Below are 118,944 nucleotides of genomic sequence, written 5' to 3'. Positions count from 1 at the left end.
CCCGAGAGGGCTTTGTCAGACAGATATATTGCTAAACCAGGCAGAGTCAGCAAGATTTAGCTTTCCAGTGTTCCAATTTTCTTGGCTCCTTTTTCACTGAGATAAGCTTGTCTTAACCCTTCCCCTTAATCTCAAGGCTGTTTATTAGAGTTGAGAAAAGAAAAAGGAAAGCCCTAAAACCCGAGGGGGATTCAACTGAGGCAAATTTGAATGGTAATGAGGCTGCAAGCAGTTTTGGGAGTGACTGCTGATCTCAGCAGCCCCCAGAGCCTGGAGGAGCTGGGAAGGAAAGACCTCTCATCCAGGACTCCCTCTTCACAGGATACAGTGAGGAAACAACAGAAGCCTGGTTCCCTCATCAGGTGGTATGCTTTTATTGATTAAGAAAAAAGAAAACACCATGAACTCCCCAGAAGATGGGTTTGTCATTGTTCACTGGTGGGTCAAATTTCTGCTAGAAACAAGATGAGATTGGCTAGAAGGTACAATGTACTTGCTAAATCCTAGTGACAGTCCCTACACCTAGCCGCAACATCAGAGAGTTGGTTCTCTTCCTCCAGTATGTGGATCTGAAGTTGTCAGGCTTGCCTGGTGAGCATTTTCCTCACTGAGCCGTCTCCTATGCTCCTTTTGTATCTAATCACCCCCGCCGCCCCACCCCACCCCACCCAAGAGACTCTTTGCTTTAAAGTTTTCATATTCTGGTCCCTTCTCATGTCACTGTTACTCCCCTAATCCAGGCCCTTGCCATCCCAGCTGCCTCACTAGCTTCTCCCATTCATGACTCTCTTCCCCATCTCCATAGCCAAGACAGACCATACCCTACTTCTCCCTGAGTCCAGAATGTCAACAGTCTCCTAGAAACCCTTACCCCAGTTGCCCCCTGATTTCTCCTGGCTTCTCACCCCCATCCCCCCACTTTGACCTCATCCTTCCTCTGGTCAGTCTAAGGTCTGCATAGGCTACTAAATGTTGTAGTGAAATACAATACATAATTTAAATATAACTAATAAGTATTGTTTTCCTAAGACTCTCAGTGCCACAAGACAAAGTTGTATTGTGTTCTTTGTGGCACATAGCTGTTCAGTGTTGGCACGGATGTGTGGAAAAGCTGTGATCCACTGCTGTGGGGATGTAAATTGGCAAAACTCTGGTAGGCGATTGTCAGTGTTGACACAAACTTTTATCCAGTAATTTAGGTCTTTTCCCTATAGAACCTCCACATGGGTAAATACTGTGTAAAAAGATACTCATAATAATGAAAAACTGGGCTGGAGAGATGGCTCAGCGGTTAAAAGCGCTGTCTGGGGCTGGAGAGATGGCTCAGTGGTTAAGAGCACTGACTGCTCTTCCAGAGGTCCTGAGTTCAAATCCCAGCAACCACATGGTGGCTCACAACCATCTGTAGTGAGATCTGATGCCCTCTTCTGGTCTGAAGACAGCTACAATGTACTTACAAATAAATAAATCTTAAAAAAAAAAAAAAAAAAAAAGCGCTGTCTGCTCTTGAAGAGGTCCTGAGTTCAAATCCCAGCAACCACATGGTTGCTACATGGAAGACAGCTACAATGTACTCATATATAATAAATAAGTAAAATTTTAAAACAATGAAAAACTGCAAACAACCCAAAAGTTGGTAGCAAACAACTTACAGAGTATACGCAACTAAAACACATTAGTGCTGAGCAGGACATGGCGGCCCAACATTCGGGAAGAAGCAGGAGGATGGAGAGTCTGAGATCACCCTGGTTCCAGACATTGGCTTACAAAACGGAAAACAAAAACAAAAAATCAAAACCCAGGTGCTGGTAATGCTCACCGTCAATCCCAGCACCCGTAGGAAGAGGCAGGTGAATGAATCTCAAGTTTAAGGCCAGCCTGGTCTATCAAGCATCTAGAGTTCCAGGACAGTCAGGGCTACACAGAGAAGCTCTGTCTGGAAAAACAAGACAAACAAAAAATTGACATGTAAAACCATTAACTCTGTAAATATATATGTAACGAGTAAATACTTTTTAAAAGAAAAAAAAATTTTTTGTTTTGTTTTTCCAGACAAGATTTTTCTGTGTAGCCCTGGATGTTCTGGAACTCGGCTGGCCTTGAACTCAGAATCTGACTGCCCCTGCCTCCCATGTACTAAGATAAAGGTGTACACCACCACTGCCCAAAGTAAAGAAACTGGGCTGGAGAGGTGGCTCAGCGGTTAAGAGCACCCGACTGCTCTTCCAGAGGTCCTGAGTTCAATTCCCAGCAACCACATGGTGGCTCACAACCATCTGTAAAGAGATCCGATGCCCTCTTCTGGTGTATCTGAAGACAGCTACAGTGTACTTATATATAATAAATGAATAAATCTTAAAAAAAAAAGAAAAAAAGAAAAAGAAACTTTGTGTCACGTGTAGGGAGGATTCATCCAAATATAGCGTTATGGAGGAGACATTGGGAGGTGGTAAGGCACTTTCCACTGTATAGCTTTATCTTCTGCTTTTTTAGAAATACATTCATATATTACTGATGAGTCTTTTTAATTACACGTAACGAACCTTGTAAGCATTCCTATGCAGAGGTCCAGGCATGGTGGCTCACAGCCGTAATCCCAATATTCTACAAGTTGAAATAGAAGTGGCAAATAGCAAAGCCAGTCTGGGCGACACAGTAAGACTGTCTTTAAAATCCTAACACCATATTCAGTAATAAAACTAAAGGTGAGGTCTGTCTCTCTGATCTCAGCCTACCCTAACCCTGTGTTCAGAAATAAGAACTGGCATCGGTCATCTGTTGTAAACAGCTGCCAGGAACTTCTGGCTTCTATTCCAAAAATCAGCCTCTTGCTTCTCTGCATCCCAAGCTCAGACACCTTACTGTGCTAGCCAGCTTTGGTCTACCCCCCACTATGCAAGTACCAATCCTGGGCTTTGCTTAATAGGGGGACAGATACGTTGTAGTTGAGCCCTTTTGTAAAGCCCTTAAATTCTACCCTGAAAAGGATTACTATATTCTGGGGACAGCGCTGGGACATTGAAGACTACAGAACCCTAGGACTTTGCATTTCTATGCCCCCTGTGTTAGTGACAGAAGGAAGGAGAGATAAGTTCCTATTTGGACACAGCAGGAGGCGGCTACACTTTGTGCCTCTCTCTGATTAGTGTTAGATGAGATTAGATTTGTATTGTAGCAGCAGGCGTAGCTCCCATCGGTTCTGAGAGCACTGGATATTGAACCTAAGGTCTCTGCTTTGGTTGTGACGGCACGTGTCTTTATTCCCAGCACTCGGGAGGCAGAGACAAGAGGGAGTATGGGGACAGCCAGAATGACACAAAGAAACCATGTTTTGAAGAAAAAAAAAATGAAAACAAAACAACAAAAAGGAGGTACTCAGCCATGGGAAAAGAGTGGACAATCCTGCTCCCGTGTCTCTGAAGCCAGTCATGGTCTATCTGAACCATTAACTGTTCTCTTCGTTACTCAGGCAGGGTCGGATGTGAAAGAGCTTTCTAAAAACAAAGTGTGTCACCGAGCAGGCATCTATCTGGTCCTGGTTCTTCCAGCAACTATTGTACATTGTTGGTGGGATCGTCATGTTGGTTGAATGCTGGTCAGCACCATTTTTACCCTGAGGGGGGCGGGGGGCTCCTGGATGACCACAAGGATATGATAATGGGCCAGGCACAAGGTGCAATAGGACAGACCTCTAACCCCGAGCAGAAGGCCCGCCTTCCTGCAGCAAGTGATGTAAAAAGCTGACCGGCAAAAGAGGAAACTTACTTTCACTCTGCTACTATATTGGGTCAAAGGGCAGCTAAAGGTTCTCTCAATTGTTTCATCCCTCTTGTGAAAACAAAATCACCTCCAGCACTTGAGGACACTTCTAATCTTGATGTAACAGATCCCTTGTGACTCATTCTGAGAACCAGTCTTTGTATTCATAGCCCACGGCACTTTTATTCACCCATTATTTGTGTCCTCCAGAGAGTAAACGCCACAAGCACACTCCCTTTTGGAGCTGCTCCCCTGACACCTGAAGCCATATGCAATGCACAGTAGCTGCCCAAGTGAAGAAAACCGCCCACGGTCATAGTCTTGCCCTGACACTGATCACACAAAACTTGCAGATCAGAAGCCACGGAAGAGCCACATCCGCTAATGTTGGCGCATTTTCAAGCCAGCCTCTTTTGTCGTTACTGTGGGTGGGATTGTGGTAGAAAAGTCACCTTGGGCATCATCACTATCAGAACTTCCCCCAAGTACTCAAGCCCTTGGGTAGGGAGTGTTGGTATTCTGTCTAAGCTCCACCCCCACAGCTACCTGGCAACAACCAGGTATGCTCCGCCCCACAGTTACCTGGCAACAGCCAGCTGTGCCTGATGCTATAGAAGGGACTGCTTGCCCCCTCCTCTTTCTCTTGCTCTTTGCTCTTCTCTGCCCTCTTGCCCTCTTCCTCTTTGTCCCTTCTCTTCCTATCCCCCCACTTCTTCCCTCCCTGTGCTTATGGCCGGCCTTTACTTCTCCCCATTTCTTTTTTCTTTTCTTTTTTTTTTTTTTTTTTTTTGGTTCTTTTTTTTCGGAGCTGGGGACCGAACCCAGGGCCTTGTGCTTCCTAGGTAAGCGCTCTACCACTGAGCTAAATCCCCAGCCCCTACTTCTCCCCATTTCTACTCTTCTCTCATTAAACCGCTCCCCGTGGAGCCATGTTGGTTTGCTGTGTTCTGTCTGGACGGGAGCCGAGATTTAAACCCCAACAGGGAGCATATCAAACAGAAAACAGCCGACCGCAGGAAGTAGATCCTAGCCTCCAGGAAGCCGAATCAGCAAAAGGTATCAGAACCCATTGGCAGTCCTCTTCCCTCCTGTACTCGCCCCGTGGTCTTAGCTGTTTGCTGCCTTAGGCCAGCTCTGATCGTTTTACTCGCGGGAGCTGCCACTACTTGACCTGAATTGATGGAAGCCGATCAGCTTTGGCCACCTTTGGGTCAGATGTGTGCCCCAGACCAGTTACCTATGACAAAGGACACAGAGATGCTTGATGACACATGGGACCTAGCTCTTCAAAACCTAGAGAGAGATAACGGATGGGCAGAAAGGAGGGGCTTACTGGGAGAAATGATTGGGATGTCTGACCACATTCATTGTATGATCCTCCTTTTAGACTGAAATGCTGAAAGACATTAAGCCCAGATCACTGGTCCAGAGATGATAGGCATGCAGTCTGTCCAGCCCCCTTAACTAATGGCTACTCCCTGGCCTCTCCCCAGACAAAACCCCTTCGGGCCCCTGCATATCACCCCTTAAGCTCTATTTGAAGGTTGGAAATGAGGTTGAGGCATCTGTTGTCCCCACAGTCCCATTGCATCGGAGACTCGAAGCAATTGGGGTGCTTTCAACCAGAAAAATATAATTTAAGGGCTTGGCATCTGGCTGGGAGCTGAGAGATATGTTGTCATGGAAATGCCTCGCTTCATTTAACAGCAGCATATTCCTACAGTTGGTCACATCCACCCTGTCAGCAGACCCCTGTGTAGCATGCATACACCTCTGGCAGAAACACGTCCGCAGGATGCAGAGTCCGTTCCCAGCACCCTCCTCCCTGTCACAGATACCCAGACTCCAGCACCCTCCTCCCCGTCATAGATACCCGGACTCCTCACCCTTTCCTGAAGTCACCTCCATGCAGCATAGAGCACTCTAGGGACAGTAGAGGGGCACATGACTGCAAATTCTCCTCACTAATCTTATGCCACACAGAAGGCCACTGCATCCATACGCTTTTCTGGTGGTCCCAGAACACAGCTGTATTACCGACCTCATAAATCTACTGTGTGTGTGTCTTCAACTCTTTATTAAAGCCCAGAAGACAACATTCAGGGAGAGAAGTATAGTAGTCACCACACCCAAATGTTTCTCTATTTGCTTAAGAGAACAAGGGTTAATTTCTCTGGGCAGTCCAGAGGACCAAAGTTCCACAATTACCCAGAAGGCCTTAGGTGTCTCAAGCCATGCAGTAGACATTCATTAATAAAGAAGAGGTGAGTAAATGAGGCTCAGCTGTACAAGTCTGTCATCTGAGGAAGCTCAAAGAGCTAAGTAAGCCATGTCTGTTCACATGAATATATTTCAGCATGAAATTTACATGCATGTAAACATGATGCATATGAAGGAGCCTGAAACACGTGGAATTAATAGAGGGGGGTTGGGAACTTCACTTCATGAAACAATGGCTTATCTATCCAAACCAGGGAGTCAGGGAAGGAGTTCTCAAGAGCTCATGCACACGGCTGCCAGGTGGGCTGCATGGGTCTCCTCCGCACAGTCCTTCCTCTTACCATGGAGTGATCAGCTTCTCAGAGACCCCGGGACAGTATTCCAAGACTATGAGAGCAGAACCATCAGGGCTTTCGAAGGTCGAGGCACTCGTCCTTACCCGCATCCCGTCTGATGCATCCTACTAGTAAACATTCAGCCCACTCTTCTAAGGGGAAGGGAAATAACCTCCTGCTGCCACAAAGAGCACAGTCACATCACAAAGGCACATGTGGATTGGAGTGGGAAGACTCTGTAGACGTTGTCTCCATCTGCCAGCCCTCTGGCTTGACTGTTTTCATTAGGAATAGATGCGTATGTATGTATATTGTCTCTGAGTGACAGGATAAATAATGGGATTTTTTTTCACTCTCTGCTAACCAGTGACCAATGCTTGAGCAATTGTGTACTGAAAGAAAAGTCAGATGATGGTACATGGCTTTAATCATAGCCCTCGGAAGGCTGAGGTCAGGGAATTTCAAGTTCCAAGCCAATCTGGGCTGTAAAGTGAGAGAGATTCTGCTTCCAAAAAAAGAAAGAAAGAAAGAAAGAAAGAAAGAAAGAAAGAAAGAAAGAAAGAAAGAAAGAAAGAAAGAAAGAAAGAGAGAGAGAAAGAAAGGTCAGACCCACAGTTCCATTCATAAAATAGTATGGTCCTCTTTGATAAGGACTTTTGTTTTTATTTGTTCTTGTGTATTTGAGTACAAAGTTGCTATGTTCGGACATGCCAGAAGAGGGCATCATTGGATCCCATTACACATGATTGTGAGCCACCATGTGGTTGCTGGGAATTGAACTCAGGACCTCTGGAAGAGCAGCCAGTGCTTTTAACCACCACAGAACCATCTCTCCAGCCCAAGGTCTTTGATAAACTGATTTTATATTCATATGCTATTCCCCCTGAGGTGATCTGCTCTATGTGTGTGGATGGTCTAACAAAACTTCAGGCTTGGGCAAAGAAGACAGACAGAAAACAAAATCCCTGTTTTTCAAAACAAGTTTAAGAGACATGGACACAACTCATTGATGGGGTAAGTGCCTGACATACTTGAGGCCATGGGCTTCATCCCTAGAACCACAACGACACCAAAGGGGGCAAGTCACGACAACAATGGCCACTGAGTCATGAGCAATGGCCTAGTCTGTGTGGCAGCATGTCAGTAAGTGTTCCTAGGACACCATAGAGAGAGGCAGGAGAATACAGCTGTTGGATACAGGGATGGAGAAGCCACCAATCTCATTGAGGGGAAAGGTGGCAGGTGCGTGAAAGATCCCCCAAGGGAAGAGGAGAATCTGAAAGAGGATCCTTTTCCTTCATGGCACTCAGCTTTCCCTTACTGTAACAAACAGCTGCAATCCCCCATAAAGAGGAGAGACCCCTGGCCCACAGGTTTGGAGGTTGAAGTCTCCTTCCAAGGAAGATATCATGACAAAGTTTTGTAGAGTTAAAGCCCTCACCTCAGAATAGAGATGGAGTGGAAAGGGAAGGGGAGGGAACAAGAGGGGTATGGGATCTCAAATACCCTTTAAACATGTACCCCAGTGACCTAAAAAACATTCAGAAGGCCCTACTCTCCGAAAGTCCAGAGTCTCCAATAGCATTGTCCTGGGGAGCAAGCCTTTACCACAAAGGGGGGCCCTTAGTAATATAGCTACAACAAACCTCACATCTCCTTCCCACGAAGGCAGTTTAATTGATAGGATTTCTGGAACTTTCTACCTCATTGCTCCTTCCTCCCCTGGTAGATATAGTACAAATCACTCTTGATTTGGGACTAACACCTGGGCAACCTTGTCTCAGACCTACATCTTGTCTCTCTTGGGCATGAGCACACACCTGCTCAGATGTACCACCTCCTCCTTGTCTGTTTCTAGGTTTTCTAGGGACTGTGTGGGTAAGGCTGCCTAACATCTGGGGTTTGGTAGTAAAAGGCTCGGTAGGAAGACCTATGACCACATCCTGTGTCTGACTCCTATTGATTAAAGAGGTGTTCTTCTACCTTCTGGGTCAGCCTTTAATTATTCTCTCTTGTTCAGAAAGCTAAAAGGGGGGGCTGGAGAGATGGCTCAGTGGTTAAGAGCACCGGCTGCTCTTCCAGGGGACCCAGGGTCCAATTCGCAGCATCAACATGCCAGCGCAAACTCTGTAGCTGCAGTTCCAGGGGATCTGGCACTTTTACAGACATACATACAGGCAAAACACACTGCACATAAAATAAAAAATCCTTTTTAAAAAGGAAATGCATGTGCTCTTTATTCAGAGCCTTCTGGGAGCCTGTAATATAATGATTATTTATAGCCATGCGATTGGCCAATCAGCCCAGTTAGTGACTTCAGCTCTAAGCACCTTACCAAGCTTATGTATGAAGTCCAGGGTCTCTTGAGAAAGACTGATGCCAGGCAGTGGCGGGGCACATCTTTAATCTCAGCACTCAGGAGGCAGAGGCAGGTGACTCTCTGAGTTCAAGGCCAGCCTGATGTACAGAGGAAGTTTCAGGACAGCCAGTGCTACACAGAGAATCCCTGTATCAAAACAGGCAAACAAAAACAAACACAAAAACAAAAAAAAATTAGACAAGAAAGGCTGTCAGAAACACAATATACAGATGGGGTATTATGGTCGGGATCACCCCCAAAGAGTTCTCAAACTGCAAGGATACTTGAGGCATTGGGAGGTCAGTGGGACAGGACTACTGACTTCCGGTCTGGCTACTGACAAAGGCCTGAGCGCTGCATCACGTGGGTCTCTCCACAGGATAGCCTCAGTGTCCACAGGAAGTGACATCAGTCTTCCCTTGAGCCACGAAGCAAATGGCAAAGGGGAGGAGGAAGCCAGAGCACCTTTTATCTAGTTTCTAAACTTGAATATGGACACTTCTGTTTTAGTTTTTAGGTCCGGCATTAAACTTAGCCCAGGAGGGAAAGTGGAAAGGCCTTCTTTTGTTGGGAGCAAAGAATCACAGAGCCCTCAACAAAGGAAAGACACACAAAGACAAATATTAGAGTGCTTGCTTAGCACAGTAAAGCCCTGTGTTTAATCCCTATTGTTACAAATGAAATGGAAAGAGAAGAGAGGTGGAGGGAAGGGAGGAGAGAGGGGAGTGGAAGGAAGGAGAAGAGAGGGGAGCGAGGAAATGATGGGAGAGGATGGGGGGAGATACTGCAACATCCCTTTGCCTCAGAGTGAGTGTAAAAGGACAGGCATCCTTAGGAGGTTCTCTGTTGAGATTTGGTCTTGCTGTCTATTGTAATGCTAAGTGTGGGTCCCCAAGACCTGGAATCAGCACATGGACCCAAGTGACACTAGATGACCCAAGTTATTTCTGATTGATAAATAAAGATGGGGACAGCCAAAATAGCTGGGAAGAAGGAACATAGGTGGGGTTTAGGGTTTTCAAAGTTGGGGTCAGAGGAGAACCATGAGGAGAAAGTGGAGGAGGAAGGAGAAGCCACCATAGGTTAGGAGTCAAGAAAACATGGCCCTGAGAGCTGGCTAATTGGCAGCCCAGAGGAAACATCATAAGTAATAACTCGGGGGGTTGGGGATTTAGCTCAGTGGTAGAGCGCTTGCCTAGGAAGCGCAAGGCCCTGGGTTCGGTCCCCAGCTCCGAAAAAAAGAACCAAAAAAAAAAAAAAAAAAAACAAAAAAACAAAAACCCTCGGGGTTATTGATAGGAAAGTAGATTCTATTAGCGTAGAGGGTAGACGGCTGCCCTGCCGTAGTGCTGACTAAGGCTTATTGTAAATATAAAGGTCATGAGTGTCTTCTTATCCGGGAATTAAATGATCAAGGCAGGGTAGAATTTTCAGGACTAAAAATTCCTACAACAGTTCTCACTTTGAAGATGTCCCCTCCTCTCGCCATGGACTCAATGGAAGTTTTTACTCAATGCCCTTGACAGCCCCTCTAGACTGTCCTCTGAACCCCACAACTCCAGTATTTTGTTCCCAAGAGACCTAATTCTGCTTCTTCCACCTGGGCAGGCCTTGCCTTAAGATTTATCTTTCCGGGGTTGGGGATTTAGCTCAGTGGTAGAGCACTTGCCTAGCAAGCGCAAGGCACTGGGTTCGGTCCCCAGCTCTGAAAAAAAAAAAAAAAGAAGTTAGAAAAAAAAAATATTTATCTTTCCACTAGTCTGTCCCATGGACCCAAGAGGCCCTCTGTATCAGTGGGAGTGTCTGTTGTGTTTTATAAGTAAGAAGAGGAAGCCAGGGATATGTTTGGTAGAGTGGGGTGTGGTGCCGGAGAGGTGGGTGCCTCTGCAGCTCGGGCTGAGTCATTCCTTCCCCCTGAGGCACCAGCCACAGGATGGATCGTATGGAAATAGAGTTTATTTATGGGGAGGGGACTAGGGGAGGGAGTAGAGACAGAGTGAGTGAGTAGAGAAGAGAGGAGTAGAGGCTGGCCATGAACACATGGAGAGAGAGGGGAGGGGGAGAGAAGGGGCAGAGAGGGAAGAAGGTAAGAGAGCAAGAACGGAAGAGATTAAGTGAGTGAGGAGGGGGCAAGCAGCCCCTTTTTATAATGAGTCAAGTTTACCTGGCTATTGCCAGGTAACTATGGGGCAGAGCCTAGAAGAAATGCTAACAGAGTCTTCATATGGCACCTAGGGATACAATGAAAAGGGTTTGCTAAGAGCCTACAGTCCACCAAGGACCAGGTTTCCACAGCACATCAGGGGACCTTCCTCCTCTTCCTACCCCTGTGGATAATCCAGCAAAGCCACCTCTGCTTGTGTAAGTAGGGCTCTGGCCACCTTGGTCATCCACTTTCTCCAGTGTAGGACTTGACGCACCTCAACAGGCCAATGCAGAGCCACTTCTGAGCCCAGGTCTCCCTCTAGTGATCATTCAAGAGATAGCAGGCAGGTTCCCTGCTCCTGCAGAGTGGACAACCTTTCCACTTTCCAAAACATGTATCTTGCCTCGTATCTGTCGCTTAGAACCCTTAAAGACAAAGACCCAGACCTCCCAAGATCTCCCTTTCTCCATAGACCTTCAAGGGAAAAAACCCCAGCCGAAGCCCTATAACCTGGTCAATACTGTAGCAGGAGTGTAGGACACAGCAATGCCCCTGACTCATACCTGGGCCCTTCAACTTTTTACATTTCCAACACCACTCAGACTTAGCATCTGCCACATACATTCACACACACACACACTCACACACACACACACACACACACACACACACACACACACACACCCCGTCTCTGTTTGTACATAACACACACCCCTATGCCTAAGTCATGCTTCTCAGGAACACACTTGGACGCCCCTCTTCTTTGTCTAGTCCTACACATGCAGCTTTTTTTTTCTGCCATTAAGGTTCATGTCACAGCTTCCCAAAGCTTTCTCTGGTCCCTGGGGGTAACATAGTCATCTTGACTGGATTTCCAAAGGTTTTATTATTTTTTTTTTTCAGAATGATTTCAGCCATTTGTGGGATACAACATTTCTGTCTCTGTGCTCGATAGGTACCGTCTCACTGAAGACCTTCACTAGCTGTAAAAGCCAGAAGCTGCTTCCCCCTGAGGTGCCAAACGCCAGCTATTGACTGACACTGCTAACCCCTAAACCACAGCTCTTTTTTTTTTTTTAAAGATTTATTTATTCTATGTAAGAGCACAATAGCTGTCTTCAGACACACCAGAAGAGGGCATCAGATCTCATTACAGGTGGTTGTGAGCCGCCATGTGGTTGCTGGGATTTGAACTCAGGACCTCTGGAAGAGCAGTCAGTGCTCTTAACTGCTGAGCCACTTCTCCAGCACCCCCCCCCCAGCTCTTTTTTTTTTTTTTTTTTTGGTTCTTTTTTCCGGAGCTGGGGACCAAACCCAGGGCCTTGCGCTTCCTAGGCAAGCGCTCTACCACTGAGCTAAATCCCCAACCCCTTCACACACAGCTCTTTTTTTTTTTTTTTTTAATACAGTTTGTATTTTATTTTAAATATTTCTTTATTATGTTTACAGTGTTGTCCCTGCATGTCTGCCTGCAGGCCAGAAGAGGACACCAGATCCCATTACAGATGGTTGTGAGCCACCATGTGGTTGCTGGGAATTGAACTCAGGACCTCTGGAAGAGCAGTCAGTGCTCTTAACCTCTGAGCCATCTCTCCAGCCCTCACACACAGCTCTTAACGTAGGTATCTTTGTCTTATTTCACTGGAACCTCCAGTGAGAACCATGTTCTCGGGCCTCTGGGTTCCCCACCTGAAACCCCCTTGAGCCTGTGTCTGTGGCCTAGGAAGTTCACAGTCCATTTTCTCAGTAAAATGGCAGACCCAAAGAGTTGGCATTGCCTACTCTATCTCTTATTTCTCTCAGATCCTTTTGGTTTGAACCCTGAACCCCAAGGTGTTGTGGATGGCCTTGGTGTTGTTTGTCTTTCGTTAATTCTGCTTCCCCAAGAGGGGCTGCCCAGGATGAGGAATGAATCACTTACTCCCGTGACTTCCTGTGAACCTTCCCCTAATAAATAAAGATTTCAGGGGACCAATCACTGGGCGAGGAGTAGGCGGGACTTCTGAGTTGGAGAGGGGAAGAGGAGGGAGAAAAGGGCCATCTGGAGACCGTGGATAGCATAGAGTCAGAAAATGTAGGTAGGGGAGGCCCGGGTTCAGGTGGCGAATCATTGGGATCCGCTACCTGGGGATTTAACTTAGAAGGGTTACATTTAAGATGTCAGTTGCCTCGCCCAGTGATTGTCTTACCTGTCGATTCTAAACTAAGATTGCGTGGCGTTTTCCTTCAAGGGGCGATTCAACTCAGTTCCAGAGAAAGGGGCATCCCAGGCAGCCACAGAATTTCGACGTGTGAAGCTGGTGTTGCAGCGGCCCGACATGGGAACTTAGTGAGCCAGAAGGAGAGATTTCAGAGCACAGGGTCAGAGAGTCTTCTGAGATGAGACCAGGCCAGGCCGGCCGATGCCCTAAGGCGGGGGTGCTTAGAGTCCATGGAGGCAGCCAGATGGCCCAGGCCAGAGAGTAGCCGGAGATAGCCTGGGATAGTACTTTTTTTTTTTCTTTAAATTATTTCCCCGCAAAATCCAAGGTAAGAAACCCTGTTCCCCCCTCATACAGCTAGTCAAACATTATTAACAGGGTAAGAAAGAAACTTTGGACTTCACATGTAAGTCCAGAACATTCAGCTAAGAATAAGAAGCAGAAGCCAGGCAGAGGCACACACACACACACACACACACACACACACACACACACTTAATCTCAGCACTCGGGAGGCAGAGGCAGGTGGATCTCTTGAGTTTGAGGCCAACCTGGTCTTGTCAACTTGTCTGCAAAATCCAAAAGAGAAGAGAAAAGGAAAGATAGATAAAACAGGGAAGCGTGGGCTATCTAGACAGCTACAGGCCATTTCCCTTTTATATCCTCTGCAACAAAGGGAAGATGTTCGTGTTGGGCTGTGACTGGTCACCTTCTGCCTGCAGTCAGAAAGCTGAGAACAGTGACCGTGGGTTGCTTCACTTGGCAACATTAGTGAGTGGTTAGCTCTCCAGTCCTGCTCACTGGCTTTGGTACTATCTCCAGCCTCTGATAAACTGGGAGGGGACTGGGGCTCAAGTACTGTGTGAAGGGTTAAGTCCCAAACACCTGCAGAAAGAGTTATGAATTCACACTACCGAATTCACCAGAAACTGATGCATTAAAAACTAGGACAGTAACTGAGCAGTGGTGCATGCCTTTAATCCCAGCACTGGGGAAACAGAAGCAGGTGGATCTCTGTGGGTTCGAGGACAGCCTGGTTTACAGAGTAAGTTCTGGGACAGCCAAAGCACTGAGAAATCCTGTCACAAAAACAACAAAAGACAAACAAACAAACAAACAGGACAGTAGCTTTATAATCTTCTTTAAAAAAAATACACATTTTCAAGACGTATTTTATTTTTAAGTGTGTGTGTGTGTGTGTGTGTGTGTGTGTGTGTGTGTGTGTGTATTTATGTGAGTGCAATTACCCTTAGCGGCCAAGAGCCAGCATTGGATTCCTTGGACGTCAAGTTACAGGCAACTTTGAGCAACCCAACATGGGGGACTGGGAACCACACTCAGTCCTCTGTAGGCACAGTAGAAGCACTTAATTGCTGAGCCATCTCTTCGGCCCCAAGAAATAAAAAATGAAAATTTTCATGTTTATTTATTTGCATGTGGGTGTGGGTGCACGTCTGCCATAGGGTGCATGCAGAAGACGTCAGAGGGCAACTTGCAGAAGACGTCAGAGGGCAACTTCCCTTCCATCTTGTGGGTGCTCAGTTGAATCCGAGCTGTCAGGCACACTAGTTACTAAACACGGAGCTAAGCACTCATTCATTCTTTCTCTTTTTTTTTTTTGGGGGGGGTCAGTTTTTGTTTTTTGTTTTTTTTTTTTTTTGAAATGGAGATCCTCTGTACTGTAGCTGGACTGGAACTTGTTCTGTAGGCTATAGGCTACGTCACAGATCTGCCTCTGCCTCGCTAGTGCTAGGGTTAAAGGCGTGTGCCACCACGTCCCCTGTGCTCCACCTCTACAAGACTGTTTTATGCTTGGAGCACATAAACAAGGTCTTGGGACTCAGGACTCAAGCCCAGTTCTTCCTTCCACTAAATCCCACATCCTGAATTACTTGCTTTTCCAGACTCCTCATCCAGCAAACCTGACTGGGATCTGGACTCAGAGCAAGGTGGAGACTCAGGTGTGACCCAGCTTCACGGAGCCAGACTCACATCACTGTGTTCTACTGTAGGCCTGGCAGCCAAGGCACCAGTGCTGAAAGTCCATTCTTCTGAAGGTTCGACACAAATAGAATGAAGTCACCCAGCACAAGACTTCCAAAGTGCCTGCATCCTTTTCCTCAGTGTCCCTCTCTGTTGGCAGCTGTCCATAGGCTGGCCCCTCTCCTTGTTGACCTCAGCCTGCTCATTTCTTATTTTTTTTTTTCTTTTCTATTTTTCGGAGCTGGGGACCGAACCCAGGGCCTTGCGCTTGCTAGGCAAGCGCTCTACCACTGAGCTAAATCCCCAACCCCTGCTCATTTCTTCTTGAAGGTTCTCCTTTGCCACCTATTCTCATACCCTCGCCGCTTATCCCGTGACCCCATCGGCCTTCACAAAAGTTTTCCTTGTCATCAGTATTTAAAACTAGTAAATTTCACATAAAAAGTCAACCTATAACCAAAACCAACAAAAGCACTTCCCCCCACCACCACAGAGCAGCAGCAGCCTGGAGCCGCCTAGCAGGCTGCCTTTTTTAATATTTTAATTATCTGGGGGGCTTGTTTTGAAACATGGTTTTGCTGTGTCATCTGGGTTGGCTGGGAACTAACTAACCTAGGCTGTCCTCACTATCTCCGTTTTCTGAGTGCTGGGATTGCAAGCCTGGTGCGAAGCCAGCTCTGCTCAGCTGTTCCTTTGATGAGCATGGGGATTCTCCAGTTCTCAGTCCCCTCCCTGGATGCAGCTTTGCTGACCCCAGACTGAGTCCCTGACTGTCCCCACCCCACCCCTACCGCTCACTATATTGCTGAGGATGACCTCAAACTCCTCCCCATCCTTCTGCCCCCAGCCCATCACTACTGTAGTCTTGGCTGACCTGGAACTTGTTATAGAGACCAGAACTTGCAGTGGTCCTCCTGTCTCTGACCCCAACATATGTTTGAACTTCAACTCCCACAGTAATTGGTGCAACACTTTGGAGTCAGCCGTGGGTTAGATTCCCTCCTACTCCACCCCAAGGTAAATGGGAAGACCACATCTCTTCTCAGGTTCTTTTTGAACAAATTTCAGGCCTGGGCATATCTGCTCACATTAACTTCCTCAGGTGGAAATGCCCAGGAATACTTGCACCCTGAACTCAGTTGCACACCACGCAACAGCCAGGACGATCTAAGAACATGCGCTCATAAAGCAAGAGTCAGCTAAGCAATGAAAAGCCAATGCCCTCAGCACTCAGGAAGCAGAGGCAGGTTCCAGACCAGCCAAAGCTACAACAGTGGGGGCTTGGAAAGCTGGAGGATCAGGAGTTCAAGGTTATCCTCAGTACATCGAGTCCCAGGCCAGCTTGGGTTGGGTGACATCCTGTCACGAAAAAACCAGAACCTAAAAGAAATGTCTTTTTAAGTTTAAACACAAGAGCTAGCAGAGAGCTCATTGGTGATCTACACAGAGAAGTCACACAAGGCAACGGAGTTGTCTAGAAGCCAAGAGAAGAGGCTTCAAAATAAAACCTTGCCAGGCCCTTGATCTTGGATTTCCAGCCTCCAAAGCTGTGTCGCGGGTGTCTGAGCCATTCCATTTGTATTTATCTTATTGCAGCATCCCAGAAAGGCTAAGATCTCCCTGCACTTCAGATACCGGTAGCACCCCCACGTTTTCATACTTACTGCTTCCTGTGGGCTTCTCAGCTTTTCTACCACCCATTCCTGGCATTAAACTCACTCTGGAGTAGTTTTTGTACTACTCTCCTTTTTCTTGGTTGGACCTGTTGTGAATGATTTTCCTCTGAGCAGAGCCACTGCCATCGTGGGGAAACTCCAACCTGTGCTCTTTTGCACAAGGATCATCCCAACTGAGGTTGTTGACACAGGAGGGTTGGGACAGTCACCAAGGCCCTCACCTTGAGTATTCAGTCGCTCCCTACCACCTGTTATATGCAACCGCACCTTAATTGTACATGGCTTCTGGGAGGGGCTGGAGTATGGGGGGAGGGGGGCTCATCCCTGCTGGATAGAGTCTCTCCAGGTACAGCCTGTTGCCCAGAGCAGCATCCACACCCCTGTGACTCTTCACCTGCGCTCTGTAAGGAAGCACAACAGACTTGCTGGTTTCCCTGGTTTTTCGTTGGGAGCCTTAGAAGGGGCATGTATATGTTCTTTCTCCTTCTGGGAAGAACTTTTAGCAATAGGACCACTTATCACTCTTGCAGGCATTACGTGAGCTGTGATATATTTAATTATACTCATTGGAAATACAACGGGCTGCATAAGAATGAATTCTAAACCAGGGCTGGGACTGCAGCTCAGTGGTACGGCACTTGGTTGGTATGTTCAAGAACTCAGCAAAGCCAAATATATAAATAAATAAATAATAAAATTACACTGGCTCATGTTTGAAACTTGATTACATCCATTTGCCAATCGTGTTGCATTAGTTGTCCTGGGCCTCAGTTTTCTCATCTGAAAAATGGGGACATTACCAAAAGTCATCTAGCAGGGCAAATAGTGTTTGCATTAAGTGTGAACCAATAAAATAGGAGAAAGGACAGCGGATGAGAAGGTGACAGTGTGATTTTCTCATAATTGACAAGGTATACAGTTGCTCTCTGGCAGCACTATGGACCTCTCGGGATGTGGCCTAGAAATATGTTTATGATCCTCCACAATGTTCAGAGCAGTGGCTAGAAAGGAAGGGCATCTTTATAAGTTGAGTGTTCTTGATTTTGTAAACCCCACAGAATTCCTTACATTAAGCCTGTCCTTCCTTCCACACTTCCCAAGGTGAGCCCTGATCTTGTTGTCGTTGTCTGGGCTTTTCCCAATGGACTTGGAACTACTCTTGCCTTCCCTCCCCACTCTTACACACCCAACATTGACCCTAGTGTTTGACCTGATCTCTCATCCAAAGGAAGTGCTCAGAACTCCAGAACAAAGGTCAGCAAGTCATTCCTGTAAAGGGCCAGGCATTCACGGTTCAGTGGTCGGAACATTTTCCTTCCTTGTTCTTTCCAGCATAAAACGAATCCATCAGTAACAATTCCGTGGAATAAAGACACAAGGGAAGTGCACAAGTTCCTTCCTCCTGCATGATCCTCTTAAGAGCCTTCGTGTATTTGTGCATGCGTACTGAGGGTCCTCAACCTGCGACTGGTGTTTGCTGAGCCTCCTACCCAGGAGCAGTGCAGTGGCTCTTTCTCCAGAGAGGCTGCAACGTCAATCTGCAAGAATGCAGAGGAGGGGGGTTGGGGGAGGAGGAAGAGGGAGGGATGCCGGCCAGCCTCCGTTCCCAGAAACCACGCCTGCTGCACTGCAATCTGGTGTCCCTGATGACTTCCTTCCCTGTGCGCATCCTCCTCCTGCTTCGCCAGCACGCAGAGGCCCCTGAGCGGTGCTGGAGGTGGTGCCTTTTCCTCCTGGTCCCCCTGCCCGTCCCCTTTCAAAGGATCACGGAAGGATTCTGCCACCCTGTCCTCCAGCGTACTATTCAGTATCTCTTGCAGTAACCGCTGTCAAGGCTAACCGCAATCTGTTTTAGTGAACTTTCTAGAGAGAAAGGTTGTCGCCATTAAGTGCCTAGGGACACGCAAAACAGGCTGTCCTTTTGCGATGGAAGCCTGAAATAGCCAGCTGACCTGACTTTCACCCTCTGTGGGGAGCAGAGGACCGTTGCTGGTGGAGAGACCTGGTTCTCCGTTTCCTGGTGACAAGGTTTTCTACTCCGGACCTTACTTCCTCTTTTATCGTTGTTCTTCCTCATTCCTCAATCAAATCCTTAAGAGCCTGGAAATGAGCCTATCGCGTAGAGGACCTCTTAGCCTAAGTACGAGCACGCATGCGCACACTCACGAGGCAAAAGAATCAGAAGTTCAGGGATCATCCCTGGCTACATAGCGATATCCAGCCTGGGCTACAGTGAGATCCTGTTTCAAAAGGGACTGAAATTGTCCCCATAATTGTCACAACTTGTGGGTCGTGACACCTCGTGGGAGGTCAGGTGACCCTATTACAGGGGTCATCTAAGACCATGGGAAATACATATAACTTACCTTATGTTTTACAGCAGTAGCAAAATTTTATAGTTGTGATGTAGCAACAAAAATAACTACAGTTGGGGATCACTGCAACAGGAGGAACTGTATTGAAGGGTCACAGCCTTAGGAAGGTTGAGAATCACCGCATTAGAGTAAACTTGTAGTGTGACTAGAGTCTTTAGTCCTAGACCTTTGAAGGTTGAAGCAGGAGGTAGTTTGAGGTCAGCCTGTTTTTAAAACAGAGAGAAAGAAATTGAGGAATTTCCCATCTGAGTTGATTTTAGCCCCTCCACCCGCTGGAGTCTTCCTCCTACCCCTTCCTAGTGCACTTACTCTTTCTGCCTCAATATAGAACACTCGAGAAGTCTTTTAATCTACACCTGACGTTTTCGAAGGAATTCCTGGGTCTAGAGACTAGCCTAGTCTATAGAGCGGGTTCCGAGACTAGTTGTGGTGGCACATGCCTTTAATCCCAATCCTGGAGGCAGAGGCAGCTTTCCATGAGTTCAAGGCCAGCCTTGTCTATAGAATGGGTTCCAGAACAGCTGGGACTAAACAGAGAAACCCTGTCTCCAAAACCAACCAACCAAACATACAAACAACGTGGAAGCCAGCTGGGCCTCATAGCAAGACCTTGTTGCAAATAATAAGTAAGATTAAAATCTTATGTGCAGTCCTGGGGTGGGTCTTTCACAGCCGAATATAAGCATGTGCCTCCCGTCCTTGCCCTGGTTCACTTGGGCCTGGGTGTGGCTGACAGAAAGCCAAAGCCACACGTTCTCTGTTCTGGGCTTTGGAAGGAGGCTCCGTTAGTAGATGTAGGCCTAGCTTCCTAGGATACAAAAAACCCAGGCTGGGCTCTGCCTGTGGAATGCTGAGTCAGTGGAAGCTGGTCTGCAGAGAGAGCTGAGACTCTCAGTCTCCTCAGTGAGACTGGCTTTCCGGTTCCTATTTCCTCGGTTCGGGAGTAGCTGCTCTCGGGTCCCTCCTAACTCACAGCGAGCATGGCGTGCATCTGTATGAATTTGAACATATCTGAGGAAAAGTAAGAGACAGCCTAAGCGATGACTTCAATCCCTAGGGAAAGTGGTGTCCTTAGAAAGGACGGAAAGGGGTGGAGCCAGAGCTCAGCTCAGCTACATCACTGAGGACCAAGGCTCCTCCACGAATTGGACTCGCCATGTTGATTTACCGTTCAGCTTGTTTTCTCGTGGTCTCGGTAGAGCTCCCTTGGCTCCATACATCTTGTCCTCACAACACAGCATCAAGTAAGAAGGAAAGGAACCAGAATGAGATGGGCTGGGTTCTTGTTAATAAAGGCAAATCTCTCTCGGAGGCCCTGCAGAAGAAGGGCCTACTGTGTCTAGAAGTGGGTCGCTGACCTTATACCAGGAAGGCTGGAGAGGGAAGGTGTGGCAAAGGAGAATTGGATTTCTGTTATTACCTTAGCCCAGTTATGAATCACGAGCTGGCAAGACTCTGATCCGAGATCAAAGGTTTCCTCCCTGTACCCAAACAGAATCAGGAGTGGGGGAGGGGAGAGAAGCTGCTATTGGGAGAGAAGCTGGTGTTACACAGAAAACAGTATCCATCATACCTTTCCCAAACTTTCAGTTCCACTAAAGCTAACTTTGTAGCCAAGACTCTTGAGTAAGATGTCTGCTGGAGGGAAAAGCCATCACAAAACAGCATGCACCTGTACGTCCAGCTGCTCCACAGTGACTTGGGAAGGAGGCCATCTTGAGTCCATAAACTCAGCCAGGCTGGGCATTGTTTTTTTTTTTTTTTTAAGATTTATTTATTTATTATATATAAGTACACTGTAGCTGTCTTTAGATACACCAGAAGAGGGTGATGCCTCTTTACATCAGATCTCTTTACAGATGGTTGTGAGCCACCATGTGGTTGCTGGGAATTGAACTCATAACCTCTGGAAGAAAACTTGGGTGCTCTTAACCACTGAGCCATCTCTCCAGCCCCAGCCTCTCCTGAATATTTTTTTTTTTTTTTTGGTTCTTTTTTTCGGAGCTGGGGACCGAACCCAGGGCCTTGCGCTTCCTAGGCAAGCGCTCTACCACTGAGCTAAATCCCCAACCCCTCTCCTGAATATTTTTAATTCAGTCTTTAAAACTGAGCATTAATTATAAAAATGAACATGCAGAGTATCATCTGATACAGACTTCAGTTCTGATATTTTTCCTCCACTAACCACCAGTGTCTGAATCTGTCGCTTATTAACCCTTAAAAAAAAAACAGGTTTGGGGCTGAAGAGGTGACTCAGTGGTTAAGAGCACTGACTGTTCCTCCAGAGGTGCTGAGTTCAAATCCCAGCAACCACATGGTGGCTCACAACCATCTGTAGTCAGCTCAGATGCCCTCTTCTGGTGTGTCTGAAGACAGTTGCAGTGTACTCATACTTATATATAATAAGTAAAAGTTTTGCCCAGAGGTAGGGGTGCAGACCTTTAATCACAACTCTCCAGAGGCAGAGGTAGGTGGATCTCTATGAGTTCAAGACCAGCCAAGGCTACACAAAGAAACCTTCTCTTGAAAACAAGAGAGAGACCCAGTTTCCAGCCTGGTGGGTGGCACATCCCATCACTTTGAGGCAGACAAAGGTGGATTTCTGTGAGTTCCAGGCCAGCCTGGTCTACAGAGTGAGTACCAGGACAGCCAGAGCTACACAGAGAAATTCTGTCTCAGATAAAAAGGGAAAGAAAGTATCTCACATGTAGCCAAGGTTATCTGTGAGCCACCTGTCTCTACTTCTCTAGTGTTGGAATTATAGATGCACCCACCATATTCAGCTCAGTCCTTTCTTTTAGTTACTGTTAAGTGTTTTATTTTAGTATATTGAAGATATTGGTATATACTGGAAATTATGGAGTTTAAAACCCTAGTGCCTGAGCCAGCAAGATAACTCAGCAGGTAAAGGTGTGTGCCACCAAGCCTAATGACCTGAGTGTAACATTTAGGACTAATGTGGTGAAAAGAGAGCTGATTACCAAAGACCTCCGACTTCCACATGCACGGCGTGCCCTGCCCCCCCCCCCACAAATAAGTGTGGCAAACAAACAAAACCTTGTCCTGTGTATGTTTTAAATAAGGTATCTTGGGTTTTGGTTTTGGTTTTAAGTTAAGAACTTAGTACAGGACTAGAGAGATGACGCTGCTCTTCCAGAGGTCCTGAGTTCAAATCCCAGCAACCACACGGTGGCTCATAACCATCTGTAATGGGATCTGATGCCCTCTTCTGGTGTGTCTGAAGACAGCTACAGTGTACTTAAAATAAATAAATAAATAAATAAACAAACAAATCTTCCCAACGACCATCTCAGTATTAATTCCTGCTATAAAAAGTAATACAGTCTGATAAATAAAACTGTATATTTACATTGAAAAAAGTAACATAACAAAATACAACACATGGTAGAGAATAGTGTTTTTAGTGTATGTACAGCTTCCCAACCATCACTGTAATTCAGTTTTAGAACAGTTTCACCCAAACTTCATATATACTAGCTGTCAGTCCTGTCCTACCTCCCTCTCCCTTTGGATTCACCTCATACTCATCCTTACCTAGGCCTGCTGTCTTGGCCATTTTTAGAACCATGTGCACTTCTTCTTGTCTAAAGCCCAATGCTTTAGAGTCCCTGTATCCTGAATTAGTATCTCATTCCTTTTGTATTGCAGAATAATATTCTGTTTTACGAACATCAACCTTTTGTTTATGCATTCATTAGTTGACAGACATTTGAACTGTCTCCACATTAACTATTGTGAAGGATTGTGAACATTTGTATACATGGTTTTGAGTTGATATTTTAGTTTCTCCTGGGTAGAGACATAGGATAGAGTTTCAGGGTTCTATGATGGCTCTGTTTCACATTTTAAGGAGTTGGACAGGGCTGGAGAGATAGCTTAGTGCTTAAGAGCACTGACTGCTCTTCCAGAGGTCCTGAGTTCTAATTCCAGGAACCACATGGTGGCTCACGATCATCTGTAATGGAATCCAATGCCCTCTTCCAGTGCGTCTGAAGACAGCTACAGTGTACTCATATATAATAAATAAATAAATCTTTTTTTTTTAAAAAGGAGTTGGACAAGTATTTCTAGAGTTGCTGCTACACTGTGTATTCCCACCACCACCATGCAGGGCTCCAGACGGCTTACCAGCTCACCAGCTCACTGGCTCACCGACTCACCCGTACCTGTTACTGCCTGTCTCTTTATTTTCACCATTCTAATCCTAATGTGTTTGAAGTGTCATTTCATTGTTCTGTTTATCCAGTTGTGTGTGTGTGTGTATGTGTGTGTGTGTGTGTGTGTGTGTGTATGTGTGTGTGTTTTGTTTTATTGAGAGTCTTATTTCATAGCCCAGGCTATTCTGAATTCACAATCCTCTCCGCCTCTGCCCCAGAGCCGTCATTCCAAACATTCACCGTCATGCCTGAAAGCCTTTTATTTAACCTTCTCTCCTAAGTTGCCCTGCCTACAAGCTGCATGCAGTATGGCTGTTGAATACAAGTGGCGACAGGTGACCTTCGTATCATGGTTGTGATCTTGGGAGAAAAAAAAATCCAGACTTTCACCACTAAAGCAATTCTAGCTGAATGTGCTTCAGGAATGCCCTTTCTGGGGCTGAGGAAACCGGCTCTTCCTAGTGCGTTGAATGCTTTGTCATTAAAAAAAAAAAAAAAAAAAAAGGTGCTTTTTTTGTGTCTATTGAAATGATTGTGAGGGGTTTTGTACCTTATTAATGTTTCATTTAGTTAATTGTTTCCGTTATTAAAGCAAGCTTGCGGCTCCACTGGTATTAGGTTTTAATTGTAATGATCAGTAGCTGCAACATTAAAACGGAGGAAATACTTAAAAGTAGAAAGTTAATCATCCACAACAGGAGCTCAGTATTTTGTGTCTGACTAGTTGGTACTCGCCTTTATGGCACAAAAAGAAACAGAAATAGCTGGGCATGGTGACACGTGCCTTTTATCCCAGCCCTCAGGAAGCAGAGGCAGGTGGGTCATTGAATTGAAGGCCAGAGTGAGTTCAAGGACAGCCAGAGCTATACAGAGAAACTTTGTCTCAGAGAGAGAGAGAGAGAGAGAGAGAGAGAGAGAGAGAGAGAGAGAGAGAGGGGAACAATCCCACCTTCAGTCAGGCATAGTGATTTATGTCTGTAATCCCAGCACTTGGGAGGCAGAGGTGGGAAGATGTTGAAGTCTAGGCTCACCTGAGCTACCTAACAAGACCGTCTCAAAGCAACAAAGCAAAACAATCTGGAGCGAGCACGTGACAACTGAAAGTGTGCCGCTTACTTTGGACTACCAACTTGAGTTGGATTAAGAAACAAACGCCCGGGCTGGAGAGATGGCTCAGTGGTTAAGAGTCCCGACTACTCTTCCTGAGGTCCTGAGTTCAATTCCCAGCAACCACATGGTGGCTCACAACCATCTGTAAAGAGATCTGATGCCCTCTTCTGGTGTATCTGAAGACAGCTACAGTGTACTTATATATAATAAATGAATAAAACTTAAAAAAAAAAAAAAAAGAAACAAACGCCCAGGGGTCTGGCAGATGGCTTAGTAGGTAAGAACAGTTGCTGTGTAAGCCTGAGAGCCTGAGATCAAGGCCCCATCTCCTACATAGAAGTCGAGCATGGCTGCCATATCTGTAACCCCAACTTTTGAGGAGCACAGAGAGACAGACCTAGGAGCTCACAGGCTAGCCTAGAGGGCAAGCATCAGGTTCAGGGAGATAAGCTATCTCAAGGGAATAAGGGTATCCTTCCTTCTGTGTCCATGAAGTAAACACTAGCACATGGGCACACAGGTATATCCATTCTCACATGTATGTACACAGACATGCACCACCACCACCATCCCCATATACACCCACCTACAAACAGCATGGACAAGTAATATGCACATATGAAAATTCATCAAATTATGCACTTGAATATGTGTAGTTTAACTAAGATTCATTAGACCTCTTAACTGCTGAGCCATCTCTCCAGCCCCTCAGTAGGCCTCAATAATATTATTTAAAAGATTTTGATGAACTTGGAATACAGCTCAGTTAGTAGATTTTTTTTTCTAGCATTCACAGAGCCAGAGTTCAATCCCTAGCGCTGCATAACTGTATGATAGTTTATGCTTGCAATCTCAGCGTTAAGGTAGAAGCAGGAGAATGAGACGTTCAAGGTCATCCCTGACTACGCAGTGAGTTCTATGCCAGCCTGGCCTACATTACACCCTGTTTCAGTAAAAAATGAAAAAGGAAACTGGGCAATGGTGGCCCTGCTTTTAATCCCAGCACTTGCAAAGCTGAGGCAGGAGGAACTGTGAGTTCAAGGCCAGCCTGGTCTACAGCATGAGTTCCAGGAGAGCCATGGTTATAGAGAAAATTTGTCTCTAAAACCAAAAAAAAAAAAAAACCAAAAAAAAAAAAAAAATCAAACCCAAAACCAAAAACCAAAAAACCAAAACAACAACAAAACCAACAAAAGGATTCTGTTGAGTGCTTATAGTCACACACACACACACACACACACACACACACACAAACACACACACACACACACATTTCCACCTACCTCTTCTGGTGCAGCAGAGCTCACAAGTTTAGTGCACACTGCAGGCCCTTCATCTACAGCAGCCTCCGGCTTTGTCAGTGAGTCCCTGCCTTCTGTACTTAGTTCCTCCATATTTAAACAATCCTCACTGGAGACAGGCAGGAGGCTCAGACCTCCCAGGAAGCTAACAAAATTTACAAACTCGGGGATCTGAGAAATGGACCAGATCCACAAGACACCTCCCTAAGGATACTTAAGCAGTGAGCTGACAGGAGGAAGGAAACCATCCAGTGGTACTGCCTGCAAGTAGGTGGAGGGCAGCTTCCCTGAGTCGTCACCCATGCTGGGCTGGGCTGTTTCGGTGATGTAGCTGCCTTGAGTCACTTATGCTTCAAGGGCTACCCCAGTTAACTCACTAGTCACTAAGTTACACTCGACTGACTGTATCCGTTTGTCTGTCTGGGAGTTGGTGTCCTGACTAGGGAACAGGACTTGGTTCATCTCTGTCCTGGAAATATCCCACAACAGTCGCTCGGCCCACTTTCCAGTGTTGGCTTTCCTAGATGTTTTCTGTGGTAGCCAAATGGCTGTAGCTCGTGTGAGCCTCACATTTAGCTGACACGCCTCTCAGAGCAAACAGGTTTCCTTCCCTGAGCCGTGTGTGAGTCAATAATATCCCTGTTCTGAACTTGAGCAATCTTCAACTCACTCAATGCATGACCCCTGACCAGAGGAGCAGGTTTGAGACGGACTAGCTGGGTGGCGATGGTGCTCATCTTTACTCTGAACACTTGGGGAGGCAGAGGAAGGTGTCCCTCTGTGAGTTCGAGGCCAACCTGGTCTACAGAGGGAGCTGTAGGACAGCCAAGGCTACACCAGAGAAACCCTGTCTCCAACAAACAAACAAACAAACAAACAAACAGTAGCAAACAACAAGAACAAAAACAAAGAGACAAACCAGGGGGAGGCAGGAAGAGTGGTCAGCACAGGAAAGGTCGGGTAAAACAAAGGAGTGCTCTCGAAGCTACCACTTAAGAAGCTTAGGCTTAGAAGCTGATACCATGATGTGTGAAGTGTACCACATGTGGGAGCTTGGAGAGGTGGTGGTTCAGTGGTTAAGACTACTGGCTCTTCTACCAGAGGCCCTGGGTTTGATTCCCAGCACCCACATGACAGCTCACGACTGTCTGCAGCTACATGAAATAAAAATAAATCACTTTAAAAAAAGTGTGCCAGACTTGGAAGTATTAGAAGATCAAGGGCATTTCAAAAAGTATGTATGCACAGTAAAGCAGTGGTGGCACACACCATTATTTTTATTAATTAATTAATTAATTAATTAAATCTACAGCCCGATTGAAGCCCTACTCCTTTCCTTGCAGTTCATCCCCCACATATCCCATTTTCCCCTCCCCTTCTCCTTTAAGAAGGGAAGCCCCCTCCACCCCCCTGTGGGTACCAACCTGCCTTGGCACATCTAGTAGTAGTAGGACTAGGTGCATCCTGTCCCACTGAGGCAGACAAGGTAGCCTAGCTAGGGGAAAGAGATCCAAAGGCAGGTGACAGAGTCAGAGACAGCCCCTGCTCCCCTTGTTAGGGGATCCACGTGGAGACTACACTGCACATCTGTTACATATGTGTAGGAGGCCTATACCTATTAGAGTATGGTAGCATACTCTGATCCCAGCACCCAGGGGGTGCAGGCAAGTGAGTCTCTGCATTTGAGGTCAACCTGGTCCACAGAGTGAACTCCAGGACAGCCAGGGCTTCACAGAGAAACTGTCTACAAAAACAAAAACAAACACAAACAAAAACAAACGTGTGTGTGTGTGTGTGTGTGTGTGTGTGTGTGTGTGTGTGTGTGTTTGTAGAGCTCGTGAGAGTCAGTTCCCTCTACCTCTGTGTGTCTGGGGACTGAATTCAGGTTTGGCAGTAAATGCCTTAAACTGCTGGGCCATCTCACCAGTTCAGGATCAAGGTCCTCACCCTGGTACAAGAGAGTTTCTTTTCTTGTTCAGCCTTTTGGACTCCCCTGTTGTACTCTTTCTCCCTCTAACCTCTGTGGTTTTTTTTTTGTTTGTTTGTTTGTTTGTTTTTTTAGAAAACCTTTGCAGAGGGGTTTGAGGCATCCTGGGAGCATAAACAAAAAAAAAAAATCACTCTTCAAGATGTAGGTCAGTGTGGTTCCTCTAGACACTAGGGACCAATCAAAAGTAATTGGCTATGGGGATAATACAACAACACGAAGAAAATAGGGGGAAAAAACCCTAACGAGATCATATTAAGGAAAATTTGATCTACTGTTGAGAATGCACCATTACCAAGGAAGCGTAGAGTGTGAGGGAGAAGACAGGGACATCTTTGGAAGGTTCTAAAATAACGGGAAGAGAGCAGGTTGGTGCCCGCCTTTAACCCAGCGCTCAGCAGGCAGAGACAGGCAGATCTCTATGAGTCCAAGGCCAGCCTGGTCTACAGAGTGAGACCTTGCCTTCATCAGGCACAAATAGACCGATGGATGACAGACAGCAGTTCATTATATCAAGCAAGAGACACTGAGGTGAGCTGAGGCACAGGACAGTCAAGAGTTCTTTGCCCGGCAGACCCTTGATGGCAGGTAGTGATGTTACAGGTTAATGGAGCCATCAAAGTGTTAGGAGTCCTCTTTTTTTTTTTTTTTGGTTCTTTTTTTCGGAGCTGGGGACCGAACCCAGGGCCTTGCACTTCCTAGGTAAGCGCTCTACCACTGAGCTAAATCCCCAGCCCCCAGGAGTCCTCTTTTATATGGGGTCCAGGTGAGGTGTTGTAACCTTTGCTAGTCTGTTCAATGAGACCTTAGCTCACTATGTAGCCCAGGCTAGCCTTGAACTCACAACAATCCTCTTTTTTTTTTAAAAATAATTTTTAAAAAGTATTTGTTTATTTTATGTATGTGAGTACACTGCAGCTGCTTTCAGTCACACCAGAAGAGGACATTGGATCCCATTACGGATGGTTGTGAGCCACCATGTGGTTGCTGGGGATTGAACTCAGGACCTCTCTCCAGCCCCACAACAATCTTCTTACCTTAACTTCGTGCTCCCCAGTGCATAAGAGACTGTACCTGCATTTTTTTTTCCTACTTGGAATTGAACCCAGGGTCTCAGACATGTTAGACAAACATTCCACAACTGAGCACATCTCCAGTCTCTTGGGATTCAGTATTTATTTATGCATTTATGTATTTATTTATTTAGGCAGGGTTTCCTCTTTGTAATTCTGGCTCTCCTGGAACTCACTCTGTAGACCAGAATGGTCTTGAACTCTGATATATGCCTGCCCCTGCTTTCTGAGTGCTGGGATTAAAGGCAGGAGTCTGGTATTTCTAATCTGATTTTAAAATGCCCGTGGATTCGTAAGCTCCCCGTTTACTTTGATATGTTTATAGTGTAACATCCTTTTTACTTTTAGGAATAAGTTCTATGCCTGTGTCTCGTGGGGTGCCAGACAGCTGGTTGCATATTAATATAAACAGCAAGACGTGGAGTCACTCCACCTCTGTACATTCAAAATAGAGCCAAATGTGGCAAGGCACACCCTGAGAGCTGCTCTTCAGTCTCCACTGTGGAGTCAGGGTACGGTGATGTCCACACCTGGACAGTCACCTGAGGCAAAAGCAGAGAAAATCTGCTTAGGATGCCAGTGCCTCAGACTTAGACTTAGGTGGTTTCCTGTCTCTCTCTCTCTCTCTCTCTCTCTCTCTCTCTCTCTCTCTCTCTCTCTCTCTCTCTCTCTCATTTAAAGTGATTTTCTTGCTCAGATACACAAGAGAATTTATGCCACTAGAGCAGAGGATGTGGATGACTATTTCCTTCGGAGGGAGTAGTCTTATAGTAATGAGCCAACAGGTAAATTCTGCTGTCCATCAGAACCAGGCAAATTTAGCAAGTTTTTTCTGTTCCTGTCAAGATGCTTGTGGGCTTCAAAGTCTTTTCTTTGTTTCTTTGTTTCTTCTTTTAAAAAAATATTTTTATTAATTTATTTTAATTTATTTATGTATTTACACCCCCAAATGCTGCCCCTCTACCCCCTCTCTGATCACAGGGTTTCTCTTCTTCCCTTTACCTCTGAGAGGGTGCTCTCCCCTCACCCTGGTCCATCAAGTCTCTGCAGGATTAGGTGCTTTTCTCCTATTGAGGCCAGACAAGGCTTCGTTTGTGCCCAGGCCTTGGACCAGCTCAGGTACGCTCTGGTTGGTAGTCCAGTCTCCTGGATCTCCCAGGGGTTCGGGTTAGTTAACATTGTTGTAACACATCTTTCTTAATCAAACCGTAGAGATTCCTCAGGAAGATAAGAGGCAAGGCCTTTGGACTTAAGGATTCTCGAGATTTTATTATGAGTCACAAAAGGGACCTGTGCCACACCACGTGAGTCCCTTAGGATCACGGCTATTGGGAGGGAGTAGGGCTTTTCTTGGCCAGTTTGTAAATCTGTTCCTTCACATCCTCAGATGGGAACTTCAGGCAGGTCCGCACCGACTGGGACAGGCCCTTCCTGGTAGGATACATGCAACTCGCGATGGCTTCAGTCTGGCAGCAAAGAGAGCTAGTTTCTCACTTTATGACAAATATTCCCCGATTTCTTCTGCCCAAAAGTTCTTTGAGACAACTCTATCAGCTTTAACTGATCAGAGAATAGAATCACCTGACTCGCTTATCCTGTGAATGGTCCCCCGACAAGAGAGCCTATGTTTTAACTGTTCAGTAAACCGGTCAGCGATCAGTATCTCTGTGAGATCAAGGCCAGCCTGGTCTACAGAGTGAGTTTCAGGGCAGCCAACGCTACACAGGGAAATCCTCCCTCAAAAAAGCTAAAACCAAATCAAAACCTGCCTGTGGTGTCGTCAAATGCGGCCACACTCATCTGGATGGATGCATGCATGGTCTTTGGCGCCAGTGATGCGGTTGCTCGCAGAGAAGTTTAGTAGCACTTACAGATCCAAGAACCAAGCCAGCCTGGTTCCGCACATCGAAGCCGCGCCTGTTCACTCCAGTGCGAACACAAAAAGGAAAATTGTTTTGCTTTTCTTTGTTTAATTTTGTGGTGCTGGGTTGGCACCCAGAGTCTCCACATAGTTGACAGGCATTCTAACCCTGAGCTAGAAACCGTCGCCTCTGGGAGATTCCAAGGCTGTTCCAAAGTAAGCATGCTTTCCAGGAACCAAGCCGTCATGAGGGAAAAACTAACTGAGAGGGAGTCTGGTTGGTTAGTTTTTGTCAACTTAAACTAGAATTGCCTGGGAAGAGAACGTCAGTTGAGGCCCTCCATCAGACTGACCTGTTAGGCATGACTTGTGAACATTTTCTTGATTATGATTGGTAAGGAAATCCCAGGCTACTGTGGGAGTGGTCCTCCCGCCTAAGGACTCCTGGTTTGTGTAAGAAAGCACGCTGAGCTAGCCATGGAAAGCGAGCCAGTGAGCAGGTTTTTACACCGGCTCTGCTTCAGTTCCTGCTACCTTGAGTGCCTCTCCTGACTTGCCTGAGAGATGGACAGCTACCTAGAAAGGTTAAAATCAAATGAACCCTCTTCCTTTCCAAATTGGTTTTGGTCAGTTTTTTTTTTTTTTTTTTTTTTTTAAATCATAGCAAGAGAAAGTGCCTAATACAGATGCCAAACTGAAGGCATAAATATATTCCTAGTGATATTACAAGGGCACTTTGGATCCAGTCTGGTTAGATAAGCCAATAAATCTGTCCTGTGCTTAATCCAATTTGAATTCCGTTGCAAAACTCACTACTCCAAATCTCTGGAGCCAGAAGCAAAAGTCCACTTCCTGAAGCTCAACTCAGACCATTGCAACATCTATCTGACTGAGCACCCACAGGAAGCCTATGGTAGCAGCTCCGGGTGTGGTGGTTGGATAGGAAGCTCTGAAGTTCTTCTAGAGCAAAGGAAACATAAAATCAGAGCCTTGCCATTAAGATAAACCCTGGCCCATTCCAGAGCTCTTTTTTTTTTTTTTTTTTAACTTCAGAATTCCTATGATCAATGTTTGATAAGATTGAGATTAAAATCGCTCGGGGTTGGGGATTTAGCTCAGTGGTAGAGCGCTTGCCTAGCAAGCGCAAGGCCCTGGGTTCGGTCCCCAGCTCCGAAAAAAAAGAAAAAAGAAAAAAAAATCGCTCTACTGCATACTTGGCGGGTATCGTATAGTGTAATCAGGAGCCATGATTCCTCCAACGGCCTCATATTTCTGGGCAATGATCTGTTTACGTAGCCCACTCCTCCTCTGAAGGGTGCACTTGGGGAGGCCAGAAGAAGGAAGGACGATTCTTGTCCTACCTTGGAGGATGCAAATATAGAACTGAGAGTGGGGTCAGAAATCCAGGGAGAAAGCCTCTTTCCTTGGCTGCTCCGTATTAGAGTAGGGATAATGGAAAAGGAAATCCTATCCCTTGCAAACAAGTCTGAAAACAGACACAGTGTTCCATCTCTGTCATCCCAGCACTTGGGTATGGAGGCAAGAGGGCCAGGAGCTCAAGACAACACAGATCTTGGGTTATAAAGAGAATTCAAGGCTTGATTGGGCTACACAACAGTATTTTTATAAACAAACAAACAAACAAACAGGCTGGAGATGGTGGTGGTGGTGGTGGTGGTGGTGGTGGTGTGTGTGTGTGTGTGTGTGTGTGTGTGAGTTTATGTGAGTGTGTATTCACAGGTTCCTGTGGCAGTAGGCTTAAAAGAAGGTGTTGAATCCCCTGGGTCTGGAGTTAGTTTTCCCAGCTCAGGAAAGCACATGCATTCCATTTTACACAAACAGGAGTTGATTCACAGAGAAGGGAGGCTGCTTTGCAAGGTCACAGGTTTATAACTGCTGGAGCTGGGTCTTCAGTTCCTTGGTGTTGGACAACAGAGCTCTCGTTTGTAATCACTCCCTCTCACAGAATTCCAAAGCCACGTGACACAGGCTCTGTCTAATGTAATAGGGATGATGAACTTCAAGAAAAGCTTCACAGTCGAAGTGGCTTGAGCCATCTTGGAAGACAAGAAAAGTTGTGCTCTGGCGCCTACCATGAGCCTTTGCATGTAAGTTCTGTGAAATGAGAAGGAGATAGTTTATGCCTCTGGAAGGGACCATTTTCCTGTTTTTGTGGATGCTGGGGTGTTTCCTACTGAGGTATCCTTTTTGTGATTTAGCAATAGCCTCTTGAGCAATCAGATCATTTGGGTATTATATCACAGGTGCACACAGCCGTCTACTGAAGGAAGAAGTGTAGGAATTGACCTCAAATGGGGAGTGAGGAAATCAGAGCTGTGTGAGCATGACTCCTTTGAGGCTAGTGTGAATAAGCAGCAGAACAAGACAAGAAGCTGCTGGTGTCCTGTCCTCAGGAGGAAGGGACAGGTTCTTCCCAGGATCCAGGCCAGGCCAACCTCTGCCCAGCTTTGTCCCTGTGCTGCTGTGAGTCCTCCCTCCACCCCCAGAACAAACTCCCCTGCTCATTCTGAGCCAGTTTTTAAGTCTTGCTCATCCTTCAAGGTCCAGCTAATTGCACATCTTCCATCCAAGCCTTATTTCCATTCTCTCAGCCCACTATCCAAGTGTCAATCAAACCTCTTAGCTTCTTCTTCACCCAGATTTCTGCCCTGAGCACCTCCACTGCCCATGGTAATCTGATCAGCTCCTGTCATCCACTGTCCCACTTTGGAACTCCTATTGCCTATTTCTTCTTCTCCTTCTCTTTCTCCTTCTTTAAAAGGTTGCCCTTTTATTTTATATAACTTCATATATGTCTTTTCAGGGCATCAAATTACCCGTAAAGATGCTTATGATCTGCCAGGTAGGTTCAGGCACTCAGATCTTCATTCTCTGGAAGAGCAGCCAAAACACTGAGCCATCTCTTTAGCCCCATATCTTGATTCTTGAATGTAAGCTTCATGAAGCGTTCACTTCTTCGTGTGTGCATGTGCATGAAAGTCAGATGTCAGTGTTAGGTGTCTTCCTCAATTGTTCCCTAGGTTTCCTCCTTCCTTCCTTCCTTCCTTCCTTCCTTCCTTCTTTCCTTCCTTCCTCTTCCTCCTCCTCTTCCTCTTCTTCCTCCTTCTCCTTTTTTTTGATTTTTCAAGAATGGGTTTCTCTGTGTAGCCTTGGCTGTTCTGGACTTGTTCTGTAGACTAGGCTGATTTTGAACTCACGGAGATCTACTTGCCTGCTTCTGCCTCCTGGGGGCTGGAATAAAAGGCATACACCACCATCACCCATCATCTCTGCCTTATTTTTGAGACAGGGTCTTTGACTGACATTGGAACTCACCAACTCAGTGAGGCCGGCTGGCCAGAGAACTCTAGGAATCCCCCTCATCTCTGTATCCCCAGGACTGGGTTTTTAAACTAGATGCTCAAAATCTGACTTTTCTTGTTTTCCTGGCAGCATTGCATTGATAAAGTTATCCCCCACCTCCTCATGTTTAAGACGGGACGCCTCAATCCCAGGCTGGCTTGGAACAGGTTATATACCTAAAGTTTATCTTGAACATCTATACTCCTGCCTCCACCTCGGGAGTGCTGAGATTGTATCGGTGCATTACTATGCTTAGCTTAAAGGCATACAGAGCTTTAAAAAAAAAATCCAACTTTTAAAAAGGAGATTTTATTTTATGTCTGTGAGTGTTTTGTTTGCATGTATGGATGTGTGCCAAGTTTGTGCCTGGGAAATCAGAATAAGGCTTTGGATCCTCTGACACTGGAGTTATAGAGAGCTGTGAGCCACCATGTGGGTGCTAAGAATCAAATCCAGGTCCTCTGTACAAGCTGTGAGTGCTCTTTACTGCTGAACCGCCTCTCCAGGCCCCGTATAGTTCTTTTTGATTCTCATGTTCACTTTGGGATCAGAAAGAAGGTTTGCGACTTGAAAGCTTTGCCCTTTCTCCACTTGCTGTTAAGAGTAGTCCTCTCCTAAACTGAGCGAAACAAATACCTTGCCCACGCATTTCTAAAGCTCCAGGGGAGTAGGGGTTGTGTGATGTAGGGATTCACACAAATGCATTCAGCAATTAATAATAACCAGCACTTAATGAATTCTTACTAATTGCCAGGTCCTACACAAAATACATTACATGCATTAACTCATTAGATTCTCTTACGGCAACTGTTATTATCCCCCTGAGCAGAGGAAAGAACGTAAGAGGTCACTCAGCTAGTAGGTGAGGCATCCAGGATTCAAACCTAGGCTGAGTCATGCTCTTAATTATGACACTAATTTTTTTATGGGTAACTAAAGGTCTCTGTAATGCTGTAATGTAGATCAATTTCTTTTCTTTTGCCACTGGTTTGGATTGGGTATTTTGATAGGTGTCCAGCGCTTTACTAATGTAATTCTTGCAAAGGAAGTCTACGAAGCAGGAAGAATTTTAAAAGAATTTGGCTCCTGAAGTAGTTAATTCCTCAAGTTTCAGTTATCACAAGATCTGGAACTAGATCAAGTCTCATGACTTTCAAGGAAAGTCTTCAAAGGAAATTGCCCTGGGAAAATCCGGATAGAAACGAGCGATGAGCACGCGAGGCATTAGCGTAGCTCACAGTGAAGAACGGTGAGAGGCTGTCAAAAAGGCTATTCTATTAGCACCCACAGAGGAATTTGCTAATGAAATGAGGGAGCTGCCTGTCTTGGGCTTGGATTCAATCCGAGAACCTCTCGGGAGGAAGGGCACAGAGGGCAACCACCACCTGTGCTGGAGAACCAGGAACCGGCTCTGGAGATGGGCTCCGCCCCTGTTTCTTTCTCCACACGCTAATTGGTTACTTCTTTTCGGGCTCCGCCTCCTTTCCAATCCGGACCATTAGGCAGCAAAGCTCCAACTACGATTTAGCTAGGGCTCCAATCAAATGCCCAGGTCTCGAGTTCCTCTGAAGAAGTCCCCTTGATGCCTGCAAGCCGCTTTTCTCTCGCTCTTGATTGGCCAGAAGCATCATAAGATCCGCCTCTCTTGCCTTTGGATTGGTCAATCGCCAATAGGCTCCGCCCCATGTTCCCTCCCGCTGCCGGGCTTCGGCGAGCCCAGGCTTTCCGAGTGGTCCCGCCCTCGCGTGACGGCCGGACCGGGAATTGGCAGCGGCGCTGCAGCCATTTCCGGTTTCGGAGAGGTGGGTGCGGTGCGGAGCGGGAGTTGGCGCCGCCGCCGCCTCCAGAGCCTGTCTTGCTGCCGGGTGCTGCCGGGAGGATGCGGCCGGAGCCAGGAGGCTGCTGCTGCCGCCGCCCGATGCGGGCGAACGGCTGCGTGAAAAACGGGGAAGTGAGGAACGGGTACTTGAGGAGCAGCACCGCCACCATCGCGGCTGCGGGCCAGGTACGATGGGACCGAGAGGCCGGGCGGGGTCCGGGCGGTGGGCCGGGACCCCGCGAGCCGATGCCCGGGCCGGGCGGGGGAGGACGCGCAGCCGCGCGGACCGGTCAGCGGCTGGTTGGCGGCTGGGCGCGGCTCAGGTGTGCTGAGCGACCGGGACCCGGCACTGACTGGGTCCCGGCACTGACTGGGCCTCCCCCTGTGCGGGAGGAAGACTCAAGGGCAGCGCGGGACTCAACAACTGTGTGGGGCTTCCTCACCATGAGGGGCTCCCCAGTTCTGTCCGCTTCTCCAGCTATTCGAGCCTTCCCAGTACTACTCGGCTCCACAGCGATGAGGGGCTCCCTGCCGTGTGGGACTCCTCAGGTTTACCTGGCTTCTTAGGTGTGCGGTGTTCGCTAGCTCTGCCCGGCTCTCCAGTCTCCACGGGCTCCTCAGCAACATGGGACTCCTTAAGTCTGCCCAGCTCCTTAGCTCTGAGGAGCTTCCCAGCATTTGCTGTTCTGAAGGGCCCTGGAGGCTGGGCTTCCTTTCCTGTCCCTGGTTCTTTCTCGTGTGGATCCCGCAAAAAATGCAGGCCGCTCCCAGTGGGAAGCGGAGGAAATCTTTCCCTCCTCGGAGTCCGGCGGTACCTTCTCTGTCCCTGCTCGCGTCCCCTCAAGCACATGCTTCCTGTAGAGTCTTGCAGCCCCGAAAAGGAAGATGACGTTCCGAGAAAGTTAGGCAGTGCAGTTGTGGAAGTACAGCCAGACAGCTTCTTCCTATCACAGTCTGGACTTCCTTTATGAGGAAAACCTTGACAGGGAACTTCCTCGGTTGTCTTGGATTAGGTAGGTGGCCCCTTCACCAAGCAATAGAGCTATCATGGAGGGCATTGCTTAATCCAGTGGTAAGTTGTCAAGTTATATTAATTATCTGATGTTGAATCATCATATCCATGAACTTCTAAACTACCTTACAGAATTCTGAATTCCTGACAATATTTTATTTGTTTGTTTCAAGACATGATTTCTTTGAGTAACAGCCCCGGCTGTTCTCCTCTGTAGACCAGGCTGACTTCCAACTTAGAGATCCTCCTACCTCTGCCTCCCCAAGTGCGACTAAGACCCCCACACCTGGTTTTCCTGACAGTATTTTTATTGATTGATTTTTCTCAGACAGGGTTTCTCTTTATAACCCTGGCTGTCCTGGAACTCACTCTGTAGACCAGGCTGGCCTCAAACTCGCAGACTTGTCTCTGCCTCCCAAGTGCTAGGATTCAAGGCACGGCTCCCTCCTGGCTCCTGGCAGTACTTTGTAAACCAGCCTTTCTATTATTTCTACTGACTCTTATACTGAAATGTGTTTTTAAAGACAGGCTTCTTAAAAAGGTGCAAGATTTGTGTTGCTAGAAGGTAGTACTGTGATAACTTTGAGTTTAACACTTAAAAGTACTGTGTAGATATTGGGAAGAATAGTTTTAAAAGTTGCTTGATCCCTTTACCAGGAGTGTGTTGTAGTTTTGATAGGACAGTGACCCCACTTTGGCTTCAACATAGATGATACTAAGCGATAGCAACCTGTCCCCTGCATCAGTAGCTCTGACAGACCTGTGAATCCTGTGGTATGAAAGTGTTATCTTCAAGTCAGGTTGAGTTAAGACGCTGGGGGAGAGTTGAAGGTTAGGATAGGAGTGCATAGAAAAGATTTGGCCTCCCTTGAATGTGTAAGGTGTTGACAAGTCAAAAGGTTGCTTTCGAAAAGGAATTGTGAGAGAGAAGCTACAATAAAAGTCAGTTGGCAGTCTGGGCTTGATGTCACTAGTTTATAATCCCAGCCCTCAGGCAGATGTGCATCTCTGAGCTCAGGCTGGCCTGGCCTGCATAGTGGGTTCTCGGACAGCCAGGACGATGAAGAGGGACCCTGCCTCCAAAAAAGGGGATGTGGGGAGGGTCAGTTGGTCAGGAGCTGTGGAAGAATACCGTTTTCCCAAGTGGTGTACCATGGCTAATGAGACAACACTGTAGAGGTATAGAATGTATCGGAGAGGTTGAATAACTGGAGCTAGAAGAGAACGGGCGAATGGGTGAGCAGGACCTTTATGAGGAAAAAGGAAGTCCAGACAAAGCTGGTCACGTATTAGAGGTGCTTTCTAACAACCCACTAGGGGTTACGTTCGGACTAAATAAATAGTAAGTCAAGTTCTGACCTCCTGGAATCCCAACAATTTATCATTTGTAGGCATGGTATTTCTTCAGAGGTTGCCAACTATTAAAATGAAATACCAAGTTATTAAAATATACAAAAAGCTGTGACTGTAGCTGGGTGTGGTGGCAAACACCTGTAATCCTAGCACTTAGAAAGTTGAGGCTGGAGGAGAGTTCAAAGCCAGTCTGAGCTGTATAGGTGAGCCCTCACCTGTGCTGCTTACATCCACCGGCTCTGTTAATCAATTTTGTTGAACATTTGCACTCAAGGCACAATGGCATTTGAAAGAATGTTCTAATGGAGTGCTTTAAGGGCTGCAATATCTTTTCAAGAAAACTATTTTTACAAATTATTTTAAAGCAGGTACTACATTTATGAGGAATAAAATCTCTTATGTTTATGAGAAAAAGAGAATATCTTAAAATAGTTCCCGAGGTTGGTTGTGTTAAATGTATGTGCTCCAACTCCTGCCTGTCTTTCCTTGCATCCTAAAGGGGGATTAAGTCAATTTTTTTTTCTGAAAATAACACAGTAAGATACAAATCAGGTATACAAGGGTCATGCTTTCACTAAAGTAATAACTATTATGTGGATGAAATGTAAAATTGCTTCCTCACATCATGTCTTAACATTGCTTTTTAATGCACAGGAAAGAAATTATAATGTGTAGGCTTTCTTCTCTAAGAGGAATCAGCTACTTCTGATACCTGTACACACTCACCAGGGTATATTTGAAGAGATTAATGCCTGTGTTAAAAGCAGCTCCTGGATGGGGCTGTTCGATGAGTAGATAATGTGGTAAGGAGGTATTACAAAACAGAGGTTACTGCTGTTCAGTGATGAAAGGTAGCCAGAGTTTCCACTAGAGGAGCAGCTGAATAATAAGGCTGTGAATTTCCCTCTGCCAGGAAAGGAGTCAGCCTTTATTTTGAAGGTAAAGGGTATCTTGTAGCCTGAAGAACATTTGGCCACATTAGAATTGGAAAGAACCTTCAAGATGTCTTTGTAAATCAGTCAGTCCTTTAAACTCTTTGCAAGACTTTCTTAAAGTTTCTTTCTGTTCCTGTTTATGGGATGCATGGATGGAGGAATGGATGGATTGATTGCTTCTGGGTCTCCTTTAGTTCAGTCTGGCCTTGAACTTTTATCTTGCTGTTTTCATCTCCAGGTGCTGGGAATTCCTATCAACTGACAGGATTCCTTTCTAAAAAAGACTTCCAGAGGGTTTGCGTCACATTTTCACAAGATGGCTGTGGAGTCATCTTAGTCACCAGGAGTTAGTTTTTGTGGATTTAACAGTTGACTAATAAGCATATGACATACTTGGTTGTGTGTGTAATTAGCACTTTTAAAAAGACCTTTTCTTGGGGTTGGGGATTTAGCTCAGTGGTAGAGCGCTTGCCTAGTAAGCGCAAGGCCCTGGGTTCTGTCTTCAGCTCCGGAAAAAAAAAAAGTTTGGAACATGACTTAATTCCATCTGAGGGTAATTTCTTGTTGTTTGGTTTTGTTTGTTTTGTTACTTTTCGAGTTTTTCTGTGAAGCCTTGACTATCCTGAACTCTGTAGACCAGGCTGGTCTCGAGCTCAGATTCTCGTCTCTACTTCCCAGGTGCTGGGATTAAAGGCACATGCCACCACCACCTGTTTGGGAGTAGTTTTGATGAGAAATTTAGAGGTATAAAAGGCTTCTATTTTCCACAATCAGTAGAATTCAATTACAAGGAGGCACTAAGCAATATACGTTAAATAGAAGTCAAGCATGGCAGAAACAAATGTAATGTCAGAAAGAGGCCAAATAACAAGGAAGGGTGGCTTACGTCTAGCTTTGTTTCCACTGAAGAGAAACTGAAAGAATTGGAATAGTAGTCATAATAGCCGTTTTGTATATTGGGTTTGGCAGGGTAAGACAACTTAGGTTTCAGGTCTTGCAGAAAAAAGAATGTAACTTCTGATAACTTGTGTGATTTTGTTTGTTTGTTTGTTTGTTTGTTTGTTTGTTTCAAATGTTCCAAGGGGAAGAACATTTGGTTTTTACTAGCCGAGTCTGAGAGATTCCAGTCATTTGTGGGACTCAAGAAGTCTCTTTAATACAAATTCTTAGGAAATTTTAAACCATTTGCTCCCTAAGGTAGTATTTAAAATGGGTGTTCAGGGACTTGTCATTTTTTTAGGTGGACTCAGGTACACTAGAAGTTTGTCCTGCTAAGCAAGAGAGCCTGTTGTTTGATTCAGTTATTGAAAGAAAGAAGCAGTGTTTATTGGTAGAATGGGCAATTGATAGTGTTTGCATACAGAGTGGGTGTGCCTTACTTGATTAAATGGTTTGTGGCCACAAGTCACTACCCTTCTGGGTAGTTTCTAAGGAGCTTCTATAATACAATTTGTGATTTGTGAATATTAAAGCCTTTTGCTCTTGACCCACTTAATCTCAGACATCTTATTTTATGTTCTGTATTCTCAAGACCTTTAATGAAGTTAAGGTAATTTTCCTTTTTTTAAAAAAATTGTTGCTCTTAGTGGATATTTGCTGAAAGATCTTGAAGCATTGGAACAATTGTTTTGTGTTCAGGTTTTGAAAAGTCAGTTAGTAGAAAAACATTAACATTGTATCTGTAATATTTTGATGAATGTGTACACATATATGTTGTATAATTTTTAAATCATGTTAAACATGCCTATCTCTTGGATCTTTTATCATTTCTTTTTTAAATATCTTTTTTTTATTTATTATATATAAGTAAACTGTAGCTGTCTTCAGACACACCAGAAGAGGGCATCAGCTCTCATTACAGATGGTTGTGAACCTCCATGTGGTTGCTGGGATTTGAACTCAGGACCTCTGGAAGAGCAATCAGTGCTCTTAGCCACTGAGCCATCTCTCCAGCCCTTATCATTTCTTTATGGTATTTCAAACAGGCTCAACGTTCCTATATAGTCAAGAATGACCTTAAACTTCTGCTCTTCCTGTTTCTTACCTCCCAAATGCTGGAATCACCAGTGTGTAGTGCCATGACGTTGGGAATCTAACCCAAGGCTTTACGAATTTTAAACAAGCACTCTAGCAAATGAGCCATGTCCCTAGCCCAAATGTGATGATCTTGAGTCAGTTTAAATAAGACTTTTGTTTCCTAGTTTGGAAACCCTAAACCAAACATTTCGGATTTTACTGTTTTTATTATACACATAAGAGGGATTCAGGAGATGTTATTTAAAGGGATGGTGGAGTAGTCTTTGAAATTATGGCACTGGTAAAGTATATAGAAGATGTCCTTAAGCTAGAAGAGGAGACACTAAGGTCATAAAAATTAAGAATCATAGTGCTCCTTGGAAAAGATATACACAGAGTTGCAGACCAGGCGTGCAAAGCACAATTGAGAAGAGATGGTTTGGAACAAGAAGAAGAAGAAAACTCTAGGTAAATGGTGACAGTTTCATTAAAGGAGGGTAAGCGATGCTTTCAGGCCGTGAGAAAGTATGAATAATAATAGTAATAGAGAGGACTGGGGGTGTGGCTTAGTGGTAGAGTGCTTGCCTAGCACACCCAAAGCTTAGGGTTCTATTCACTAGAACTGCGTAGAGCCTGAGTATGTGTGGTACAGCACAGGAATGGGAACAAGAGGACAGAGAAGCTTGAGTTTCATAGTCAGTTTGAGCCTGGACTTCATAAGACCCCATCCTTAAAAAAAGACATCTTTTACAAAGCACCTACTGTATGCTGGAGGATTGGGAGGAGAAATGTGAAATGCTGTCTTCAGGGTACAACACAGCCATTGCAAAGATGATCTTATAGCAGCTGCAACTGCCTTCATTGGGCCTATACAGGCCAGGTTTGGGTGGATAGGGAGGAGTTCAGGGGGTTTATATCTCCCTACTGAACTATTGGCTATTGATGGATTCTGGGGAAGGGGCTGTAGTTGCCTTCAATTGTGTATAAAATGCAGAGGCTAAACCTGTGACCACACAGGCTATCCTGGTTAAAATCAGAGCATTAACAAAAGACTTAAATGTGAGGAAAGTAAGAGAAGGTGGAAGACAAGAGGAAATAAAATGAATCACTGTATACATGTATAAACTTGTCAAATAAACTTAGTTGATTAAAAGGTTTAAAAAAATGAGAGAAGAACCTTTCTAGGTAAATAGTGCCCTCATTTTGCAAATAAGAATACTAAAGTCCAGTGTTCACTTCGGCAGCACATATACTAAAATTGGAAAGAATACTAAAGTCCATACCTTTAAGTTACTGAGTTGGGAGAGTCTTGGTGGTATTTAATTTGTCTGACTCTATCAGAACATTGAATTCAGAATTCATTAGGAGGAGCCGGAGAGATGGCTCAGCTATTAAGAGTACTGGATACCCTTCCAGAGAGCCTTGGGTTCAATTCCCAGCACCCACATGATAATTCAGTACTCATTAGAAGTTTTTGGAACATTAAATTAGATATTGAGAATTGGTTAAAGAGGGATGAGTGGTAGTTGAAGCAATGGCGTTGGTAAAGTATGTAGAAGAGGGAATAATTAAGCTAGAAGACAAGGCACCAAAGATAGAATACTAGATAGCCAAAATGCTTCTCAGATAACACACATGCAACACAGACAGAGCTTTGAATGTACAAGAACACAATTGGGAAGAGAAAAGTCCATGAAAACGGAGGCTGGCCTTTTCTTGGAATTTTACTGAAGTGCACAAGCCTTTCCTACAGCATACCACACATACTAGAGAGAATAGTGTGAGCCTTTGTGTAAATCACACAAGCTATGCCAAAGCTGGTCATGGTTTTATCAGCAGGAAACACTTGCAAAGTTCTGATCATATCTCCTTTTATCAGATAAACTATCTAATATTTGGCAGTATCTATCCCATGTGAAATGGACTGAGAGTAGCTTCCAGGACTTACTGGAAAACACCATTTGACCTCACACCAGTGAGAATGGCTAAGATCAAAAACTCAGGGGACAACAGATGCTGGCGAGGATGTGGAGAAAGAGGAACACTCCTCCATTGTTGGTGGGATTGCAAACTGGTACAACCATTCTGGAAATCAGTCTGGAGGATCCTCAGAAAATTGGACATTGAACTGCCTGAGGATCCAGCTATACCTCTCTTGGGCATATACCCAAAAGATGCCCCAACATATAAAAAAGACACGTGCTCCACTATGTTCATCGCAGCCTTATTTATAATAGCCAGAAGCTGGAAAGAACCCAGATGCCCTTCAACAGAGGAATGGATACAGAAAATGTGGTACATCTACACAATGGAATATTACTCAGCTATCAAAAACAACGACTTTATGAAATTCGTAGGCAAATGGCTGGAACTGGAAAATATCATCCTGAGTGAGCTAACCCAAACACAGAAAGACATACATGGTATGCACTCACTGATAAGTGGCTATTAGCCCAAATGCTTGAATTACCCTAAATGCCTAGAACAAATGAAACTCAAGACAGATGATCAAAATGTGAATGGTTCACTCCTTCTTTAAAAGGGGAACAAGAATACCCTTGGCAGGGAAGAGAGAGGCAAAGATTAAAACAGAGACTGAAGGAACACCCATTCAGAGTCTGCCCCACATGTGGCCCATACATATACAGCCATCCAATTAGACAAGATGGATGAAGCAAAGAAGTGCAGACTGACAGGAGCCGGATGTAGATCGCTCCTGAGAGACACAGCCAGAATACAGCAAATACAGAGGCGAATACCAGCAGCAAACCACTGAACTGAGAATAGGACCCCCGTTGAAGGAATCAGAGAAAGAACTGGAAGAGCTTGAAGGGGTCGAGACCCCATATGTACAACAATGCCAAGCAACCAGAGCTTCCAGGGACTAAGCCACTAACTAAAGACTATACATGGACTGACCCTGGACTCTGACCTCATAGGTAGCAATGAATATCCTAGTAAGAGCACCAGTGGAAGGGGAAGCCCTGGGTCCTGCTAAGACTGAACCCCCAGTGAACTAGACTGGTGGGAGGGGGACACCGATAAGAAAGGGGAGGGGGGAGGGGGATGTTTGCCCGGAAACTGGGAAAGGGAATAACACTCGAAATGTATATAAGAAATACTCAAGTTAATAATAAAAAAAAAACAAAACACCATTTGACATGATTTTTATTATCCTACCATAAACCCATGACAGAGGCCTTCAGCTTTATATGGACTGAAAGGTGTCCATTGAGAGGCACACTGTGTTAGTTACTTCTCTCACAGCTGGGACAGAATACCAGACAGAAGCAGCTTCAGGGGTGCAGTCCATCATGGTGGTGAAAGCGTCATGGAACAGTTCCATGCAGTCAGAAGTGTGTGGCAGGAACATGCTGACCTTGTGGCTTCGGACAGGGAAGCACAGAACTCTAGATTAGGGTCAGGCTCAGTAGTAACCTTCAAGGCCTACTCCCAGTGACTGATTGCTACCAGCTGGGGTTCTGGTCCCAAAGGTTCCACCACAGCACCGCCAGCTTGGGACCAAGTGTTCAACAGTATGATCTTGTGAGGATATTTGAATCTTATATTTCCCTAGCTTGCTACCCATGCTGTAGCAGTTTCTGTCTGAGTCAAGCATTAGTGTCACAGACAGGCTCTGGAGGCCAAGCAAATGCATCTCTGCCACATATCCTGTTCTTTATCTCAGCTCCCACACATCTCCATGTGCCAATCTTGTCACATCAACCTCTTTGCTTAGCTAGTTAAGTGTGGCAGCCTGTGTCCATTTTTCTTTACTGAGAACACTTTTTGATGTGTGGGGTGGACTCCTATGGCCACATCTGTGATTTGAGCTTATTTCCTTGGTCATAATGTTAGCATAATGTTACCAAAAGGAGCCCAACAACCCTTTTCAAAGAGATTGGAGTTTCTTTGTGTAGCTTTGGCTATCCTAGAACTAGCTTTGTAGAGGAGGCTGGCTCTGAACTTACAGAGATCCTCCTATCTGTTCTTCAAGTGCTGGGATCAAAGGAGTGAGCCATCACCACTTGGCAGAGATTGGAGTTTCTGATGAGAGGGCCTGAAAGGTAGCAAACTGCCCAGAGAAAGGGTTGGAAAACTCTGCTGCTGAGGCCTGGGACCTTGCTGCCTTATGCCTTTCAAAGTCAATTGTCCTCATCAGTACATACCACCATCCTTTCAGTCACCTTTTCGTTTAGTTTAGCTAGAGCCCTCTTCATTACTCTCAACTGAAGTGTTACACACAGTTTCTCTATTAAAAGCTCTTACACTTTTCTGTACATTGCATTGTACTGTTGCAATGTACATTCTGTACATTTCTGTACTGTTGCATTGGTATACCCTGTGAACTCTTTAGGGCTTCAAGAGTGTGCGTGTACATGTGTTTGTCACTTCAACCAACTTCACCCAAACTAGAGTCACCTGGGAGAAGGGAGCCTAAATTGAGAAAACACCTCAGATTGGCCTGCAAGCTTGTCAGTGTGCATTTTCTTTTTTTTTTTTTTTTTTTTTTTTGTTGTTTTTTTGTTTTTGTTTTTTTTTTTTTTTTCTTTTTTTTGGAGCTGGGGACCGAACCCAGGGCCTTGCGCTTGCTAGGCAAGTGCTCTACCACTGAGCTAAATCCCCAACCCCCATTTTCTTTATTGTTGATGAATGTGGGGGAACCCTGTTCACAGTGGGTGATGTCACCACTGGGCAGGTGGTCCTGAGAGGTATAAGGAAGGTAGCTGAGAGGGAAGGAGGCCTGTGACTGGGATGTAATATGAATAAGAAAAGAAATAATTTATTGAAAAATAAATAAATAAATTATTGGGGGGGGTAGCTGATTCAAGCAGGAGTAGAGTTTGGGTTTCTTCCCTGACTTCAAATTATGGGGAACAAATTCAAAACCACCCTAAACAAGATTAACTCTTCTATGACAAGAAAAATTTCATAAAACAAAGAAATATCAATAGATTATTTAATACATGCTTTTGGGGAAATTGACTATTTAAGGAAAAGGAGATCTAGCTAGGGCTTTTCTTTATGCCACGCTGTGGCAGACACAACTAACTGCTCTGCAAGATGGAGTCTCCCTATTAGCAGTCAGTCTCAGGTTCTCAGTGTCACCTGACAACACAAGTAGTCTGAATTCGCAAGTTTCTCTTGTAGTAGAGGTCTCAGATGTGCTGACTTCAGGCCTGTGAGAAGTGAGGTGTGCATTCTCTGCTGTCCTGGTTCTCTCTGCCTGTGTGGACTGTCCTGCAGCTGAGGTCAGCCTGCTAAAAGAAAGCAAGAAGAGAGCTTTACGGGTGCTGGAGATCAGAATTAGACATTTATAGTGCAAAGCAAACATTTCAATAACAGATACATTTAACTTTTTTTTAGTGTTTTCAAAACTGCAAATGTTTTTGTATGTCAAAGCTTCTCCTAGAAACTTGAGACTGAACTAACTATAGCTTCTAACCTATATTTCAAATACTGTACTTTGTAGTTGGTGGTAGAAATAAGAGTTAGTCTTGTTTTAAGAATTTTACAGGGTGGATCTAGGGATATAGTTCTTGTCTGGTGTGCACCAATCCCTGGCTTTGATCCCCGGCATTCTATAAAAAGTAGTATAGTGTAACGAGCTTAGATTCTCAGTGCTCAGGAGATAGAGTCAAGAGGATTAAAAGTTGAAGTCATACTTGGCTACAGAGCGAATTTTTTTTAAAGATTTATTTTATGTATATATGAGACAGGGATTCTCTGTGTATCCCTGGCTGTCCTATAGACTAAGCTGGCCTTGAACTGGCAGAGATCCACCTGCCTCTCTGTCTTCTGAGTTCTGGGATTAAAAATGTGCACTGCCATCACAATTGGCTTCAGCTGCTGTTTTAACTTTTATTTATGTACATGTGTTTGTATCTGTGTGAATCAGCTACTTATATGCTCGTGTCTGTGTGAACCAGAAGAGGGTATTGGGTTCCCTGAAGCTAGAGTTAGAGGTAGGTATGAGCCACCTGAGTGAGGGTGCTGAGAATTGAACTTGAATCCTCTGCAAGAGCAGTAAGCACTCTTAGTTACTGAACTCTCTCCGGCCCTGGTATAGAAATTTCACACAATCGAATTTAATCAGGTTTGGGAAAATGACTCAGTGGGGAAAGTGCTTGCTATGTAGGCATGAGGACCTGAGTTTGGATGCCAAGACTACATAAAAGCTGGACTTAACGCCTGAGTTTGTAATCCCAACATGGGGGAAATTCTGGGGAAGCAGAGACAGGAGGATCCTGGGGCTTGCTGGTCTAGGTTAGCTGAATTGGTAAACCCCAGGTTTAGTGAGAGACCCTGTCTCAAAAAGTTAGGTATAGAACAATTAGGAAGACATATGACATCAAGCTCTGGCCTCTGTATCCACATACGTGCATATGCACTAGTCACAGTCACAGACACACACACACACACACACACACACACACACACACACACACACACACTTATACATGTATGTGCAGAGAAGAATTTTAACCCTTACTTTGTAGCTTGTGCATTGGTGGTTTTAGAGGAAGACCACCACTATATAGTATAGTTCAAGATTATAAAGATTAATTTTTTAACATGCTACAAATTAAAACATTTTTTTGATTTGCAGTTAGATATATTTAATAATGAAGGATTGTTTTTATAGTATGTTGTCAGGTAGGAAATCTATTTTTAATATAATTAATATTTTTGAGACATGATCTGTCTATGTAGTCCTGGCTGTCCTGGAACTACCATGTAGACTAGGCTGGACTCACAGAGATCCTGCCTCTACCTCCTGAGTGCTAGGATGAAAGGTGTGGGCAATCACTTCTCCATCAGGGACCTATTTTATTCGTTTGCATACCAAACCATTTTAATTTATAAAAAAGCAATTCATTCTCCAGTAGTTTGAAATGCCACTGCTATTATTGATCCAATTCTGTATTCTTTTTTACTAGGTTTTCTGTTCTATTTCCCCATTAACCCTATGCCCATATTACTATAAATCTTTAGTTGCTCTTATTTGATATGATTCCTTCTATTCCTTTATCTTCAAGATCACCTTTGTTCTTGTTTTCCTACATAGGTTATAAGATCAACTTGTTGAGAAAAATTAAGGTTTTCAGTAGAATATTCATGTCAAGAAGTATGCGTTTGACAACTAGTTTGGGAGCACTTTTCAGTCTGTCACACATGAGACACACTGTTTAGTAATTAGTTACTGCTCTATTGTTGTAAAAAAGACACCACAATTAAGAAAACTGGGCCTCACTGTACTGCCCAGTCAAGGCATGGGGCCCACTCTCCCAAGTACTGCAGCCAGTAAGGGGCTGGGCCAGCTTTCCCACTCTCACACCCTTAGAGTCTGTCTCTTTGTCCCAGGGCCAGCTCCACTGTGTTGCCCAGGTGAGGTACAGGGAGTACTATCCCCAGTTGAAGGGACAAGACTAGCTCTCTTGGCTCTCATGCCTGGGGTGAGGGTTGAGGTGGGGGGGCGGGGTAAGCTGGTCTTTCCCTTCACCAGCTGCAGCACTGGGACCTTGCATCTGGCCTTGGTGGCAGTCCTGATTTTAAAGAACAGAAATGTGTGGGGTTTCCTTACTGCAGAAGGCATGATTACAGTTCAACACTTTGTGGATTGCTGAAGAGTAATGGGTGCATGTATTGGACATTAGGTTTATTTATTTTGTTATGAGAGGGAGGGAGGGAGGGAGGGAGGAAGGGAGGTAGAGAGAGAGAGAGAAAGAGAGAGAGAGAGAGAGAGAGAGAGAGAGAGAGAGAGAGAATGTGTGTTTGTTTGGTTTGTTTGTATCTATGATCATTAGAATAATTTTAACGAACACCAAGGTACACTTGCTTCAACAGGAATATTGTTGTTAAGGAAATACAAAAGGAAACAAAAGGGAAAATTCTCCTATGCCCCCAGTTAATACTATAACTATAACACCAACATAAAACACAGTACAAGACAAAGGAAAAGAGAAAACAAAGAAACAAGCTACTTTGTCCATAGCCTTCTTGCTATCAACTATTCCCGTGAAGTAACTGAAAAGGCAATCTTAGGGCCTGGAGAGATGGCTCAGTGGTTCAGAGCACTAGCTTTTCTTCCAGAGGACCTGGGTTTGATGCTCAGCACCCACAAGGCAGGTTACAGTTGTCTATGACTCCAGTTCCAAGGGATCCAATGCCCTGTTCTTGCCTCTACAGGCAACAGACAAGCAAGTGGTGCACAGATACTCATGCAGGCAAAACACTCACACCCGTAAAATTTAAAGACATAAGAAAAAGAAAAGGTACCCTTAACCAAAGCAATAATGAAACAAACAAAAGATAAACCATGCACACATATGTATATACACATACATATATGTCATGTGTGTATGCAAATATATGTATATACCATACATATATGTATACATACACATATATGTGTGTTTGCATGCACACATGTATGTGTATACATATGTATGTATGTAAAACTGCCTAGAAAGAGACATAAGAAATCAGGATAATGAGGCTGGTAAGATAGTTAATTCAGTGGTTAAGCATACTGGCTGCTCCAAAGGACCTGAGTTTATTAAATTTCACAGTTCATGAAAGTCCAGTCCCAGGGAAGCTGACGTCCTCTTCTGACCTCTGAGAGCACTAGGCACACAGATGATATGAAGATATATATTCGGTCAAAACACTCATACACTGAATAAAATTTTAAAGAGAGAAAGAGGAGGTAGCAAAAGAGAATAGACAATTCTATAGCATCTTCTAAACCATTTTGATTCTTGTTTGGTTAGGTTTTTGTTGTTATTGTTTGTACAGAGCTTTACTAGCCCAGGCTAGACTCACACTCACTATGTACTTAAAAAGGCTTTGAAATCTCTAACCATCCTGCTTCCCTCTTTTAAACTATGAGATACAGGTGTGTACCACCTCATTTAGCCAGTCTGATTTTTTCTCATTTTTTTTAATTAATTTTTATTTATTTGAGTACACTGTAGCTGTCTTCAAACATACCTTTACAGATGGTTGTGAACCACCATGTGGTTGCTGGGAATTGAACTCAGGACCTCTGGAAGAGCAGTCAGTGCTCTTAACTGCTGAGCCATCTCTCCAGCCTTTGTCTCTTTTTTCTAGTCAATACACATTATTGACTTCACTTAAATTTTACCACGGACTCTATTCTCTATTGAGATGAAAACAACTAAAAGCTGCCTATGTCTACCATAGCTCAGACTACCTGACTAACCTCCAAGATCTCCAACCTTTTGAAACTGCAACATAACACTGTTATCTACAAATGTTACATTTAAAAACCAAAGAACATGGCCCTTAGATAATGTGATGCACATTGAAAGGCAAGCAGATCTCTGTGAGTTCCAGACCAGCCAGGGCCATATAGTGATATCCTGTCTCACAAACACACCTTGCAGCAAAAAATAAACCAATATTTTAAGCAAATTTGTGTGTGTGTGTGTGTGTGTGTGTGTGTGTGTGTGTGTGTGTGTGTGTGTTGGCCCCATTCATAGCTATTTAGCTATCCTGGGACACAGGCTGAACATACCTGAGTCCGACAGCCTCTAGGCAATCTTCGTCTGTGTATTAGTTATTACCTCTTTTGGTCACTAGTATCACCATCTAATCCACCCAGCCCCCCAAGTTTTCAGTCATTTTTAACTCCACCTTTTTTTCTGGCTTCTATCCAGAGTTAGTTCCATACTGTTTTCTTTGTAACCAGGAAGTATGTTTTGTTTTTGTATTTTGAGACAGGCTCCTGCAACCCAAGAAGGTCTGGAAGTCACACTACTTAGCCAAGGATTACCTAGAATTCCTCTTCCTTCTATCTCTACATCCCAAGTACTAACTAGGGTTACAGGCCTGTGCCACTACAGCCAATTGGCATCTGGTAATTGTAGGGTGTGTGTGTGTGTGTGTGTGTGTGTGTGTGTGTGTGTGTGTGTGTGTAACTATTGCAGATCTTAATAAGTATAGGATGCAAACACACAAATGTTAAAATTCACATTACTATGCATATCGACAATAAATTAGCTTTTTTTACATAATTATCTGGCATAAGACTAGCATATCCTTCTCATCAATTATTAAAAAACAAACCAACAACTTATAGCCTCCCCCCTCAAAGAATATTGCAACATCTTTCTTGCCATCTGGTCTCTACATCACAAGGGCTCTTCCCACAGACCAATAATCATGCCCAAGCAAATAAATATGGTCAACAACACTCCCTTGCTCTAAAGAGCTTCACTGTCTGTAAAAGGAAAATCTCAAATCACCATCATGGCATCCAACTGTCTATAGTTGTATGGCAACATTTCTTCCTCTTAGTTCCTGAGATCTTTGTTTGAGTCACAGTGAACTTTTTTCCATCATCTTTCAAAAGAAAGAAAGAAAAAAAGAAAGAAACAAAGAAAGTAAGTAAGTTTCTTCTAAGAATGAAATTCTTCCTCAAGTAATGTCCACTGCTGAAAGGTCAAGAAGCAGTGAATTAAAACTACAGAGCTAAGCCCAAGAGACTGCTAAAACAGAAAATAGAGAATCACTATCTCTGAAGGTAAAGAAGAGGGACAGAAGAGAGAAGGGGGCTATTGTGTATTTCACAAGTCCTGTGGAATTCAGCTGTTTAGAATCATATGCTAAAGTTGAAGGAAATATATTAGAACCAGGCAGTGGTGGCACACACACACACACACCTTTCATCCCAGCATCTGGGGCGGGGGGGCAGAGGTAGTAAGATCTCTGAGTCAAAGGCCAGTCTGGCCTACATAGTAAGTTCCAGGATAGCCAAAGCTACTTAGAGAAAGACCCTGTCTCAACCAACCAACCAACCAAACAAACAAACAAACAAACAAACAAAAAAACCTACAAGATACTTCTAAAACTAAAAGAAACACAAGGATACTTCCTTACATGTATCAAATGAGGGAACTGATACAAGTACTATCTATCTAGTCTACAACATTATTAAAATTTTGCTAACTACCCTTATGATGCTCTTTACAGTAAACGAAAAATTTAAAGTATGGAATTCTGTCTTTAGTATCTTTGGTCTCGGGAAAAAATAAACAAGATTTAACTACACTGTAAAATGATGTAGAAGGACTGACTCTGAATAAGTTTTCAGGCATCCTATGAAAGAATGCAGACTTAACCATATAATGACTCAAGTAGTAAAAAAAAAAAAAAAAAAAAAAAAAAACCAAACAAACAAACTGTTGATGAAATCAGGCATACATTTTTTGTATGAACACAAGCTTATATGATTCATCAAGCAATTGAATTCATACCAGCCTCAGACTAGAAGGTCAGAGTCTGACCATCTAGTGGATACTTTGTATTATTTTTAAGTTTTTATGTCCACTTGCTGGGGAGAAGTTGAGTTCCATTCCCAGCATTCACACAAAAAGCTGGGCAAGGCAGCATGTGTTAAATCTCAGTGCTAGAGAAAACAGACAGGTGGATTTCTGGGGTTCACTGGCCAGCCAGCCAGCCTACTCTGTTTAGCAAGCTCCAGGCCAGTGAGAAGTGAGAGTCAGTCTCAGAGTGTCTGTCTGTCTGTCTGTCTGTCTGTCTGTCTGTCTGTCTGTCTCTCTGTCTCTCTCTCTCTCTCTCTCAAAGAAAAAAAAAAGTGAAGGCAAAGCATGGTAGCACGTACTTTTAATCCCAGCCTTCAGAAGACAGAGGCAGGTGAATCTTGAGTTTGAGGCCAGTCTGGCTTACATAGTTCTAGTCCAAGGATGCATGATGAGATCTTATCTCAAATAATGATAATGATGATAAATATTGTGTAATAACATGATAAAGGGAAAAGGTGCCTGAGGAACAACACCTGGTATCTTTTAGCCTCTACATGCACATGTGTACATAATAAAGTAAAATAAATAAACCCAATGTCCAACGTAAGCCACTCTTTAGCAATCCATGAACTGTTATCATGCCTTCTGCGGTAAAAGGCAACCCCGCACATTTCTGTTCTTTAAAATCAGGGCGGGGGTTGGGGATTTAGCTCAGTGGTAGAGCGCTTGCCTAGGAAGTGCAAGGCCCTGGGTTCGGTCCCCAGCACCGAAAAAAAAAGAACAAAAAAAAAAAAAGTGTATGCCCCACACAAGAAAATCAGGGCCACTGCCCAGGCCAGGTGCAAGGCACTGAGTCTTCCCTTGAACAGGACTTCCAGCAGCACATTCTCATCTGCTTAACAGCTGAGACTGCAGGGGGCTGGAGAGATGGCTCAGCGGTTAAGAGTACTGACTGCTCTTCCAGAGGTCCTGAGTTCAAATCCCAGCAACCACATGGTGGCTCACAACCATCTGTAATGGGATCTGATGCTCTCGTCTGGTGTGTCTGAAGACAGGACAGTGTACCCACATACATGGGATAAATAAAATCTTAAAAAAAAAAAAAAAACAAAAAACAAAAAAACCCAGCTGAGACTGCAGGGAATGAGACGCTAGAATTTTCCTGTGTGTGCATTTAGAGGCCAGGGTTGATCTTAAATATCTTCCTCATTCACTATCCACCTTGTTTATTTGTTTGTGTATTTATTTACCACCTTGTTTGTTTACAAAAGGAGCTCTGGCAAAGTTTTATTGAGGAAAACTTTCCTCCTTTACCTCTCACCTGTCTGTTTGGCATGCTTCTGATAACAGAATCACCTGAGGCAATGTTAGCCAGTGTGCTTTCTCTCTCTCTCTCTTTTTTTTTTTTCTTTTCTTTTTTTTTTTTTTTTTTTTTTTCGGAGCTGGGAACCGAACCCAGGGCCTTGCGCTTGCTAGGAAAGCGCTCTACCACTGAGCTAAATCCCCAACCCCAGCCAGTGTGCATTCTCTAGTATTTTCCGCACACTGTGCCCAGTTCAATAGTATTGCCACTGTAGTGATGGACACTAGTTTTAGCCAACATGGTGTAGTATTCTATTTCAGATTCCCTCGAAGCTGGGTAGTTGTTGGTGAGGATAACCATTTTTCTTTGCCTTGTTTGATCATCTTCAGAGTCTGTCTGTACCCCAGCATGTTCTTTTGACTTTTCATAACAAGCTGGAGCTTAGAGTTGATCAACTCCAGAGACTTTTTCATCTTCTTTGTGGCCAACAGCTTTCTGCCTCAGGTGTGGGACAACCCCCAACCTAGCACACAGAGGGCAGAAGAGAGGATTGATTCAGAGTGTCAGACACCAATTAGCAGAACTCCCTGAGCAGCCTAATACTCCATCCAGCAGAATTCACTCACCAAGATCCCACTTTATTTATTTATTTACTAATGATATAGGGCTTATCTCACTGAACTGAGAGCTTGCAAATTCAGATAGACTGGCTATCCAGCAGGTCTCAGGGATTCTTCTGTTTCTGTGTCAAAGTGCTGGCATTTTTACTTATTGGGGATTCAACTTAAATTCCTTTCCTGTTGTTTTACATGGGTGCTTGCATTATATGAACTTTAACCAACTGAGCCATCTTCCCAGCCCACTAATGTAAACAGAATTATAAATTCTAGCTACCCACTATAACAGACACACCATCCAGGTGTTTTATTTATGAGCTTGTAAGCCTACTTGGGCAGATTTTGGAACTCTTCTACTTGCAGTTACTCCTAGCCATGTGCTCATGGTTCATCTCCTCTCCTCTCATGGCTGCTTCCTCTTCTCTCCCTTTCCTTTCTTCCTCTATGCCTTCTACCTGTGACTTCCAGCCAGGTAACTGAAAAACCCGCATACCTCTATCTACTATCCATCCACAGGTCTTAGCTTTTATTGACCAATTAACTTCGGGAACAAGGTTACATAGCATCATTTGGTGTATGTGAGGATCTCCTCGTTGTTGTTGTTGTTGTTGGGGCACCAGATCTTGGGGGCCATTTGAAAACATAGCAGCACCAACCCCAACACACTGTTATGCTAATATTTACTTTGTTGACAGCAAACTCTTAAGTTAGAATGGTACATCCAGATAGATTTACAATGCACAGTACACTTTTGTTTACAGAGAGCTTGACCTCAGTGGTCTTTGTCTTGTTCGTTAACCAAGTGCTAGTCTCTGTGCTACATGGCAAACACATTCCTTACATGGCACGTGCTTTACTGACAGATGTCTCCCAGCCCCTAGGTACATAAAATCTTGTTGTTTGTATTTACATAACACTTAATCAGGAAGGCCTAGCAGAGCAAAAGGGGACTCCTTACTGTATAATGCTTTTGGACAACATGTTCCTAGTAATTTTGGTTGATTTTCCTAACTGCAGCCTCATGTTTTAAGTCTTTTTCTCATGGTTTCTTCTCTTCTGTAAAATTAGATTTTCAATAAAATTAACCAAAAAGTTAAAAAAAAATTTTTTTTGAGACAGGATTTCTCTGCTTATCCCTGGCTGTCTTGGAATGCATTCTGTAAACCAGGCTGGCTTTAAACTCACAGAGATCCACCTGCCTCTGCCTCCTGAAGGCTGGCATTAAAGTGTGTGCCACTGCTACCTGGTAAAAGTAAAATTTATTAATCATTGAATCAAAAGTAAAATATCTTTGAGTCTATACATGAAGATGCAGGGGCTGCCAGGCACAGTGGCACATACCTGTAATCCCAGTCCTGGAAAGTGAAGCAGAAAGTTTATTAAGTTTGAGGCTGTCCTGTATGACATGCTACAACTCTGTCTCCTATACAAACAGCAAACATATCTTAAATGGTAAAATAAAGGACAGGAATGATCTTTAAAAGTTTGGGAATATATACTTAGATCAAAATAGATACAGGATCAATGCATGATAACTGATGGTTGATCTTTTTATTGTTGTTTTGTGTTTTGTCTTTGAAACAGTTTCTCTATATAGCCCTGGCTGTTCTAGAATTAGCTCTGTAGATCAGGCTGGCCTCAAACTCAGAGATCTGCCTGCCTCTGCCTACCTAGTGCTGGGATTAAAGGCTGGCACCACCACTGCCCTGCTAATTTAGTCTTTTTTTTTCTTTTTTTCGGAGCTGGGGACCGAACCCAGGGCCTTGCACTTGCTAGGCAAGCACTCTACCACTGAGCTAAATCCCCAACCCCTAATTTAGTCTTTTAAAAAATTTATTTTGGGCTGGTGAGATGGCTCAGCGGTTAAGAGCACTGACTGCTCTTCCAGAGGTCCTGAGTTCAATTCCCAGCACCCACATGGTGACTCATGACCATCTGTAATGGGATCTGATGCCCTCTTCTGGTGTGTCTGAAGAGAGCTACAGTGTACTCATATAAATAAAATAAATATTTAAAAAATGTATTTTTATTTGGTGTGTGTCTGTGCACATGTTTAGGTGTCTTCTCAGGGAAGCCTTGTCTATCCATGCAGGGTGCCTTCATTGAAACTCCTTAAAAAAATTTAGATTATCTTACAAAGTACTGAGTTTCCCTAAGCTTTTTCACAATTCTTACTTTGTTTGAAACAATTCTACCCCCTTCCCTCTTCTTCCTCCCATTCCCCCTAAAAGGACCCTTTCTCACTTGGCTCTATTGCATGTACTGTTTATGGGTGTGTGTGCATGTGTGGGCACCTGTGTGTTATGTATAGCAGCTTGTGTGTGGAAGTCAGAGGACAATTTGTGGGAAACAAAAGACAGTTTGGGGGGCATCCATTTTGTGGAGTCTAGGGATTGAACTCAAGTTGTCAGCCTTGGCAGCAAAAGCCTTTAGCTGCTGAGTTCTCGGCAGCCCTTCTTTACTGTTGCACATGTGTTAGCACTGAGGAAAAGCAGTAAAACCTGCGGCAGCCTATGCTGATGAGTGATGTCAGTGTTTCTGAGTACGGTATAGCTGAGTACGTAGTTTTAGGAATGGCCGGTAGTAAACCATTCACACACATCTTTGTGTTGTAAAACTGAATTTACTCTAGGACATGTGATCACTTTGTTGGTAAGCTAATACAGTATTTTTCAGACTAGGCTTCTTTTTTATATATTTTTATTTCATGTTCCCTGAAATCATAGTGTGTTTAGAATCTGTGTCAGGAAATTAAAATATGATAAAAATCAGTGTTAGACATTGTTGACTCTTTTTCATTACCTCCTTACCCCTTTACCATACATAAATTATTTTTAATTCATTACTCTTTTTTTTTTTTTTTTTTTTCGGAGCTGGGGACCGAACCCAGGGCCTTGCGCTTCCTAGGCAAGTGCTCCACCACTGAGCTAAATCCCCAACCCCTAATTCATTACTCTTGAAAATAAGCATGGCCTTAATGTTTTATTGATCTCTTGCTAATTCCCATGTATATATAGTTCTACAAATCTCGGAAGACTTAGACTTTAAGTGGAAGTTTTTTTCTTGCTGTGATTGCAATAAACATTTTTAATTGCTCTCTTAGATTCATCATATTACAGAAAATGGAGGACTGTACAAAAGACCGTTTAATGAAGCTTTTGAAGAAACACCCATGCTAGTTGCTGTGCTCACATACGTGGGCTATGGTGTACTCACCCTCTTTGGATATCTTCGAGATTTCTTGAGGCATTGGAGAATTGAAAAGTGCCACCATGCAACAGAAAGAGAAGAACAAAAGGTAATTGTCAGGGAATCTTTGATTCTGCAAATAGACTGTGTTCATGGAAATGTTGTCATTGTCGCACAACTCTCCCCAACCCCCAGTAGAAATTGGAGCACATGGAGATAAATTTTGTGACAGGAGGATTGCTGTAACTTTGAGGCCAACCTGTGCTACAGAGTAAGACTCTGACTCTAAACAGAGCAGAAACCAAGTAACAACTGTGACAAAAACTCTCTAAAAATATCCCCTAAGGAAAGCTGAAATCAAGGTTGAAGGCCTAGAAAGAGCAAAGCAGTTGGAGCTAGAGAGATGGCTCAGTGGAAAGTACTGTTCTTCAGGGGACATGAGTTCTGTTCCCAGCATCTACATGGAGGCTTACAGCTATATATTCTAAATATCTAAAACACTAACAGAGCAAAACATTTAACCCTTTTTTTTTTCTTTGAGACAGGATTTTTCTGTGTAGCCCTGGCTGTCCTGGAACTCACTCTGAGGACCAGGCTGGCATCGAACTCAGAGATTCATCTGCCTCTTCCCGAGTACTAGGGTCAGGGGTGTGCACTACCATCGCCTTACAACATTTTTAACTTAACGTACATTACACTATAAGAACTTAATGAAGCTGACAGCTGTAACATTTCATTGATAAGAAAGCTAATAATCACAAGCAGTGTGTGTAAAGTTCCCTAGTGTTATAGCTTATGTAGTGCTGAATAAGTGTGAAATCTGTTCATTCTCCTTTCTGGACCTCTACACTGTGTTTATTGTCATCTGCAGACTGAATTCTCTTAGACACATTGGATATGGTTATCCAGTTCACAGATCAGTGCCTCCCCAAACATGTTCCCAAGCCGAGTGTGGTGAGGCCAGCCTCTTTACAGCAGCCAAAGCTTGTTTTAGTAGTGGCATAGAAAGAGTGGCTGTCTCCAAAGAGGAAGACCAGATTCACTTCAGGTCACTCTTCTCATAATACACCCGTACACCTTTACAGCTTTATACAATGCACATGTGCTAACTATTCCTAATAAACACTCAAGCTTGAAAAAACTTTAAATTTGAGAATTTTATACAGTATGTTATGGTCATATTCACCTACCCACCCCTGCTTCTCCCCTTTCATTCATTCTTCCTGGGCCCCTGCCAACTCCGTGGTTTGTTTGTTTGTTTTTTCTTTTTCTTTCTTTCTTCTCTTCTTCCTTCTCTTCATCCTCCTTTAAAAAAAAAAAAATTCCACCACATCCTGTTAGTTCTGCCTATATATGCTGTGTAGGCTATCCATTGGAGCGTGGTAACCTACTAGTGGCTGAGCTATTTTCATTGCCCCACCCCCCAATTAGTTATTATTAGCATTGTTCTCATCCTTGTGAGACATAGAGAGTCAGATAAATGGGTAGTAGTATCATCGGAGAGAAGCTGGTAAAGAAAGAGAGAAAAAAGCAGGAAAGATGGGCATGGTGGCTTGGGTCTGTAATGCCAGATCTTGATTGCTATGAGTTCAAAGACATCCTTGGCTACATTGTGAGTTTCAGAACAAACTGGACTATTGAGTGAGACTCTCAGAAACAAAATAAATAAGGGAAAGGGTAGGCCTGGTGACTGGTGTGTTGAAACTAAGATATTTGGGAGGTTGAGGCAGAAGGATTACATGAGATTCGGTTCAACCTAGACAACATAATAAGACCTTGTGGAAGAATAAAGGGCCTTGTCAGTTGTTAGGAAAACAGAACCAATCATTCATTCACACACACACACACACACACACACACACACACACACACACACACACACACACATATGGATTGAAAGAAAATTCATGTCTCAATGAATTTTCCAGAGGTTCCTGGTTTGAGTTCCAGCACCCACAATGGCAGCTCACACCTCTTTTGCATCTGTAACTCCAGGCCCAGGGATTCAAACCCAACATGGCCATCTGTTTTGTTTGCATGTTTATTTTTTTTTTTAAGATTTATTTTCTTATTATATGAAATATCTGCCTACAGGGCAAAGAGAGCATCAGATCCTATTACAGATGGTTGTGAGCCACTATATGGTTGCTAGGAATTGAACTCAGGACCTCTGAAGGAGCAACCAGTGCTCTTAACCATTGAGCCATCTCTCCACCCCTGTTTGTTTGCTTCTTGAGACAGGTCTATATAGTACTGACTCTCTTGGAACTCTGTTTATAGACTGGGCTGTCCTCAAACTCATAGAGATCTGCCAGTGCTGGAATTAAAGGCAGGCCATTTTCTGACCTCCAAGGGCACTAGGCACACAGGATACACATACATGCAGACAGAACACCTATACACATACACAAAATTTTAAAGAAGAAAATTTGGACACCTGAAAACGCAGGGTCAGGGATCCTTCTCTTTCATCTCAATCATTTTGTACCTGTTTTCCAGCCCAACCTCACAAGTTAACTCTTCCTATAAATTATCTGAAATGCTTGTAAGATAATTCATTAAGAATGTGTTTTTCGGGGCTAGGGATTTAGCTCAGTGGTAGAGCGCTTACCTAGGAAGCGCAAGGCCCTGGGTTCGGTCCCCAGCTCCGAAAAAATGAACCAAAAAAAAAAAAAAAAGAATGTGTTTTTTGGTCCAATACCCTCTTCTGGCCTCCACAGGCAACTCATACGGTTATGTAGTACAGAGCCACATGCAGGCAAAACGCCATACACATAAAATGTAAATAAATCAATCTTAGAACAAAAATAATTTTTTTTTTTTTGGTCCTTTTTTTCGGAGCTGGGGACCAAACCCAGGGCCTTGCGCTTCCTAGGCAAGCGCTCTACCACTGAGCTAAATCCCCAACCCCCAAAAATAATTTTTTAAAGAGTTTTTTTTTTTTAATTTTAGCTTTAACAAAGCATCACAAGTAAAGCTCTATATTCATAACTTAATCCAGTAGACAAACCAATTTCCATGATTGGAACCCTGAACACGTATTTGATTCTCTCTCTATTCTAGCTGGGTGCATCTAGCCAGAGTGAATCCACAGAGTGCTGGCTTTGTTCACCCTCCTCGGTTACAGTTTTTCAGCTGCTTATTGTGCTGTACAGAGGCTCATTTGTGTATTCACTTCCTATTGGACCAAATCGAAGGTGGTTATGAGTGATGGTGGTGAAAGTTTAATTTATAGTGTAGGTAATGGCATGAGGACTGTTTGGAATGACCTAAAATATGATGCATGAGTTTTGAATGTTTTGAATATATATGCTTTGAATGAGAAATGAGGCGGCAGTGTGGAGACCTGGGCAGTTCTTGAGAAGGAGGACAAGCAGGTGTTTGTGCAGCTGGTTCTCGGTGAGTGATGGCTGACATGGTAATGAAGGGAAGAGAGTGTATCGGGTTATCTTTGGATCTTGTTTGGTTTTCTGGAGGCCAAGCTGATAGTTTATTTGGTTCTTTTTTTCACAGCTGGGGACCGAACCCAGGGCCTTGCGCTTCCTAGGCAAGCGCTCTATCACTGAGCTAAATCCCCAACCCCCCAAGCTGATAGTTTAATTATTGGGTGCTACTTGTATATTCTTATATGAATAAAACTAGGACATGATTTTATTCTGAAGTAGCTTTTAAACTAAGTTTTTTTTTTTTAATTTATTCATTTATTATATATAAGTACACTGTAGCTGTCTTCAGATACACCAGAAGAGGGCATCGGATCTTATGACAGATGGTTGTGAGCCACCATGTGGTTGCTGGGAATTGAACTCAGGACCTCTGGAAGAGTAGTCGGGTGCTCTTAACTGCTGAGCCATCTCTCCAGCCCCTGAAATAGCTTTTAATTTTGTTTAGTAAACACATACACATAAAGCTTACGTTTGTAGAAGTAAATAGTGCTTAGACTATATTAAAATGCAGAATGAAAGTTTCTGTTTATTGTGAGGTTAGTTGGGAAATAATTCTTAGAGGAATTAGTAAGAGGAAGTAGCTGGGGAGTCAGTGGAGATGACATATGTTTCTACAGTTGGTGAAAGGATTGTTTTAAAGTAATCAAATTCATTTCAATAGGATTCTTTTTTGTTGAAAACACCAGTTTAAACCCTTGGGCTTTTCCATTCTCTTACAAAAATTCTATCTTTTGAGGAAAACCTTACTTTGTTTTGAGAACAGATGATGCTTATTTTCTCCTTGGGCAAGCTCTGGTGAAAACATCAGGTGGACTTAGCAGTTGGAAAGCAAGGAGAGTGTCTGCTGGGATCATGCATGCACATACCATGTTGCCGGTTTCTCTTTCCACTGAGGTAGCCATGTCCATACCTGCAACCCAAGTGTCTCCTCATTCCATTTCAAAATGTCCAGGAGGCAGTGTGATGGTTGTATGCCTTTAATCCCAGCACATGGCAGGCAGGTCTGCCATCCTAGGCAGAGGCAGAAAGATCTGAGTTTGAGGCTAACCTGGTCTATAGAGCTAGTTCCAGGACAGCCAGAGATACACAGAGAAGCCATGTCTCAAAACAGTTCCCCCAGAGAGAGACACACACAGAGAGAAAGTGTGAAGTGAAAGTAAGTGTGTGTGTGTGTGTGTGTGTGTGTGTGTGTGAGAGAGAGAGAGAGAGAGAGAGAGAGAGAGAGAGAGAGAGAGAGAAAGAGAGAGAGAGAGAGAACGCTCGAGCAAGCAAGCATAGGCTGTTACACTTCTTCACAGGGAAATGAAATATGGCTTTAGGCAATAGCTGAACTATATGGTCATGCCAATAAAGGAGTTTACAAGACCGTTGTACTTTATTAGTTGAGGGACATTATTTTGACACATATAATAAAGGGCCATGACTTTGAAGGAGAGCTTGGGAAGGTTTGGAGGGAGGAAGAGAAGGGGAAGGGATGCAACTATAATCTCAAAAATAAACAAGGGGAATCAAAGGGAGGGGAAAGTTTTGCAGGAAGCACAGCACCTCACCATCCATGTGCCAGTGTTTGTGTAGCATCTGCTCTTGGGACCTCACTTGGAGCAGCTGTGTAGTGTTTGCTCCCTGTCTCTTCCAACCACAAAGTTTTCATGTTTGGATCTCTAGGCATCAACCATCTAATTGAGATTTTTCTTTGCATATACCAATTTGGATCTGCATTTTACTATTAACTGTGAATGTAAAAGTGCAAATATAACTGGTTCTTATATTATGACCTGATCTGGGTTCTCAGCCTGTGAGTCATGACCCCTTTAGGGGTTGCATATCAGATACATACATCGGGATTCTTAACAGTAGCAAAATTGCAATTATGAGGTAGCAACAAAATAACTGGTTGGATTCACCACAACACAAGAAACTGCATTAAAATGTCAAAGCATTAGAAGGTTGAGAACCGCTGCCTTAGATTTAGGTCATTATGATGTCAAAATGATAGTGTATTGAAAATGAAGAAATAAATAAATGGTGATAAAATTCCCAGATCTCTCAGTTGTAGTTTCCGAATCTGCATTGAGGTTTCTTTAGATTTTAGGCTGTGCTGTAGTTATATTGGTTTCCCTATAGAGCTTTTTGAGACAGGGTTTCATTTTATAGTCTGTTTTGGAATTTTGTTGTATACAGGCTGACCTTGAGCTTGTGGCTGTCCTCCCCTCCCCTCCCAATGCTTGGCACTACCATGCCTTTTTCTAAAGCATTTTGAAATGCCATGACACTTTTGCTATTAAAAAAATCCTAAAGTGTGAAAATGTGGTGAAAACACTTGAAGACAGCCATCCAGAGGGCTTGCTTGTTAGAGGTAGCAGGTGACTGATTACTGGCTGGTCCGCTGCCCGCTTGTTTGCCGGGGTGTGGGGGGGGGCGTGTTAGCCTGGGTGGCTTGCTTCCAGTAATAGACAGTCTCTGCTGTATTACTTCCTACAGGAGTATCCTCTCTATGGAGACGCAGCCTTTAAATAGTTTTTATCCTCCACTTTCATTCACTTCCTGTATCCCCGCCCTAAGTTCCAGTGTACGCATCTCTGGAATACGTCCCTGCAGTGCAAAAGCTTCCCATGATTCTGTTTTCTCCTAATCTGTTTCCTTCTTTCTTTTAGAGTAAATTCCCTGACACTCTATTTCCAGTATTTGCTCTCCACTTCTCTCAGTCTAATCCAGTCAAGTTTTTTTAGTTAGCACATCTACAGATATTTTTTTCCCTCAGGGTTACCAATACCTTGGGTTGTACAATATGATAGACCTTTCTCAGTTTTTTCTATTTGTATTATTTTCAGCTGCATTTGAGAGTTGGTTATCCTGTCCTGGCTTCTAGGACATTCTATTTTTTTTTTCTGCATTTTTAGTTCTTTTTTTTTTTTTTTTTCTGCTTTGATCCTCTCCTTCTCTGCTGACCTTCTGAGTGTTGGCATGGCCTGAGTTCATCTTTAGGTGAGAACTTTCAACCCCGTCTATGCTGCTCTTGGGCTGATTTCTCAGTGAGTGAGTTCAGCTCCTCTGCAAGAGCAGCATACTTTAACTGGTGAGCCATCTCCTCATCCCTATTCCTACTATTTTGGGTTCCGCCTTAAAGATATCTCCTTCTCTAGTAGAAAAAATATTATCCATGACACGAGAGTAGCACCTTGACAAGCCAGCAGAAGTATGTCTGAAGTCTGGGTGCTGACTAATGTTGTGTGTCTGCTGACCACTGGAAGTTCCAGTTTCATGAATTGCCTGTCTGTGTCTTTTTTTTTTTTTTTTTTCTGTTGGATTTCTGTCTTTTTCTTAATGACTTTTTACAACTTATCTGAATTATTGTAGAATATATGTTTAGGTAGACTTTTATTTTATTTTGTTTACATTTGTATGTATGCGTCTGTTTGAGAGTGTCCTTGTGCGCACAGATGCTTGCAGAGGCCAGAAGAGGGTGTTAGATCCCTCGGAGTTGGAATTAATAGAAGTTCTGAGACACCTGGCAGCCTCTAACCTGCTCGTCTGTCTGTCTGTCTGCCTGTTTGTCTGTCTCTCTCTCCCCCCACTTCCTCCCCCTTTCCCCTCTCCCTCTCTCTCCGTCTCTCCCTCCCCATCTCCCTCTCCCTCTCATCTCTCTCCCTCTCTTTTTAAATAAAAAACCTTGATATTCCAAAAGAGAGAGTCATATAAGATGTGGCCTTCTGTCTTTGACACCTTTAGTTCTGTGTTAGACATCTTTAATTCAAGGTTCTCCCAGCATCACAGCATGTGAACATTTACAACTAGAATATTTGTATTTTCCACCAGTGCAGACTATGCAAATAGTTCTCAATCCCAAGAACTCTCCCAAGATTTGGGACACTTCTGGTCCCAAGCATTTTGACTGAGGGCTTTTGAATCTGTGCTACTGTTCTATTATGTGGATGTCCCGCCATATTTTGTCATTATTTTTGTTTGTTTGTTTATTGGGAGCAGTCCGGCTGTGAGCATTTTTGTTAAGTACTTATTTGAATATGCACCTTCAAGTCTTTTGGATATAAGAAAAATGGGACTGCTGGATTATAGGGGCTGTTTACATCAACATTGTTGAGATGAGCTAGAGTTCCTGGCTTCTGCTCCTTTATTGTGCATTTCCACCAACATGATAGTAAGGGGTGTTTTGTTTTGTTTTCTGAAAAGTTACAGTTTTATTTTACTTTTTGGGAGGACTTATTTTTATTTGTATTGATAAGTATCTTTGTGTTTGTATGCTTTGTGTGTGGGGTCAGAGGCCACAAGAGAGTGTCAGCTCCCTGGAGCTGGAGTACAAAAATGTCTTTTAGAAGCTATGACCTTTTACATATTCTTATTTTTATATTTTTTTAAAGACTCATTTATTTATTTTATGTGTATGGATGTTTTGCATGTTGTGTCTGTGTACCATGTTTGCAGTGCCCTCAGACACCAGAAGAGGGCATTGAAATCTTCCAACTGCTGTCAGCTGCCAAGTAAGTGCAGAAAATCAAACCCAGGTCCTCTGGAAAGGCAGCCAGTGCTCTTAACCCTGGAGCCCCATGCTGGCCTTTTGGGCAGGATTTTTCTGTGTAACAGAGCCCTGGCTATCCTGGACTTGATTTGTAGACCAGGCTCGAACTCACAGAGATCCGTTTGCCTCTGCCTTCTGTGCACCACCACAGCCAGCCCGTTTGTTGTTGTTGTTGTTGTTGTTGTTGTTGTTGTTGTTTTAAATTAGTTTGTGTTTGTGTTCTTGGTTTTTTGTTTGTTTTTGTTTTTAAAGATTCTCACCCTGTTGCTCTGGCTCTCTGGAACTCATTATATTGACCAGGCTGGTCTCAGACTCAGATATCTACCTGCCTCTGCCTGCTTTTATAGGAGTTTTATCTTTTTCATTCTATTTTCTCTACTTATCCAGGATTTAAATAAACATAATGTCTTTTCATGATTCCAATATAAATCGTTCTTTAAGGACTGCGTATTGACTGCTGGAGTAGCTTTATGCGTTGTCCTTTATCCCCTGGACTTTGCAGAAAGTCAAGGATAGATTGGAACTCTTAAATTGTCTTGATGTGGATATGTTTCTGAGCATGTTATCCACACATCAAAGCAGTGCTATTTGCCTCAGATGCTCAAGTTTGAGATAAAATTTGTCCTTTGATATATTGAAATTTGTACACTACCATGTCCTTTGTTGTGATTAAAAGAAGACTTCAGACAAACAACTTCAAAGGAAGAACTATTTATGGAGGTTCAGTGATTGAAGAGATTTCATTTCTGTTGCTCATGAACCTGCGGTGAGGCACCACGAGGAGCAAAGCTTTCATCTTATGGCAGCAACTAAGGCCAGGGTCTCATCGTCCCCTTCCAGGTCATTTCCCCAGGATCTCTGCTTGAAGGTTCACGACCTCCCATTAGTACTCAGGCTGCTATGGAACTTTCAGAGACACTTGGGATCCAAACCATAATACCTGGACTCCAAAGTAAATGGAAACTGTTGAGCTAGAACTGGCCCTGAAGATCTTCCTTGGAATAAGTGTAGCTTACTACCAATGGGCTGTTTGCAATGCTGCTGGGGTTTCCATTTCAGCCATGTCTTGGTGGTTGGCTGATTGTAAATGAATGATTTCTTCTAGCTTGCCCCTCCCTATAAAAGACAAGAAACCTAGTATTTTATGTACAAGCTGTCAGCCTGTACATAAGATTGGGGGGATTGGGGATATTCTATGCTGGTCGAGGCTGTATTTAAGCCTTATCCCCCTTGTTACTTGCTCTTTGAGTGTCACCGGGGCTGCTTTTGCTCCATCAGCTTGTCCTCAGCGTGCACTTCTCCTGGTAACAAGCTCATGATCCCTCTGGCCTCATGATCTTCTCTGTCCTCTCTTTCCTTCTCCTCTGGTTGGTCTCTCCCAAGACTTCTCTATCCTCAAGTCTCATCTTCCTCTCTCTACTGCCCAGTCACAGGCTCTAGCTTTTTATTAACCAATCAGGGACTATTTACAGTATATAGGTCATAGTGCCCTAGACCAGGTTGTAGTCTGGACCAGGGCACAGAACTCAGCTTCTGAATATACAGTGCACAAGACTAACCCCAATAGCTAATAGCAAATTATTTAAATTTTGTTCCTTATAAGTATCACCAACTTACTAAATATTTCTCAACTAAAGATTACAGAGTATTGATTTGGTTGAAAGTTGCAATAGAATTAGCCCACATTACTGTAGGCCACCACAGTGAAGAGGGAAAACCAAGTGTTTATAATATTACAGAGGTCTGGAAGAGGGGTGCCAGAGCCTCTTTGCCCAGCTAAGAAACCACCCCAGTTTAGGTAATTGCTGATGCCAAGTATCGTGCTATGGAATATGGAATTTAGCTGGTGTTGCCAGTGTGAAGGTCTACTATAGGTTTGCATGAAAGAAAGAGGGTCTCTGGGCTGGAGAGATGGCTCAGTGGTTAAGAGCACTGACTGCTCTTCCAGAGGTCCTGAGTTCAATTCTCAGCAACCACATGGTGGCTCACAACCATCTGTAAAGAGATCCGATGCCCTCTTCTGGTGTGTCTGAAGACAGCTACAGTGTACTTATATATAATTGAATAAATCTTTAAAAAAAAAAAAAAGAGGGTCTCTGCCTCCAAAGTTTATTATTCATATTTCTACCCCATCATCATGAAACAGTGTTTAGACACCTGTGTTGGGACAGAATTGCACATGATGCACATGAACAGTTGTTGGAAAGTCTCTTGTCTAAAAGTGATAGCATCCATCTTTTCCATACCCCCTCTTCCCCGGGGGAAAAGGAAGGCTTGCAGAGACATGGATTAGGTGAAATCTATTTGTTTTAAATAATGTAGTTTCTCAAAGGGTCACTTTAAATAGACTAGTAGAGGCTATTTACTGACTAGTTAATAAGATGATCTCAGATTACTTTTGCTAGTACTTACAGTGATCCTTAGTTAATAAGACTCAATTTGAGTTTTTCTTGTGTTTTTTGTTTGTTTGTTCTGAGACGAGGTTTCTCTGTGTAGCCCTAGCTCTGCTGGCTCTTTCTCTGTAGACCAGGCCATCGTTGAACTCACAGAGATCCAGCTGCCTCTGCCTCCCAAGCTGATATCAATGATGCGTGCCATGACTGGGAGCAAAAGAATCTCTTAACTGATGAGATGTCAAGCCTAAGAGTCTAGCACATCAAGAAGGTACTGATTCTTTCTGTTTGTGCTTGTGAATGGTTTTAGGAAAGACACCCATGAAGGCTGCTTGGACTTGTCTGACTGATTAGAATCTCTCCCATCCCTGAACAGGGAGGGATCCCCTCATAGTACATATTTAGTCTACCCATTCCTCACCTATGCGTGTGTACCTGTCTGCTGTGCTGAGACCTTAGGGAGCGTAGACATTGTGTTTATTCCCTTTTCCTTCATGCCCAGTTAGTGCCTGGAAAGAACTACTCTGTAAATGTTTGTTCAGTGACTGAGCATTATGACAACATGTCAGCTCTGACTAAAGCCATTCCACAGTGACTAGGCTGGGAGGGGCGGGGTAGGGAAACAATGAGATAGAACTGGGAATGAGTTTGTTGTTAGAAGAGCAACCCACTTTGTTCTTTAATGTATCCTGAAAGTTTATCAAAGAATTCAACAACATATTTCAAGTCTACATTAAATTAAAAAAAATTTAACCACATTTATGTGTTTATTGGGGAGAAGATGTGCTTACCATGTGTGTGGTGGTCAGAGAACAACATGCAGGAGTTGGCTCTTGCCTTCCATGCGATTTTTGAGGATTGAACTGAGGTAGTTAGGCTTAGCAGCAAGTTCCTTTACCTACTGAGCCATCTTGCTCACCCAACTCTCCTATTTTAACTTTAGTCCTAATTTCAAAGGTACAAGATGTTTCAGACAATGGGTACTCTGGTTGTCTGAACTGCAGTGCTCAGTAGCACTTTCTCTTTGGGCTAAGCCACCCTTGGATCTGCTTCCAGATCTAGCTGCCCCTGAAGTTGCCACCTTAGAACTTAGGGTAGGATTCAAGAGCAGCTACATTTGCCTGAGTCCCTCTGCTGCCATTGTGTTCCACTGCCATTGGACCTGACATCCCTCGCATTTCCAGTTTCTTGCTGGTGTCTCCCATCTCAGGGACTTGTGCTCTCTTGCTCTGTAAGGAGATACTCAATTGCATGAAGTTCCCTGGGAGATTTCACTCCTTTCTTAATCATGCATAACAGATGTTCCCAGTTGTCTGTGTTCAGTTCAGGATTAAGTGTGAAGCTCTGCCATGTTCTACCCAGCAGCCCTTTCTCAGCTTTTCGACATCTGAGCTGGGCTCAGGAAGGTTGTTTTCTTTTTGTTGTTTTGTTTTATTCCATTTCTTGTTGCTAATAGTAATTTGCCTGTGAGGAAACAGTTTCTTGAAGTATTTAAAGTTCTTATTTGAATGTGAATGCACAGTATTTAGAAAACCGTTAATGAAAACTTTAAAATAACTGAGCAGAGTCAGAAAGGATTCTTCAAATATGCAAAATATACCACCATCTTCCTCATAATAATTCCTTCTAATATTTACCCTCTCTATAGGGCAGGAAATACTTATACAAACTGTCTGTGCAGGCTGGTGAGACTGCTCAGTGCAGAAGGCACTTGTCATGCAGGCCTAGAGACCTGTGTTGGATCCACTGGATCCATATTAAGGTGTTTGGAGAGAACCCACTCCAAGAAGCTAGCTTCTGGTCTCCATAAATTCTGTGACACCCACACTCACACATGTACATATGTACACATGCATGTATACACACTAATAATAATAAAAATGAAATTTAACAAAAGAGCCTAGATGATTAGTTCTGTGGTTTTACTAGACGAGGCTAGGAACAGAGGATGTGTCTCAGGTGACAAAGGTCTCACCTACCATTTGCAAAGCCCTTAGTTCAGTTCTCACTGCCAGGTAAACTGGGCTGCTGTAGTCTCAGCACTCACGAGGAGGAGACAGCAGGACCAGAAGGTCAAGGCTGTCCTTGGCTACATGAGATTCTGTCTCCAAAACCACAAAAGTGAGTTGGTGCTGCTACTTTATAGTCTGAGTGAGGGAGAAGACTACTTTTTTCCCACCTTTGAGAATAGAGATAGTAAGATGTAATTTTATGAGAGAGAGAGAGAGAGAGAGAGAGAGAGAGAGAGAGAGAATGTCTATTCTTCCTATTCATCTGCTGAATTTCCTAAAGAGATGATAGCTACAGAGATGCTCATGTCTTAGGCACTTTAGAGTCCTAGTCAGTATGGTTATTTTAGAATTTTATATAGTCTTTTTAGTATGAACTCTATGGCTTCAAAATGTAGTTGACAGATTTACTTAACAGTTTAATGTAGTGTGACAACAAGCTCAGGCCCCATGACTGCAAGTTCACTGATGTGCCAGTTACAGTAAAGCGTACTTCTACTGTCTTTCTGTTTGGTTCACTCCTGGAGAGTTGAGAGCTTAAGTAGATCTAATGTGGACTGATGAAGTGTGTTCCAGGAAGGGTTCCTATGACACTTGGAGTAGTACTGTGTATTCATGTTGGCTCTACCGTGACTTAGCTTTTTACAGATTAAGATTTTAGCTCAGTCTGAGAGGAAAGGGAGACTTAATGTGTGGGCCAGAGAGTCTATTTTCAGAATGTACTTTTTTGTTTTGAGACAGGATCTCACAGTGTAGCTCTGGCTGGTCTGTAACTATATAGAGCATGGTGGCCTCAGACTCAGATCTCCCTGCCACAAATGATTATTACTGTTTTGTTTTTGCCTGTAAATGTTGTTTTGAATTTTGTGTGTGTGTGTGTGTGTGTGTGTGTGTGTGTGTGTGTGTGTGTGTGTGTGTGTGTGTGTGTTTACATGTAGGTATATGCATGTCAGTGCAGAGGCTTGGGTCCCCAGAAGCCTTGGAGTCACGGGTGGTTGTAGGCTGCCTGACAGTGGGTTCTGCGAACTAAACCTGGGTCCTGTGCAGGAGCCCTTACTGCCCAGCTTCTCCAGCCTAAGTGTGCTTAGTTCCTACGTAGTAGGGAAACCCAAGGTGGAAGACTTTTCTAACCTACATTTTAGTGTTTTGTTTTCTTTCTTAATCATTTTTTGGTGTGTGGAGATGGTGTTTGATTTTGATCCTTGAGCACATACAGAGGATAAAAACTCTAATTTTAGAAACATTGTTCCCCTTTACACCTGGGATTACAATCATTTGTCTGGCATCTCCCCTATACTATTGGGGTGGGGACATGTGGGAGGGCAGTTTTTTCCAGATTGTTAGGAAGGGAAACTATTAATGGCAATTATATGACTGGATTTTATTTCTGAGTCCACCTTCAAATTTAGTCTATTAATTCTATGTTTGCGTGTTTTAGTTATTTGATAGTATAAAATATAGGTCAAACATCTGAGCTACCTGACTAAAAAAGACATAAATAGAATTAATATATGCCTCTCCAGATGTTACTTTGGTATGTCACTTAATTTAAATATGATTGATTAACATCTTTCTGAGGAACTCCTGAGGTATGAAGAGAAAAGCTGTAAGACTTGTCTCTCAATACATCAATTAGGTTTAGACCATTTCACTCTTTTGTTGGCAGGACTTTGTGTCCTTGTATCAGGATTTTGAAAACTTCTATACAAGGAACCTCTACATGAGGATCAGAGACAACTGGAATCGACCCATCTGTAGTGTGCCTGGAGCCAAGGTGGATATCATGGAGAGACAGTCTCATGACTACAACTGGTCATTCAAGTGAGTCGTGTTTGTAAATTATTTCTTATCAACAAAGGAATTTGTCTTGAGTATTCTCTCAAAGCAAAAACAGCAGCTGAAGATACAATATGATCAGTTTCTGAGCAGTACTGTTCAATACTGTTGTTTCTGGAATACTTTTTGGAGGGATTGCTAGAGTTTAAAACCACATATGCTGGGTAAGCGCTGTACAGCAAACTACACCCAGGGCCTCACTGAAGTTTAGAGTCATTTTCTGTTTCATTTGATTCTCTCTTTTGGTTTTTCAAGACAGGGTTTCTCTGTATATCCCTGGCTGTCCTGGAACTCCCTCTGTGGACCTGGCTGGCCTTGAACTCACTCACAGCTGTTTACCTGCCTTTACCTCCCAAGTGCTGGGACTAAAGGTGTGCACCACCACACTTGGCCTTCACTTACTTCTTTATTGATTATAAATCCATTATTCTGGAGAATATAATTCATACTATTTTTTAATTTTAGAAAGACTCTCATTAGGTCATCTAAGCTGGCCTCAAATTTGCAATTCCTCTTCCTCGTCCTCCTCAGGCATGGAATTATAGGCCCAAGGGTGACCAGTTCAAAAATCTCTCTATCAACCAAGAGGCAGGACAAGCAGCTTCTCCCTCATACTATCTTTGGAAAGAGAAATCCAGTGTATTATCTGATTTGATTGTTAGACATTTTAATTAAGATAAATGGTGTAGGGATAAATGAATCATTTTCTTTTTTAAAACTAGTAGTTTTCATAAATATACTAGTTTAAAATGGTTTACTATTTAGATTACATGAATATTATACAAATTTTTAAGAGGGAAAATAATGTAAATATGTGATTATTCCCAGATGCTTCCCTTTGTCCGTGTGCAAATCTCCTAGTTCACAAAGCCATCACTCTGCCTATTGATTTCACTTTGTTTTTGTCGTCAAAGTTGTCCCTTAAGCGTTTTCTGGGAGTGTGTGTTGTATATCTGTACACTACAGGTAGGTTTTGATCCATACAAATGGAATCACACGTTATAAACTATTGTTTGGTCCTCTTTATTTGCTGCCATACTTGTAACAACATCTTGCCTATGTGTGTATTCATTACACGTTCATTATTTGTAGTGTCTAATAGTAGAGTAGTCTACAGTATAGCTGCACCATCCGCAGCCATCTTGTACTAATAAGTCTCACCTTCAGCACCTACTTTTCTACCTTGGGTTGATGGGGGGCCATGGGTCATCTGGACTATGATGTTCAGGCTGACTGAGCTGCCATCGTAGGGAGTAGCACTGGTCTCTGGGCCTACAGAGGGTCACAGAAAAAGAACAGTGGCTCTTAAAGGATCCTCATGTGGCCATGCTCACACACAGAATTGCTGGGTCAACATATATGTACCATTCCGTTACCAAGTAGTACCGTTTGCCCTCCAGAAGAAAATATCAAATGATAGTTTATAAGACTGTTCTAAGACAACACTGGCTATCACACTTTAAAATTTTTATCACTGTCATTAAAGTAATACTTATTTTTTAAAAGTAATTTTTATTCTCTGGCAATTTCTTTGCACAACACACATTGGATTACTAGTGAGTTTGGGTTGCTTTTCTTTATGGTGTTCACTTTACTTCTGTATAATGCTTCCTTTTGTGTTATCAGTGTATATCACATTAAGTGTTAGGCATGCTTGTATTATTAAGTTTTATACTATTGCAACACAGGTACACAGGGAATATAATTAAAGGTGTAATAAACATGGGTTCCTACAACTATCTTGGATTTGCGAGGAACACTGGATCATGTCAGGAAGCAGCTGCTGAAGTTCTCAAGACATATGGAGCAGGGGTGTGCAGCACTCGCCAGGAAATTGGTAAGTGTGAGCTCAGGAGTGAGTAATGCAGACAGCGTTAGAATAATAAATCCACAGACACTTGTCCTTTTACTTTAGGTCAGGTCCAGTAGACACTTTCTTTTGTGTTTTGAGACAGTTTCTAATGTGTTACGTATGCATAATGACCATAGCAAAGTTTTGTATTTGTGGGATTAAATTGACTTTTGTAAATCTTAGAAGTGCCACTTATTACATGAGTACTAACTATCAGCTAAAAGCTAGTGTGCTTTTATACTGGCCAATCAGAGCTGATAATAATCTTGTAGATGTATTTCAAGAATTAAATAATTAAATTCATGTAAAGCATTTGGAACAGACAAGTTGATACTCAGTAGGTAGAAAGTTTTTGCTACAAGTATAAAATGTGAACAATTAACGAACTTATGTAAAGAACCCCCCCCCACACACACACACACACACTTTTTTTGGTAAAGAACTGCTAAGTGTTGACATTATAAAGCAGCTTTTTTGATATTTAAAAACTGAGAAAATCAAACCAACAATTCACTAGGGTGGACAAAGTCTAGGGATTGAGTTGCAAGTTCATTTGGGTGGTTTATGCTCAGGGTCCCTGTGAAACTGCTACCTTTTGGCTAGAGTTGAGGAACTCTTGTCACTGCTTTGGGCTTCTTTATCGGATGGTGGTCCCAGAGCATCATTGTCCTATCCTAGAGTAAGCTCGGCTTCCCATCTGTCAGAGCTAATCTCTCAGGCAGCTGGGTTCAAGGGCTGTGGGGATGGCTCCCCACCTCTCAGTATAAAGAGAATAAAGGGAGTTCATCAAATTCCATCTGCCACAGTGACTCACACAACATACTACATTTAAAATGAAATAAAGAGAAAGTAAAAAACAGAATTATGCACCTTTTCATATCCTCTGCTTTATTCATTCATGCTTTTCAGACCATATGTGCACACTACAGATCTTCAGAATATCTTACTACTTTTCTTGCTGTCTTAGGAAGCTTCTGTAGTTGTTTTGATTTTTATCCCCAACTCTCTTTCAAGAGTGGATGTCATTGCTGTGGGCCAAGACACATGAGTACTCCTTCCTAGAAAATACTCAGCTGCAAAGTTCAACTAAAAAGTCAATTCTTGAGAGGCCTAGAATATGTTAAATTTATTTGGTTGGTTTCCCCTCTAAATTTTCATTGGTTCTCGGCCCTGCTTCTTCTAGACATTAAAAGACCAGTGTGTGCTTTCTTCACTCTGTAAGGATCCTTAGATGTCTAGTTTGTCTTTTCTTTCTTTTCTTCCTTCCTTTTTTTTGGACAGGGTCTCACTATGTAGCCTTGGCTACTTTGGAATTTACAGTGTAGATCAGGCTGGCCTCACACTTAGAGATCTGCCTGTCTCTGCCTCCCCTTCTGAGTGTTGGCATCAAAGGTGTGCACTAACATGCCTGGCTTGACTCTATTCATTTGTTTTGTTTGGTTTGGCATTGTTCTTAAAGTGTGTGCTTACATGTAATATGGACATTTTTGATCTAAAAGTCCTAAGTGTTTAAGAACATGCTTCCTAGTTACATCATGTATGTTTGTTTCTTGGATCCTGTGCCAGTTTAGTGCTGGAGGAGCCTCAGTTGGGTCTTTACCACATCTTAAATCTAAGTGTCCCAGGGAAGGAAGCTCAAGAGGAGGAGCTTTGAAAGGTGTCTTTGTTCGTTTTTGTTTTTCTGTTTACTGTAGTCCTCTGGGCACCCTTTGATATTTCTCTGTGTAACTCTGTCCTGTCTCCAGTTTTTGTTTGAAATACATGGTTTCAGGACTGCTTTACAGTTACATTCTGGAATCTTTTTATTTGGGGGTGAGGGGTCCCTTCAGGAATTTTGTTTCCCTTGTCCAATTTGTATTGTTTATTCCGTGTATCTTACTTTCAGTAACACTTCCCTTATTGGTAGAGCTCATATCTTCTTGGGTATGTAGTAGGTTGAAATTTGACATCCGAAGTATTACTTGACTAATAGTTCTGGCACTGCCACACTTGAGGCTGAAAATATCCTGTGCGGAATGGGGTTCTTGCCTCCTTGTCTGGCACCAATGGCTGGTCAGTTATGGTGCTGTTCTGTTCCCAGGTTTTTCCGTGACATTCCTTCTCTCCAGTCTTCTAACCAGAAAGACTTTGTTGTTTAGAAACCTGCATGGGTATGGATAATACATAAACATGCTTAACAATCCCCAAAGTACCCAAGAGCATCTGAAGAGCGATGTGGTCCAACCGTGTAGCTCTCTTCCTGCAGTAATGAAGTTGTTATTTTTCTGGGCAATTGTTTGTTTTTCATATTCTTCAAAGCTTTAAAAATCTTAACTGATATTTGTAGTTAACATGCAAAATAAATAGGGTTCTGTCTTATGTTTTAACACATTTAATTACATGTTCATGTTTGTTCCCTCTACTGCTATCCTCGTCTTCCCTCACCTTCTTCCATCCCCCTTCCCCCTAAGCAGACCCACTGTACTTTCAGATGATAAAGGTCATACAAATTAGATTCTGCATATGAGAAAAAATCCATTTCCCTTTCTTTTTAAAGCTTTTTCCTTTGATTTTTTTTTGAGACTTTTTTTTAATGTATCAGATTCCAGTTTACCCTGTGGTGACTGTCTCTTCCTCACAGGCATTGCTTTCTCCATGATCTCCTCTTGACCATTTTTCTCAGCTCTTGCTTTTTAATGACACGTACAGACTCTTGTTGTCGCTCTTCTAATTGTCTTCCTTTTCTGTCCTTTTCATTTGTTACATGTGAGATACTGAGTCAGCAGACCTGTTTATAAGTTGCCCCTCCTTACCATTTACAGGCTAGCATTGCACACACACTTCAGTATCCGAAGCCCAGGAGTTCAGAATAATGCTCTTTTACTTGTGGAGGTGAGAGAAGGAGAATTACTTGTTTGTTATAGGGTTTAGAAAGGATGGTAGTGTTACTTTGTTTCTCATCTTAAAAGCTTTATTAAGATTATAATTTATATGATATAATTTGCCCATTTAAAGAATATACTTCATACATAGTCTTTTAGGATATTCAGAGATGGCAACCTTCAGTACACTTTAAATTTTAGAGTATTTTCACCCCTTCTGATAGAGCTGCCTGACCCCTTGACTTCTTCACACAGGGAACCTGGACAAGCACGAGGAACTAGAGAAACTGGTAGCAAGGTTCTTGGGTGTGGAAGCTGCTTTGACCTATGGCATGGGATTTGCGACAAATTCAATGAACATTCCTGCTCTTGTTGGCAAAGTAAGATTTGGTCATTTGTGGCAGTTCTGTTATGAGTATGCTCTTCTGTTTTGATAAACATATCCAGTTAGCTGCTATTAACCTAGACTGAGCAGAGTTTTCAATGGGCTCCGTCACAGGTTTTTGGCAGGTAAATCCTACAAACCTGGTATCAGTTGGAGCTTTCCTCGTACCTCTCCTCCTGTACAAATCTGAGGGGATTCTGATGAAAATAAACCCAAAAGACTCAAAAGATGAAAGAAAAGTTTAACTTAATTCAGAAAGGTAAGATAAATTATATCTAGATAAATTATACCTAAACATAACATATCTGTTCATGTGACTTTCTTAGTCAGGGTTTCTATTCCTATGCAAAACATCATGACCAAGAAGCAAGTTGGGAGGGGGTTTATTCACTTCCACATTGTTGTTCATCACCAAAGGAAGTCAGGACTGGAACTGAAGCAGGTCAGGAAGCAGGAGCTGATGCAGAGGCCATGGAGGGATGTTTTTTACTGGCTTGCTTCCCCTGCCTTGCTCAGCTTGCTCTCTTATAGAACCCAAGATTACCAGCCCAGGGATGGCACCACCCAAAATGGGCCCTCCCACCCTTGGTCACTAGTTGAGAAATGCCTTACAGCTGGATCTCATGTAGGCATTTCCTCAAGGGAGGCTCCTTTTTCTGTGGTAACTCCAGCTTGTGTCAAGTTGACACATAAAGCCAGCCAGTACAGTGACTGTATCTATCTCTCTTCGTATCCATCCTGTGATAGAACTTGTGAGGTTAAAGTAAGGAGCGATAAAATGCTTTGTAAGTGTAGTTGCTTACCATTGTCAGCTTGAAAAGAACCTGTTTTCTTTTTCTTTCTCTTTTTAATTTTAGCATTTATGTTTAGAAGTGGCACGTTGACAAAATAGTGGATTGCCTCAGACTTGAGTTTTGCTTATCTATTGATTATATGCCCAAACTTACGACTGTGAACATGTCATCTCATTTTTCTGGTCCTCAAAATTTCCTTTTAGTGGATTAGTGTAATTCTAATGAATCTATAACTGTATGATTCTGTAAGGACCCAGTGAGGCAAACAGTAAACAAATAGCAATGCAAGAGAATTAAACCCAAGTGTATCAATATCGCAAAAATGTAACTGCTTTATTGTACATTGAAGTAGAATGCAGACCTTCTCAGATGAGATAAAAAGTATTAAGTTTCATAATATCAAGTGAACCTATTTGAAATATAAAAATATGCACATTAAAAGTAAAATGACGGGGTTGGGGATTTAGCTCAGTGGTAGAGCGCTTGCCTAGGAAGCGCAAGGCCTTGGGTTCGGTCCCCAGCTCCGAAAAAAAGAACCAAAAAAAAAAAAAAAAAAAAGTAAAATGACAAAGATTGCACACTGGCACACACCCACCATCCTTGCCACCCAGAAAGCTGAAGCAAGATCACTTTTCAGTTCCAGGGATTTGAGATCAGCGTAGAGCAGGGGCTTTGTTAAAAATAGGTAAAGAACGGGGATGTAACTCTGCAGCCCAGTGGTACGGTACGTGCTTAGTGTGTACATGGTCCTGGGTTTGATCTCTAGCCTTCAAAGAAAAATATAAAAAAGATGTAGCATGCAAACTAGTGAAAAAGTAGAAATTACTATATTGATGATATGAACGGACTTCAGACTCAGGAATATTGTGAAGATGAGTGTTAATGTTAATCAGAAGAGTTGGTTGATCAAGATGTAGTAGGGACCTGATAACAGCTTCGTAGTACAGGAAGCAAAAACTGACGAAACTCAGAGAGTGGAGAGGCAGAACTGTAGTTAGTGCCCTGCTGTAGCAGAATCATCACGGTACAGAACATTAGGAAAGCACTCTCAACTTGATAACCTCCTAGGCACTACCAAACACTTCCCAGTAACAGCGGACTGTTCACCAGGAAATATTAAACTATTAAAGTATATTCTGTGACCATTTTAATCAGAAATCATTCACATAGATTTTGAAAGTTAAAGGGGAAAAAGGCAAAACAAAAAGTAGTCAACGAAATGTAACATCACAATTACAGGCTAAAACTAAGGCAGTGTGCAGGTAGACATAGAGAACACTAAATCTACTTCGGGTCTAAGGGTGAGTGTGTGCACCTTTAGAGTGTATTTAGTGTCTATTACATGCTTATTTTGGAGGGGATAAAGCTTTTCTACCTTAAGAAATCATAAAAAGGGGACTAGAGAGATCACTCAATGGTCACGAGTACTTGCTGCTTCTGCAGTGGACCCAGGTTTGATTCCCAGCACTCACATGGGGGTCCCACGTCTACCCGTGACCCCAGTTCTAGGGACCTGATTACTCTTATGCCTCTCCCGGCAGCAGGCCTGCCTGTGGTACACATACCTACATGTGGGCCACACTAAGTAAAACATCAGAAAAAGAGCAGACCAAGCCCAACTAAATAAGCAGGAATTATGCAATAGCAATCAGTAGAGGATCAGTAAATTATAGGGAAGCCAGTGAAACAGAAGCTTTTTCTTTGAGAAGTGAATAAAATAGCCAAATCTAGCTAGACCCACCAGGAGAAAAAGAGAAGAGGCAAAATTACCAGTACCACGGGTGGAGAAGGGATCTCTTTGTATTAAAGGATACTTTACTTAAGGATACTTGTGTGAACTTAAAGGATAAGAAAGGTGTGTTGGGACACGGTGTGTTCAGCAGCTTGTATGATATGGACAAGTTCTTTGAAAGACATAGTGTGTGTTTTCTAACATTGGTTACAGAATTCTGAATTTTGGCAGCATAAACCTGAGCATAAGCTCAGATATTGCATACTTAGGGTTTTTACCACTAGAAGATTAAATGACCTTACTCTGCATCTTCCTGTATGCTTATGAACTCTTGCCTATTTCATAGATAGCAAAATAATGCCTTAACATGCTGCCTAAAGCAGATGTCACCTCCTAATATTTTATATTCATTTTATTTTTGAACCCACGATGTAGTAAAACCTTACTACAAAAACTGACTAAAAAAAAAAAAAAAAAAAAGCCAGACTGATGTTGACTAGGGGATCTGAAAAACAGCCTTGCAGATTTTGCCTGAAAAATATCTGGAAAGAGAAAATTTGCCTGAAAAATATCTGGAAATCAAATTATATCTGTTGGGAGAATGCTTTTAGACAACGCTAGAACCAAGCCCAGTAGTACAGACTCTGATGACTTACAGAAGAGAGATCCTACTTCTCTTCTGGTATTTTAAATTTAGACTTACAGAAGGGTTGGAGAGATGGCTCAGTGGCCAAGCACTTCTCTGCTCTTCCAGAGGTCCTGAGTTCAGTTCCCAGCATCCACATGGTGGCTCACAACCATCTGTAATGGAATCTGATGCCCTCTTCTGGCAGATAGAGCACTCATACATAAAATAATAAATAAACCTAAAAATAAATTTAGACTTCACAGAAGCGCTCCAGAGTATGCAGAGTCCCTGCATGGCTTTACTCAGCATTTCTCTGTGATAGCATCCTATCCCTGGAGCCTTTCCCAGAGCTTGGAGGCTAATAGTACACTCAAATCCAGAACGCATTTCATGGCTTCCACTCTCTGCCCCGTGTTTCAGTTGAGGCCCCACTGCATTCAGTTGTTGTAGCTTCCAGTCTTCTCCACTGTGTACTTTCTGACTTCCCTGTTGGGAGAGTATTCTCTGGCTTCTTATTTGTAGACTGTGTCAGCATGAGTGGTCACAAGTTTTGACTTGTGTTATGCAGAAGGACATCCCAGAAGTGACATTCACCTCGGTGTGTTATATAATGCACAGTGCGCATATATTACTGATAATGTAACTAAACCCTGGTCACGTGGCTGGGCTGTCAGGCAAGCTTTTCTACTGTAACTTATTACTATTCCCTTTGAAATTACCAATTCAAGTTGCAGAGAAACTTTGGGACTATGTTAAAACTATTTTTTTATTAAACTTTCATACACTAATTTTAGTGTGAATATGCACAGTGGTTACTCGCTTTGGTATTTGTAGGGTCATTTTTTTCTCATTCCTTTTATATTTATTCATTGGAATTTTATAGAGTTGTTTCTTCTCTATTCATATCAGTATGGACTCACAGATATTTCATTATTTATGTAATAATCCAACAATAGTATCTCCTTTTTAAAAATTTACTAATTGGGCTGGAGAGATTACTCAGCAGTTAAGAGCACTGACTGCTCTTCCAGAGTTCCTGAGTTCAATTCCCAGCAACTACATGGTGGCTCACAGCCATCTGTAATGGGATCTGGTGCTCTCTTCTGGTGTGTCTGAAGACAGCTACAGTGTACTCATATACATACATACATATATATATTACCCCAAAATTACTTATATATGTATGTACATTAGTATTTATTTATTTATCTATTTATTTATTTATTTATCTATTTATTTCTTGCCAGAGTTTCTTGGTAGCTCTTGGCTGCCTGAAACTCACTTTCTAGACCAGGCTGGCCTTGAACTCAGAGATCCATTTATCTCTGTCTCACAAGAGCTGGGATTAAAGGCAGCTTTTAATTTTGTTGCTTAAATTATTTTAGTTTTTGCCATTGGGGTATTGTGAGATTATTTTCATATGGAAATTTACCCATTCATTCATTCATTGATGGTAATGTCAAGTATATAACCAGGACCGTGTGCATGCTAGGCAAATGCTCTCTACCACTGATCTTTACGCCTTCAGCTCCTATTGAAGCCATGTTGAAAAGTCAAAAACCTGTTTTTGTATTTTGTTTTGTTTTTAATTAGGTTGAAGGGTCTGATGAGATATGGAAGAGTAAGAAGTTGGGAAGAAATAAACCACCAAAGTATCAGGCTTTGCTGTCTTTTTAATTTATGTGTTAAATTGTGTTCAAGGATTTTAAGAGGCTAAACCACAGTCTGCATACTCTGTGATTTGGGGTTTATAGTTTCTTCCCTGAACTCAAGAGATCTAATTGTGAAGGGAAAAGCTCCATTTCTACAGCCGCCCTTTCTCACAAATTGATACAGGAAATTCTCTCTAAGCAAAGACACTAGGACCTTTAAAAGTCTGGCAGGTTTTAGCTGTAGGAACCTGTTGCTATACATATGGATAACTCAGTTGACAGGGTGAAGAAATGGTTGTATACAGACTAGGATTCTGCATCTGCATCTTTGAAAAACAGTTATCATTGATACTTGTTAGTAGTTTACCTTCCTGTGCTTGTGGTTTTGCAGGGTTGCCTGATTCTGAGTGATGAGCTGAACCATGCATCCTTGGTTCTAGGAGCCAGACTGTCGGGAGCAACCATTCGAATCTTCAAACACAACAGTGAGTCACTCTGAGGCTTTGCTTTTGGCGTTGACATTCTTTTGGACAGTAGTGGTGATTATATAAGTTACATTAATAGGTCAAAGTACAATGCAGCTGAATAAAAGATTTTAAATGTTCTAGTCGAATCTTTTTGACTTTTTTTTTTTTAAGATTTAATTATTTCATGTATGTGAGTACACTGTCGCTGTCTTCCAGACACACCAGAACTGGGTATCTTCAGACCCATAGTGGTTGCTGGGAATTGAACTCAGGACCTCTGGAAGAGCAGTCAATGCTCTTAACCATTAAGCCATCTCTCCAGTCCTAAATAAATCTTTTTAAGAAACCATAGTTTTCATAATTTAAAACACACAGAAGGAGAAAGATCATCTAGCTATATGTTTAGTATCCTCTCTTACCACGATGTGTGTGAACAGATGAGGTTGTAGAATAATAAACCAAGATGTTAGGTCTGCCCCTCTGGAGGGACAGATTGGGTGGCTGTAACCTGGGGTGTTTTGTTTTATCTTATGTTCTACAGTGAGACTGAGACACTGTTCTGTTGTATGTGATTGAGATTTTTTTCATTGTTGTTGTGAAACTTTTAGCCATACATATTATGATCCTCTTCTTCATACCTGTGATTCTTTGTCCTCCTTTATTTAATGTGATGTGTCCAGATAACTATAACTATAGCTGTAACTCTTTAGCTCCTTGTTTGGCCTTAAATCCTTTCTGAACTTGTTGCATAGAAAGAGCACTACACTTACATGTTTGCACAGTCTTCTGATTCCTCCAGAGCAGCCCCAGCGTGCCTAGTGGAAAGGGATTATGTTTTTAATACCTTTCTAAATTGTATCATACATAAAACAAACATGACAGTATCTGCTGGTTCTCACTGGTCAGCATGGCTTATTGTATATCATTTTCTGCATCTAGTAAGGACAAATTTTTTTCATGCATAGAGCAATTTTTTATTCAGCTCTTATATTTGTAGATATTTCTTTAAGTTGATATTTTCTTTTTTTTTTTTTTTTCCTTTTTTCATTTTTTTCGGAGCTGGGGACCGAACCCAGGGCCTTGCGCTTGCTAGGCAAGCGCTCTACCACTGAGCTAAATCCCCAACCCCTGCTATTTTCAAACTGATGTCTTTTTATTGATTTTGGGAGCTTTTTGTATTGTCCTATTTCACTATTTTGACTTATCAAATGTCTGGCCTTTAGATTGCATTTAATGGTTTCTTCATTAAAGAAGGGGCCTGTTCTCTTACATTTTCCTTTGGGAGTTTTGTGGCATATTTAAGCTTTAAATTTACATGAAATTTATGGGGTTTATGATAAAAGGAAGTTGGAAATTATTTTCTTTTTTTTTTTTTTTTTTTTTTTTTTTTGGTTCTTTTTTTTCGGAGCTGGGGACTGAACCCAGGGCCTTGCGCTTCCTAGGCAAGCGCTCTACCACTAAGCTAAATCCCCAACCCCGGAAATTATTTTCTTTTTTTTTTTTTTTTTTCCGGTTCTTTTTTTTCGGAGCTGGGGACCGAACCCAGGGCCTTGCGCTTCCTAGGTAAGCGCTCTACCACTGAGCTAAATCCCCAGCCCCGGAAATTATTTTCTTAAGTAGGCGCTCTTCCCGAGTGTTCTTTCTATAGATTGCTGCCTTTGCTAAAGTTTGTAGACTTTGTCATTGTTGTTGCTTCCTTGTTTTATGAAGTGGGGCGTCACATAACCTTGGCTAGCCTGGAACTCACCATATAGCCTAGGCTGTCTTTGAATTCACAATGAGTCTTCTGTTTCAACCTCCTGTGTGCTAGGATTGCAGACGTACACAGCCATGTTCAGGTTTCTTTTTCCTGTTGTCTTCCGTTTGTCTAAAATGTTGAATCATTCTTTACTGTCCGTCAGCTTTCTGTACATAAGCATAGGAAGCAACAGTGAGTACAGATTTGCTTGTCTCCTGCTCTCTACACTGAGCAGTGCTCTGGGTCAGGCCGGTTACTGCTGTGGTGAGTGCGGCCATCTCTTGCCAGGCTGATTGTGGTCCTGCAAACACTGACAGGTGTAGTATAGTTGTGACCTTTACTTCACCCGATTGTGTGTTTTTATTACATTTCCCTGCCTGATCAAAGTCTGATAGAAAAAGAACAAAGCTGGGCAGTCTCTCAACAGTGCAGCTGATGGCGTGCGTGTGGGACAAGTACAGCTCACTGCTGAGCGCCTAAGCTTAGACTCATGGGTGCCCCCCACTGGCCTAGTTTTAACCAGTGCAAGGAGAGTCTGCTTAATATAAGCAGCTACTGAATACATCCTGGGTAAAAGGAAAGAGATATGCACTTTGAGAGTTTCCCTGCCTGTACCTGCTTGGGGCTCACAGAGGTCAGATCTGGACTAAAGGATGTTAGTGAATCGCAGTGTGTGCACCAGAAATCAAACCTTGGTCCTCAGTAAGAACAGCAAAGGCTCTGACACCCTTAGCAGTCTCTTCAGGTCCGTTCATATTCACTTTTTAAGAGGAATATGTATTTGGGGTGATTTATCCCCTCTTGCTTGGTCTTTACACAGTTATTTCTGTATGAACCACCTTTCATTTCCAGATGAACTGCTTGGGTTAGAGATGCAGTTTGATTTTAAAAATGAAGAAAAGCTAGTTCAAAGGCAGAGATATAACATAAAAACAGTAGTCATTTTCTATCTAAGCAACTAAAGCAAAATTAACTCATTGCTGACTTTGAACATTTGTCACATTTAGATGTCAACTAAAGTAGCAATAATTGACTCATCTTTTCTAGTTATGTTGATGCCCTCTGCTGTCTGAGACATTTCTAAATAAAAATGTGTATTCACTTTTTTCTAGTGCTGTTAGGAAAAAGATACTTTAGGACTGAATTCTTTCTTTGTGCCGTAGATATGCAAAGCTTGGAGAAGCTTTTAAAAGATGCCATTGTTTATGGTCAGCCTCGGACAAGAAGGCCCTGGAAGAAAATCCTAATCCTCGTGGAAGGCATATATAGGTAATCTGCTCTACTACTCTTAACCACGATGTAGGCCTGCAAAGTCAGCAAGCTTTCAGCTGACGGTCTGGCTCGACTAGCCTCTTCAGGAAACTAAGAAGACAGTGGCTGTGACTTGTTATAAATACCTGGAGACAGTGGACACACTGAGCACGAAGGTCTTTATGTGAGGATATTTTTCTACTGCTTATGAAAATCTTACACATAAAGATTCTCATTTATTAAATTACAAGGCTGCATGTAAATGGTACATAACTATAATTCCAGCATTCAGGAGGCTGAAATAGTAGAACCATCTATTGAGCCCACCACCACCCCTACCCCAGGATACATGGCAAGACTGGTGCATAGTGTTTGTACTCTTGTCTAGCATATATGAAGTCCTGGATTTCAGTCTCCAGCCTCACACAAAACAAACTAACATCAAAATAAAGTTAGGTTTTGCTTGTATCTTTTGAGTTGTGGTCCCATGTATCCCACACTGACCTTGCACCTCTGCTTTTAACTCTGCCTCTCGGGTGCTAGGATTTACTTATATTCCTTACTCCAGGCTAAATTTTAATTTTCAGATGTTTTTCTTTTGTTAATTTGGACAGTGTGCCTTAGTTAGGTTTCTGTTGTTGTGATAAAGACCATGACCAAAAGCAACCTAGAGTACAGTCCACTGAAGGAAGCCATGGGCAGAAACTCAAGGCATGTCTAATGAGCACAAAGTCATTAAGAAGACTCCTGTGGGCTGGGGATGTGGGTAGGAGTAGAGTGCTTTCCTAGCATATTTCCTAGCCCCAGCTTTAATCCTTAACCTCACAAAAACAATCTGCTGTAACTTTAATTTTTTCTGTAGTTTAAAACCAGAAGTGGTTTATTTTAAAAAGTAATAATCTAAAAAAAAATCAACAATTAAGGTGAACAGTTGCTAATTTTAAGAGTTAAAAGGTCTCTGTTTTGTTTTTTGTTCTTTTAACCCTGTTTGGCCAGCATGGAAGGGTCTATTGTTCGCCTTCCTGAAGTGATTGCTCTCAAGAAGAAATACAAGGCATACTTGTATCTGGATGAGGCTCACAGCATTGGGGCTCTTGGCCCTTCAGGGCGTGGTGTAGTAGACTACTTTGGCCTGGATCCTGAGGATGTAGATGTTATGATGGGAACATTCACAAAGAGCTTCGGTGCTTCAGGAGGATACATTGGCGGCAAGAAGGTAAAGTAGGCCTTTAGAGTCACCAATTAGAGATCAAAAGGCTGTTGGATTTGGGAACTGTCTAGTGGGTGGGGTCCTGAACCTGGGATATTGGGATCCTGAATGTTCTTATGGACGGTGTTCTAGTGCTGGTGGACACCCTACCTCAGATGCCTGGAGAGTGACTCATGTCTCTTGTTGAGCTAAAAGGCTGGTTCTGTTCATTGTTTGTTGTTAGCTCATTTGAGCTTCTCTCTAAACTACACTCTGGTCTGAGATATAGAGTACTCTTTTGTAAACGAGCACATAGAGGTGCTTCTTGTTTGCCGTAGTCTTCTCTGTTGGGTTTGGGTTCTGCTCACACTTTGAAAGGGTTGTCACAAAGCCAATGGAAAATAGGAATGCACAAGCAAGAGAAGGTTTACTAGCTCTAAGACTCTGCGAATTATCTTGTTTTAATGTTTTATATGACCTCTAAGGCAGTTAAGAATGTGCAAAATAATGCAGTCTGCATTTGAATGTGTATCTGCTTTGTAAGACCTTGGGGAAAGCATTTTTAACTTTTTAGTTTCCTTACTAGTAAAGTAAATATGGCTGGTTTGTAATGTGGTAATGGTTTAAAAATGATGTGTGCCTATATTACAGTACAGATGCATTTTGCATGTATGTTAAGTGAAATGAATCAAAAGGTCATTTCATATGATGGTTTTCTTTGTCTTATGTTTTATCTAGAATAGGTGTGGAAACGGAATGTAGTTTTAGTAGTTTCCAGATGATAAGGAGAGGGAAATGGAAAGTAACCGCTAATGGGTACACTGTTTCCTTGTAGGGTGAAGAAATGTTCTACAGTTAGGTAGTAGTAAAGATAGCACAGTTCTGACTATGGCAAAAGCCACTGGATTGTATCCTTTACAAAGGCGACTGTGATGGAATTTGGCTTATGAGCCAGGCCTGTAGCTCAGTAGTAAAGAACTGACCCAGCATGTGTGCTGCCCTCAGTTTGACTCTCAGTATCACAAACAGAAAAGAAGAAAAATGAGCTATAACATCATTAAGAAATGTATATCAAGCACCACACAGAGTAGGAACTCATAATTTCTTCTTAAAACTAAACAATTGGAGCTTTAAAGAGTAATCACTCCCAGTGTGTACAGTGGGAAGCCCAGGGCTACCACCACACCTGGCAAGGGACAGAACTGCGTTTGCCTTTGCTCCCAGCAGATGCATGTTCAGCATTAGCTCCCAGCAGCAACAACAGCTAGAGCATCTTTTCAAGTTAACATAAGACTATAGTTAGAAGATCCTGAAATTTATAACACAATAGAAATGGCAGTAGGGAAAGAGATTTAGTATAATTGATTTTTCTGTGTTTGTTGGTTCTTCATGGGTTTATGCTAAAAATAGTTAAACATTTTCCCCCAAAGGGATCAAAAGCTGCCAGTGGTTTGGTTCTCTGTCAGCAGTACAGCCCAGAACAATGATCTGAGGATCTTTGCACCACCCCTCTGTAAGTGCAAGCTTCAGAAGGATATGCAGTGCTAATAATGACAAAACCATCAAGCAAGAAGCAAGAAGCTGTGTACTCATTGAAAATAGTGTTTATCTGTAAGAGGTGCAGTGTTTTGAAGACATGTAATATCAGCTAGTTCCTCCACGTGAAGCTCACTGATGATTACAGTGGGTTTCATTCAATTCAAACCCCTTTTTATTCTTACAAGAATTTCATGAGGGCTTCCTGGGCAAGGGTGTGTACATCCAGAATTTCCAAGGAGAAAAAGGAATTTTGTAGTACAGTTTTTTCTCTTAAGTTTTTACTTATGTATATACTTTATTTTTATCATTCTTAGCTCATTATACCTTTTTTGTCCATTTCTATTCCCACTGATTTCCCACAGTTTTCCTAAATGGGTTATGGGTCACATAAATTCTGCCGACAGTTACTTGTTTTCTATGCACTCACCAGAGTTGGACAATGAGGCAGTCAGATCAAACCCTGAGAATTCTGATGTGTGAGCTAGATGCGGCAGGTATGGACCAGTGTACAGGAAAGATGGTGCCACTGCAAAGGAAGCCACACAGAGAGGAAACTGTGACCCCATACCAGGGTCTGTCCTTCTTTGATGCCAGGCTGTTGAATCACCGGTATTTGGTGATTTACTTATTAAACTAGTTGGATCACCTCAGAAGCAGGTTTTTCTAATTAGCTTTGAAACAGACTTCACACAGTCCTTCTGTGAAGACTTACTCAGGAAGTTTTGCAAGTCTGTAAGTCAGGAAAATGTGTGACCACCTTGTTTGTTGGTCAGAGTGCAGCACTTAACCTCTTGATCCTCCTGCCCCCTCCTTCTACAGGCTAGGATTGGGTTGCATGTGCCATCTCCCCTGTCAGAGTTCTAAATATCACACCATGCTTTATTTGACTCCGAAAGTTGAAGGCCAAAATGCTACATTTGATAATTGTAATTTCAGTTTTTCTGCTTTTTCTAAAAACCAAAGAAAAGTTTAAAAAAAAATGAAGAAACAGCACTAAACGAAAAGACCCATGGAGAAATGTGGTGACTGCTTTCTAGATGTTGACAGTGAGGGCTGTTGCAAAGAGGAATATTATTCTAGGGACAGTGCTGACTCATACATCATTATATGAAGGCGTCCAGTAACTTTCATCAGTGCTCTCTTCTGGATTTAGATGTCTGTGCCACTCTTGCTGTGAATTGTGTGTAGAAAAGCCCTTTACTATATGAAGTGTTACATAACACTTGTGAGCACTGCGTTTGGTTTGTACATGGTGTGCGTCTGCAGGCATCATTTATACTCCTCACAGAAAACACTTCCACTCTCATTAGGCAGGGCCTCGGCCTGTGATTGTTGTGTCATTCTGGATATGCACAGTCCTCACCCGGCTTGTTGTAGTAAATTCTGCTAAGTTGTACATCATTACATTGTGTGACCTTTCCTGGGAAGACATGAACAGATGTCTGTTCATTCCAGATAGGACACTGATGACAGACGAAAGATGTGTCTAGTAAGTGATGACTTGTTGTCAGTTGCTTCTAATCAGGCTTGGTAGATTTTATTGTGCATTTTTACCTTTTTGTTAATGGATTTTTACCTTTTTGTTAATGAGACAAAGCTTACTTTGGGAGTTAAATGATTCTTTTTAAAATGATATATTGATGTGAATTAAAGATAAGTAATATAAGGTGTCATTTCAGAATTGGTATAAGGTATTTGTGCTTTGGGATACAATTGGGAGCAAATTAGAAGCAACTGCCTATTTTGATACATCAACAGCTCTCGCCCCTCTTCACTAAAGACATTTGCCATTTTATAGCCCAGAATAGCCTTAGGTTTGCAGTCTTCCTGCTTCATCTTCCCAGAGACTAGGGTTATAGGCTTATACCACTACACCCAGTAGTATACCGGATTCTTGTTATGCATATTTTATTTAAAGATTTAAATGAGGATCTGGAGAGTTGGCTTAGTAGCTAAGAGCTGTTCACACCTGAGCAGCCACCTGCCAAATGTGTGCTGCATCACTGAGTGGTGCACTCCCAGCCTAGGAAATTGTTATTTATGAATATGACAGGCAATATGTGTATAGGGTGAGACACAAATGACACTTAGAAGTAAATCATTGTCGGTCAAAAAATAAGTTAGTACTTTCTTAATTCGTCTTTGAATTAACCCTGGGCTTTGTCCTGTTTCTGCATCCTTGTTGGCCAGCTGTGTGTGAGCTTTGATGGTGTTAGCTGACCTTGAGTTTCAGCTTAGCACCCTACACCAGGCTGTTGAAGGGAAGGATTCATTAACACCCAGAAGGAGGGCAGTTACACACCTGTAGAAACGTCCTCTAAATGCCGCGTCTGCTTCTGCAGGAGCTGATAGACTACCTACGCACACATTCTCACAGTGCTGTGTACGCCACGTCAATGTCACCACCTGTGATGGAGCAGATCATCACCTCCATGAAGTGCATCATGGGGCAGGATGGCACCAGTCTTGGTAAGTCTTTTTCAGGAAGCATTTCCTTGGCTTAGGAAAAACCTTAGCAGGCAGTTGTGCTGCTTTGGTTGAGGTTTTTCCCTAAATAAGGACTCAGGCTTCCAACAGGGCAGCACTGTCATAGATGCTTTTCAATGTGTTCAATAACTTTGATAACTGTACTGACTCCCTCGTGCAGAATTCCCTCCCTCCCTCCCTCCCTCCCTCCCTCCCTCCCTCCCTCCCTCCCTCTCTCCCTTCCTTCCTTCCTTCCTTCCTTCCCTTATTTCTTTATAGGCAGAGTTTCTGCATGTATGGCTATCCTGGGATTCTGTGTAGACCTAGCTGGCATTGAGCTCACAGCCTCTGCTTCCCAAGTGCTGGGATTAATGGTGTGTACCACATGCCTGAGTTACACATGATGAGACCTTTCTTGTTGTCCTACTGTGCTTTTAACTTTAGGACATTTGCCTTCAGAGTCACACGTTTTATGTGGAAATATAATTCACTACATAGTAATGTATGTCTTCAGTAGCATGTTTCCAGAATAAATGTCTTTGATTTCAAACCTTTTTAAAGTTTCTGATTTAATGAACAATACATAATAAAGGTCATCATAAGTCTATTTTTGTTGTTGTTGGGACGTGCATCCAAAGAGATGCAGGTACACAAATGAAATCAAAGTAAAAGATGTTGCCTTGTTTATTACTTTGTATCACCAGAGGGCAGTGTTGACCAGTTACTATGAAAAGAAGGTAATTGAGTCTTTGGTTTTCTTTTTTACTTTTAAAAGTCTTTGTTAATGGTGGGATGTGGGACATTGTGATACAAGACTATAATCATAGCACTCCAGAAATAGAAAATTATTCAAGGTCACCCTTAGCTATATATCTTGAAGCCAGCCTGTACTATTAGAGACCCTAGCTCATCAACAACAACAAAAAAAAGACAATAACAAAGTTTTCTATTAGCTGTATGATGTGTACTTAATTTAACTTGTTCTCTTGCTGCTTCTGAGGCATTGTGGATATGCGGATTTTACATCCTCGGCCTTGGGCTCTTCTTGGCACTATGGATGGACATGTATAGTACATAGCACTATGGATGGACATGTATAGTACATGGCACTATAATAGACATGTATAGTACATGGCACTATAATGGACATGTATAGTACATGGCACTATAGATGAACATGTATACTACATGGCACGAGTTAAGTAGTCTGTTTGGTTTTAACTAAGACTTTTCTGAAACCCAAACTTACTTTATATCTGTTCCCATCTGTCAAAGATCCTTGTTATCTCTATGAAGAGACTTTGGGAAATATTGTTATCAGCTTCAGTTTTATGCATTTTTGCCTGTTCAGGAAGAAAGTATTAATGTTGCGCAGAATAGGAGCCATGGCAACTGCCTCCTGAGTTCACAATCACATAGATGTATTGCCTCTCTTCCGGATGTGAGGGAGTATGTTTGGACATGAGATACACATGCATTCAGAGACAGACAGTAGAGTGACCTTACTAGTTTGTTATACAGATTATTTAGTTTGGTGCATAGGTTTAGACTAAGAAAAAGCTAACAGCTATCAATATCAACATTGGTCATTTCTTAGCCTAGAGCTGTATGATGAAGAACTTATGAATAAGTGACTTATTTGTACTCATGGAAAGTGTCAGATGAGAAAATAAAATATGGTAGTCAGGCCAAGTGTTGAATTAGCATTGCTTTTCCAGGTTCTGCCTCTCCAGCCACATCAAAGCTTAGTGGTGTGGCATCTGTGTAAGGCTCACAATTTCTGTGGGTTTGGAGGTCAGTCAGGGCACAACAAAGATGGCTTATTTTTACTTCACAGGTCTGGGACCAGATTAGAAGATTAGAACAACTTGGGTGGTTGGGGACTGGGATCATCTGTCAGCTTCTTCACTGAGTGTTGGACGGCTTTGCTGTATTTGCTGAGTAACTTGAAATTTTTGAGTTAACTGAATCAAACCCACTGTTATGAGCTTTGCTTGGATATCACCAAAGTTGATGGTAGCTGGGCCTAAGTCTGAGGAGGAGGCTATAGAGAGTATATGTGACACATTTCAGCCCTGCCTTAAAAGACTTGTCTGCTTAAGTTGCTAAAATATATTGTGCTACCAGGTGGTGATGGCGCATGTCTTTAAACCCAGCACTCAGGAGTCAGAGGCAGGTGGACTAGGACAGTCTGGTCCTCAGAGTGAGTTCCAAGACAGCCAGGGTTATACAGAGAAACCCTGTCTCGAAAAGCAGCAACAAAAAATGTGTTGTGCTGTATTATTACAGTATTTCACATGTCCCGTGGTTTACCCATGAAGATAGCAGAGGAGCTTCAGTACAAAGGCAGTCTTTCCTACACTCACAGGAAATGCCTCATGAGGGTCTGTTGACCCAGTGCTGTACAAGTGAGAGGAGTGTATACTGTACAGTCATTGGAAAGTCTATTTGGTATTCTCGGTTCTGCAGGGCTGAGAGCAGGTAGATAGTCGTGTGAGTACCTAATAGTGTTTAAACAGTTTTCAGGGTAGGGAAATATGGAATGAGTCAGGGACATTCTATTACACTTGTAGGAACAGACCAGATTCCACTAATAAGGACTGTCCCTATCGTTTGTGTTTTTAAATGTTACACGAGTCAGTCATGTTGTATGCGCCTTAGTACAGTTCGCTGTGTTTATTGCACTGTGAGTTCCCTGTGTTGCAGGTGATCCTCTCAGTCTCTTGTTTGCAGTTTTACAGTATTCCAGAGTATAAGGGCAGTCTTCTGTTGATGGATGTTTAGGTTATTAGCTGTTTTGGGCTGTCACTAGAACCACAGAGTGATCTGTGTGTGTCTCTGCTCTGTGCTTGCAAGGTTACCTTGGATACCTTTCAGTGAGGTTGGCAGATATCTCTACAGTCTTCTAAATTCTTTCCCCAGCCAAACATACTACCAGATGCCAATGATCCCAGTACGTGGAAGACTAAGGCGGGATGATTACTGCAGGTTTGAGGCCAGCCTGGGCCAGGTAGTGAGACTAAACAAAACAACAGTAAATTCCCCAGGGCTTCAATATACTCTCCCACTATTGTTACTATACTTAATTAAAAAAAAAAAAAAAAGTTGAGTCTGGAGAGATGGCTCAGCAGTTAAGAGCACTGACTGCTCTTCCAGAGGTCCTGAGTTCAATTCCCAGCAACCACATGGTGGCTCACAACCATCTGTAATGGGATCTGATGCCTTCTTCTGGTGTGTCTGAAAAAAGTAACAGTGTACTCATATAAATAAAATAAATAAATGTTTTTTTAAAAAGTCTACACAAAATTTGACATTTATGTTTTTAAATTTATGAAGGTATCTAGCTACAAGAAGAATTAGAAATAGTAATGTCATGCAAATTAGTGGTGAATCACAGAGAAAACATGCTCTAGAAAGACTATGTTCTAGGCTTCCTTTCCCAGACTTCACTGAGGAATGATGGAACAAGACAAAGAGTTTAACATTGTGCAGCTTAAAACCAGGAAAGGCAGACAGCCCAGCACTGCTTCCTGGGAGAAGGTGGCGGGGGAGGGAGCATTTTTATTTCTATTAAAGTTGCATGTTACTATGTGAATGTATTGGGGTGTTTTGTTTATTTTTTTAGTAGAGCTTCAAAATTATTCATTAAGCATATTAAATCCTGCTTAAAATGAGATTCAAAGTGAGATAGTCTGTGCTGCTGTTAGGAGAAGAGCACTGCTCAGAAAGCTGCAGCCAGCCAGGGAGGATGAGCTACCTTTCTGCTCACTTTCGCAGCTCCCGTTTCCTTCCTCCTGGACAGCCCTTCCCGAATCCCCTAGAATTACTGTCATTTTTGTAATTGGAAATCGTGCTGTTAGTGACTCTCTTCCAGTGGCAATATCAAGTCAGAACAGGAGAGTAGAGGAGACCCAGGAAATTCTGAAAAGCCCACCAAATTTTGGAGAGCTAGCTTGCCCTTCATGCATCACTGACCATATTCTGTAGTGGATTTTAGATCCAAGAGCTTTTTATGAATCAAAATATCCATGAAAATCAACTAAGATTTTTAGTTTAGTTTATAAAAATTCCAGAACTGCAGTTGGATAAAAAATGATGTAATGTTTTGTGTACAGTATTTTGTGTGTGTTGTTGGATGCAAATCATCATGGTCACATCAAAGACAGAGTGAGTCGGATATATACATTTAGTAAGTGGCTTTTAGAGTGATTGCACAAGTCATTTTCCACATAGAAAACTTCACTGCACTTCACTTCTAAAGAACCTATGTAAATTCTGTTACTAGTGTAGAACTTATGTAGGTTGAAGTTTAATTAAACTTAGGTTTGGCCCATTTGAATTAACTCAGCAATAGACTTGCTAATGAGGTATTAAATGATGCAGGGAACTGTCAACAACTAATTTAGGAGATGGAAACTACTCTGCTTTGAAGAAGCATTGATATGATCTTGTAGAGAACTGTGCACTACTCAAGACTTTCCACCCACCCCAACACTGCCTTTCAAGCACAGGAAGGATCGCTTTCTGCTTTTTTCCTTTATTGTTGTGTTTTAATGGAGATTGTTTAGAAACTCATCCAGATCAGTGGAGGAGAAGAGGTAATGAGCAAAGTGCAGTGATTAGAAAAGAAGGAAAAAGGCAGAGCGAATTTTCTGGTGAACAGTTTCATCCCTACCTTGCACATTTGAGCAGTTACTCCAGTGCTGAGCTCTAGGCCAGACCCCCTGTCCTGTGACTTAGTGCCTAGAGCACTGCTGTCAAGACATGTTTGTGTCAGCATTTATCAGGGACCAACTCTGTGCTGGAGTTGAACAAGATGTGCTCTGTGCCTTTGAAAACAGCCATGCAGAGTGGCTGGGTGAGATGCCTGGGAAGAACTAGTCTCCATCACGGAAGCTGGAAGCTTTCTCCTTGGTTCACCTTGCTCCTTTCTTAATTCCCTCCCTGCTTTCTCTGCCTGCCACACCACATCCTCCATGAAATTTAATTTATCTTAACTTAAATTATCTGAAGCAAACCCAGATCTAACCTGCTTAAGCACACTTAAGTGAGCTCCTTCTTTCCCCTACCCCCATGGGGTCTCTTGTCACTTAACAAAAATTAAAGGAAAAATTCCTCTTATAAATTAGCTGCTTCTTCTTCATTGTCTAACACAAAGGCCTTTTAACCATTTGCTTTAACTTTTTAAAATCAGTAAGCATTAAAACGGCTTTACAGGTGAGGAGATGGAGCTCACATGTAGGGCAAGTTCTCTCTCTACCTTGTTTCCAAGTCCGATGTGGCTTTTTTCAGTCTATCTGCTTCTACTTCTGACCATATTTAATGTTTTATTAAAGCAAACTGTTTTACACTTGATCTTAGCCAAAATTTGGCCGAGAAGCGATAAAGCAAACTGTTTTATGACCTATTTCTAATTTTCTTATTCTGTTCAGCTAATTTTCTACAAAACACCCAATTTTCCTAGTGAATGCTCAGCCTGACAAATGACAGTGACAGGTGAGGGTGGGGGCATTTGACTGCCTCCTTCCTCCCTCTGACTCAGCAACCACTTTACCAAGAGCTCTTCCTTCTTCCACTCTCATCTCCTTTTTAAAAATCCAAACGTAAATAGCAGGTTTTTTAATAAGGAACTTCTATTTGGTTCTTCCTTCAGTCAGTTTGAAGCTGGCTATTAAGATGCTTTGAGCCGGATACTTTGAACAGATGTACCCTTGGCCATTAAATGGAACATTGTTCTTAGTAAAAAACCTAAATAAGGCATTTGGGTTCCCCTGGAGTAGGAAAGGAACCCTGAATCAGAGGCCTGCAAACCTATAGTGAGATTTATTTAAAGATTTTTTTTCCCCTACAATTTTTATGTCCATTTATTTGAGCTAACACATAGTTTTACTTTCTTTCATGTTGGTTTTGTGACTGCGGTGGCCTAGTCTGTGTTGAAGAACACATCTAACTTTGCACACCACAACATGACTGACATCGCTTCTTTCCCCCAGAATTGTTTGTAGGGGTGGGGTTTTGTCTAGAAGAGTTGGTCACAGCAGCCCTTCTTCTTTACGAGTCTGTTGTTACACAACTCCTTTGTATATGCCAGTGACAAGACACAGAGACCAGTTATTCTCTGACAGCTCACCACCCAGAGATAAGAATATGTCCAAGGATTGATTTTATATCATTTGATTTCTCATTCTCTAAATGTTTGATCTGTATGTTCCTGTCATCTATATTCACAGTTCCACATTGATAAAGAAGAAACTTTGTCAATGATGCTTTTACTTTTAAAGTTTGTACCTCTGGGTGATGAACCCAGGCCTGGCACATAGTAAACCATCTATCCGCCTCTAAGCTCCACCTCCAGCTCCATAATGTTTCTTTAATATAGTAAAGCAAGAGAGACTTCGTAGGTACAGAGACCGATAGCTACAGAGAGGCCTTGCCCTAAGTAAGAGCAATTAATTGAGTTTAGTTCTGACTCCAACCAGGAAATACAGGAATTTGCTGTTAAAGAACAGAGTTTGAGCCAGTGGAGAGGAGCTATCAGGGTAAGGGGCTCTTTACCTTCAGAGTCTTTGCTGAAGGCAGACAGCAATAAGACACCACAGTCGGGATTTTCTCTAATCTGATTTGGCAGGATTCTCACCCAAATCTGCTTACACGAGAGGTATCTTAACATGGCAGTGTTTGACCTTGTTCATAGGCTCATGGCATTTTAAAGAACACTTCAGTCTGAAAGCAAGCTAGCATTTAGAAGATTTAACATGTTATTTATTTAGATTTTAAAGCCTGTTTACATCAGAGGGAACCAAAACTAAAGACATTGGTTACTGTAAAAGAAAAAAATACATTGGAGGGCAAGAATGAGATGTTGGTGATAAAGCTAAGCTCCAGTTTTCATCATTTTCTGAGACCTAACTGCCGATGGCCCCTGACTCCTTGCACGGGGGTGGGGATGGTGGGGGTCAGAAGTCAGCTGGGGAAGAAGGATTGTGGATTCAGACCTGAGGTCAGAATTGGTGAGGTTGCTTGGAATTGATGTTTTGTTTTCCTTTTCTGTTTTGATTACTCATATTGTTATAGCCTGTTAATTGGAAATTCCAGAGTTTTAGTAAATAACATACAAATGGCTTTGACCACAGTAGAATGTTTTCTTTAATGTTCATTATTTGTAACATTATTTAACTGCCTTGTCTTCTGACTCGGGAACTACTTTCTTAAACTCAAGCCAGCCTTTTCCAGTACTTGCTTATTTGCTACCCTGTGGGACTGGAGGTGGACCACACTGCATAACATACAGTAGGCAATCCCTCATCCCTTTGGTTCTGTCTAAAGTAGCAGTGCTATCTGTGTTCTATCTCCGACAGAGGGACTAATCTGTCCTGGACGAGGGAAGTAACTGAGTGGTTAGAATGCTTGTCTACCGTGCTAAAGGTCCTTAGTCTGAAGGTGAGAAGACAGGAAGGGAGAAGGGGAGGGGCTCAATCCTGAATGACTTGGCACCCTTTAAAATTTTGTTCTTTATTTTTTTTCAAAGGCTCTTGGCCTCTTTTCTTCCTTTTGTTCAAGGCCCTGTGTTACTGACTGTGCATTAGCAACCATTCTGCTAAACTTTTGATTATATTGAATCAACAACGTTAAGCCCTTGCCCCTGCTGCTTGTTGCACAGCCTGTGGCAGTCCTCAGGAAATCCTATTTTTTGGCATTGAAACGAATTAAAGGATTAAGCCACTACAAGGGAGGGGGTGATAAACTCTGTTTGTGGGAGGAATTTCCCGGCCAGTGTTTGCAAAAGCTGCTCTCCTTCTTATATGTAGATAAAAACCACGGGGCTGCTTTGCTACAGGCTCTCGGGGCATGGAGAGGCAGGCCTGTCTGCTTTGATGTCCTTGAGTCTGGCAGTGGCCCTAGCTGAGCACTTGGATGCTTGATATCCAGTCTAGCAAAATAGGGGCTCACAGTTGATGAACCTGGTTCCCACCCTGTTACCCCAACTGTTAACTCTTGTTTCCTGGAAGCCTTTACAAATACCCTTTTTTACAAGCTGCTTCACACAGAGACACTACAGTATTTATAAAAAGTCTGTTGGGGGTGCATTTATTTCCTTTCCTTTGGGGCTCTTAAGTAACAAAGTTTTGTGGTATTTTTTTCCTTTGTGCTGTTTATATGAAACTTAAGAGAAATGTGCTATACTGTGTCATGCATTTTAATTAACATTTCTTTTGGTTTTGTTTTTCATGGGGTTTTGAGATTCTCCATCTTTCTCTGAGTCAGAAAATCATCAGGACAGAGTTCAGTTACCATTAATTACAATTTGGTTTTAAAGTCTCATTGATTTTTTTTTCTTTACATGTTCTATCCTTGCCTACCTCCTTCTCCCGCCCACTTGCTGCTTTATGATACTTTTAAATGTGATGATCTGGAGTTCAGTCTAAGTCTGCAGGCTTAAAGGCCACGTGAGTTGTGTGCTCACTGACAGTGGTTTCCCAGCTTTCACCTTCTGTGGACACTATGTGGCTCTCTGTATCCTGTGTGGGCACCTGTGACAGTGTGGATAAAATCTGCTGACCCAGAAAGACTGTTAAGTTTTAAGCCTGTTCTACAAAGTTCATAGCTAAATGTGAAAATTAATTCATCTAAATGTGAAAATTATGGAAGTTCCTTGAAGTTTAATCTTTACATTATCAATATATTTCTGATGACATGGAAGTGAACTTCAGCCTAACAATGAGATTCATAAAATAGGCAGGAATTTTACTAATAAGCATCAAATGTTCGCGATCACCACAGAAAAGATTTTACGGTTGTGGTTGGTGTTGCTTTAGTCCTCGTTCAGCTTTTAACACCCACTCCAACACACACCTATTCTTGTAGGAATATATACAGATCATGGCCAAAAGATTGTTTTTTTTTTTTTTTTCCGGAGCTGGGGACCGAACCCAGGACCTTGCGCTTGCTAGGCAAGCGCTCTACCACTGAGCTAAATCCCCAACCCCAAGATTGGTTTTTGATGTTCTCAATTTTGCTGCTGTTCTTGGTAATTTCTTGTGTGTGTATGGAAGCACAGTGTTGGTCCTTGCCTTCTTGTTTCAGACAGGGTCTCCCCATTGTGTGTACTTGGTTACTTGCCTGTGAGCTTTCAGGGCACTGTTTCTCACTGTAGGAGCTGGGGTACAGACATGAGGTATGCTCAGACAGCAGACCCCATCCCCATTCTCACCTGCTTGCCATTCTAAGCGCTCACATTTGTAAAGGCAGCTACCTTATGTGGGTTATTATTACCAGGTGATATTAGTCCCAATAAATAAAGGGGACTAGTTGCACTTGCCAGTAGAAAGGTGGCAAAACTAAGGGTAAATGTGAATTTTGTTTATAAACTGTGAGTCAGAGTAACGGGTGAGTGAAATAGTAAGTGTGCATTTTTTTTTCTTTTTTTCTTTTCTTTTTTTTTTTTGGAGCTGGGGACCGAACCCAGGGCCTTGCACTTGCTAGGGACGTGCTCTACCAGTGAATGTGCATTTTAAGGTGACTGTGGCTGCGTGTTACACATAAGATTGTGCCCAAGAGCTACACAACTCATCTGATTTGAGTTCAGTCTCCCAAAACCTCTTTGTGAAAGCAAAACAATGGCTCCGCTGACTACCACATGCGCCTTTTGTGTCCTCACACACACACACATACTGAACTGTAAAAAAGAAAACAAAAGTGTACCAGTGAACTAGAAACAGGGAAGAGCCTCCAGATGATGGCAAGTAAGCGGAAATCTTAAGAGAGAGGGAGGGGGACTGTATCTAGTGAGTAGTACGATATATTGTTGTTGTTTAAATACATTATTTTTATGTGCATTAATGTGTGCCATGGTACCTCTGTAGGATGAACTTTAAATGTGGAAGCCTTTTCTAACCCAGCTGGCTCCCAAATAATTGAGACAGAGACATGGATTTCTTTAGCAGGCTTTAGGCACAATAACTGAGCAGAGAGTCCTCTGTGGTATCTACCTAGTCTCCAGCCAGACGGCCCAACTTACTTACATAACTTGCTCTGCTGTAACCCTCTGTCATTATGGAGAACTCCCTGGGCGGCTCCTCCTCATGCCCCACCTCTTGGCGACCATGTTTTTCTTCCTTTACCTTGAGGCCCTTCTTTTCCTGGACCCCCACCTGCCTCATCAGTATCTCCTTCTACTTGGCTCTTCTCTCTGGAATCCTTGGCTGGGATCAGAGGTCCAACCTTCCTCTCTACACTGCCCAGTCATTGGCTAGTCAGAAATAATTGGGGAGCATTCTTTATACCACATTTATTCAGTATTCATAACAGTGCCTGTGTCCTGACTGTAACTATAACTCAGGGCACAGAAATCAGTGTCTGAATATACAGTGCTCAAGATCAGTGCCCAACAGCACCCATGTGGAGGTTAGAGGCCAACTTTTGACAGTTAAATTCTCTCATGTGGGTTCCATCATAGAACTCAGGTATCATCAGGCCTAGTGGCAAGCACCTTTATGTGCTGAGCTATCCCACCAGCCTCGGGACATGTTCCGAAGTTTTGCTTCCCAACCATACAGTGTCATCTGAGTGTTCTCAGTGAGATTCTTAACTCTTACTTGATGAGCTTAAAGTTGGGGGAAGGTCTCAGCATACCCCAGGCTAGCCCTTAAGGAGAGTCTCCGTACAGGCTTTCACTGCTATACCTGGCTTGAGCACTTTTTCTATAGTTAATGTTATTTAATTTTATGACACATTTCATTACATAACAAAAATAATCTGAAGTAGAACATATTTTATGTATTTTATTGAGCCTCTTATAAACACAAATGTCTGTGTGTAAAGGAGTTAACAAGTATAGTGGGAATCAAAATTAAGTAGGTTTTCTCCAAGTGCCAGAAAAATCTCAAAGACTGGATAGTTGTTACTTTTGTTGTCAAATCTAAATGTTCAATTGCCTGGCCCTGGTACAACTCAGACATACCTTACACTGACTTCCTATTTGGGTATCCATGCTCACAGACATAAAATTTACCATTTTAAAACAGCAGTTAAATAGATTCAGGTATTCCCAAGAAGCCATTATATTGCCCTTATCACCATATTTGATATTTAGATTGCAGATTCCAGTCATTCTAGAGAGCTTTTTTTCTTACTCCTTCAAACACTGTTTCAGGAGAACTTTTGTTAGTCTAAGAGTACGTGTTCAGTTTTGCTTTAAGCTGTTAAATCCCCAGTTGACTTTTTCATTGAACACAAAGTCTTTCCATTCCATGCCTTAGTAGTACAGAGGTGTCATTGAACTTTTTCTTTGCTGAATAGTCTTGTATTCTATTGCACTCGACTCTTTTCAGGTGTACTATCCCCTCACTCTCCCCAAAGGCAGTCAGAATCACATGCGTTAATTACCAATTCTTTATGCTAGCCATCCATGACCTTTTCTCCCTGCAGAATTTACAGAAGAAGCACACAACAGTGAAATATCTGAGGAAGCTGTCATGGGAGTGGAAGTAGACAGATGACGTATAAAAGAGAAATATTTTGATAGGCACTGTCATCTGATCTGTGTCATTCACAGGATTATTTGGAAAAAGAGAGGAAGGGCTGATCCTTTATGTTTTGATTTCCTGTCTCAAGGACAAGGGCTTTACGTCTCAAGCACTGTTTTCATAACATAATTCCTGTCTTACAAATCCTAGGAACACCCAGTGGCAAAGACTTCAGTTGTCCTTCCCTCCGCTTTATCTTAAGCAACAAAGGCATCTGTTTTGTCAGGGTGTGTTTTTTGTTTGTTTTTGCAATTTATAAAAGAATAATAACTGGCTGTGATTAAGATTATGAGTAGAGAGATGAGAGAATTAGCCTCAATTCCAGGTGTTGTTTTTAGCTTCAGGTGATTTTCCAAGTATTTATTTGGTGGTTATTAATTTTATTACTGAAGTGGACATTCATGTAGTCAAGTGCACAGATCTTAGGTGTACTGTCCATGAGGAAATATCTTGTAACTACCATCCAGTTCACAGGGTGCCATTCCTTGTCCCATTCCTCCGTGCTGTTTTGGTTTTTGTTTTGTTTGTTTGTTTCTAAGACAGGGTTCTTCTATGTAGACCAGACTGGCTATGAACTCAAGAGTTCTGCCTGCCTCTGCCTTCCCAGTGCTGGGATAAAAGGTTTGTGCACCACATCCAAAATCTTACTTTTGAAGCTGCAGACTCAAACACATGTTCTTTGTTATGGCATAATTTACATAAAAATGTAAACTGAAATTTTCTGCTTTTTCAGCAGGTGACCCCTGGGTTAAAGCAGAATTAAAGTTAGGAATCAAGTTATTTTGACAGCTAGTGCTTTATACATAGGAGTCTTGGAAAGTTTATAGGTATCTGCGTCGGCCTACAGTATCAGTCCAAGAGACCTTCAGAGTTTCTGTTAGTACTGATACAGAGCTTTATGTTTGGGGGTTCTGAGTAGCCCTGGATGTCCTGGAATTTGTTCTGTAGACCAGGCTGGCCTCAAACTAGATCTGCCTGCCTCTGCCTCCCCAATGCTGGGATTAAAGGCTATGCTAACACCACCTGGCAAGAGCTTTGTATATATGTTTCATTGAGAATCTCTGGCCGTCTGTTGTAGGCAGTTGTCTGTCCATGAGGGCCTTGAAGTTTCTGTGAGTGCCAATAGAGAGCTTCCTTACAACTGAAGATGACATCATTAAAGAGTCCCAAGAAACCAGGAGTAGGACTGTTTATCAGAATTTTTTTTTAAGTGAATAAAATATACTTGATACAGCTTCAAGATATAGCTTGGAGCCTGGGAAATGTCTGAGCGGGTAAAAAAGCTAGCCTGCAAGATCCACTGAAAATGCCATTGCCTTCTATGGAGGTATTGGCCAGAGCTCAAGGCTTAGCACAGTAGCAGAAACAAAAGAGACCTCATGAAGATGGAAGGCCAAAAGTGACTCCTGAAAACTGTCCTCTGACACACACACCACACACCTCAATAACTATTTAAGAAATAAAAATAACTAAATTAATCTGACCATGGTTTCTAAAGATCATCTTCTGGGGCTGGGATTGTAGCACAATGTTAGAGAGCTGTCTGCCTATGTGAAATCCTAGCTAGGTCTGAACCTGAATCTCTAGCTTCAATCCCAGCACGGGGGAAAAAAACAAAAAACAAACAAACAAAAAAAAAAAACAAATCACAGTAGTAATTTCAGGATTTCAAGATGGTTAGCAGATAAAAATACTTATCATGAAGCCTATTGTTATAAGTTTTGTCCTTAGACCCCACATAAAGTAGGAAAGAACCAACTCAACAATGTCTCTGGACTGTGTCCATAAATAAATAAACAAACAAACAAATAGATAAATAAATGAAAAATTTTTAACTTTTTTTAATGTCATTGAGGGATGGACATAATCATATTTAATTGTATTCATATATATCAAGTATATCTTAAGTACTTTCTTAAGTACTTTAAGTACTTTCTTAAGTACTTAAGAAAGTGACCCTTTGGGGCTGGGGATTTAGCTCAGTGGTAGAGCGCTTACCTAGGAAGCGCAAGGCCCTGGGTTCGGTCCCCAGCTCCGAAAAAAAGAACCAAAAAAAAAAAAAAAAGAAAGTGACCCTTTCTTAAATAAAAATATATTTCCTCCAGGAAAAAAAATTGTTTGGAAAATAGGAAGAATTCAGACCTCTTAGGGCTCTCCGTGTCACTGTCTTAAAATTATCTTGTATGTGTCTATGAGGATATGCTGTGTGAGTTTGGGGGCCTGAGGCATCAGAGGCCATCAGATACCCTGGGGTTGGAGATACAGGTAGTTTTGAGTTGCATGACCTGGGAGCTGGGGACCCAACTTGCGTCCTCTGTTAGGAGCAGCAAGTACTCAACCACTGAGCTGTCTCTCCAGGCCTGCATCTGTGTTCTCTCTGAGACAACAAGGGTTAAGAATTAGGTATAAAATATATCTGTGCTGGAAGTCCATGTTTATTTGAGCCTGTCTTAAATAATTTGCTCAAACTTCAGGGAGGAAACTCTTGAGAACTAAGCTAACAGATTGGATGGAATGGCCTTAAATTCTTGCAATAGCTGGTGTCTTATGCTTGTTAGAATTCAGTGCATTGAACCGGTAATGTGATGGCAGCTTAATGACTTCCTTTGATAAATCTTTTCATTTTTGTTTTTAAGGATAAAATCAGACTATTTCAGGGTGGGTGCAGTGTACGTTTCTGTAATCCTATTACTGAGGAGGCAGAAGCAGAAGATTTCAAGTTTACGGCCAGTCTGAGGATGGTGGCAAGTTCCAGACCAGTCTGGCTGAATGTAATAAGGTGTGGCTCACAGCCCACAATCCTCCAGCCTGGAACTCCAGAGTTCTGGGATTACAGGTGTATGCTACTATACCTGATTTTTAAAGAATTGGGGATTGAACCCATGTTCTCAGTGTATGCTTGGAAAGTGCTCTACCACTGAACTATATCCCCAGCCAGATAATTCTCTTTATATAAAAAAGAACCTTTTGGCTACCATAATGAAAAATATACTCTCAACTCCTTGCTTATACCAACACACAAAATTTTGGTATAACCTCACTGTGGAATACTGTTCAACAACAATAAAACTACTGATAGTTCTTTATTTTCTTAGAATGACCACACAACAAAAGAATTTATTGGCAGACGTATATTGGTTATCTTTTTTGAGGCTGTGACCAAAATACCTGATATAAACAATTGAAGAGAGAAAGAATTCTCAAGTGGATAGTAAAGGGGGGGTCAGGCATCCAGTATAAGGCATGCCCTATGACTTAGTTTCTCCAACTAGGTCTCACCTCCTCTAAAATTTCCATCATCTCTTAAAATAGCACCATCAGCTGGGGGCCAGCATACAAAGCCATGATTGTGGGGACATTTCATATTCAAACCTTAATAAAGGGCTGATTGATTGGTGATAGGGCTACTAGGTCTGTGTTACATAATTTTAAAAAAAAAGATTTGTCTATATATATAGACAAATATGTCAACTCAATTTTAAGCTAGTTATAATGAAGTATCATTTACACACAATAATAAAATTCACCAACTTTAAGTATTTATTTCTTTTTTTTTTTTTTTTTCCGAGCTGGGGACCGAACCCAGGGCTTTGCGCTTCCTAGGTAAGCGCTCCACCACTGAGCTAAATCCCCAGCCCCTTAAGTACTTATTTCTACAAATTTGTATAAACACAGAAGTCTTACAATCAGAATACTGAATATTTTCATCATCTTCCAAAACTCTCCCATGACCCCTGGCTGACCAAGCCAGCCCAGTCAACAGGGTCTGAAGGGAAGGAGTGAGGATTAAAAAGAAAATGACAATTAGACAACACTCTTAACACCCAGTTCTGAAGCTGAAGCAGGTTTTTTTCCCCAGTCTGCTTTTATATCATTCTAGGTACAGAGAATATGGTCAGTCCTAAGGCATAAACAGAGTAGTCAAGGAACAAACAAAGGTCCCATGATTACTGTACTGAGTCTGAACAAAGCCCATCAAGATACAGAGAACACATTCCTCAGCTGTATTCATGTTGGGCCTGCTTTCTTGTCCTAGTCCAATGTCGAATTCCTGCCAAATTCCTAGAAGGCTGCCCCAAAAGCTCTCCACGGGCTGTCTGTCCATCCCCACTTGTCCTTTATACAGCATGCAGTCTGATTTCTGTCTTCATCTAGCATACTTCGCAGATCAAGATTGTGGTAGATTTTGTTTGTTCCTTTTAAAAAATATTTTCTATTCTTACTATAGTTTTGGGGTTGTTTGGTTGGTTGGTTGTTTTTGCCTTTGTTTTCTCTTTGAGCAAGGGTTTCACTGTGGGGCCCACACTGGTCTAGACATTGCCATCCCCTGGTCTTAGTGTCAGGCATCACTACCATTTTGGACCTACACATTATAACTTTAATAGCATCTTAGCATCTTTGTTTGCTAATACTCTTGTCACTTTTGGTCTGTTTTTGTTTTCTGACTTCCCCCTTAGTCATACGGGCATATTATCTAGCCTGTCTGTTGCCCTGCGGTTTTCTTGGTTGAGGTAATCTTTACCAATTGGGTATTCTATTTGTTGTATTCCCTTCAGTATCACTGAAACTTGCTCTGAGAATCAAGTCCTTTTGAGACTTGCTTTTGAGGTTTGTTAAAGTATATCAAGACTTAATTTTTTGTTTTTGGTTTTTCAAGACAGCGTTTCTCTGTATAATGGTTCTGTCTTGGAACTTGCTCTGTAGTTGAGGCTGGAGCTGGCCTCTTTCAGAGATCTCTGCTCGCCTCAGCCTCCAGAGTGCTAGGATTAAAGGGATAAGCCACCATACCAAGCTCATTAATTTAGTTCTACTAAAGTGACATTCTTCTGTAGGCTATTGTGTGCATTGTACCGTCTTTCCATTTTGGTGGGTGAGTAACTAACTTATTGTGAGCTCTCTTCAAGTGCCAGGAGTTGTTAGGGCTACTGCCTTCTGGGGGAATTTCCCAGTCCTTGGTAGTTTCATCTCATGCATGTGCAGTTCTGGTGTTGCCAAAGCTCACTTCCCTCCCCTTCTACCTACTGTCCAGCAAAGTCCTACTCAGTGTGACCTCTCCAATTCTGATTTCAACTGACAAGATTAGGTCCACCTTCTCTGTGTAGCAGCCTGGAACTTGCCTCTAAGTATTACCTGAAGGTTCACTCTGCTCCCATCTCTGAAGCAGCATTTTTCAACTCTTCTTGTTGCCCTGTGTCTGACAGCCATTGTGTTTTGTCCAGCTTTCTATCAAAGGAAGATAAATCTTGTCCCAGTGTTAAGGCAAGGGTGGAAGTAGAAGTCACCTCTAAAAGTGAAGGAAGGATGTAGTTCATTTGGTTAAATGCTTGCCCTATTTGATGCCTAGCACGTCATTAGACCTGGCATGGTGGCACACATGTAAACTCAGAGGCGGAATGGGGAAGATCAGAAATTTGAGGTCATTTTTATGATACTTGGAATATATGTATAATGAATGTATGTATATTGAATGAGAATGGCCCCAAAAGGCTCATATATTTGCATGCCTAGTGTCCCGTTTGATGACTGAGAAAGATTTGGTGTGACCTTGAGGAAGTGTGTCTCTGGGGCTGGGCTTCAAGGCTTCAAAAAGCCCAAGACGTTAAAGCTCTCCGCTATTGTTCCAACAGCATACCTGCCTCTCCATGATCCCTGCCATGATGAGAAAGGGCTAGAGCTCTACAAGTGTAAGCAAGCCCCGGCGAAATGCTTTCTTTTTAGCTAAGCCTTTAATCCCAGCACTCAGAAGGCAGAGGCAGGCAGATCTCATGAGTTTGAGGCTAGCCTGGTCTATAGAGCGAGTTCCTGGATGGCCAGGAATACGCAGAAATATCATCTTTTTTTTTTTTTTTTTTTTTTTTTTTGTTCTTTTTTTCGGAGCTGGGGACCGAACCCAGGGCCTTGTGCTTCCTAGGCAAGCGCTCTACCACTGAGCTAAATCCCCAACCAGAAATATCATCTTAATCCCCCACCCCACATGCAAAAATAAAGAGTTGCCTTACTCAGGGTGCAGACTCATGACAACAGTAAAAACCGAACTAAAGCATGAAATCATGCCTCAAAATTTTTTTCAGCCAATCAGTAAAGTTTTTAAAAGGTAGAACAAGCATCTTATTCATATTGCAAGAAATTAGGAGAACCCAGTTCCTGGAATGCTTATAACACACCTATTATTATATACTCTTGTTCTTTGTAAGGTACATGTGTAACTTAACTAGTGTTCCTTAGTGTTCAGGGTGATTAGTTCAATCCAAAGTTCAGTGTTTTTCTCTGATCAACTTGAAATTATTATATATAAAGGATATTCATTTGGGGCAATGTATGTCCAGCTTATCTAGTGTAGTTTTCCACGAGTGGTAGATATGTCGGTGTTTTAACTCTAAGGACATTGAGTTACCTGTGCATCTTATTGGTTGATAAACTGTATCATCCTTGAATTCTAACATGAAAAAATTACTCCAGCCTTCTCTTACTTATCAATATTTTTGACTGTGAAGAACAACATTTTCTTAGTATTCTGCAAGTTAATCTTTCAAAACTATTGTCTTGTTTGGCCATTTGATTATAATGTAATGTCAGCACCTCACCAATTATTTATTCAATTAGAAATTAGAAGCCATATTTTAATCCCACTAGAGGTAGAGGTCAGCGGATCTCTTGAGTTTGAGGACATTCAGAGCTACATAGCAAAACCAAAACCAACCAACTAAAACAAAACAAACGTGTTTTAGAGAGTAGCTAGATGGGTTTTGTACTAGATAGGCTCTTGCTATCTGGTAAAGGTTTTAAGGAGATAGCAATACAAAGTGACTCAAAATTTGAGGTCTGACTAGCAATGTCAGTGTTCAGATTTGTGAAAGCATTTGCACCATGGCTGCCTGAAATGATGCTGATGTTGGGAGGCCCAGATTCTATTTTTGGCAGTGCCTCTTCATACTTGGTGGCAGTTAGCGAGCTACCGCCTCTCTGAGTGTCTCCTAATGTGTAGAATGGTGTGATATGTGTCCTGCATTGAGGGTGTGTACAATGAGGCGCTGTGACTGAGAGAGATGCTAGAATGGCACCTAAAGGTAGTTTGTTTCTGTAGTGCCTATGTTAGGCAAGTTCTCTACCGCTGAGCCACATTTTCAGCCCGTGGCCATTAAACTTTATTTTGTAAATTACTATAAAATTTGCTGTCAGGTCGGGGCTGTGGCAGATTTAGTGGTATAGTGCTTGCTTAGCATGCATGAGATCCTAGGTTTGATTCCTCAGCACCAAAACAAAATGCATTCTGTTATCAGCAGCTCAAGTGATGACAAGCCACAGGATGCAGAGGAAGCACATTTCTGCTTATATTCCATACAGGTTGGTGTGCAGACTGCTTTGGAAGAAAGGAGTATGGCAGCACATGCCTGTGATCCCAGCACTTAGGAAACTGAGGCAAGAATTCCAAGAGTTCAAGGACATCCTGGACTATACAGTAAAAGTTACCTGAAAACAAGAATAACAGACCTAATGAGATAAGAAGAAGGCAGGGAAAATAGTTTTTTTTTCTTCTATTCCTTAATATTATTTTGGCCTTTTCTAGGCAAAGAATGTATCCAGCAGTTGGCTGAGAACACCAGGTATTTCAGGAGACGCCTGAAGGAAATGGGTTTCATCATCTATGGCAATGAAGACTCCCCGGTGGTGCCTTTGATGCTCTACATGCCGGCCAAAATTGGGTACATTGTGTAGAAGGTCATAAACCAGTCTGTGGTTAGACAGGATATATTGGGGCTGGAGTGGGGGAAAAGTTGACATTCCTATGTTGCTACGTGGACAGGATTTTTTTTTTTTTCTGTCCCTTGCAAGCCTTTTTGAAAGAAAATGTTACTATGTAGCCCTGGCTGGCCAGGAACTCACTCTATTGAGCTTTGCCTCCCAAGTGCTGAGATTAAAGGTGCTACTCCCATACCTGCCATGGACAGGGTCTGTTTTATTCCCACACTGTGAGCAAATTAAAGGAGGAGTAAAAATGAGCCAAGTAGCCAACAAGAAGATAAAAACAGCATAATTTGGTAAATAAAACTAAACCAAGTTAGAATTCATTATTTAATCAAGAGTCAGCTGTAGAATAAGGCCACAAGGCAGCTGTAATGAAGTTGTTGTATAACAGTTGTGGGGTTTGGGTAACTATTGACCTGCAGAGCCTCAGTTTTAGTTTTGTTTTTTAAATTCCTAGTCTAGAGAGTCAATTCCTGTCAGCAGCCAGCCAGCCTAGTGGGAGCAGAGAGATGTCCCTGTTACCCAGGTCCTCTGTCCTCACAGCCTCCAGCCTTACTAAACAGAGGGCCAAGGTTATAACACAGATTTCTCTTGAAATCTTAACCACCATTACATTTCAGGAACAGGCCGTCACCTAAAGCAAGGTTTACCAGAATGGGTCCCTGCCACTTACATTCTTCCACCTTTGTGAAGGAAAGACCAACAGAACTGGATAAACAGAATGTTTAGAACACCAGTTTTAAGTGTTTAAGTGTCGTCAAATATCCAGGCCAGCAAGACCTGGTAATGGCTGCTATTTCTTTTCTGTGGTTGTTGTTTGGTTTTTGTTTTTATTTTTTAAGACAAGATTTCTCTGTCTTGCCCTGTCTGCCCTAGAACTAACTCTGTAGATCAGGCTAGCCCAGAACAAGTGCTGGGATTAAAGGGCTGCGGCACCGTACCCAGCTGCCAACAATCATTGGTTTCGTTTCCTGTTTTCTCTTTTAGCGCCTTTGGGAGAGAGATGCTGAAGCGGAACATTGGTGTAGTTGTGGTGGGATTTCCTGCTACCCCAATCATTGAGTCCAGAGCCAGATTTTGCCTGTCAGCGGCTCATACCAAAGAAATACTTGACACGGTAAGTACCTTTGATTGATACTAAAAGAGACTGAGTAACAGACGGTTTAGTCACCTAATATTGAGCACCTAGAACCTGGCTGCTGAGACAGTGACTGGCAGTGCTCTTGAAAATGGTTTCTGGGGCTGGGGATTTAGCTCAGTGGTAGAGCGCTTACCTAGGAAGCGCAAGGCCCTGGGTTTGGTCCCCAGCTCCAAAAAAAAGAACCAAAAAAAGAAAATGGTCGTTTCTGGGCTGGAGAAATGGCTCAGCGGTCAAGAGCACTGACTGCTTCTCTAAAGGTCCTGAGTTCAATTCCCAGCAACCACATGGTGGCTCATAATCAATTGCAGTGGGATCCCATGCCCTCTTCTGGTGTGTCTGAAGACAGCTACAGTGTACTCGTAGCAAAAAAGAATAAATTTAAGGAAGGGAGGGAGGGAGGGAGGGAGGGAGGGAGGGAGGGAGGGAGGGAGGGAGAGTATGAGAGAGAGTGAATGAATGGCATTTCCAAGCAATTGCAGAATCTTCGAAATCATCCACCAAACCCAGTTCCAAGTTTTGGAGAACTGTCCAGCTTCCTCTGTGTTGTTTGGTGTAGGGTTTCAGTAAGTAGTCAGTCAAGATTGCCACAGAATTCACTATGTACCCACACTAGAGATCCTCCTGCCTCAGCCTACTGGTATGAGCGTCCTCACGTAGATCAGCCTCCATCTGCACTGTTGTCTCTTTCCTGATGGAATCTAAAGCCACAGGTCTCTTTTCAGGTGTTTGTAATCTATGCTTTCTCCTTTGATGGAGTTTGAAATCTCACTATTACATTTTTAATGTAATATATATAAGCCTTTCCTCCATGTGTGGCTGCTGCACATTGGTCCCAGCTGGGTGCACAAAGGACCCTTGCTGGGTGTCCCCTTGACACTCCCCCCCCATACTCTCTCTCTCTCTCTCTCTCTCTCTCTCTCTCTCACACACACACACACACACACACACACACACACACACACACAGAGAGAGAGAGAGAGAGAGAGAGAGAGAGAGAGAGAGAGAGAGAGAGAGAAAGTCCCTTAAATAATGGTTTCATTGTGAGTTGGTTTGAGGGGAGTTGATACTATGCTTTTTTGTTTTTCTTTGTTGGATACAGGCTGGTCTGCAATTCACAGAGACCTGCCTGTCTCTGCCTCCCAACACTGAGATTACAGACATGTGTCGTGATGTCTGCTAAGATATGCTAATCTTTTTTTTTTTTCCCCCCGGAGCTGAGGACCGAACCCAGGGCCTTGCGCTTGATAGGCAAGTGCTCTACCACTGAGCTAAATCCCCAACCCCAAGATATGCTAATCTTAAAGAGTTCTGTAAATGTTTATTTTTAAAAGTACTAAAACAATTTCATTGACATCGTTATTTCTTTTAAGTTTAAGACAGTGTCTCCCTATGTAGTTCTGGCTGTCCTTGGATTTTTTTATGTAAACCAAGCTGGTCTTGAACTCACAGAGATCATCTGCCTCTGTCTCCAGAATGCTGGGACTAAAGGAGTATGATACCATGCCCAGCGAACATTTTCTGTTTCTTAACGGCTAAAGACCTTTCTTCCCTGCAGCTACAAAATGAAACTTCTCTCATTAAAAATATATTCCTGACCAGAACATAATAATGTGTGCCTTATTCCAATTTTTAGGAGATTGAGCCAGGAGGATTGCAATTTGAAACCTGCCTGGGATAAGTAACAAAAACTTTCTCCAAAACAGTGAGGGAAAAGATTTTTTTTAAATTAGAACACTTCCTAGTGATTGACCTTCATCCTTTAAGTGACCAGTACGATACTTCAGTGTTGAAGCTGCAGGTGTTGTGTGTGAGCTGCTCTTCCTTCTCACATTCTGACATTACCTAGTTGGTTCAGTTTATTGAACCCATTTTTTCCTCTAGTTGGAGTATGGTTTTAGATAGTAAAAGCTTGTATACTGATTTATTTATATTTTCTTGAGATTATAATTACATCATTTTCCCTTCCCTTTTCTCCTTCCATCCCCTCCCCTGCTCTTGTTCAAATTCATGTTTTCTCTCTCTCTCTTTCTCTTTTTAAGTTGGAGTGTGTGTGTGTGTGTGTGTATGTGTGTGTGTGTGTGTGTGTGTCCGTCCATAAATAAAACATAGAATCAACACTTAAAATACAGAGTCAATATAGCTCTTCTGAAAAAGGGAAGGACAAGGGCATCAGCTTAGGGAGGGCAGCTGTCCAAGAGAATTCCCTTACTCAGCCTCGTAATGTTTTTTCTTAAGAATGCATCTTATCCTTAGAATACATTTGTACAGAATGCACACAGTACACAAAAAGATTGTTACCAAATAAATGGTTTTGGCAAAGCTGTCAGGTAAAATATCCAGATTCCAGCAGTAACCAAATGAAAAGGGAGTTTCAGGCCAGGCGTGGTGGTGCAGACCTTAGTCCAACACATGGGAGGCTATGCAGAGGGATCACAGGTTCAGGGGTACTGTGAGTGTGCGTAGGGCCCCACTGTAATCTCAACATCGGAACTCAGGTAGGTAATGAATAAGTTTAACCATGGAAGCATTGACCTTTATGCTGATAAACAGTTCTAAAATACACATTTTCTTTTACAATGTCTTTGTATACTTTTTATTTGTTGTGTGTTTGAGAGTGGGTTTGAACACTCCATGACTCAGATATATAGGTCAAAGGGAAAGTTGGAGGAGTTAATTTTTTACTATGTGGGTCCCAGGGATTAATCTGAGGTTGTGAGACTGTCAAGGTGCCTTTACTTTCTGAGCCAATCACACGGACCCAGGGTGTGTGTTCTAGCTATAATCCCAACAGGAGGCCTGCTCCCTTTCCTGCACATTACACTTAGAAGAACTGTAGCCTTTGTAGTACCTACTTGGATACTCACAGTCCATTTTGATCACTGGGCCTGAGCTCTTGTTCAGATGCTGTTCCTGCCACAGCTGTGTGCAGTCCTGAGTATTTGGATGCAGTGTGTCCCGCCAAGATACTCTTGCCACTGGGGTTTCTGCTCAGGAGGGCCGTGGGTGCACTTGCTCCCTGCTGGACCCACCGACTTCTCTCTTGTGTCCGTCAGGCTTTGAAGGAGATAGATGAAGTTGGGGATCTGCTGACTTCTCTCTTGTGTCCTTCAGGCTTTGAAGGAGATAGATGAAGTTGGGGATCTGCTGCAACTGAAGTACTCCCGCCACCGGCCGCTGCCTCTGCTGGACAGGCCCTTTGACGAGACTACCTATGAGGAGACAGAAGACTGAGCCTTTCTGGTGCTCCCTAGAGGGGGATGCTTCCTCCCAGGACAGTGTGTGGCCTTTCTGAGCCAATCCCAGGAGCCACACTTCAGTGACCACTTCATGTGAAAGACATTTCCCAAGTTACTGAAGATGGCCACCTCCACTCCAAATGGCATTTTGTAAATAGTAAAAAAACAAACTGCTTCACATTCTTCCTTTGTTTGCTAAGTCTCACACACATACACACACACATATATATATGATTACTTTGTCCATTAAAAATGTTTTATTTTATAACTATTCTACTTGTGAAATCACGCTGACCCTTGCCTGTGGCTTCTGGAACAGGCATTCCCCACTGCAGTCACCTCATAGGCTTGGATGCATCAAGACCTACTTCAGGCCCTGGCTCTCCAGCCTTGAGACTCACTGGCCCTCTCCCTAGGGAGCAAGTGCCTTCTGCTGACTTCCCGCCCGGGTCTCAGAGGTTGTCCCCCTTGTAATCCCTTTTTAACCAGTCGAGTTAACCAACCAAAGCATTCTGTCTTTAGTCTTAAGGTAAACGTAACCAAGACCCAATGGCTTATGTGACTCCTCCTGGCCAAGGACTTCCTAAAACTGGTCTCTTTTTGTTGTTGTTCTGTTCATCAAATAATTTATTCACTATCAGATCTTTCTTCATATGATCTCTGAAGATGTATCTCATGATTTAGTTCTCCCTGAGATCTAACCCTAATGCTTCCCACCTCCAAAGTTACAACCCCCTCTGGCTCATTCAGGGTCCAGATTAAGATTTGACCAGTAAAGGCAAGTGTTGGTCAGTCCTTTGCTCATGTCCCACTTCACCATTAGTGGGGTAAGCTTTCTGTGTCACTGACCCACTTGAACAATGCTCTTCCAAAGGCCAGCTCTTCTACTCCTCCTGTGCTAACAAGAATTTACCCAGCATCTGGGCTGGCTTCTCTTGTGCTTCCATTGTATTTCCCCCCTTTGAGGAATTCGTCAAATACCTCTTTCTTAGACTGGAATAGCCTGTTTTCCTGTCTCCACTGGGTGAGGGGCTTCATCCAGAGCTTTGTGCTGCTTGACCAAAGAACACATCCGAGGAGCACCGTTTTGAAGTTAATTTTTTTTCTTTTGACCAAAGCATAATTGAAGAGAACTTTTGACTTTATTGTACTGAAGATGAATTTGTCTTTTAGTACTGATCAAGTGTTATAAGGAAGGATTGAGAACAGAATGAGGAAAAACTGTTTAGAAGTCATTTTGTATGTCATTCTTTAAAGTTATTATTATTACTGATAAAGATGCTCAAACCAAGTTCTTCTGGGGACCGTCAGCTGCAGGTACATGGAAGAGAAGCAGTATCATTTGTGAAGCTGTTTTCATGCCTTGGATCTTTGGCCCTCTTGGCATCTGTGAGCTTTCAGCCCTTGAGATATTGTAAGGTTGTATGTGGAGGTTTTAAAGAATAGACATGGGTGAACAGGCTGGGTGTGGTAACCTTTGCCTTTAATCCCAGATCTCAGAAGGCAGAGGCAAGCTAATCTCCTGCCGGTTTGAGGTCAGCCTGGTATACATAGAGTTCCGGGATAGCCTGGGTTGCATAGTGAAACCTGGAGAGAGAGAGAGAGAGAGAGAGAGAGAGAGAGAGAGAGAGAGAGAGAGAGAGAGAGAGAGAGAACACACACCATAGAAAGAAGCAAGAACTTCATGTATAAAAAGATTCCATAACTAAATCCTATAAAGCTCAAACACCTTCCTCCCTTCCCCTGTAGAAGCCCACGGGAATACCAAGTATTTTGCACAGCACTATTTGATAGTGCAGCATAGGGCTTGCAAAAGTAACAAACCTTAAGCAATGAACATGCCCACTAGCCTCTGAGCTTACATGAAATCACTTCAAATTAAAATGCTACTCCAGGCATTTAAATATTTCTGTATGTATCTTGGTTGGTGCAAAGTTTATTTCGGGCTAAATGTAATTAAGTTAAAGTTTTTTATTGCTATTGTTTGTTTGGATGTTTTGTTGTGTCTTTGTTTTGAGGAGACAAAGCCCCTGTGATCTGCCCATGATCTCTATTTTCTAGAGGTCAGAATGGCTTACACACTTTATATGTGGCTGGTTATTTGTAAATCTGTAATAGACATCTCCGGCCCAGTCATGTCATGGGTGATTATCCAGACTTCTGGGGAGACAGAGTGTATACTGGTCTGACGTTTGAGAGTGGGGAGATGTCTGGGCCTGAGACAGATTCAGGCAATCACAGGTCAGTCATCATCACCAGAGCCGACCGTACTGTGCCTCATGCCTTTCATTTATCATTGCCCTCACACGTCTCGTGTTTATAAGACCCATTTCACAGCGCCCATCAGGAACCAGAAGGTAATCAGAATCATGCAGAAGATTTGGTAGGCAAAATATATAAAATAGAGGTAAATAAATTTTAAATTTTTTTGGGAAAAACAGTAGCCAGCCCTCTTCGACCTTTCATTCACTGTCTTCAACTCTTCTGACCCAGGCAGGCTTTCAAAATGAGCTTCCTTGTGGCCTCACTTCTGGCCTACACCCTCTCATAGGCTGAAGGGTAGAGCATCCTCAGAGATCTGCCTCTGGTCCCTTACTCCTCATTCTGTATCTTGTTGGTGGTTGGGAGTCCCCCTCCAGAGAAGACTGACAAGTGCTGGTGCAGCATCTGGGGAGCTGTCGGGCAGAGAGCCTGCTCTTTGCTTGTACAACCCTGCACCTCAGCGTTTCTTCCCTTATTCATTAAGGGCATCCATATCTGAGTCTCTGTTGACTGGCAGGGTATGGCCACATCACCTGGTGTGTAATGTAGCTGGCAAAAATCAGGATAAACCTCTGCTTAGATGTCTTGACCCGTTGGACAAAGAGGGGAATGAAACCTGCTACCACCTGCTTTCAGAATTGATGAATCTACCTAATTGCAGTATTTTGACAAAACCCATAGGAATGTAAATAAATTGTTGCTAGGGGTCAGATATGGTACACACCTGTAATCCCAATACTCAGACCACAGAAGCAAAAGGATCTTCTAGAATTCTAGATTATCCTGTGCTACCAAGTGAGACTCCAGAAAGAACAAAAAAGGTGGATTGCTATGACTTAATGCCCAAGCACTGCTCTCCCAGGGTTCTAGCTAAGACACAGATGGGTGTTCCTGTCTCTTTGCTTCCAGTATGAGGTTAGTTAGGAAAAGAAGAGCAGTGTCTTTCCTCTCCGCCTGTGCTGTGCTGATCAGGAGCTGTTGAGTATTTCTCACAGGTAAAATCACCTTAGCCAGGACCCATGAAGAGAGGGTTTATGAAAGTCAAGATTCTGCTTGGCAGTTTGTCAAAGAATCTATAGACCCCCACCTCTTCCCTCAGTTCAAGAACCTATGGATTAGCTATTACCTGCTTAACAATAAACTCAGTGCCCAGCATGCGTCCTAATCCACTAAGCCAGTCAATCAAAATACCTTCCATGTGGTGAAAAGCATGTCCTCCCTCCCCTCAGCCTTATCCACATGAGATGTGCACTCTGGCTTCCAGCCAGCTCAGAGGGTAGAGAGAAATGCCAGGGCTCTGTGATCCCCTATCTTGTCTACAAAAAACTATTTCTGTTCTAGTTTCCCGTGACTTGTTTTCCAAGATGCCTTTTGCCATAGATTGAAAGGTTTCTAGGAAGGAAACAAGCACGGCAACCCGCATAAGCCCTAAGGATGAGCACTTTCACCTCTGCAGAGGCTGAAGATTCACATCCACAGTTCACCTTAGGAGCAGCTTCATCGGGGGCGCTTCGAGCAAGGTTTTGTTTACTATGGTATGGCCTTAAACTGTTAGCGTTTTCTAGTGTGATGAATTATAATAAGCTGACCCTGAAGAATGCTGTGCCTCTTGCCTCGTGTCACAGTTTTTAAAGAAGCAATGCCTAAGGCTTTGTTCTTTGGGAGCAGTTGTTGGAGACGGAATGAAAGGTGCTTACAAGAACAGCACCCTGATGTGCTCAGAGTCTGTTCCTTGTGCCCTCTGCACTCTTTCTATGGGCAAGGAACCCCAGCTAACTCAAAGGCCAGCACAAAGACCAGGTCATTCCTGATTGATCAGCATAGGCCTTCCAACTGAGTAGAGGATGCGCCACCAAGTGTGGTGGAGTTACCTTCCCCATGACATTGTACGTCAGGATTAGTTGGCCAGTAAACTAAGGAATTGAAAGCTTCCTTACTGGTTCATTCTTCACAGGACATGGAGACCTCCTGTTAGTTTGGCCTGCATGCCCACAGTCTTGATGATGCTTCTCTGTAGGCAGCTAACAATAAGGGATGGGGGAAAGAGAAGAGATCAGGTGTCCATGGGAGAGTTGAATTAGGGTGGTCTTGGTGATCCATGTTTACTGAAGGCTGGAGTCTGCAAGGTGTACTATGACACTAACCCTTTTCCTTGTTGTAATGTTCTTATCATCTGGGAATGTGAGATTTTTAATTTTAGTAATGTCTTACAAATAATCACTCTTCTGTAGCCTCCTACCTTCTTGCCAGATGTCTTTTTTATCATCATCATCATTATTATTATTATTAGTATTATTATTTCACTTTATATTGGATGACTGTGAAGCTATACATAGTAGGTTGTGGAGGATATCAATTTTCAGAGTGCATGTTAAGAATTAAAGAAGACCTACTTGAGATGAATCATCCCATATTGTTTTGCCCTAATAAAATATTCAGAAATATAGACACCCGCCTTTATTCATTCAACCAATAAATATCAGGCATTAACCTTGATGCCAGCAAGTGCTTTGGGTCAGCAGTGACGAAAGGACGGATGTGGCTCCTACTCTGGTGAACAAGTGCGTGAACATATTTCAGACTGCTAAGGGCTTGAGCAGAAAACCCAAAAGTGATGACGGAACGTGTAACAGACAGTAAAAGGCCTCAATTGGGAAGTAGAGGTGGAAGGATCATTCCAAGTTTGGGGCTAGAGAGGCCAAGCAGCTACAGTGACTTTGCAGGTGCAGGGAGGTGTTTATCTGTGGGGAAAACAAGGAAAAGGTTTTTTTTTTTGTTTTTTTTTTTGTTTTTATCCTTT

The 118,944-nt window shown here is 42.7% G+C and overlaps 1 protein-coding gene and 1 long non-coding RNA gene across 3 annotated transcripts; one reads left to right on the top strand and one right to left on the bottom strand.

The window, feature by feature from the left end:
* Nucleotides 1-17,552: 17,552 nt before the first annotated feature.
* LOC148005401 (uncharacterized) lies at nt 17,553-26,224 on the bottom strand. Its single transcript, XR_015623269.1, has 3 exons — nt 25,626-26,224; nt 19,046-19,257; nt 17,553-18,217 (listed from the first exon to the last, which is right to left on the bottom strand). It is a non-coding gene; the product is annotated as an uncharacterized LOC148005401 (long non-coding RNA).
* Nucleotides 26,225-35,706: 9,482 nt separating this feature from the next.
* On the top strand, nt 35,707-118,590 carry Sptlc2 (serine palmitoyltransferase, long chain base subunit 2). Of its 2 annotated transcripts, none has more exon segments than NM_001037097.3 (12): nt 35,707-35,932; nt 57,377-57,571; nt 71,511-71,665; nt 73,369-73,517; nt 76,649-76,773; nt 81,976-82,069; nt 84,953-85,058; nt 86,037-86,256; nt 90,111-90,237; nt 109,327-109,462; nt 110,493-110,622; nt 113,758-118,589. In NM_001037097.3, coding segments are annotated over 12 exon segments (1,683 nt in total). In that variant the 5' UTR covers nt 35,707-35,806; the 3' UTR covers nt 113,878-118,589.
* Nucleotides 118,591-118,944: the final 354 nt, after the last annotated feature.

The sequence above is a fragment of the Rattus norvegicus genome, chromosome 6 (genome assembly GCF_021556685.1).
Source record: "Rattus norvegicus strain SHRSP/BbbUtx chromosome 6, alternate assembly SHRSP_T2T, whole genome shotgun sequence".
Classification (NCBI taxonomy): domain Eukaryota; kingdom Metazoa; phylum Chordata; class Mammalia; order Rodentia; family Muridae; genus Rattus; species Rattus norvegicus.
The sequence above is the reverse complement of the archived record's forward strand: the minus strand, read 5'-3'. Positions and strand labels throughout refer to the sequence as shown.

What these genes read in the sequence shown, in the direction of transcription:
- Sptlc2 (XM_087554122.1), top strand. Translation starts at nt 35,807, where the DNA reads ATGCGGCCGGAGCCAGGAGGCTGCTGCTGCCGCCGCCCGATGCGGGCG. An exon ending in CCATCGCGGCTGCGGGCCAG is followed by an intron (nt 35,933 to 57,376) that starts GTACGATGGGAC and finishes TTGCTCTCTTAG; the next exon opens with ATTCATCATATTACAGAAAA. An exon ending in TCGAATCTTCAAACACAACA is followed by an intron (nt 82,070 to 84,952) that starts GTGAGTCACTCT and finishes TTTGTGCCGTAG; the next exon opens with ATATGCAAAGCTTGGAGAAG.